This window comes from Fistularia commersonii, chromosome 11, assembly GCF_037954325.1.
Source record: "Fistularia commersonii isolate RoL2024-O1a breed Wild chromosome 11, RoL_Fcom_v1.0, whole genome shotgun sequence".
Taxonomy (NCBI): domain Eukaryota; kingdom Metazoa; phylum Chordata; class Actinopteri; order Syngnathiformes; family Fistulariidae; genus Fistularia; species Fistularia commersonii.
In genome coordinates this window covers 18,233,815-18,373,691 of record NC_141294.1, presented here as the reverse complement: position 1 = coordinate 18,373,691, position 139,877 = coordinate 18,233,815, and the positions used below count along the sequence as shown (strand labels likewise).

The 139,877-nt window shown below is 48.4% G+C and overlaps 8 protein-coding genes across 19 annotated transcripts; 1 reads left to right on the top strand and 7 right to left on the bottom strand.

Annotated features, from left to right (window-relative positions):
• The first annotated feature begins 13,217 nt into the window (after window positions 1-13,217).
• pitpnc1b (phosphatidylinositol transfer protein cytoplasmic 1b) lies at window positions 13,218-31,259 on the top strand. Its single transcript, XM_086155673.1, has 11 exons — window positions 13,218-13,265; window positions 13,577-13,799; window positions 16,766-16,914; window positions 19,081-19,169; window positions 19,357-19,364; window positions 20,132-20,203; window positions 22,024-22,116; window positions 26,843-26,998; window positions 27,813-27,876; window positions 28,440-28,526; window positions 29,917-31,259. The coding sequence occupies exons 1-11, from the start codon at window positions 13,255-13,257 to the stop codon at window positions 30,066-30,068; spliced, it is 1,104 nt and encodes a 367-aa protein (XP_086011799.1). The 5' UTR covers window positions 13,218-13,254; the 3' UTR covers window positions 30,069-31,259.
• A 25,692-nt stretch (window positions 31,260-56,951) lies between these two features.
• On the bottom strand, window positions 56,952-69,416 carry LOC147229900 (uncharacterized). Of its 4 annotated transcripts, XM_086155669.1 has the most exons (18): window positions 69,172-69,416; window positions 68,825-68,951; window positions 68,469-68,637; window positions 68,122-68,310; window positions 65,802-65,855; window positions 64,299-64,351; window positions 63,613-63,679; window positions 62,414-62,527; window positions 62,177-62,319; window positions 61,955-62,083; window positions 61,437-61,602; window positions 61,194-61,356; window positions 60,971-61,109; window positions 60,363-60,887; window positions 60,165-60,263; window positions 59,820-59,957; window positions 59,680-59,734; window positions 56,952-59,604 (listed from the first exon to the last, which is right to left on the bottom strand). In XM_086155669.1, exons 4-18 carry the CDS (start codon window positions 68,174-68,176, stop codon window positions 59,192-59,194), a joined length of 2,313 nt encoding a protein of 770 aa, XP_086011795.1. In that variant the 5' UTR covers window positions 68,177-68,310; window positions 68,469-68,637; window positions 68,825-68,951; window positions 69,172-69,416; the 3' UTR covers window positions 56,952-59,191. The 4 variants fall into 4 exon arrangements, with proteins under 4 accessions (XP_086011795.1, XP_086011797.1, XP_086011794.1 ...); XM_086155671.1 differs by lacking the exon at window positions 68,469-68,637 and having other exon boundaries at window positions 69,172-69,393; XM_086155668.1 differs by lacking the exons at window positions 68,825-68,951; window positions 69,172-69,416 and having other exon boundaries at window positions 68,469-68,771.
• Window positions 69,417-75,129: 5,713 nt separating this feature from the next.
• On the bottom strand, window positions 75,130-82,622 carry LOC147229899 (uncharacterized). 4 transcript variants are annotated; one of them, XM_086155608.1, is made up of 3 exons: window positions 81,777-82,622; window positions 79,345-81,312; window positions 75,130-76,127 (listed from the first exon to the last, which is right to left on the bottom strand). In XM_086155608.1, the coding sequence occupies exons 1-3, from the start codon at window positions 81,858-81,860 to the stop codon at window positions 75,756-75,758; spliced, it is 2,424 nt and encodes an 807-aa protein (XP_086011734.1). In that variant the 5' UTR covers window positions 81,861-82,622; the 3' UTR covers window positions 75,130-75,755. The 4 variants fall into 4 exon arrangements, with proteins under 4 accessions (XP_086011734.1, XP_086011737.1, XP_086011736.1 ...); XM_086155611.1 differs by having other exon boundaries at window positions 81,868-82,128; XM_086155610.1 differs by having other exon boundaries at window positions 81,931-82,128.
• On the bottom strand, window positions 82,492-92,783 carry ntd5 (ntl-dependent gene 5). 2 transcript variants are annotated; one of them, XM_086155651.1, is made up of 8 exons: window positions 92,618-92,783; window positions 91,687-91,821; window positions 90,494-90,685; window positions 85,435-85,558; window positions 84,896-84,972; window positions 83,766-83,948; window positions 83,157-83,354; window positions 82,492-83,066 (listed from the first exon to the last, which is right to left on the bottom strand). In XM_086155651.1, the coding sequence occupies exons 1-8, from the start codon at window positions 92,703-92,705 to the stop codon at window positions 82,981-82,983; spliced, it is 1,083 nt and encodes a 360-aa protein (XP_086011777.1). In that variant the 5' UTR covers window positions 92,706-92,783; the 3' UTR covers window positions 82,492-82,980. The 2 variants fall into 2 exon arrangements, with proteins under 2 accessions (XP_086011777.1, XP_086011778.1); XM_086155652.1 differs by lacking the exon at window positions 83,766-83,948 and having other exon boundaries at window positions 92,618-92,756.
• A 999-nt stretch (window positions 92,784-93,782) lies between these two features.
• Window positions 93,783-103,805, bottom strand: dbpb (D site albumin promoter binding protein b). The gene is made up of 5 exons (XM_086155650.1): window positions 102,624-103,805; window positions 102,206-102,510; window positions 101,396-101,821; window positions 96,713-96,981; window positions 93,783-95,835 (listed from the first exon to the last, which is right to left on the bottom strand). The coding sequence occupies exons 2-5, from the start codon at window positions 102,396-102,398 to the stop codon at window positions 95,620-95,622; spliced, it is 1,104 nt and encodes a 367-aa protein (XP_086011776.1). The 5' UTR covers window positions 102,399-102,510; window positions 102,624-103,805; the 3' UTR covers window positions 93,783-95,619.
• A 1,585-nt stretch (window positions 103,806-105,390) lies between these two features.
• LOC147229896 (uncharacterized) lies at window positions 105,391-115,073 on the bottom strand. 4 transcript variants are annotated; one of them, XM_086155599.1, is made up of 6 exons: window positions 114,897-115,073; window positions 114,280-114,403; window positions 112,325-112,393; window positions 112,162-112,203; window positions 109,861-111,937; window positions 105,391-109,572 (listed from the first exon to the last, which is right to left on the bottom strand). In XM_086155599.1, exons 3-6 carry the CDS (start codon window positions 112,346-112,348, stop codon window positions 107,150-107,152), a joined length of 4,566 nt encoding a protein of 1,521 aa, XP_086011725.1. In that variant the 5' UTR covers window positions 112,349-112,393; window positions 114,280-114,403; window positions 114,897-115,073; the 3' UTR covers window positions 105,391-107,149. The 4 variants fall into 4 exon arrangements, with proteins under 4 accessions (XP_086011725.1, XP_086011723.1, XP_086011722.1 ...); XM_086155597.1 differs by having other exon boundaries at window positions 105,391-111,937; window positions 114,262-114,403; XM_086155596.1 differs by having other exon boundaries at window positions 105,391-111,937.
• Window positions 115,074-119,669: 4,596 nt separating this feature from the next.
• Window positions 119,670-130,054, bottom strand: shisa7a (shisa family member 7a). 2 transcript variants are annotated; one of them, XR_015106833.1, is made up of 7 exons: window positions 129,371-130,054; window positions 125,601-127,463; window positions 125,361-125,515; window positions 125,213-125,278; window positions 124,784-124,969; window positions 122,848-124,701; window positions 119,670-122,443 (listed from the first exon to the last, which is right to left on the bottom strand). XR_015106833.1 is itself a non-coding variant. In XM_086155615.1 (6 exons), the coding sequence occupies exons 2-6, from the start codon at window positions 126,275-126,277 to the stop codon at window positions 123,779-123,781; spliced, it is 2,007 nt and encodes a 668-aa protein (XP_086011741.1). In that variant the 5' UTR covers window positions 126,278-127,463; window positions 129,371-130,054; the 3' UTR covers window positions 119,670-123,778. The 2 variants fall into 2 exon arrangements, 1 of the variants encoding a protein (XP_086011741.1); XM_086155615.1 differs by having other exon boundaries at window positions 119,670-124,701.
• Window positions 130,055-132,272: 2,218 nt separating this feature from the next.
• Window positions 132,273-138,337, bottom strand: ube2s (ubiquitin-conjugating enzyme E2S). Its single transcript, XM_086155661.1, has 5 exons — window positions 138,132-138,337; window positions 136,283-136,430; window positions 134,357-134,547; window positions 132,533-132,904; window positions 132,273-132,375 (listed from the first exon to the last, which is right to left on the bottom strand). The coding sequence occupies exons 1-4, from the start codon at window positions 138,132-138,134 to the stop codon at window positions 132,542-132,544; spliced, it is 705 nt and encodes a 234-aa protein (XP_086011787.1). The 5' UTR covers window positions 138,135-138,337; the 3' UTR covers window positions 132,273-132,375; window positions 132,533-132,541.
• Between the last annotated feature and the right edge of the window lie 1,540 nt (window positions 138,338-139,877).

Here is a 139,877-nt window from a genome sequence, read left to right as displayed (position 1 = left end):
ATATGCATGAATGAGATTGAATGGTTGTATGTCTCTATATCAGGGGTCTCAGATTCGAGGCCTGCGGGACAGTTGTGGCCCTCGGAACAATATTTTGTGCCCCCCCTGCCTGAAATCAAATCTTTGTGTTAGTGCAGCCCGTGCGTTTTTTTTTCGCATGCATCTGGGGGTTTAAAAAAAAACAAAAAAAAACAGGCAAGTGTAAACTGAAAAGTCACTTGGCAATGTATTTTTTGCTTCAATAATTGCTTTGAAATGATTTTTTAATGAAAAAACATCTGGTTACACTGTTAAAACATTTTTTTCTTTTCTTATTTCTATAAAAAACACAAAAACGACAGCAAAACAAAAACGGGCAACATCAAAAAGATTGATTTAATAACCAGAATAGCCACTATTAGCCTTGTAAACATTATACCTCCTCTTATACATGCTACCAATCAATTTACTAATAAATTCTGGTGGCAAAATTTCCCACAGTGACAAGATTTTCTCTTTAAACTCAACATTATTTATAGGGTGTAATTTCATCAATTCTTTTTAAAATTCAGTTTTAATATTAATTTGTCATGTAGTTTTTAGAGGAACAGTTCATTACATATAAAGATTTTTATTATTTATCTGTTTACCTCCTTTAAACTAAAACAAAGGTAACATTTGGACTTAGTGTTACTTCTAGGTAATTATTTTACCTTGACATCAAATTAGGCCGTATGAGTTTGACGCCCCTGCTCTATATGACATCTATATTAAAAAGGAATAATTGTACAGGACTGTCTCAGAAAATTAGAATATTATGGTAAAGTTCTTTATCTTCTGTAATGCAATTAGAAAAAAAAAAAATCATGATATTCTAATATTTTGAGATAGGATTTTTGAGTTTTCTTAAGATGTAAGCCAAAATAATAAAAGGCTTGCAATATTTCAGTTGATTTGTAATGAATCCAGAATGTATGACATTTTTGTTTTTGTAATTGCATTATAGAAGATAAAGAACTTTATCACAATATTCTAATTTTCTGAGACAGTCCTGTATGTCTCTATCGGAAGTGACTGCAAGGCGGAAAGAGCTGGCGGATTAAATTTGTTTATATTTACCCTTATTCTTATTACCTATATTTCCATGATTCTTTTAGATTTGTTCAAACTGAATCCGCAAATCTAGAAATAAAAATCACACAGACATTAGGTGTGTAACAGAGGTGTAACAAGAGCAAGTCTTTCACTCCTACTTTGCATTCCGATTTCGCCTCACCTTTAGTTGGAAATTGGGTTTTGGTTCACCGGTGAGAAAAACACCACGTCTCCGGCAGCCGAGCACACTGCCGCGTCTGCGTTCACGGCGAGTCCCCGAAGGTGACGCAACACGGATCTCTTAACGGGGGGCGTCCCGGGTGAACGGGTACTTTTTAATTTGCGACAGACGGCGGTGGGGAGCCTTCAAACACGAGTAGGCAGAACTTCACGAGTCGTCCTGGAAGTGGAAACAGATTGGAATTGATTTTTAAGGGGGTCTTTAATAAATGTCTGGTTTTCTTTTTTTTTTTTTTTTTTTTGAACTCGGGGCGTAAAACTTCGATGATAAGGGACGGCTGAGATGACAACCTGCGTCACCTCTCAGAGTCCAAAGCGGACTGGACTTTTCTGGGGGTTTGAGAGGTGGCAGGGGGGACCTAAGGGTTCTGATTGGAGGACACAACATCAGGCTCACCTGAGGGCGTTGGCCGTCTCCGTCCCTTCCGCGATGTCCTGAAGGTGGCAGGAGAAGACATCGTCTTCCCACCCTTTCTCAAGGATCATGCAGGGTCCCGTCCAGTGGCCGGTGATCTTTGCGGAGTAGTCACCCCAGCCTTCGGTCTTCACTTTCTTGTCAAATTCATTGGAAGTTGGAGTCTCATACTTCTTATCTTTGTCGTCCATCTTGGCTCCCCCCGTGACCACAACTTCCACACTGGCCAACGATGCAGGACCAATGGGAGATCAGCGTCAGGGAGGTCGGTGGCCCCATCAACATGGTTGCGTCCTGCTGCTGGATCTGCTGAGACTAGAAGATCTCGAGGTCGTTGTCGGCAGGCGCCACAGGAACTCACAGGACATCTACTCTTGGGTTGGTCCCTGGGCCCCTACACCAGAAGGTACTCCCTTCCCAGAAAGGCAGGGCGGTGGGGCGGCAGAGAGTATCCGATGGGCTGCTTCTTGCTCCTCACCTTCCTCATAGTCATCCTGTTGACTAGGTGGCAATGGTGAAGGTCCCTCGAGGGCCAAACACATGTTCCAGCTCTTCCGCCGACTCATCTGACAGGGTGGAGGGAGTGAACAAGCATAGGTGCTCCCACAGATGTTCGGGCTGAAGTCCTCGGATGAAAGCCCGTGACGGCGAGCTCCTTCTGGGGATGCTCGCTGAAGCCGGGTTGTCCTTGGCACAGATCAACGGCGTATGCCCCGAAGCTCTTTCCCCCGTCTATGTCGGCGTGCAGCCGTGCAGCGTAGCTCCGGCAACCAAAATGCTGTTGTCAGCTGCCTTTTTCGCTTTTCAATCCTCAGGACCTGGCAGTGGCAGGTCTCCCAGAGAAAGGGATATATCAACCTGTCTCCTCAGGGGACCCACCGTTGAACTTCGAAGTGCATCAGGTAGGTTTTTGGTAGCTCCGCTCCTTTACAGAATGGTGGCTCCGCAGAGCTCCTCACAGATTCTCAAGGCAGTGGACCAGATGTAACGGATCTTGGTGGCCGACTGTCCCACCAGCAATCCGGCCGGGCTACACTTCTTCTACCCAACTGGTCTTTCCAGTTGTTGTCAAAGAAACCTGGATGGTGATCTGGACTTTCTGTGCCTTCGTACTGCTGTTCCTGCTGGGTCTTTTGACACCAAATGTTGTGAGCCGCTTGGTTTCGCTCCTTAGAAATGGCGAGGACAGGGTTACTGCCCAGACAACAACGGACGCCCACAGAAGCCTATTTAACCTCCTGTCTACTCTGGTTTGGCCAATCACGTCCCAGAGGAACCCTCCTCGTGATTGAGGACGGGACTAAATCAAAGTAGATCTCTTCAGAAGAGGGGGTAGGTTCCCCTCATTTCCCGCCTTCCTCCCGCTTCCCGGTTCCGCCCCAGTTCGGCGGCGGCGGCGGCGGCGGCGAGGTTCTGGGCCCGGGGTCCCTCGACGGCGCCGCCTCCCCCCCCCCCCCCCTTCCTGTTTGTGCCAGCCTCGATAAGGCGAACGTCCTACATCTGCGAACACAAAGTGGGATGATTGACACCTCTGTCAAATACAAAAAAAAAAAAAATCCAAAACAGTTAGTCACGACTTAGTAACCATGAACAGGTTAACTGGTTCATTAATGGTGCTGATGCTGTTCCGGAGGAGCTCCGAGGTTGGAGGGCCGACACACATCCGATATTTATCCGAAGCTCACACTTCTCCCATCAATCTGAGCTTGCATTCATCTTCATTTACACTCATACATCCTCTTCATCTCTCTCCAACTCATTCCTTCCTTCATGCTCTCTCTTTCTTTCTCTCTCCCTCAAACTATTTGTGTCCCATTATCTCCCCCCACCACCACCACCACCACCCCTCCATTCATCCACCTCTCAGATCACCTTTCCCCATTTGGATGTTGGGGTGGTAACATCAGGGTTAATGCTGCATGTGAGACAGCGTGTCATCATTGTATTTACTCCACTGCGTGTGTGTGTGTGTGTGTGTGTGTGTGTGTGTGTGTGTTAACATGACCTGGAGTTTCCTTGTTGTGAAGGGGTCCAGGTCAGATGGAGGCATGCTGCTTGCTAGGCTGATATTTGCCTGGTTATTCCTCTGTGTGCGTGTGTGTGTGTATGTGTGTGTGTGTGTGTGTCATTTCTGTTGTTTGGTCTGATGTGATGCGACCGGGCTCCTCTATCTCTATTTACGCATCTGTGTGGCTGTTAGCGAGCGTCCAAACACACATAGCCCTGTCTCTCAAATGCACATTAAATGCACAAATATACACCGGGTGTGAACACACACATGTATGCGGTGTGTGTGTGTGTGTGAGAGAGAGAGAGAGACCTTTCACTCCGTGAAAGCAGTACCATCTACTGTATCTGGGTGTAATTTGTGCGTCTGGTTTTCTGGTGTTCATTTTAAAATCAAAGTACGTTTTTTTTTTTTTGCGTCCGCCGCCGACTTCCTGTCCCACCATCGGGACACTTCCTGCCACCTGCCCCTTGACAAAAGGGTCAGCAAACGGGCCTCAGATCCCCCGGGAGTGTTCCGGCAGCTCCTCGGCGAGCCACGGGGCTCGAACTGACTCTGCTCGGGTACTTAAAACCCGACGGGGGGTTCGGGGTGGGGAGGTGGCGAGCTGTAGATCGCCGCCATTGCCTGGAGGCACTGACATGAAAAGACAAGATGGGGGGGTGGGCGGCGGCGGCGGCAGAGCCAGAGAACGGCGCTCATTAGAAGACAGGAGAAGAAAAGAGACGGAGCTGTGAGGAAGTCAAGCTAAGAACATTTGTTTCATTTAAATATAAAAAAATCCCCCGCTCTTAATGGAAGACAGAACCGGTGACATCTGGGGGAGTAGGGATGGAGGGGGGGGGGGGGGTATCTTAAACAAATATAACCTCTTATTTAAATGACAGTTTTGATATAACGCTCTTTTTTTCCTCTGTCCCGCAATTTATGTTGCACGATTTGGAAATATCTGGAATCCTCCGCGTGTTCTTTATTCCTTTATTTCCCTAATCCTCGCCAGGGTGTTAAGGATCTTAGTTTGGGGGTTTCCAGAGTTTTTAAGGTGGAACTGATTTCCGGGGTTTTTTTTTTTTTTAAGCATTACTTGGTTTCCAGAGGTTTTAAGAACTGAATGGTTTCAAGAGGTTTTAAGGTGGAATTAGTTTAAAGGATTTTTTTTTATTTTTATTCTTTTTTGGTATTACTTGTTTTCCAGAGGTTTTAAGAATTGAATGTTTTTAAAAGGTTTTGAGTTGGAATTGGTTTAAAGGATTTTTTTTTTTTTTTTTGGTATTACTTGTTTTCCAGAGGTTTTAAGAATGGAATGTTTTTAAAAGGTTTTAAGTTGGAATTGGTTTAAAGGATTTTTGATTTTTTTTTTTTTGCATTACTGTCTTCCAGAGCTTTTTAAATCTGGACGGTTTCAAGAGGTTTTAAAGTGGAATTGTTTAAAGGATTTTTTTTTTTTTTTTTTTTTGGTGTTACTTGTTTTCCAGAGGTTTTAAGAATTGAATGTTTTTAAAAGGTTTTAAGTTTTTTTAAAGGATTTTTTTTTTTTGCATTACTGTTTTCCAGAGGTTTTAAGAACTGAATGGTTTCAAGAGGTTTTAAAGTGGAATTGTTTTAAAGGATTTTTTTTTTGCATTACTGTTTTCCAGAGGTTCTAAGAACTGAATGGTTTCAAGAGGTTTTAAAGTTGGAATTGGTTTAAAGGATTTTTTTTTTTTTTTTTTTTTGGTATTACTTGTTTTCCAGAGGTTTTAAGAATGGAATGTTTTTAAACGGTTTTAAGTTGGAATTGGTTTAAAGGATTTTTTTTTTTTTTTTGGTATTACTTATTTTCCAGAGGTTTTAAGAATTGAATGTTTTTAAAAGGTTTTAAGTTGGAATTGGTTTAAAGGATTTTTTTTTTCTTTTTTTTGCATTACTGTCTTCCAGAGGTTTTAAGAATTGAATGTTTTTAAAAGGTTTTAAGGTGGAATTGTTTTAAAGGATTTTTTTTATTTGCATTACTGTTTTCCAGAGGTTTTAAGAACTGAATGGTTTCAAGAGGTTTTAAGGTGGAATTGGTTTACAGGATTTTTTTTTTTTTGCATTACTGTCTTCCAGAGCTTTATAAATCTGAATGGCTTCAAAAGGTTTTAAGGTGGAATTGTTTAAAGGATTTTTTTTTTTTTTTTTTTTTTTGGTATTACTTGTTTTCCAGAGGTTTTAAGAATTGAATGTTTTTAAAAGGTTTTAAGGATTTTTTTTTGCATTACTGTTTTCCAGAAGTTTTAAGAACTGAATGGTTTCAAGAGGTTTTAAGGTGGAATTGGTTTACAGGATTTTTTTTTTTTTTTTTGCATTACAGGTTTCCATAGGTTTTAAGGTGGAAATGGTTTCTTGCGGTTTTAAATGGGAATTGGTCTCCATAGGTTTTATGGTGGAACTGTCTCTTAGAGGTTTTTTTTGGAGTAACTAGTTCCAGACCAGATGGTTCTGGAGGTTCGGCAGTCGTTCCCATGCAGGCCCGACGGGACACGGTTTCCATGTTGGAGCAGAAGTTCAGCATCTGACTGTGAGGCCTTCCACGTGCTCGCCTCCTGCTCACGCTCTCCGCCGCTCCTGATTCGTTACTTCTTCCCAGGTCCCGCCCTTTACCTGCCGACCCGGAGCGCCTTCCACCTCCAGAAGGTGTCCCTCGCGGAGGCTCAGGCTCAGACCCGTACCGGGGATCTGGGGTCCCGTAGCTTTTCTTGCGGCACTCTTTAAAAAAAAAACTCTGCAGAGCGCGTTCTGCGGAAAACGAGCCGGTGCTGTACTTCCTTGTTCAGATTAATGATGACATTTAAGAACACTGAGCAATTTCAAATAACATCTATAATTCATCGGGGGTCCAACGTATGGATCCTGGTCCATACTGCTGACTTCATGAATATGGAGAGAGCAAGAGCCGGGGATGAATTATTCTTTTTTATAATTGGAGGAGAGACTCTGAGGACTTGATTACCGAGGCTGTGTGTGTGTGTGTGTGTGTGTGTGTGTGTGTGTGATGGTGGTGTGTCGCTGCGCTCGCACCTCAAAACACACACACACACACACACACACACATAGCCAGGCAGGAGGCAGTTTTTGACAACATGAGATTGGGATTAGATGAGGATAAGTGGGCGCTCTGTTTCATCCGGGTCGCAGGGGGATTCACTTCTAACACTTAAAGTAAAAAAAAAAAAAAAAAAAAAAAAGAAGAAGAAGAAAAAAAAAAACAGATTTACACATGGACACCCCCCCCACCTCCACCACTGCTCCCCCAGCGAACAGGCCTCCGGTGGTATCAATTAAGGCACTGGTCCAATCAATGTCTTAGCTGCGGCTTGATACTCGACTACAAGGAGATTAGGACTAAGCTTACATCTTAACACGGAGGAGCCACACAAACGCACACAGAGACCCCCCCCCCCCCCCGCCAAAAAACCCAGCACATGCGACCCCCCCCCCCCCCCCCCGATTCACAACACGCCAAGGTGTTACACACAGCTGTGTCTCCTGCAGAGAACGGAGCGTGTTCTTTCTCCGTCGCCGCCTGGTATTTTTCTTCTTCTCCTCTCTTTGCCAGGCTAAAGTGTGACCTACATACTTTGGGGTGGGGCAGGCGGTGATAGAATCCCAAAACAGACATCGGAGGCGTCCGGGCGGGCTTGACGTGACGGCGACGGGAGGGAAGAAAGCGGGCGGGGAGCTTCTTGGTGCCCGCTGACCGCCGCGCCCGACATTTTAAATCTGGCTCTGGGGGCGCACCTTGCTACCTTGCTGAGAGAGGAAAAAGCTGCAATGCATCAGCTCCTGTGAACCCCAACCCCACCCGTCGCTAATCCAACCCCTGGGGCGGGCGGAGGAGGGCGGAGGAGGGCGGGGTCCATCATTCACGCGCTCAAGATGGGACGCCGGAGAACCTTTGACCTTGGCTCCTGAACGCACCTTGAGATTGAAGAGCCCGTAATGCAGCGATGGCAGTCGGCCCATGAGTTAATGACTGCAACCCCCACCCCCTCTTCACTCTTTCTTCTTCTGCTTAATACACATCGGCGCTGCTCGGCCATCAGCGCTGCGGTGACACACACACACACACGCGCGCGCACACACACATAAGTTGCATGCATGTGAGCACAATCGGTGCAGGAAGGTCATCGAGGGCTCTGCCAGTCTTTTTAAGTGCAGTCATTCATTTTTCATGTAATGATGTGAGGGGATGTGAGAGGTGTGAGCGCCGCCGCCGCCGCCGTCCAAGTCCCCATCGCTTCCGTCCCCCCCCCCCCCCCCCCCACACGCCCCGCGGGACAGGAAATGAGGGTGACAGTTGTGACTGGGAGACTTTAAAAGAAAAAAAAAAAAAAGTAGACGTACATCACTGTTGTGTCCCCAGGTGGCCGCGGGAGTGGACGAAGTTAATAAAACTCTCCGTCTTTGAGTTCCAAAGTCGGAGTACTTTTTTTTAGGTGTCGGGAAAATATTTTTAAACTGACCATTTTTTTCCCCCCTTACGTTTTGGACCGTTCGATCAGCCCCTCCTTCCTGTGGCTGAATTTAGAATTAAGTTTAGTTCACGAACATTAGTTTAGTTATTGAACGGAGTCAAAGAACAAATTAAATTTGTAAGCCGAGGTTCTACGATACATAGATAAATAAACAGTATATAATGGTGGGAGATTTAAGAAAACGGTCATTCGTATTAAAATCCCAAAACAACTTTACCTCGACCGAAAAGATGTCAGCCAAACCTCTAGCTTCCTTTGCCTCCCTTTCTTACAGCGAGCCGTTGCAAGATGTGCAACCTCACGTTACTAGCCAGCTTGCAACCCAACCTTGTTGGGTAACGACCCAAAGATCGTGGTCAAAGGTTAGGGTAAGAACACGGATCCACCGGTAAATTGAGAGCTTCGCCTTTTGTCTCAGCTCCTTCACCAGGACATAGTCCACATCACCGCTGAACTGCTGAGGCTGCACAGACCCACCTGTGGACCTCCAGTTCCATACTTCCCTCGCTCGTGAGCAAGACCCGGAAATACCTGAACTTCTCCACTTGGGGCAGGACCTCCTCCCTGACCCGGAGGGGGCCATTCCCCCCTTTTCCGACTCAATGGTCTCGGATTACGAGGGGCTGATACTCATCCTGACCGCTTCTCATTCGGTTGTGGAGGCCAGATTCTGAGGTCCCCAAAGACTGGATTGGGAGGTCACCAAACCAGATCCCCTCGACACCCTACCTGTGCCTAGAAATTCTGTCCGTGAAAATTATGAACAGAATCTGTGGCAAAGAGCAGTCTTGGCGGAGTCCAACCCTCACCAGGAACGAGCATACAAGGACCAAACAGCCTGTATCAGAGTGTTCGGTCCTTCGGTACCCCAGAGTCCCACAGCACCACCCAAAGGATACGGTTCAATGCCTTCCCCGGGTCCACATGTAGACTAATTGGAGAAACTCCCACGTGCCCTCAAGGACACTGCCGAGGGTGTAGAACCGGTCCACTGTTCCTGAGCCAGGACGAAGACCACGTCACTCCTCCTGGAACAGGGTTTCAACAACCCGTCGGACCGTCCTCTACAGCACCCCTTAGTAGACTTTTTCAGAGAGGCTGAGGAGTGTGATCCCTGTAGTTGGTGCACACCCTCCAGTGCCCCCTTTTAAAAAGGGGGGTTACCACCGCTCTTTGGCAATCCAGCAGCTCAGCCACCGCCTCCAACGCAATACTGCAGGGGCATGTAAGCCAGGACAGCCCATAAAATCCAGAGCCTAAAGGAACCCAGGGCAGATCTCATCCACCCCAGGGGCCCCGCCACTGAGGAGCCTTCCAACTACTTCGGCAATTTAAGCCCCGGAAATGGGTGAGTCCACCCCAGAGTCCCCTAACTCTGCTTCCTCGTTGGAAGGCGTGTCTTCGGGATTGAAGAGAACCTTGAAAGTATTTCATCCACTGATCCCCAATGTCCTGTGTCAAGGTCAGCAGCCCCATATCTCTACTGTACATGGTGTTGACGTCATCAGAATCTCATTGGCATCTTATAAAAGTTGTTCTCCATGCCTCACCAAACTCCTCCCATGCCCAGGTTTTTGTCTCAGCTGTGTGTCGCTTGGCCTGCCGGTACCTGTCGGCTACCTCCGGAGCCCCACAGGCCAGTAATGCTTGGTAGGACCTGATGGCATCCTCCACCAGCGGGGTCCACCAGCGGGTTCGGGGGTTACCGTCTGGACAGGCACTGTAAATTAGACTTTCAAATCAAATGTGTGAAGCTGCAGTTTTTTTCAGAAGTCTCACTTTAGCGCTTTTTTTAACAGTTGAACGGCAAAACACAGCGGGGCTCCGCACGAGCGAGCCGGCGTCGCCGTGGTTACGTGCGGCGTCCGAACAACAGCGGCACGTTTGCTAGAGGAGCTCTGTATAAACAACCCATCGATTAGCATTTATCTTCACTGAAAATGTCCTCTAACGGCAGCACAGTGGTTAGCGCTTCAGCCTCACGGCATGAAAGTCCTTGGTTGGTGTCAAAACGAGGGGCTTTCCTGTGTGAGGTCTCCATGTTCTCCCCATGTCTACGTGGGGTTCCTGCAGGTTTCTCCCATTGTCAGAAAACATACAGGAGACCCTGAATTGTCCAGACAAGAAAATGAGAGGGTGAGTGGTTGACTATGTCTATTTGACATTTGACTGGTTGTATATCTCTAAATGATGCGTGAGTGAGTGGGTGAATAGTTGTATGTCTCCATATGATGACTGGTTGGTTGTATGTCTCTATATGCTGTATGACTGATAGAGGGAGTGCATGATTGTATGTATCCAAGTGGTCCAATGTATCCAAGATGTATCCAAGAGTCCAAGTGGACTCTTCTACCAACCGAGCCCTAACCTTCCAATAAAAGCTAAGGAGAGGAAACAAAGTACAAAATAACACAATACAAGCAGCAAGAAACAAGAAAAAAGGCTCATTTTTGTCAGAGGCCAGACAGTCAGCAGATATGTCAAAGCCGCCATCACAGAGACCGAGTTCTCTTCGCCGAACACATTCTGTTCCAGCGCACTGACAGTTTGTGTTCTGTCCGGACAAAAAGATATTGGGATCTCCAGTGCAGCGTGAAACACCGGGACAAAAAAAGTCCCACAGAAAAAAAAAGGAACACGTGGCCTTTGCTCGCATCACCGTCAACGTCATGCTATTCCTTAGTTAGCAGAGCAGCTAGCTCAACGTCAACCAGCTTTCTGTAGGTTCACAGGGAGTTCGCTTATGCTTAGCCATATGCGGCATATAGCACATTAGCAGCTAAAGCCATGGGGGGCGGTATGCTCCAGTGTGAAGAATTTTCACGTCCTCATAATGGCATTAAACCAATTGCCTGGCTCCTTAGCCCGTTAGCATGTTTGTTATTGACCGGAACCAAACGCTACACACTGCCCTCTAGTGGCCGCATTGCATAACAACCACAGCAACATAAAGCACGCCTCCATGATGGACACCATCTTGAATGATTCACACCCTGACACCTGTTTCTATCTTTGATTTTCACAGAAGAAGAAATATGATGAGACCAGGAAGTCCACGACGACGAAAACCATGCCAGATGATTCCGGCGAATAAAGCCCGGAGAGTCAGGAGCCAATCAGATTTCAAGCTACCGCCCTCTTGCTCCACAACCTGATCCAACCTCTCCGGTTGCCACGGCAAGTCATTCAGTCGTGGCGACACGTCAGTAGGAAAGAAGAAGAGGAGGAAGAAGGACCCCCTTTACATCGACTTGTTTCGACCCAGATGGAAACGTTCAGGTAACAACGGGATGAATCCGTGGCCACGCCGAGCATCCTCGGCATCCCGCGGATCAATCACGAGGCCGATCTTTTGATCAGCGCCATAATTGCGGGATCAGTCATCCGAGCACTGTCATTCATCACCATGGTTACCATTAACCCCTGTATATAAACAACCCCGAAGCCCGCAATTAAATAATCAATCGCGAGCAATCAATGGCCCGATCAACTGTTGAACACAAGTCTAAGTCTTCACCAATCATCCTTTAAACCAGGCGGGTGCATGTGCTGTCACTATGTGTAAGTGTGTGTGTGTGTGTGTGTGTGCGCGCGCACGTGCGTCTGTGTGTTTGTAAAGGGGGGAGAAGGGAGTGAGCTCACCTCAGCTTTCTCAAGTGGCTGCTCGTCTCTAAACAGGGATCTGATAAGATAGGAGGCAAAGCCCCACCAGGAATTTATTTCACTGCAGAGAGGATGATGGGAAAGACGCCGGGGGTGCGGGGAGGGACTCTGGACTCTGACACTAAAAAAACTGATATACACCTCTGCGTCGAGTCGGAAACAGCGGGTTGTGGCGGAGAGCACATGGCGAAGGTGGTCGCCCGCTGACGCCGAAACCGGTCACGTTTAGTCCGGCTTGGCCCCGCGGCGCAGAGAGACGCCACCCAAAGCTGGACTTTTAAAACTACAGCGGCACCCGAAGTCATATTTTTATAGCAATAATGCGTTCAGGTCCGCGGCATGTTTCGTTGCGACCGTATTGGATTGGATTTGGACTTTATTGTCATTGCACATGTAGAACAGGAAACAAGATGCATTCATAGCAAAAAAAAAAAAAAACAGCAGCTGCAGATAACATAAATAAACAAACAGTATGTACGTGGTATATTGTGTCAATAATTTACAGTTCATATGCTGCAATACATATGGGGTCTAACCACAGGTGCACATCACATTTTAAAAGAAATTCATTCATTCATTTATAATCTATGCTGCTTCTCCTGCGCTCAGGGAGCCGACGGAGCCGATGGCGGCTGTTGCCGGCCAAGAGGCAGGGTTTTATCCCGGACCGACTGCCGGGTCGCTAAAGCACTGACTCTGCCACGGAAGAAGATTTGGTCACCGCGCTTCTGTCCTCCACGGACTGACCCCAGGCAAAGTCGCAAAACCCGGTGCCTCAAAGTACAGCCCCAAGGACATACCAACTGGTGAGTGGAAAGTAAATAGAAATAAAATAAAACGGCTACTTGTCGACTAAAAACGAGGATTTTCATTTGATCCGGTCGAGGGTCGCGAGGTAACACGACCGACTCCGGTGATATTTAACATTTAGCGTGTCAGGGCATCCCGTTTCGCGGCGGAGCTGGCGTGACGGCCGAGGAAACTCTGTTTGTTCATTTTCATGGTGGAAGGAAAAGAGCGCTGGAAGAAAAAGAGATAGAGATCTCAGTGGAGTGGAGTGGAGTGGAGTGGAGTGGAGTGGAGGCGGAAGGGGGGGAGGACACAGGTGAGGAGGTAGTAAAGGGCTGTGGGCGGGGAGTGGATAAGGGAGGGCAAGGGGAAGGGGGAAGAGAAAGAAAAAAAAAAAGGAGATAAGAAGGAAACAAGCAAAGGAATGCATGTGGAACTGAAAGCGCGGTGGGTGGAGAGGGCGGGGGCACGCGGGGAATAAAGAGCCGAGGCCGGTAGTCCGCCTGCCAGTCGTCTTCAAACTCCGAGCTAATGACACATTCTCGACGCCGGGACAGAGGAGCAAACAGATGGTAACTAGGTGAGGAATCCTGAAAGTAAGACCAGGGAGGCGAGGGAGGAGCGATCGGGAGGCGGGAGGAGGAGGAGGGGGGGGGAGCGGTGGCAAACAGAAGAGGAAAGCGTCAGTTGACGGAACAAAAAAACAAAAAAACAAAACAGAAAAAAACTCAGAGATTAAGCGGCGGCAAGCAACAAGAGCGAGGCTGCAGTGGGACTGAGCCGGTGTAAGTTTGCGGTTTTGAGAAAAGAAAAGGGGGGGGGTTGAGGAAGAGTAGCTGATACTCATTGACAGAGAGAAGTGGACTTAACTGCATGGAATACTGACATCAGCAGAAACAGTGGAAGACGAGCGTCAGAAAACAGGTCATTGCGGCGGCGGAGGCGGCGGCGGCGGTGTGCCTGTAATGCAGGCCAGACAGCTGAGCTGGGACAAGTAAACAAAAACAAAAACAACAACAACAACAACAAACCCTGCGTCCGGCCTCGGCAAGCCATCGCTGCAACCATGTTGATGAAAGAGTACCGCATATGCATGCCGCTCACTGTGGATGAGGTAAGTGTGTTTGCCTTTCACACACACACACACACACACACAAAGGCATACACGGAGGCAGTTTACCTTCCCGCGGCTGTTAAACGGAAAAAAAGGACTGACTGCGCTGTTTCAACTTGTAATCTGATAAAGCGTTAATGCGGCGATAAGAAAGCGGCCTCCCGAAAGTTGGGATACAGGGCTCGGAGGGGACTCGGGGGGAGGGGAAGAAAAAAAAAAAAAAAAAGAAAATCACGCACACCTGGTCAGCATCACAGAGCTACTGTTGTGTTTAAACCCCCCCCCACCCGTAACCCCTCCCTCCTCCACCTCCTCCTCCCTCTCGTCACTATATCCCTCGCTCCTCACGGCCCGGCAAACCCGTCAGACTGGTTACTGTTCTGGCAACTCTAAGACGAAAAGCCCCGAGGACCCGGCGGTCTGACAAACAAACTCGCGCAGGGGGTGGAGGAGTCAAAGTGTTCTCCAAGAGGAACATCGTCGTCACCAATAACACACCCCCACCTTCCCCCCCCCGGCTCTACCTGTTACCACAACAACGACAGTGATAGATAGCGGCCCCGAAACAGGATTTTCAGTATCGGGACAGAGCACAGCAAGTCCAAGTCTCTTCAGGGAGGTGTGTGTTTCTTCACGCGCCAGATACGCGGTGTTTATTATGTGCCGTAAAACGCACCGGTGTTATGGCGGCAGGCGGGAAGCCGTCACAACCGCCGCCGCCGCCGCGGGCTGGGGTTGACGTTTCAAGCCCCGGGTTCCCATTCCACACTGGAGTAATGCGACAACCAGGAGTATTTACTTGACTGCAGTGCTCCGGCAGCCGCGTTTCATAAATCACGCGAATGGCATCGCAGGTACAGAGCAAATACAATTAAGGGCAGTGGAAGTACAGGGGCGCTCTGTCTGCGCCACGTGGCAATAGTGCTGCGCATTAAAAAAAAAAAAAAAGCGTTGTGTATTAGAACAGGCTGATAAGGCGATGGTGGGGGGTGGAGCACAAATCAGGTGAAGGTCAAAGACTTCGGTAAACAAAAACACAGCGGCGGCAGCAGAGAAGAGACGGGCAGGAGATGGGGATGATTCACGCAGATCAAAATAAGACAGATTCGGAGCGTTCGCTCCCGTACAAGGCAAACGGTTGAAATACCGCGTCGCAAGTACATTACGCTGCATCATCATTAACACGTACCCCCGTCGGGAACCTTTACCGACACAGGAAGTGAGGCGCCGAAACCATAAACACTGTGAAAATGCTAATGCTAACATGCAAGAAATGCTAACTAAGACCGCTAATGTAACATTCGGTCGCTCCCTTGAGCGGCTCAGTTTCGACAACAGCCGTCAAGAGCTAGCTAGCGTGTCAGCGCTAACCGAGAATTAGCACACGCATCTAAACATTCGCGCCGTTGATACCTGTCGCCGAAAAAATATGAAGCGCACACAGCCGCACGGCCTCTCGACCAAGGGTCCGACGGCGCCCGGCCATCCCCGTTTTAGCAGCTGCGGGGGGGATTAAACGAAAAACGCCTGACTGGCGGCGATTACTTCCGTCGCGTTTGTTTGTGCGGAACGCGCCTAATTTTTTTTTTTTTTTATTTATCGCCAACGGCCAGATAAAGAGTTACGTAACCAACTCAATTCTTGCCTTCTAGGATTTTGTTACAAGTTTAAATAAATAAATAAACTGGGAAAAAAAAAAAAAAAAAAAAAAAAGGCTGTCGCCTTGAGCTCTGTGTTTCCATTTTAATCACAACCCCCTTTCATTTTCAGTTGCTGCCACTGTGGCAGTAATCGCAGCCTCCTCTTCGTCCCGCGATGCGCTATATTTACACTGGCGCGGGAATTTATGGCCTGGACCCAACTCATCCTCACCTTTGTCTTTTTTTTTTTTTTTGTTTGTTTTTCATCGAAAAATAAATAAAGAAACAAAAGCAAAGAGGGACAGCAGATGCCCGATGCCTGAGTTGTCAGCATTTTTTTTTTTCCTCTCCTCCCCTCCGTCGGAGGCCGGCGAAACAATGAGTCTCCCCACTCAAGATTCCGACAATATCGAAAATAAATAGAAGTAAAGATCCGGGACGAGCCTGCTTAATATCAGACGCCGTCCAGAAGATTAATTAGGTCCCATTAATTCCTGATAGGTAAATATTGAATGTTGACAGACCGCAGTAACGGGAGCGAGGAGGAGTGTCGCCGCCATGTTCGCAGCAGAGAGTGAAGGATGACTTCTCCCGACCCTCGTCTTCCTCTCCCGCTGTTTTTTTTTTTTTTTTCCTGCCCTCTTCCCCTCCAGTTAGTACTTTTGATTAAAATACTGCTTCGGTGCCACGCCGATATAGGGCAACAAAATGAATGACTGCGTGACGCCCCGGCGCCGAGCTGCTGCTGGTTTCACTTTGCAGGCAGAGTCAGGCTACCGAACCGCAACGGAGCATGAATCAAGGACAGGAAACAGGAAGCGCTGTCCCTGGGTTAAAGGAAGCCACTTGCAAGTGGTTAGCATTATCTCACAGAGGGCGCGCGTAAAAAGGGACCTGCAAATGCAGAATGCTAACACTTTGCGAAACCTAACAAGGCTATTAGCGGCACCGGGTATAGCATGTTACCGCAATCAGACTAACGCTGCGCGACCGAGGCAACGGCGATAAAAATGCTTTGTTTGACCCATCTAATTAAGGCAACGATGGCGTGACTCAGGAATGCACAACGCCCTGCTAGCGTCAGAATGTACTTGTGTCTTGAAGTATTCCAACGTCTGCTCAGTCTTACAATGACATCACGTCTGATTTTTGTGCGAGGTGCAACAATAAAAACAAAGCGGTACGCCCCACCCAGGCGCCACTACATCAGAAAATAATAATCACCGGGGCAGCGGTAACATTTTGCGCGCCATCGACCAACGGCTTTTCTTGAGGTCCCGAGAGCTCTCGCAGCTGTCATCCTGAACCTCTCACCTGTCTCTCCAGTACAGAATCGGGCAGCTCTACATGATCAGCAAGCATAGCTGCGAGCAGAGCGGCGGCGGGGAAGGGGTGGAAGTGGTGCGCAACCAGCCGGACCACCACCCGCAGCACGGCACGGGACAGGTGACCGAGAAGAGGATCTACCTCAGCAGGTACGCCTCCCGCACCCACCCTGCCGACCCTTTAAACAGAGATTCCGCTAGCGGGAACTAGCGGTCATGGTTTGGCACCGCCGCTGCGTCGCAATTGGTCGATTCCATCCAACGCATTGGACACTAACTGAACAAACACTAACTAAATCGCGTGATCGTCATGTCGTGGTTCAGTTCCCCTACCGTATCCAACAACGCATCGGCGCTAACTCACAGAGTAAATATGTGCTGACTTCTGATTTAGTTTTCCCACGCCCCCATTCGGAGTCATCTCTGTCGCAGCGTCTTATTGCGGGCCGACTTTCAACCCTCCATCCAAACTCCCGCAGGCTTGGACATGCCTGCGCGGAGGCGTGATCCTTCTCATTTGTCGAGGAATGTCTCGACACAACTCCGGTTGCACAGGGAGAAGCAATCCGCATCACCCTGATGACAGTTATTACAGGAAGTGTGACTTCTCTTTTCCTTTCCTGTTGTTTTTTTAAACCACAATACGGTTCCAACGGCTGCTGTTTTTTTTTTTTTTCCGCACGGTCATTAGCAAGAATCTTGAGAAAATTTTCGACACAGAGGTCGCAGCCGCGATGTCGTAGAGTGCGTGTCCATGCCAACGCGGTAGAAAACACTTGTTTTCAAAATGTGTTCTGGAGCTAGAAACAAAAACAAAACATTGTTTGGTTTCGTTTCGCAAGAAAATGCAAACTGTGTCCTTTTGGAAAAGGTTAAATACTTTTTTGGAAGGAAAGTTTCCTTTCTCCGGCATGATATTTCTAGATCTGAAAAGGGCATCCGGTGCAAGCCAACGGATTCCTCTGTCAAATTTTAAAAAATTGTAATTTCTCCAAAAGGAACCTTGTAGGTGGAAGTGAAGTCCCCACTAATCCCACAGGACGCAGGGGGAAGCTGGAGTCCCACCAGGCTCTGTCCTCGGGACGCATCACCCTTCCTGGGCCTTCTTGATGTGATCAGATTGACATGTTGACCACCAACCAACGCTTTAATTGCGCCATCTCTTGGATGAGCATGTAGTTTTCCATCATTCTTAAGAAACTACCTTATTTTTTCCCCAAGAGCCAGAGAGTATTCAAACCAATGAAAACAATAGGGGACATATATTTTTGTATTTCGGATTACAAGGGTCTCATCGGCTCTTCAAAGCTCTTCCTTAAATGCCGTTTCTGCTCAAAAACACACCACGACGTCGCTATTTAGAAAAAATAAAAAAGGGACAGTTAACTGGAGATACCCTTTGGTGGCCCGATGAATGATATCAGGTTTTATGGTGTCACACTGGACTCACCTTTGACCTTTAAGGCTACATTAAATGTCACAGACACCGCGACAAGAATAAAAACAGAACGCTCATGTGAATAAAAATGCGGAAAAAATTGACTATATTACAAAAGAGAAAAAAGGTATCTGCAGCCTTGTGCTGAATTTACTGTAAACTAAGGAAAGCTGAAGCTGTGCGAGACTGGAGTGTGTGTGTCTGTGTGTGTGAAGTGTCGGCACCCCAGCCCGTCTGAAAAGCATCCTCTAAGCCCACAGTGCCGAACCCTAATCTCACCTCGACTCATTAACCTCGCGTGACCCCTGCTCGCATCCTAATTCGCCGTCGCAGAACCGCAGCTTAAATCCTAAAATAAATGCTTAAGGACGTTAAGAATCGTCCTCACTGCGGGGGAATTTTTCGTGTTCTATCCGTGGGTGTGGGACATTTTGACTTGTATCAGTCAAGACACACACACACACACACACACACACACACACAGGCATGTAAAGGCCCCACTAACCCCTTCACCGACCCTTAACTTAATCCTAATCCAAACACTGAAACAACACGCGTTTGAACCCTGGAAATTCGCGCCTCCGAAATGTCCCCTCTCTGCCGTGGTTTTTAAAACCGACGGTGATCCTAAAAGATACACCCGCAGCACACACACACACACACACACACACACACACACACCGAGCGAAGAATACGTTTCACCTCAATCTCGGTCTGCCAGGTGACCTAGAATCCGGAGAAGGAGTCTGACATTCAAACCGCCTCGGGAGGGCGGTGTTCCCGCGGGTGGATGTCAGCCGGAAATCACAGGGGTGACACGCGGGTGTAATCCGACCATCCTTCCTTACTTTGTCGCTCTCTCGTCCTTCCTCCTCCAGTAAACTCCCGTCCTGGGCCAGAGCCTTCGTCCCGCGTTTCTTCTACGTAACGGAGACGGCGTGGAACTTCTACCCCTTCACCATCACAGGTGCTCCAACCGCCACGCTTGTTTACATTCAACAGCTGTCCCCCCCACACACCCTCTTGTACCATCAAATATTTATGAGTGTGTATGTCCGCTGCGGTAGCTTGTTTGAGCATGTGTGCGCCGGCCCGTGCACGTATGAGTAACGCTGTTTTTCCCTCTCCATGTCTCTTGTGCTCCGGTGCTGCAGAGTATTCAGTGAGTATTCTTGCACATCATTCACTGCACGGCAGCACCGCTCGACTTTCCAAACCACTGTGGAATTTTTGTATTTCTTTTATTTAACGGAGGAAAAATTCTAGAGTATACATTTCATCCAGACAGGGTTTAAGCGTGTTTCAAATTCTAGGAGTAAGCTAGCGCTGAATTATCAAGGAAAAACAAGGGAGTCGTTGCTAAAATGACAAACGGATCCACTTGTGCGGTGCTTTCTAAGTACTTTACACTGGATTACATTCACACACATATACACACACACTCACTCACACCGACGGTGACCATGCAAGGCGCTAACCAGACCGTGAACTTGGCGTTCTCGTATCGATGGACGAGACAAAAGGAACGTCGTAAGATTTCACCCGGAAATATTGTAGTGTAAACATGACCGCGGCGTCTTCAACATAGGGAGTGCAAAACCTCCAAATTGAAAACTCTAAATTTAACCAGAAATCCACTGAAAAAAAGCAGAAAAACACAGAATTCAAGCTGATTCGTAAAAGCACGTTATCATTATTGGCAATCAACAATATTGCCTTAAAATAAAAAAAAATTAAAAAAAAATCTGCTGAAAATCACAGGAACTTCAAGTGAATACATCAGGGGTTTAAAAAAAAAAAACAGTTTGGAGTCAAAGTCACACACACACACACACAAAAATGACAAACATTCAAACTCCTGTTTACAGTACGGATTACATAATTATGTTTGTGGCTGTGTGTGTTTTTGTGTGTGTCTGTTCCCTGCAGGTTTCATTCCTCCCGAGGTTCAGCATCCGAATAGAAACGAGGTTCGCGAACGACAACGGCAGCAATGGCAACGTGAGTGTGACCGGGGGAAAGATGGGGGCGATTACAGGGAATGTGGGGGGGCGTTTTCTGTGCGCCGCCTGTAAAAATGTTCATTAAATAGATGTAGCCATTACGGGGGGGAAAAAATTTTTTTTTTTAAAAATTCGTCCGGGCAGATCTATTAACCTGATGTGCGGCGAGGTGAGTGCGGCTGCCATGTTGGATTTTTCTCCGGCGTCTCGATGGTGATGGGGGTTCCCGTTCCACTCCGTCTACCTGCCTGTTACGTAACTTTATGCCGCTATCCGCGGCATCGCCAGAAATGCTCGCGGTATCCTGTTCCTCTGCGGCGCCGTGAAAGAGGAGTGGCATAATTTTCAGGTTTTTTTGTTGGCGAGGGTGGTAAAAAAAAAAAAAAAAAAAAAACACAAAATGCGAGGCGTTCCAGGAGTCTGAGCGAGACGGCGGGTGGACACGGGCCGGCGACGGGGCCGCAGGAGCGTGGCGGCCTCTTATCTCTCCTTTGTTTGTTTTTCCTCCCATCTGCTGGTTCTCGGCTGTGACGTAAAAAGCGCCGGCGGGGGGGCCTCAAAACACATTCCTCCATTCCGAGGGCGGAACTATATTTTCCGCCTCGTAATTCTTCTTTACCCTGCCGCCACTTTAAATAACTGTGACCTCCCTGCACCCCGACAGTTTGCCCCCGTGGCCTTGAGGTCGGGGGAAGGTTACGGCGCACGACCTCGGTTTTCTGCTCGCTTTTGCGTCCAACCGACCGCATGAAATGCATCATCTGATCTTGACAAGGCGCTGCGATGCAAAGACGCCCACCAGGGGGCGCTGCAGTGTTGAATTATAATTAGAAATACCAACTATTACGGGATACCGCGTCTCACATGAGGCCTCAAATTTGCAATTTCCGCCAAGACGTGACATCTTTAATAATATCGTCTCGCTACATTTCTTCAATCTGAAGTTATCACACTAAACAAAAAAAACAATGGCGAGATGTAAAGATTTTGCTTATAACAGCTGAACGACTTTCCGCGCTCGGTCATTCCACTTTAATGTCACGACTTAAAAATCACAGGTTTCCTGGAATGTTGAGCCGGGATGAACATCCACAGCTGCCTCCTCACCGGAGGAACTTTTTGCAGTCACTCGAACCTTTTGAGGAACCGAGCGGTTCCATCATACATTCGGGAACCGCGACAACGGCCCTGACTTGCAAGAACAATTTTAGCTGGAAAGGGTCTTCTTGCAGCTCCAGAGGAACTCGTGTACGGGGGATTGGTGGAACTCCTAAGCGGCTTTTTTCAAAAACTATCGTCATCACCGGTCAGCTGTTGTCTTGCAACAAAACGGATAGAAATGGACCAACAAAGTGGTGTCCAGAGCTCACACGTAAATCTTTTAGCCCAAATCTTAGCTAACTTTGGGGTTCTTCACGCAGTGAAGCAAGGCAGGGAGAAGATAATATCACTTATTATTCCCGCCACGCAGAGCGTGATTGCTGTGGCAACTCTCCATGTTCTCTGCGTCGTCCTCCTCTCCTTCTTCTTCTTTTTCGGTTTGTTTTTGGGTTCGTGCTTTAGGTAACACGTCCCGGCCGTCGCTACTGTGCTCCCTCGCTTCCTGCGGGAATGCAAAACTAAAAGGTTCCCCTGGAGGAGGTGACTTTTCTGTCCAAAAGCAGCTTGGGATTGACGGCGCCCCGATACATTTTTCCACTATTTTTCCACCGCTGGTTCTTTTCTGCCAGGACACACTCAAATCTGTGTGGGCGTGTGTGTGCGCACGCGCCTGCTATCATTATGGCTCAATGACCTCCCCATCTGTTTTGCTTGTAGGTGTTTGGGGACGAGCCGACTCCGGCGGAGCACGTGAATTTCCTGGATATCCTGAGTGACCCCATCCCCGAGAAGTACTACAAAGAAACAGAGGTACCATCTGCGCCTGTGACGGACTGGTTCTTGGTGGGCGGGCCGGGTCGACCAGGAGCGTGTCGCAGAGGTGTCGGGGGAGGATAAAGTCTACCGGCTGACTTATGCCTTGGTTTTTAGTTTAAAAAGAAATAATTCCCATGATGCAGCGGCTCCACTACTCCTGTCGTAGTACTTGGTAGTTCATTCTCGCAAACGCAGCAAGGCTGACTCAAAGTGCATTAAATATATATAATATTTTTTTTCCGCGTCGAAGAAAAACAGGCCTGCGCGGCAAAGAGATCCTTCAGATCCTTTTCATTTACTTTGGGTTTTAATCCGAGTTTAACTCTAGAGTTTTAATGAGGGGGATTTTAATAGTAAACTTTGGGTCATGACTTCATGGGCAACTTAAAAAAGTAGACCGTGAGGAGAGATTTGCGAACACACACACACACACACACACATACACGATGGACCGGAAAAAGAAAAAAAAAAAAAAAATCACAACAACAGACAACCAACTCGTTTTAGCCATTTCAACACCACATAAAAGAACAACTCCTTTTCTAAAAATAATATATATGTATATTTTAAAGTCTGTATCTTCATTCCCTTCACCTGACCAAGGTCTCTCACTTTATTACCTGCCAGCTCAAACACAAAGGTCGTTTTCACTAGACCGGCTACAACGCTGATAAACACACACACACACACAGACACGCAACGCTGCAGCTACATGAAGACAGATGACACTTCTTAACAACTCCTCCCCATGAATGTGCAAAAACCATAAAGCTAAAATGTCCGGCGGACGGGGCCCGTCGGGTGCCTTTGGAGGCACGACAACCCCCGAAGGGGTACAGCTTAAAAAAGGAAAAACACTAGGCAAAGGCAAATTACATTACATTACAAACGTCGTCGTTTTTAAAAAAAAATACATCCTAATTGTGCGGAGTTCGGACTTCCCTTCCGAAATCTATCCCGGACGACGGAAAAAGGAACAGAACGCAGGCATGCGGACGGAGAATTCTGCTCCCCGGTCGTAGCGACGCCGGGTTGTCTTCTTTTCTGTTATTTTTGGCGGTCAACAATGCCCCCCCCCCCCCCCCCCACGACTTCTGGTTGTACTGCTGCGTTTTTGATTACGTGTCAGCAAGGTCCCGGGAAAAAGGGCAGAATTAAACAGGAAATGAAAGCAGAGGTCACACAGAATGCTCCGTCCATATACCCGTGTAACGTTGTGCGTAAATTTAGCCCCGAAATTTACCGGCCGTTCCGTCGATCTCTCCTCTTCGTCCGTTCATTTCTGTAAAAAGAACTCAGCCAACTGGCCCTAAAAATCAGAACTAGGCACCTCCGCCGCCTTGTCCCAGCTGCTCCACTCTCGGTGTAACCCAACAGGGACGAGGGGAGGGTCTTTTTGGACGGACTGGCCAACACTTTATTTGCAATTCTGCTTCGTACCATACCTTGGTGCAGATTGGGTGGAGAATGTTCCTCGCCACTGGGGGGTCCCTGAGGTTGTCGACTATCAAAAGTCGACAATGAGTACTACCCTCAGACCGCAGCCAAACCTTCGACAACATGGTAGTTGAAGTTCTGGGGGCGGCCGGGTCACATGGGGACGTGTTAGACTGAATGCGGCATCACCCCGGAGGTGGAAATGGCTTATGGCCTGTTGACGATTCGGTGTCGTGTTGGGTGGGCCGAGGTGATAGATGGAGGTGCGGGGACTACTATTGATGCCTCGGGTGAAGGGGGTGGGGGCGTGAGGGAGCGGTAGGTGTTGGGGTCTTCTTTACTGTCCGTCCGTTAAAGGATACTGCTGAGTGTCCAACCAATTACGTTGCTGCTGATCTTTACAATTCTGTTAAGAGGCTCGGGGGTTAATGGCGCTCATCGCTCAGCAGCCTCTCCAAAGAAGTGCAGGGATTTTGGCCCGAAGTGGCCCGATGTGAACGCGCGGCCGTCATCTCTGCGTATGTCTGACTTGTACCTGACGGCGGAGGGGAGCGAGAGAGAGCGAGTGGCGGTTGACCTTGGTCTGAAAGCGTGTTCCATTAGGTGATGTTGTTGCACCTTGTTAAACGCACTTGAGAAACCGATAAAAAAAAAAAAAAGAAAGCGAGAAAGATAAAACAAGAACACCCGGATGTCGTAGGTCGTACTGTCGTGGAGTCAGCCGTGTTTCTCCTCACCTTTATGAAGCTTGTAAGAAAACAAGGGGAGGGTTTGAAAGCCTTTACGCCTTCAAATCAATAAGACGGTAGGACTCTTAACTGGCTTGAGCTTTAAAGGTTGGACTCCTTGTATGAACGGCCTACAGTCTCTACGCCGAGGGTTCCTTGCACACACAGTGCCAGACCAGTGTCCTCTGGTGGAGGCTGGACCTTCAGCCAATCATCAGGCAAAGCAACCCCAACAGTTGAACAGCTACCTCTAGGTATTTTCTTTGAAGCTAAATACGGCACGGGCAAAGATCAACCAATCGACCTCCTGGAGGAGATTATCAATAGCCCCTTTTGGACATTAAAGTTCTAACGAAATAGTTTCTTGAATTTTTGTGTCCGTGAACTCCCCTCCTCCAGGGGAACCTTTATTTTCGGGGTCTCACAGGCAGTAAGTGACCACAGTAGGCACCGATGTGATGGAAGTGTCGTGCACCTCAAAAACAAACCGTTAGCTGGCTTCATTTTGGCCGAAATGTCGATGCCTCTCCGGGAACCCTGGAAACCCCTCGGTGGCATCGCAGTCTCCATTTCGGAGCAAGACAACAGCTGACCGGTGACTTCAATAGTTTTTAAAAATAGCGCACCGCAATTACGTTTCTTGTAGTGGACTAAGCTAATCACCAAGCACCCAAACCATGAGTTTCTAAGGGAACTGTAAAGAGACTCTGCCTTGGACGAGAAGCTAAGAACGTTCTAGTAAATCAGCGCCACGGTCCCTGATTCCTCTGCTGTCCAAAGGCGCTTGTCCTGAAAAGGATCTAGGAACTGCAAAAAGTCCATACAGTGTGAAAGCGTTTCCCTAATTTTCTAAATACCAGTGTCGAACCGCCGTCCGTGCATGTTCCCGTGCACCGCCGAGCTTGGAGTTGATTCGGCGGGACAGGCGCTGAGTGGAACACACACGTTTTCATTTCCTCGTTCATTCAGTCCACATTAAAGCGTATTAATTGCTGGCAGTTTCCTGTCAGATCGCTGATTGGATATTAATTTGTGACACGGACACAATCTAAAATTAACTTCCATGCACATCAGCCACTCTTTGAACAGCCGACTCCGCCGTCGGATTCGAATATCACACGCCAACTGTCGAGCGCGGAGAAGCAGATGGACCCAGAGTCGCGCGGGGAAGTGGGAATCAAAAGATTTATTTGATATACTAACAGAAACAGAGACAGAATGGCAAAGCGAACTTCCCGGGTTTACCGCGAGGAGGAAACGCGCGGAAGTCGACGGAGAAGTGACCGGGTCGGGTCGATACCGGCCCGTTAATCACGGAACATGACAAGGGTGAGAGACTTTTGGGGCAGGTGAAGACGAAGCGTGCAAAACAAAAAAACAAACGCAATACATAAGATAGGAAGGGACAAAATAACCACCTAGGACAGAAAAAAAAAAAACATGGTATTCATGAGAAATGATCTTTGGTGTGAACGCAGACCTCGCCTCTGCAGACGGCGAAGGTTTTCACGTTCTCTGCTGATGCTGCCGACTAGCTTACGCTGCAGTTTCAGAGCGGGTGAGGGCGAGCTTCGGGGAGGAGGGGAGCCAGGGGGTTAAGGTGAAGAGGCGGAAAAATGACTTCAGGGACCGGGAACAGCTGAAAAGCTACACCGGTTGTAAATCAAACGGAGGATCATTTCGGGCCTTATGGTATTAAAACAACATTTTATTATCCGCGGTTTATGAACGGCAACGGGCACGGAAACCTGCGGTGGAAGATCCGTCACTCAGGAGGAGAATTCGCAAGTAAGCTTTCGCTCAGCTTTGCAAAACATTCAATACTAGCTGCTTCCTCTCTGCGTGAAATTTTCGCAGGAAACCAGGGAACCAGGGACCGTAGACCTCAATTTCGCAAATAAGAACTCGTGTGACCTCGGTGCTTAGTGACTGGAGAAACTCATAAGCCGTGCCCAGTTCCAGATACTTCTTGCAGACTGTGGAGCGCTGCTTTTTAAACCTGAAGGTACAAGTCACAGATACTTGTGTCACGGCGGACCCTTACTGCCGGTGGGAATGCAAAATTAAAAGGGTACCCATGGAGGAGGGCAGTTCCCGGAATAAAATTCCTGGAACTTTTCTGTCCGATTGCGGGGACCGGGAGCGTCATCGGAGGATCCGGCGTGACGTGACAGGGACGGGAAAATGTTTCCCGTTGGGATGGGTGAGGTATCCGCCACCGTTCCGTCAGGTAACCACGCTTTCGGCAGGGTCGGTCGTCGTCGCGGCGAGCGCCGGTGCGACATTTGTCCTTTTTGTCACCTCGCAAATTGAAAAGTCGGACGGACGTCCGCGTCGTTCCGTGATACGCAACGGCGCGGACGAGCGCAACGGGATTAAGAAGCTCGGTGAGAACACAAAAGATGCTTAACGTGCACTTTCACGCTTTTGTATGCAACACCACGCGCGCACTCTCTAGCACACTGACACTTGTGAACATGCCTCAGAGGGCGACCTTCCTGCAGACTCAGCAGGCTTCATGCACGCTCACCCCTTTCCCCGTTTCCTCTGTGCAGGACCTGAGCCGCTGGCAGTCGACTAAAACGGGGCGCGGGCCCCTGGGCGAGGGCTGGAGGCGGGGTCACAGCCCCATCATGTGCTCCTACAAGCGGGTGAAGTGCAGCTTCGAGGTCTACGGCTTCCAGACCAAGACCGAGGACTTCATACACAGAGTGAGGCGCTGTTCGGTTTTTTTTTTTGTTTTTTTTTTTTTCCTTCCTCTCCCCCGAACCGCCTGGGATGAGGAGAGGACGGGGCGAGATAAGATCCGCAATAAAAGTTATGAGCCTCTATAGGTTTAACACAAAGTGGAAATGTCCAAATCTACAGCTAATTGGATTTAATAACGCTCCCCGCTCCGTCGGAGAATTGATTTCGGCAAGCCGGAGCGGCCGGCTTCACCTCGGCCCCGGATAAGGCGGTGAATTACGGCCCAGATGCGGCGAGCAGATGTGTCAGTCACCCGACCGGGACGTAACACTCCGGGGACGACGCCGAGCAGTTACGGCGGCGAAAAAAACAACAGGGGGAAGGGAGGGACCGGAGCGAAAGTTGAGCGGAGGAAAGAACAGACATAAAATCTGCCCTTTGATATAAACACACCGTTTATATGGCTCCACTCCGGCGTATTAGCGGACGCGCCGAGTCCGACGACTGGGAAGGTTGTTATCCTCCGACGTCGTCTGCCCTCATATAAAACCATGCAAAGTCTTATTTACCAGGGGTTTATTTCCTGTATTGCTTCATGTCAAAAGATCATAGGTGGGCATCTGTTCCCCCGGGGTTACAAAGCAGACCCGCGGCTGACGGCGGGGGGGGGAGAAAAGAAATCCCGTGTGACTCTTTAATCCCCCGCCCGGCGAAGAAGAAGACCGAAAACACAAAGAGCAGAACTCGGCGCCGCATTAGGCAACAATGTGAAACACACTCCCGTTATCGCTGACGCCAGAACAGACGAAAACGTAGCGTTTCTCCCGTCTTTTTCAGACCATCCGGGACATTCTACTGGTCGGGCACAGGCAGGCGGTGGCGTGGATCGACGAATGGCACGGTGAGTTCTGCGCCGGAGGCGCCGCGATGCGGGATTTGGCCTGGATTTCAACACCGGACGAAACTACACCTTTCCCACGAGTGTTTTGTCCGTATGACTCAGCAGAGTCTAATCCGTCTCGGGTCACGTGACCAGGGTCCGGTCGACATCCTGGAGGGGAATTAGCAGTCGTCTGCGATCCGGGACGCGGCCCGGGAGCTGCGGCCATCACGTGTTTGAATCTGGCTACAGACCCCCCGCCGCGGAAAAAAAAAAAAAAAAAAAAAACATCTCGTCCAATCAGAGCTCCCTCTCCTGGACAGACCAAGCGCTAACACCGTGTCATAATCAAGCTAAGAATAGCCCCTGGCTTACAGATGGTCTGTAAAAAAAAAAAAAAAAAAAAAAAATAGAAAAATTAATATCAGCAGGCGTATAAGTCAATCTGATAAATCTGCGACGGACCCGCAACGGTCGATAATATTGTCAAACCAATGTATCAGTCTGGCCCTGAAAAATACAGCCCCATGGTTCTAAGTGTATGTGTGTGTGTGCGTGTGCGTGTGTGTGTGTGTTCCTTGCAGGCCTGAGCCTGGAGCAGGTGAGGGAGTACGAGCGGGCAATGCAAGAGCAGACCAACAGCAAAGTCAAATCCAGCCAGAACAATGCAGGTGAGGCTGGAGCTCCTGACCTGAAGCTGCACAGAAATACCACAGGGGGACGGGAGGAGGAGGAGGAGGAGGAGGCATGGAAGGCGAGGGAGGGAAAGAGAGAGAGAGCGAGAGAAAGAACAGCTGGATGTCAGAGCAGGAAAGGTGGAGGGAAGAGAAAACTGTAGATGAAAGAAGATATACAGCATCGCTTCTCCTCCGGGCTTTTTAATGTCACCGGATGAATCCGTCGGATGTAAGACTGCCAGGAGAAAAGATGCACACACGTATTTGTTGTTGCAGACCGACCTTCGATAAAGCCAAGCCGGTATTCATTGACCCACCCCTCCACCCCCAACGCTGCATGATTTGCGGGGGATTTATAACGCCACCGTGCAAATGGAGGCTCAAAACGGGTGCCGCATCCTACGAGCGCCCAGATGGCGAGGGGAGAGGGGGCGAGCGGTCGGTCGGGAGGCATCTCGCGCCACGGGGAGGAAGTAGAGACACACGGGGAGGTGGCGGCGGCGGCGGCAGGGTTGGGGTTGTCTGACCGTTTGCGGAGCGCAGACTCGCCGAGTGACGATGCGGCTCCGCACCTATGATCGACGTCGTAACGCAGCCACCTGATGAACTCGGCCCGTAAATAACCTGCCGTTGCGGCGCTCGGCGGCAAATGTCAGCCCTGGTGGGAGCCTGCATGCATGTGTGTGTGTGTGTGTGTGTGTGTGTGTGTGGTCACCATGCCCCCTGCTGGTAAGTCAGGTGAAACTCAGTGGGATGTGAATGATATCAGAGGTAGTATTCCCAATACGGCATGTAGCATCTTGGTGCCTCCTCCCTCCCGCAGTCATCGCTCAACGCGCCGCGCCGTCATGACCTCCTTCAGGTGAACCTCCGCAACCGCGTCTATCTCCACGACGACAGGGCCGTGATAGTTTTCATTTCGTTCATCCGCGGTAATAAAAAGCAAATGGGTGTCATTTGCTGTGGAGAGTCTAATAATAATAAAAAAAAAAAAAAAAAAAAAAAAAGGAAAAAAAAAAAAAAAGGGGGTTGGGGGTGTGAACTGAATACCAATCAGGGTTTTAACTGATACCGATGATCTTAAGTATACTTAAATAAATTGAAAGCCGGTTGCGGTCCTCTGTTTCTCCTCTGCTCTGTGCCCGCTTTGCTTCTACTCTCCTTCTCCACCCCCCCATCGTTCTTTTCTCTTTTTTTTTTCCCCCTCTCCCCCCTCTTGCGGGTTTCGACGCGGCCAAATTGGCACGACGCGCGAAACATTTCGTATGTCGCGCGCCCACCCCCGCCGACCCACCCGAGAAAATGGTGGACGGAAAAAAAAAAAAAAAAAGTGGGAGAGGAGGAATTTAAAAGAAGAAATCAAACAAGTCTCTCTCTTTTTCAGGCTCACCGGCTGCCTCCCGTCCCACCATCTCTCGCTCCATCTCGGTGACAGATGAGCGCTCCCTGAAGAAGATGGGAATGAGGAACAGCGCCGTGTCTGAACCCCCGTCAGCGCCACAGAGTCCCGTTCGGCTCAACTCCACCCCGGAATGATGCCCCCCACACACACACACACACACACACACACACACACACACACACACACACGGCCCAGATACCAAAGTCAAAACTGACCAAGAATGTGTGATATTTCACAACCTCAAAAAAAAAAAAAAAAAAGGGACCAAATGGAAAAATAAACAGAAACACACATACATGCACGTACGCGCATGTGCGTCCAGGACTATTTTCTATCGCAAAAAAAAAAAAACGGCTAAAGAAAAAAGTTTCTTTAGCACCGTTAAGGACGAGCAGTAGAAATGTGTCTTTTTTTTTTTTTTGCGCCGCGTCCGAACCGGTCGGCCATGATGGAGCTCGGCGATTTAATAGAGTGGATCTAATGAGGGAGCGGAGGAGGAAGCCATCGATGCTATGGATCTGCCCCCCTTCCCCTTTTACTCCCACCGTGCCTCAGCCGATAGGTCAGACCAGGTGTATTGACACACACACACACACACACACCATCAACGGGTCAGGCCGGAAGTCAACTTTAATTATGAGCCGATGATTGGACGGCTCGTGCTGCGTTCCGACGCACCCGGAAGGACGGCGGAGGGGCATAAAGAGGGCGGGGCCGGTGATCAATAACAAAAAAAAGCAAAAAAGTTAAACCGTTTTAACTGTTTACCGTCCTGTGGCCGGAGCTTCCTTTTTTATTTCCATCTATAACGCAAGGGGGAATTTACACTTCATTTAAAAAAAGAAGTTAATGAATTTCAATTTCTTGGATGGAAATACTGCATACATTACATGTTATGTCAGGACAACATATATATTTTAATTTTTCAAAAGTTTCCCCAGAAACTCCGTCGTTATCCAGGTATTTTCATTTTAAAAGATATTTTCATGTGATTTAATAATTACACCCTGAATAATACATTTCATTCTGACGTCTTTATGTCGTCCTAGCAGTGGCATTGTCGCCGTGTGTGTCAGGTCGCCAGATCCGATCAATGCAGCTTCAGAAAGATGTAAACTTTTACTTTGTTTTGGTTATTGCGTGAAAAAAAAAAGGTTGTCTTTTAAGGATCAAAGATGCAGAGTGATTTAAACCCGTGTAATTAATTTTTTTTTTTTTTTTTTTCCTGGTTGATTCCGACTGAATGAAGTGTAAAGGGGGGGGTCGAGGAAAATCAAATCAATTCATCACATTTTTATTCCAATAAATCAGTTCTCAGTGGAAAAGATTACACTGTCCTATCTGAGTGGCTCCCACACGCACGCACACACACGCACACGTGCACGGTCTCTATCAGCCACGTTTGATCAGTATTGACCTGTGAATACGGACCCGGGGCTGCAGGTGCATCGCCGCATCGCGTGTTACCGAGGAACCGCCGTCACACTCCTGCGCAGCGTGGAAGCAGCTCCGCTCCCGCGGCACAGAAAGAGGCGGCGCAGACAATCACCAGGAATAATGGATATTCCACGGATGCGGTGTGTGTGTGTGTGTGCCTGTGTGTGTCATGATTGTGTTACATGACTGCTCAAGACTTCAAAATAAAAGCCCGCGCTAGGGACGGGAGGACATGTTTGATCCACAAAGGTCACCGAACCGAAGTCTCGCAAGCGGCCTGAACCGAGTGGCGACTAACAACGGATTCAACGGCGCCATCTTGGAATCCATCAAGCGTGGCGTCCCAAAAGTATTTGTCCTTAAAATCTTTGAAAAGGTAGCATGATGTTGAATTTCTTGGTTTTCTTTCAAAGAGGAGAAAACTATCCCTCGTTCTGCTTTGGTGTTTGCGTCAAAGGGAGGTTGGGGGCGTTTTTTTTTTTTTTTTTTACCCCCCCCTCAATTTTTAATCCTAGCGCGGCACCGAACGCCGCGTTTACGGCGCCGTGACGACGTGACTCGGCGGCGGGAGGCGGGGTGTTGGGAGAGGGAACGCCGCGGAGGGAGCGCGAACGTCACCTCTTTATTTTACATCCTCGTAATGATGAGAGAGAAAACTTAATGGGGGAGGCAGACTCCGCCATCCTCCCCTTCCTCTGGCCTCCTTTTACTCCCCTGTCAACTCCCTCCATCTCCTCCCTCCAGCCCATTTTCTTACCCTTCGTTCCTCTTTATCTGCATCTCCTCATTCCTTGTGCTTCAAGAGGACATACTGTGTCCGTAATATAAAGAAGGTACGTCATGGTACATCCCGATCCCGCGTCTCTGAATCATCCCGCTATCCCCGTTTCACCCGGTCGGAGCTCACAAACGGTTCGCGTGGGCTCTCCAGGTGCGCTCGGCGCTGTCACTTCCACGTGCAACCTTGAGCAGGACGGCTGCCGGGCGCTCACAAGGGAGGAAAGGGGGGGGGGGGGGGGGGGGGCAGGAGAGGGAAGAGCGAGAGTGGGGGAAATGTCGTAAAAATAAAAAATAAGAGCAATAGGTAAATAAAAGACATCAGAGGGGAATCACAGACGGTCGGAGGTGAAGGATATAATAAAAAGTGTGTGTGTGTGTGTGTGTTCATAATCCCCCCCCCCTGTCTTAATGGCATTTTCCCTAACCAGGCTGATGAACGAGCTCCAGATCAATAAAAGGCCCTCCATTCACTTCGTAATGCAGCCGCCTCATTGACTTGATGATGTGTGGGCGCCCGTGCACGTGCGCACATGCATCTATTACTGTCAAAGCAAAACCGCATTCCCCCTTGTTTTATTACCGCTCGGACAACATGCATCGCTCCCGCTCGCGTGCGGGAGCGCCATCGAGTTATCATTCGGATCGGCTCCCGACGATTCGATTCCCTCGATAAAGCAACGCCGCACTTCTAAAGGGGGTGCGCCCCCGTCAGGACCGGAGGGGAACGACGTCCGGTAACCATGGCAATTGGAAATGTGTGAAAGTGGATGGCGATCAAGCGAGCGCTGCAAAGGTAGCGGCTATCCGGGTTGCGATGTCTCGGCCCACGGCTTCACCGTCAGTACGGTTACGGAAGACCGCAAATGAGAGCGGTTGGATTTCTCTACACGTGGCCATGAGATTGACTTCAACTTGTGTTGCGCTTTTCATCCCTTGCACTTGATTACATTCTCACACACACACACTTACGGTTCAGTGTCTTGTTCATGGACACTTATGGCATAGCTCCCGATTGGAGACAAAAAAAATATATATTTTGGTTGCAAACCATTTCACTGCATATCCTGCTAAATATGATCCCCGTTTCCGAAACGTTTTAGTCCTATTTAAACCAAATTTTACCAGCAACATAAAAATGATATTAAAATCTGTCTTAGTTTGTATAAAATTGGGAGAAATTAGGAGATTTTTATTTATTTTTTTTTTTTTTAAATCACTCGCTGGCCGGTACCCTGAATAATACATTTCATTCCGACGTCTTTATGTCGAGAGGGACGAGAGCGGGGAGGATAAAACTGAAGGCAAAAGTCAAAATGAGCTTCAAAATGAAGACGCGACGAGGCAAGACCCGGCGAAAGTCGCCGGTGTGTGTGCAGCAACTGTGTTGCTATGCCAACAGAGAGAGAGAGAGAGAGAGAGAGAAAAAGAGCGTCTGTTGTAGGAAGCTCCACATTTTGTCATCAGCCGTCCAAGGTAAGCGTATCGAACTCTGCATTGATTAAATGAATGCCATCGCGAATAATTTCTGTTGTTAGTATCATCCGCTGTCGCCTGTTTTATACAATATGAGGATAACAAATGAGTCAATTAGATGCTGATGAGTTTGTCTATAATTACAGATATCCCTTCCATCACAGCGCACGAGAACTTTGATGCAGTCTGCCATAAAACTGGCAGCACCAGCTTCGGGCAGGTAAACGCATCAAATGCATTCGTCCAGAAGTGTCAAGAACACAAGTTGTGCACGTCCACAAGCATTTTCACCACTCGATTCCTCTCATCTTGTCCCGTGGAAAGCTTTGGAGACTTACTTTGTTTCCCTTCAACTGGAAAAGCGGCACAATTCATTATGGTATCATGTATAATGAAATTAACGCTAGCCGAAAGCAAAAGTTAATACAATGCAACCAATTTATGTCATCAACCCGGCATGCATTGCGCTAGTAAAGCTCATTGGTTAGAATGTGTTAGATTTTTAAAGAAATACATTTTTCATGCTTTTTTTACAGCACATTCTAGTATGAGACAAGCGTTAAAGTATATTTATGCCAATTAGTCCTCCCAGTCAGGGTTCGCTTTAAAATAATTGCCAGTCATTTTTTACCTTTATCCCCCCCCCCCCCCAAATGAACTCCTTATTCAACATTTTTTTTCAGGTTTTCAGAAAAAACCTGAAAAAAAAAAAACAACTTGGGAAATTATTTTAAGGAGGTGACGATATTTTTTTTTTCCAGTTTCTTCCTGCCCCTCCCTCCCTCCGAATGCTAATTAGCATTAACATGTAAGTGTTTGAGCGAATTAAACCGGTAACTCTGTGTTTTAGAACTTGATAAGACCATTTGCATCCCGTTGTAAAGAAATCCGTCAACTGAGGCACGCGGGTGCGTTCATGTGTGTGTGTGTGTGTGTGTGTGTGTGTGTGTGAGGTTCCTGTGTGAATTCCCAGGAGTGTAAGTTATAAGACTAAACGGTGAGGCCCGGATGCTTGTGTTCCCTCATTACAGTGTCAGCAATACAGTTTTTAGCCCACTCAACCACATAAATGACTTCAAATCCTCCGTGGATTTCAGCCCCGCCAGCAGGAAACCCAATTTGTAACCCCGGCCCGGCACCGCGGCGACCGGACTTTATCAGGGGACGGGCAGAGTGTAAAATTCATACAGTATCTGAGAGAACTAATTGAACCAATTAAGGAAGTGAATATGGATTACGGTGGACGTGAACGCGTGCAATCCTCCGCGGAATAGATTTGGACACCGCTGCTTTCATGCGATAATGATTGTCGCTGCAGACGGATGGCGGTTCAGAGGCGCCGGCGCTGATGTACTTCCATTTGCTTTTTTTTTTTTTTTTTTTTCCCCAGGAATTGTAATTAATTGCGCGCGCGTGTGTGTGTGTGTGTGTGGGGGGGGGATGAAGAGTCAAGGATGAGTGTGGAAAACTGTTCCTCGTGCATGGAATCACAAACACACACACACGCGCGCACAGGAGGCTCTGCTCATTTTCCCGCGCACACCCTCATTTACCGCAGGAAACTAAAAGAGAAAGAAATTAGCGGAGACAAAAGGAGTACATGGGAACATGCACAAAAATAAGAGCCTCGGGTACTTCACGCTTTAAATGTCTTCATCAGCAGCCCCATAAAGCCGCCCGGTTTTAATTGCCCCACCACGACTATTAATTACGTAACGGCACGGCGTGCCCGCATGTTCCCTAATAGGGGAGGTTGGATTTTTCTGCGTCTGGGATATGCAGGGACACAATGTTTTCTATTGATCTACAGAGGTAGAATTACGCTTCACCTCCAAACGACATGAAAACAGCTGGCTTCGCCGTCGCTTCCGCAAGCCGCCCGGCTGACTGACGGACTGAAAGCGGCACGCATATCAAAGGGCCCTGCTTTCTGTTACAGTAGAAGAGGAGACATCGCGGGATTTAAAAGAGACAAAGAAAGGAAGACGGGACGAAAGAAAGAGGCCGGTCGGGCCGAGGAGGGCGGCAGCATATCGTCGGGGAACGGCCGACGTGGTGAAACGAACGGGTCGAGATCGTCTGATCCTCGTGTTTGACACGGTGACCTTTGTGTCACCGAGCAGCGTACGAACCAGAGGACTGCATTGAAAAATAAACTTGTAGAAAAAAAAAATAAACAACTGTCAAAATCTACTGCGAGCTGCAGTTTGTCTTTTATTAAGGGAAACCGAGTTGCCTCAGCTGGGAAAACCTTACGGGCGCGTATGCGAAGAACCACCGCAGATAAATCCGCGGTGTTTCTCGTAACGAGGCAGGTGTCCTGTGGATTTTTATGTTATTATTTTATGTGCTTTTTATATTTATGTTTTTTATAGGACACGGGAATGAGGGAGTGAATGGTTGTTTGTCTCTATAATGCCATCCATACATGTAAAAGAGAGGATTTGGATGTGCTTGTGTAAAACGATCACTCACACTAGCTCACAACTAAAGACTAGTTTTTAGTGTTTAAGTCTCAGCCTGGACAGTGAAAAGATTTGGGGAAAACTACAGCTAGATTCTCACACCAATTTTCTTCCACCATACAATGTTTAAATCGGATATCCGGATACCACTCGGTCTCTGCCACCGATACCGTTTGTTTACCAGGTTTCCCGTTTACGGTTTTGTTAAAGCTCATCTCTCGGTTGTTGATTGTGTGACGTCACCATAAAAAGATAATATCAAGCACACTTGATATTGTCAGTATCCCAAGACTAGCAAAAGACTGAGCAACAACTGTGCTAAGACTGGAAGACGATCGGCTAACATTTAGCGCCCGGTGCAGATAATGGATGAAATTCGATTGAATTGGCCCCCTGTTGTGAAGGATGTCACGTAATTAGATTTTCTATTTTGACAATTTTTACCAGGCTGAATGGCCAGTCCCCGTATGGGATAAGAACAGTTTGCTGGGGGGGGGGGAGCGGCGCTCCGCTGTGTTTCCGACCGGACCGACCCGGTCGGTGTTTTCCCGTTCGCGCTTGACAAAGTTAAGGAGGAAGTTCATGTCAAAAGGAGCTTCCTGTTCTAACATCACCTTCCCGCTGGGATCTGTTCCCCGCGCTCGCAGAGACAAAGTACGCTGAGGCTTGGCTGCATCTGTTTGGGAAGAAACAACAAACGAGGAGGGCCGGGAGGGGGGGCTGCCTGGATCTGACAGGCTACGTGCACCTGGTTTCAGCGGCGGGGGAGGCAGACATGAAGGTCGATTGTATGAGCGCCATGGCGACTCAGAACTTCTGTGCGACGTAAAGCTAACACCCAGCAGGGGGCGGCACGACCGGGATTTAGCTAAGTTGCTCGGATTTTGGGGGCCAAATCGGCCCCCTCGTACGAAAAAAAGAGGTTATTAGTGGATCGTTTGACACATTTTTCCCCGATGTTTCACTGTTTACGTCGGCCGTTTCAAGGATCGAAACCAGGAGACAAGTATTTCAGCTCCGACGGACAGGCTTGTCAGTACCGACTGTTATGAAACTAACCTGCTCCTGTTACCCCCGTTTACACAAAGTTTTCGGGTGAAAAAGTTTCGTCGCGTTCCGTCGTGTCCGTCTACACGAGAATGCGGAGCCTGAAAACATAACGAAGCAGAAACTGGTTTCGGAGTGAAAAGGTTTGGTGTCCGTCTCCGTGAAGTCGGGGAAAACGCAACACTGAAGCTGCGGTCAGTTGCACTGCGCCGATGGGTAGATTACAACAACTACTGCGCTCTCCAGAATACTGAAAAAAGTAATTTCATTATTGAAAATATTAGAGGGAAATTATCTGCCTGGAGTAATCAGAAAATACATTACCAACATAAAATACAATATTTCTGTTACGCAACGCAGAAGTTAGCTCACACTTCTAATGCCATTGAAGCATAGAGGGCTGGTCGACAGAAACGAAGGTGAAGATATTCCGTGACGGAAACGACAAAAAGTGTCAAAAGTATAGGTATCCTCGAACTTTGCGGCCTCTCAACAGGAAGCACCTGCAACCAATGCCACCTCCCCATCGTCAGTCCATACAAACACTCGCTTGCTCGCCATTGTTGACGTTCACACTCGCTGTGGTACCCGCTACCCTGAGACAGGAAGTGTCTCTACACGTGTGCGTTATTTAGTTAATCAAAAAAAAAAAAAAAAAAAAAAATCACACCACCAGCTTCTGGCCTTCAAAAGCGACTCTGGTGTTCCCAATGGTCTGGTATGTACGGACTGCCTGAAAACGGCAAGTGAGAGTAAAACGAAACGTCGCCATGGAAACGAAGCCCGAGCCACCGGTCTTTTGACTTCATTGAAGCACGATTTCCGACCCATTGTTTTCCTTATGGATCAAAGCAGCAGGCCTTTCACCCCTGATGGTTATATTTGGGTTTTGCTTCTTCCTCTGTGTAAGAGGGACCCGCATCTTCGCTCCCACAGCTGTTTCAGAAATTGTCCTCCTCTATTTCTACTCGCTGTTCCATTTTTCAGCAGACAGTAGAATAAGCGGAACCGGACACACGAGCAGAAGTTGTCCCATGGACTTGGCGGAATGACATAACTTGACATTCACAAGTTCCGGTCCACTGGTTTTCAAAAATGCGTTTTGGAAAAAGTGACATGACAGGATTTCATGAAGTAGAGCATCGTCAGTGTCGAATTTCTTTTCCAGTAGGATCAAAATGTCGGGAGAAACCACGTTGAGGTTATAATAAGATAAATCTTGAATTCTCCCGTTGCTCAAACATCCCTCGCCCCGAGTCTTCCAAACCACAACGCCACCACACAAGGTTTCCAAATCAATGTCGGGGAACCGGATCCTCACAGATGTGATGTTCGTAGTGGCCTGTGAGATTCGCATGGAGGGATCAGCAGGGTGAACACACACGACGGGTGTGTGTGTGTGTGTGTGTTCGGGGCAGCAAGACGAATCGGTCTCAAGCTGCAGCCCCGAGGCTACCTTCTAAAAGCCTAAAAGACAATTCCTTGCTAGCTTCTGCTGCGTCTTTCGCGAAAAATCAGCCCCGGGCCAGAAGAAGCCACCGGCCTGTTGTGTTCTTTGCAGGATGTTGGCGGCTGCTTTTTCCGCGAGCGGCCGCACGTCTGAAATTGGAATCGGTCGACGTGTCCGGTTCCACGTTCGGTTCCTGTTTCATACTTCATTGTCCGCCAGCTTGAAATCCGGTCACCGCCGTGTGTTGGAGGTTCTTACGGACGCCCCAGAAAGGGGCGGTTTTTCCCCATTGATCGGACCACATTGTTCCGGAAATTTGCATTGAAGGCACCGACAGATTTTTTTTTTTATGCAGCAGTGGGCTTGATTACCTTTCTATTGTCAGGTCAAAATGTATGCACTGTTTTTTTGTTTTGTTTTTTCTAATACGCACACAGGTGTGCAATCATGCAGATACACCTTCTGGTTCCGGATCGGGCTAAAAGGAGATTTGTCCGTTGAAATATTAGAATCTCGGGGTAAGGGTGACTCTAGAGGTTCACGGTTTCATGGAAATTCATCTTGCAGCTGGATGAATAATATTTCAGGGTTGGGGGGAGTTTGAAAGGTTGTGAAAAATCCAGATTTTCGGGCGGGCTCGTGGGCTAACAACAACAACTTAGAGGGGAGTGACAAACAGCGCTTTTCTAACCGGTTAACTGTAAATTACCATGAATTCCCCGAAGTTATCAAGGTGGAATGGAGCTTAAGCGCGCCTGTGAGCCTCTGGTGCTGCGCGCCGCCGCCGTGTCTCCGGGCTTCGCGGGCCTATTATTGAGACGTCAGGGGAGTAACAGGGGCCGACAGAGACAAACAGGTCACCCCTTACCTGGGTTGCAGGATAAACGATTTCCCCTCTGCTGCTGCTGCTCCACCACCCACCCACCCTTTTGTTTTTTTTCCCCTTCTCTCCACCTTCATCCCTCCATCCCTCCCTGCCACAGACTGCTGCTTTCCATCTCACGTCCTCTTCATTTCTATGCCCTTTTTTCCCTTCCCATCCCAACCCCCCCCCCCCCCCACACACACACACACACACACACAGGGGAATTAATATTAAAAGGCCGGTTGGGATGTGGAGGGACAGGAGGATGATAAGAGGAGGACGGCGTGTACAATGACCTTACTTGCAGAGCGTTGCCTCATGTATAGAGTGCATGTCCTTGTTGCAACACTGGCAACTCTGAGCCCGCAGACCACAAGGCGGTATAAACAAAACGCGCACAAACACGTACCGGCGCACTCTCTTCCTGCAGCGGGGGCTTGTAAACGCTCACATCCCCCCACAGCCGGCTGGTGCGCAACCAGGGAGAAAAAAAAAAAAAAAAGTACAAGCTGTATTGCTGTTCTGCAGGGACGATGCCGGTTCACAGACTCGCTTTTGACTCGACGCCTCGGCGAGGTGGATTAAGAAGCGGGAGCGTGCGCTCCTCTTTAGCTGTCATAGACGGGGGACAAATGATGTCACACTCCCCTCCAAAGATGTGCGTGTCCTTTTAAAAAAAGAAAAGAAAAAAAAAGCCCAGGAGCTCCGCGTATTTAACATTTACACCAGACAGGTGCCGTCAGGCGTTCAGCTCTGTGTCACCGGCGAGCCCCTGCGTATTTATGCATGCAATCTCATCCGCTGATGTATGAACACATGCATACTGTATGCGCGAATGCATAGGTGTGTGTGTGTGTGTGTGTGTCCGTGTTAGTGTGGCATAAATCACTGGAGCCGAGCAGGAGGCTGGTGCTGCTCGCTCCATCTGTCTCCGTCTGCAGGGGTGAGGTATTTTACACTGATGATCGGGGCAAACGGAAGGAGGTGAGAAAAAAAAAAAAAAAGTGAGCCACAGCCGATTTGTGTGGGACGGACAGGAGAAATAAACGCTGCAGTGTTGAAGGGCAGCAGGAAGCTTGCAGATCATGTGTATGTGTGTGTGTGTGTGTGTGTGTGTGTGTGGTGGGTGGGGGAACGCTGGAGCCTTCAGTTCACATAATCCGCATCTCTGCAGGGCCTATTACTCACTAGCCGAGATCTACTTCTGTGAAATAGACAGTTATCCAGAGCTGAGAAATACTGCTGCCCCTCTGATGTCCTCCTGCTGCAGACTGGATGAATGACTGTGCGGCGGGAAAATGGAAAACCACTTGAATTCCAACAATTAGCGGCATTACTCCCGCTAAAATGATGCTTTCGGTCGGAGGGGTTTCTCTGTCACGTGTAGTTGCGGCCGCCGAGGCCGATTTCCCTCACCGCCCCCGTCAAAAATGCCATCAAGCCCGGAAAAATCCCAAAATGAGATGTCGAAGATGTACGGTGACCGGGGCCGTCCACCGGGGGCGCTGCAGAAAACAAAGACGTAAAAGTCGCGGTATCTCCTCGTGAAGCCCGCAAGGCCTGCGGGTCTCACCTGACCGTCGGGAGCTGCTGGGAGTTCAGGGTCTTCCCCGAGATGAGGGGGGGAGCCGGGTTTCGAACCGTCAACCTTCCAGTTGGAGATAACGGGAAGTGAAATTGACAGCGAACGGGGAAAGCGGGGGGGGGGGGGGAAGACCTCCGCTTTTCCTCAAAGGAAGCACCTTGGGATCCAGCTGCTCCTAACTGGGCTGCCATGGCGATGAAGGATAGAAAATGGGGGAAAAAAAAAAAAAACACTGTCGCTGTGCAATGTGTGGGTTCGGCTGTGCCTGGGGCAGGAAGATGAATCTGGGGGGCATCCGGCGGCCCTGGCAGAGCGCCGTACCTGCGGAGGTGCGGCATGGGGGGGAGGGGTTGCACAAGCAGCGGCGGCAGCAGCTGGTCGGGACAGACTACAAGTCTTAGAGCAACACTCCGAGACACTCCGGCTCGTTGATCTGCTCCCACTTCGCCCTACGAGGAGGGAAGGGAAGGGACGGGGGGGGTAAAAAAATAAAAAAATAAAAAAAATAAACTGGAACAGGTTGTGAGTTCATTTATGATTTGTGTTGGAATCCCCTCGGCCCGCGCGGATTGTAAATCTGGAGAATGAATTTTCAAGAAACAGACAAGGCGTCGGCTCGGGGGGGTCTTTCATCGCGGGTAAAGAGGCCACGCTCTGTTGACCCGCTTGTTGATGTAGAGAGAGGGGAATCTCTCCTGACAGGCATCCAGTGGCTCTCCGCCACGCAAGATTCGGTTCTGGGTTTTGAGATTAGCTCAAGCATGGCGATGTCTCCTTGCAAGCACTCTGGAGGGCTTAGAGAGGCAGCCGCCGAGTAGCAGCGCTGCTGCGGGGTGGACAGAGCTGTGCCAGGATGGGCTTCTTTTTTCCCCCATTTTCTGCAGAAACTCCCCAAAAAAAAAAAAATTAAATATTGGCAAGTGAACACGGTGCAGCAACAACATGATAAATGCTGTTAACTCTTGGTCTGCCAGCGACAGGATTGTAAAGGGAGAGTCTCGGGGAGCGGAGGCCCCCCGTGGCAGACCGGCATTAACAGGTCGTCCACGCGAGCGGATATACGACGCGAATGCGTTTGAAATGACACGAACGCACGCCGCGGTTCTGCGCGGGGATGAAAGCGGGCGTTAAAAGTGCTTATCGAACCAGAACGGATGAAGCCTGGGCCGCGTTTCTGAACAGGCGGCGAAGGGGCCACGCAATTAATCAAACTGTATATCGCACTTCTGACGCTACGGCGACTGCATCCGCAGGGGGTTTAGCGTAGCCGATTGGTCAGGCGATTGTGCGGCGAAATTAATGCGGAGTGGAGCATTTTCTTGTTGTTTTTTTTTTTTAAAGCATCCTACATCCGTCTTTCAGCGGCGGCGGCACCACTCGGGTCTCAATCACTTCATCTCGCGACGATTCAGAGTTCATAACTGAAACGTGAAAAGCGGGGATTATCGAGTCGAACTGCCCCCGGGGCTCGGCTGGAATCGAGGTTGGGGGGGCGCCTCGTCCTGCATGCCGTCGCTGTTTTCATCTGCCATCAAACAGGCGGATCTCGCGGCTTGTTCCAGAGCCGGCGCTCTACCCGGCACATGCGCGAACACCCCGATCATAAACCCACACGTGGCTCCTTTGAACGCCGCTCACGGGGGGGGGACTTTAGAACGCCGCAGCCGCTGTGTGCTGGGACACACACTTACGCCCTGCGCAAGACGGATAAATTAACCATGTGATGTTCAGGTCAGAGTTAATCCCCGTGTATGAATAAGATTTGAAAAGATCGCCGCCGGTGACATGGGTTATCGGGACGTGCCCGGCTTGAGCGCACATGCGGGTTGCGCCGAATGTGCCTCCGTGTTTGCGCAGATGAAAACACACAGGTAACAAGGTCAATCTGATCTGCCGGCGTCCACGCTTGTGTACAGAGCACACGGGGGAGTTAATCCCGACAGTGGGTACGACCTTGGAGGGGAGGGTGCCCTTATATCCTCATTAACATGGATGAAGCATGGCCGCCGGCTGGATACACCTACCCGCTCATCAACCCCTTCCCGCCCCGCCCATCTGCGAACGAATCGAGGAGTTAACGGGCGTACACATAAGCCACGTGCATACATGGGGCGCGGGGAGGACGCGCAAACGCCCGGCATCCGTTTTGCATCATTACAACTCTCTCAGCTGGAGGCAAGGTTGGCACCGCAGCCGCACCGGCGACGAGTGTGCGCACGCGCCGGGCTGTCACCGACACTCGGCCTCAAACGCCGGCCCTCGCTAATAAGTACATAAAAAGAGCCGGCGGGTGGGGGCGGACGGGCAGGGAGGAAAGACGGCACGGAACGCCATCCTGCGGCGTTCAGCCCGGGTCCGACGTCACACTGCATGTTGCCGAGGCTTCTTTGGTACTCACGGTGCTTGTAATAGATGTTAGTAAATAGGTAATACGGTCCTATTAAGGCAAAAAACAGATCACCGAGATGAATCAGGATTGCCATTGTTTTATACAGCATTAACAAACACTTGGGAGACCCATATTTATCAGCACAGGCCAGTTGTATGGTCTGCAAATGGCCCTCATTTGACAATGGCTGCCCTATAAAGGATTTACCGAACCCTTAATTAGCTTTGTCCTCGCTTTGGCTCGAACAGCTGCAAAATAGCACAATTAACTGCAGGTTGGCAGATAATCGCTTTGTAATAAAACACGTATTAATCTTCAAACGTTTACCAAAATACGTTGCAAAAATAAGTCGTCCTTTTATGGACTCGTACGGTTTGATGAACGTTGCAGCTAATAAGTTGGTTTTAGCTAACGATGATGTCTTAGTCACACAAACAAGCGTCTTGAAGCGGAGGGCTTGATTTATCGGCTTCTGTCGAAAACATCGCTCTACAAGGAAGTAACTGGAGAAGTATTGGAAATATCACAAATGGGGGCTCAAAGCATGTCATCGGGGAGGTTCAGACACCACATTTTAGAAAAAAGAACTTCAGAGAAAAAAAAAAAAAAAAAAAAGCACAAACCGTATTTCAGATCACGATTCAATGTGTGCTTTACTTGGTGAAGTTCAACTTCTTGCTCCAGTTCCGGGAGCCCCTTTCTGGAAAACTGTTACCGGACGCGGATTTTGTAATTGTGGAAAAAGCCACAAACTGCAAAGATCCAGATCAATCAGCCTCCTCTGAGCAGATCCCCGAACCGGCGGAAATTAACTGGCAAAATCTTTTCAGCGGGGGGAAGAAAATGTGTGTGAAGTCGCCGGTTCCTCGTGATGAAATGTACCGGAGTGTTCTGGATGGCTTGGGGGATTCAAATTAACAAAAAAAAAAAAAAAAAAAAATGTCTTAGCAAAGTTTGTTTGACCCACATTCAAGCATATAATGAGACAGGACGTGTCAGGATTGGAACCAACGCAACCCAGAGCCAGACTGACTGTTAGCGCCCAGTCAGAGCGGGGACGCAATCCAAGCGCACAGTGAACACACACACACACACACACACACACACATACACACCCTGCTCAAATAGGCACACAGACATCCTCCATTCACAAGCATAATTTTGACTGCAGACACGCATCCTACCTTTCACACACACATCCAAGTCAGTAACACAACCTCGCCCTCTAACATGCACCCTCGCTGACAGAAACACATCCTACTCAAACACACACACACACACACACACACACCAGACGCATCCTCGTTCGCAGAAACACATCCTACTCAGACACACAATCTTATTCAAAAGAAACACGACCTCACCCACTTCCCTACAGACGCACCGCCTCGCACGCTCACAGACACACACCATCACCCACTCAGTGACTCACACACACATCACTCACTCACATCACTGACTCTTACACACACGCACACTCTCTCTCTCTCTCTCTCTCTGAATCGCACCACCAAAAGCGACGGCAAACACAAACGTCAATGTCAGTTGCGTGTTGAAGTTTTCATTAGGCGCTGAAATGAACCTGATGTTCCTGAAGGGCCCACCTGAAACCCCCGTCATCTCTAAACAAGCGTGAAAAAAAGCTGATAAACAGTTCAACGTCTCTGGGACGGCGAATAAAAAAAAAAACATGACTGGAGATATTTCCTGTCATTTTACAATAACTGGCCCATTTTATAGCTTGATTCGCCCTGAAGACGAAACCCAACTCAGATGACGCCTCTGTCACACACACACATACACACACCTCAGAGTGAAAATTGGTTCTTTAATGTGCCTTCTCCTTTCTCTTTTTTTTTTTGTGCCACAGAGACTCCTCGCAGCATCTTTGTTCTTCGCGCCGCAGAAAGGCAAAACTGTCTTGCTAAATTTCCGAGTTCCGGCTCGGACCGATCTGAGGCGCAGCCGACGCCCACGTTTCTAAAATTAAAATCATTGTTATGCAAAGGAACTTGACAAGGCGCAGAGGTTGAACAAGCTCGGGGGATAGAAGTCATCATCTGGGGAGGGGTTTTTCATGATTTAAACACGTTTTTCTGCCAAAATGCATTAACGTGACATTAATTGTCACAGTCGGTTCATTTAATTATTGTTTTGTTTCCTGGGGGGGGCGGGGCCAAAAACTTCCTCTAGATTTGACACTTCGCGCTGATGTTATAAAGCCCTGTAAGTTAGTCGTCAAAGCTAAGTGACCTTAAGCATTTTGCTAAAGAGAAAGCAAAGGAAAACTATGTTAATGGTGCTTTTCACTGGCGATTTTGCAACATGTATGTGAAAGTAACTACTGCTATGGATGTGAAAGGAAAAATGTAAAAAAATAATATAATATACAATATATAAATTGGCAAAAGTGACACGAACCCCCAGAGAAATAAAGCAAAGATGCCAACGGCAGAAACGAGAAATGCTCAGTCCGGCACAACTGGGCAGCATAAAAGTTAGCGTTAGCGGTTAGCATGCAACTGCTAATTAAGACTGAGCTGTGTGAACAACCACACATAATAAAGTGCTGAAATTAATAAAACTTCTTAGACTACAAACAAACTGCATGTTTTATCCGAGTGGTGCTTTAAATGCACTTTTTATTTTATATTTTTTAAGAAGAAACACAATTCTTGTACAGTGATGTAACTCCAGTCTGGAGAAGCAACGCTTGTTGAACATTCAGGCCATCGTTATTTTTATGTGTTTTTTTTTTTCCTCCCAAGTCAGTGCATTATTTGATTGGCTATGAGTATTTTTTGGACTGAATGCATGATTGCAACTGAAGCAATGAAAAAAATTTAGATCTGTCAAAAGTAAACCAATTGCTTAAAAAGGTCTGATTTACTCTAATGTATATAACTGTTGCTTTTACAAAAAAAAAAAAAAAAAAGTAATTCAATCCAGTGTCTTGATGAATTGCCGGGATAATCGGTAGAATACTCGATCGCTAGAATAATCAATAGCTACTTTGCATTCGGGGCCTCCTTTTCTCGGCGGACTCCCATAAAACCGTCCAGCCGACATTAAAAGACTTTTGTGGCCAAACAACTGAAGACAACATCTTCATCAATATGACACATGCTGCATTCAGAGAAATGGCTCCTCCGAGTGTCGCTGATCTATTATTGTGTCAGTAAAACTTTAATGTTCCACTTCCTCAACATAAAGAGGTACTTTTACTGTCGGGCGTTTCAAGTTACTGCATCATTTTCCAAGCTTTTACCATTTCTTTGTGTTTTTTTTTTTTTTTGTTTTTTGTTTTTTTTTTTTTAGTAGATCAGGGAGGGAGCTCCTGAGAGGCGAGTACGAGCGAATACGATGCACGGTGTCCCGATCGCCGGGGTTCAGGTGTTGCATCAATACTCGCTGCCACAGGTCTAAGAGATCAAGAACCCAACTGTGCATTTATGAACGCCTGTGAAAGAACGGTTGTTTTCCGAAGGGAATCCGAGTTCTGTCTCGGGCTGCGCCTTGGTGGCAAGCCGGTACTTCTCGTTGACATTCCACAACACATACAAAGTGGGATTTCTGAAGCGGCAGACCATGAGAGCGCCGTGGGCCCCCATGTGCGGAGGCTCAGAGCCCGTAAAACGTCTCTGGATGCTCTGCTGACTCGATTACTGTTGGGTTCCAAACGTCCTCTGGCAGGAACATCGGCAAAATGAATTTAAAAATGTGAAAAAAAGAGCCCTGAAAACTCCAACTGGGTGCATTTCAATGGCCATCAGGCGTCGTCCGGTGTGAAGATGGCCACCGCTGACGATGGGAGCCCTTGAATACGGCCCCTCAGTACGAAATTAAGACATTTTAGACGGTCGTGCGCCTCCTTCCACAGCTCGGCAATGAATCACAAAAATAATCCAAACCGACATTCACAACCCCGAGTCTAACCGACCCGTCCTGCTCCTGTCACAACACTTAAAAGTGTGTAAGATCTAAGATCGTCCATCAATCGTGACATTCATTTTACGTCACGTCACCCAGCAGATTCGCCGGGAACAGTTTGCGGAGGGTCTAATTTCCCTTTTCCAGCAAGAGTGCATCCCCAACCCACTAACCACCACCAAGACAAAGCCCCTTTTGCACCGTAGGAACTTTCTGAAGTTCCTAGAATCTCTTGAGGAACCAAGTCATTTTTTTGTACAATTGGACAATTGAACCAGGGATAACGGAACTCGGTTCCTCAACCATTTTAGCTCCTGCTTCGAGGCAGGGTTTTTTTACGGTACTGTAGGAGCTCGTAGGACGTAGGCGATCCACAAAGTTAATGAGCCACACCCCATGTCTGATACGTCTTGTAGACCGCCATTCTTAAAAACTATTGTGGTCACTGGACTGGCGTCGTCTTGCGACAACATGGATAGAAGCAGCAAGAAATGGAGACGCTTGGATGTCCGACCCACTCTGGCCGGCTCCAGCACAGGGGGGGTTCACCGAGGAGCATGAGCATTTTGGCAAAAATAACTCTGGAGTTAGCCAACTCCTCCAAACAGTGGTGCCTGGCCACACAAACACTCGTCCAGAAAGAAACAACATTCATGGATTCTCTGCGGACGAACTCTAAAACCGTATGGAAATCCATCCCAGAAGAGCGCAATTCCCATCTTCAAGGACCGACTCCGTGTTAATGACTACGGATTAGGAATCGTAGCCTCCCGCAGGTGTGCAGGCCGGGTGTCCCCTTACTTTGCTCCAAATGGAGCATTTAAGATAACGGAAACTGAAATACTTAAAAAAAGTACTAGAACTTCAAATATGTAGTTAATTACAGTACTTGAGTAAATGTACTTAGCAGTGCGATCCGTCTCGTGGGTTTTAAGAAACGCTAGCCTGCAGGCATCATTTAAAAGCCATTTAAATTCCGATCACAGCCCAGTGCAGGCTGTTAAATGCTGCATGTGGCTGCACGGCTGCTACTTTCACCCCCCCTCACATTAAAAGTGACCAAGAAGTAAGATAGAGAAAACAAACACAAGAAAAAAAAAAAAAAATCCCAAGACGGGATGAACTGACCAATAATAGTGAAAGGAATGAGAATATGACGCATCAAAGCTTTAAGTCTTTAATTCATTCACTATAGCTTTGATTTTTTTTTTTTTTTTTGAGTTAAATCATGCTATTGCCTTTGAGTCGTTGGAATAATGTTCTGAAAAAAAAAAAAAGCTTTTGGGTGGGGCAATATTCCCGGGTTTTATATTAAAATATTCAAACCTCAGAAGCTGGTCGGCTCCTTTTTATATTATAATAAAGCACTATAATGGGAGGAATATTGTGTATATTTATCCCAGTCTAAGCCTTCAGCAGGCTAGTAAAATGTGTAGACAGGCAGCGAGAAAGCCTCTGGGCTGCTGCTGCTGTTGGTACAAGGCAAAGCCTGAGCTGCTCTGGGATGATATTATAAAAGCACACAGCGGCAAATCATATGAATCTTAAGATGACGCTGGTGTTTCTCGACAGACACTCGAACGTTTTTACGTGTCGGGAAGCGCGGCGAGAACCGTTAGCGTTTCCCCCCCTCGTAGGCTGAAGTGCCTGGGTACGTACGGGGGTTAGTTTGCATCCGGAGCGGGGGCCGAGGATGCTCCGCCGCGATCTGCACGACACGACGCGCCGCCTTAAAATTCACATTCGCCGATGTTTCTGCTGATATAAAAGGACAGAAATAATCTGCGGAGACATGGTGGATTTTGCATGTGTACATACTGAAACGCCTTTTCATTTTTCACGTCCACTGGTGATAAGTATCAGCATAATAATATGTTAATTCCACCACGGGGAGCGAGTTTGAGCTCTGTTTTGATGATCTGAAGCTGGGGGTCCGCGCAACCCAGTGCAGCGGATATTCATTAACTTGAGGCCAAATCAGCGTCTGCTAGTTGGAGGACACCGGGAACGACCGCCGGCTCAAAGTCCCTTCGTTAATTCATCGGTGGGTTTTGGGCAAAACGAAAGACAAACCGATCGGCTCCGATGCCCTTCAAGAGGCAGGTGCATCGGAGGCGACGCAGGTGCGAGGTCGCCGCGGCAACGGGACAGCGCTTTTACCGGGAGGAAGTAATGAGCGTCTCCAAAGCGACGGTCAGCTGTGATTCTTTTTTTGAGGAGTGAATTATAAACAAAACAAAAGGCGGAGCATAAAACCACAACACACACACTTGCACATTCAAACACACACACACAACATAAAAGTCCCTGACATACACAGCCTCCCTCACTGAAACACACATGTGTACACTGTGAAACAGACACACAACCTGCCTGACACACACACACACACACACGACCTCTGCCCATCCCTCCCTATCTACACCTTCCCTTCCTTCCTCTAGCACTGCAACACAACTTTGCGGTGCAGAGGCTAATTCGCGTAGCCGTCGCGTGTTTCGCTTGTGGGTCGAAGGTCACCGTGAACGGCGACTGACCCGCCTCCTGGTTCGTCCCTGAGTGTGAGCCTCCTCTCTCATCTCCAGGTATTTCTCTCCTGCACTTTCAAGAGGCGAGGCATCTGCGGTCGCGGAGAACCGTGTTCAGTCGAGCTTTGTTTTTGCCGCTAATTAGCCCAATTAGCTCTCACGCGGCTTCCTACAAAGACGAGCGGCGGCTCGCCTCGGCTTAACCGCAGCTGCATTTTGATGTTTTGGCGAGCGCTGGAGAGACCCTGCGGGAGCCCCCGGTAACAGACTCAGACAAAGCTGACTTTAAAAAACAGTTCCAGGCTAACGCCAAACCTCCCCTCGTGCCGCCCCATGGGAGAAAACAGCAACCCGACCCCGTCTCCGGAAGCATTTAGAGAATGTGCCTTCAGCGAGATTCCAGCTCAGGAATTGGTGCGTGTGTGTCAGGAGTCGGGGTGCTGTGCGTGGAGGAAAAAAAAAAAAAAACTCCCACAGCCATAACTCCGTGATTAGCGATGCTGAAGGGCACGTTCCACATTGGTCGCCTGCGCCGTGTGATAACACATTTCACGAGGAGGTGTAAATGAGCCAGTTAGATACAGCTGAACATAGAACGATGAGAATCCGTTGTTTCAGAGCACGCGATTAATTATTAATCGCTTCTTCAACAACAGCCTCTTCACAGCCTCCGTAGCAGCTATTGTTCTTCTCGCTTCTTTTACAAAATCCTACAAATTATCATTACGGAAAAAAAAAGAAAGAATCAACAATCGCGTGGAGTAAGAAAGTGGTATCTGGCTCTGACACACCAGTAATGATGTTTTCTCCTTTTTCGGAGAGGAGGAGGCGAGCCAGCAACACTTGAATCATTCAAACCAACCATCCTTGGGGCAGATGAGCAGTAATAATTTACCAGTTTCTTTTTTTTCTTTTTTGTTTTTTTGTAGAAGAAAACAAGATTTCTGTTGTGGTTTCAGTGAATCCTCGTGTTTTTGTGTCCCGGGGAGGAAAAGAGAACTCAGATTTTGTTTTTTTTTTAAGTTTCTCTTCTTTGGGCTTGAAAGTGATCCGGGCCCCCCATGTAAAAATAAAAACACTGTTTTATTAAATGCCTCCTTGACATACAAAAACATAGATCCCGGTCAGCTGTCCCTCCCTCTCTCATCCTGACTCTGAGGCGGCCAATTCACGGCGATAAAGCTCCAGACAATCCAGTCAATATTGATAATATTGTGCACTCCCCACGTGACCATGGCTGCATATCTGTAGAGGGCGTAGTGGACGCTCACAGATCCACTTCTGCATGCAAATCAAATGACAGTCCTCCGTGTCGGCGGAACGCTCCGAAATTTTACAAAACAAAACGCATGTGGTGGCACTAAATGTGCTGACGTGCAAGAATTAAAGAGTATTTCCCGTCATTAAAGAATTGTGACATTACAGCAACACTCACCTCAAAACTGAGGTAAAGGAAGTTGGATAGAAAGTGCACTGTAAATTATCAAAATATAATAATAGCAATATAATGTTTATGTCTTTGCATAGTACATGAAGCCCTCGACGTCCTTGACCTAAGGCGTTTCGTGTTTATGTAACCGTCTCCCGAAAATTAATTAAGAGAGCCTTGTTCCATCATTCTTACGTATGACGTTTGCAATGTTAAAACAAATTTTGCGGGGGAACTAGTTGGCTAGCGGCGCCGACGAATACGGCACGTCGTCACACGGCGCTTCACGAGGAAGACGGCTTCGTGTACGTTCGCCGGTTGCACTTTTGTTTTCGTCGTACGACTGTCTCCACGATCGGCGGCAATAAAAACCCTATACTTGAACATGTGAAAGCATCTGCTCCTATAAAATCAACTTCCAACTTACGGCTAAAATTGTGTTCCGTCGCGACCTAAGTGGAGGACTTCTTGTACTTCTCCCTGCTGCGGAGAACTGACTGTGCTGACGGGACTCACTTTAGATCCGGGGGGGGGGAATTTAAGTAAAACAACCATGTGGACCAGCAGAATCAGCTTTCCGGTTTCACCCATTTATCCTGTGCTTCTTTGATTTGGCCCATAATTAACCCCTGCACTCCGTCATACAGCCGCTGATGAATCACTTCCAGCTTGTTTAAGTGTGATGAGCTGTCGGTTAATAGGCCGTTTTGTAGCAATATATCGGACTGTTAGCGTTTCTCCCGGGGCCGTGGCAGGAAAAGTTCAGGGCCTCCAAGTCCCTGACAACCACACACACTTCACAAAGTCAGAGATTATTTGTTGGACTTTACAACTCATGTATTGTTTGCCGCGGTGCCAAATGTGCTTTCTCTCTCTCTCTCTTCCTGCCTGGAGTGCTATAAATGTGATTACTGCTCACTGATGCTTTACTGGCACGCCGGCAACAGTAACTCCTGAGAAATTAATATCCCCCTGCCTTCTCTCCCATGGTTTATAACTGCAGAGCGAGCCTCTCGGTGGAGCGCCGCAGAAATCGAAACCACGGCGACCTTCTAGCCGTGATCAAAGCCTACGTCTACCAACCTCCAGCCTCCCCAACATCCCGGCCCAACCCTGAACCCAAGAGGAAGGAGAAGGGAAAAAAAAAAAAGGGGGGGGGGGCTTCGCAAGAGAAAGGGGATCCACACAAACCACCTCACGTCTCAGCCAGAGCTACCTGCTTTACATATGAAATACACCTTTCTGCCTTTAATTCCCATGAAATAGTGCGGGAAGCAGTTATTGAGATAGAAGGGGGGAGGGGGGCACGGGGGGTTGAAGGAAGCGATGTGGAACGGCTAGAGGGGCCATTACAGAGAACTCCTCATTACACTCTAGTCACAGCTTTGGAGTATTACCCCTGTGAAAACACACTCCTGCCCCTGGGTGGATAAGTCAAAGACAGCAGATTGTCTCATCTCGTTTTTTTTTTTTCTTTCGGCTCGCGGTCTCTCGGCAGCCGCGGCGGGGTTAAACATATCGGCGCATTATGCAGGTTTAGCTCGGCGCGGCGCCGACGCGCAGGCCTGCTCGGCTCCCTGGGCTTGAAATGAGCGGAGAGTCGCTCGGCGCGCCCTGATATTTCTTCCCTTTGATTGGAATGAAGATGGATGCTCACAACGCGTCTCCGTCCGTGATCAATCAATTTCATAATCAGACCCTCCTGGGTTTGTGACGGAGGTTGCTCGTGTGCAGCGGCGGTGTCATCGCCGCCGACTAGGGGTGTGAAGTCACCATCATATCTGACAGGGAAGAGGAGGTAACGAAAAATAAGAGAAACACCGGAGCGGTGAGTGTCGGCTGGCGCGAGGAACGGAACGGGAAAAACACCCTGATTTATCCGTCAGATCCCTGAGGGCGCACAATGTTTCCATTCACCACGAAGTACAGTTTATGGCAGGGGCCAGTTGCGGCCCTTCTGAGGAGCGTTAACAAACACAAAATTATAGACTGTAAAAAGACACAGCTATGTGCAGTGCACCAGCAGCAAAACAAGCCAGGATATGGCAAATGTTACCTTCTCAAAGAAGACACTTCTATGAGAAAGGATTCTGTCTTATTCACAGGGACTCATTCATACAACATGGCAGATACTGAGCTCGTTTTTTTTTTTTTGTTCTACTTTTGAGTTTCGATTACCATTCATGTATGACGCGGCCATTCATCAGACTGACCCGACCCAATGTTATGACAACGATAGGGGATGAGCTCGAGAGAATTCAGAAAAGCTTTTTAATTCACATTTCTAATAATAACTCAAATTTCCTTTTTCTATTTTTCTGTAAAAAGAGTCATATGGCATAGAAATTTGAAAAAACGACATTCAAGCCACTAACACAGTTCTTTTGATTACATGTGATATTGTTGGATTTTTTTTTTCTCCATGACATGTCTTAATAATTTAATATCCCTTAAATCCGGGCCTTCTTGTGGCGTGTTACGTACAAAGAGTTTATCTTCCCTCTGATGCAGTCACCTGTCAGCACCTCTGTCCGGTCCTTGCATTCTTTATACCCTGATACAGGTTTTTTCAAATTGCTCTTCATTTCTCTGGGTTTTTAGGTTCCCCTCGGGACGCAGCTACATTACTCATCAAATCAAAATAGAAGCGACGCTCACAGAATCACATGTCTGTTTTGTTTGTTTACCGATTTGAACCTTTCATTCATTCATCATCTACATCGCTTATCCTTCACTCATGGTAAGCTTCAGCCTATCCCAGCTGTCGGGGACACAGGGTTCACCCTGGAGCGGTCGCCAGACAATCATGGGGCCATGCGTTGGAACATACAACCATTCACGCATCATATAGAGACAAACAACCATTCACACGTCACATGGAGATTCACCTTTTCACCCTGACATTCACACATCATGGAGATAATCCAACCATGCACCCTCTCATTTACATATCATATAAACATTAAACCATTAACCCTGTAATTCGCACCTCACATAGACAAATAATCATTCATTAGATCAATGCCTGGGAAACAAATCTACGTGTAATTGACATTTGGCCTCCTGGAGCGTGTCTGACCAGCCTGACGTAACCACAAGATGTTGCGCCCTCACTGAATATGGAAATTCACAGAATCAGCGTCCACAGAGTTTTCATTAAATCCCAGCATTACTCACAATATACATTGGCCTGAAAAATAAAGACAGATACAACCATCGTCGAACAAAACTGCACTTTACACAAAATGAAAACGGGACTAGATTTATCTGTATATAATCCTATTATATCAGCTGTTAATTCGTAGCTGTTTGTCTCCCTTCCGGTGATTAATTCGTACAGAAAATAGAACAAATTAACAGACGTAGAGGAGGAGGGGTCATTGCAGAGTTGTTGCAGGGAGACGGGAGGGAAGGAGCGGCACAGTGTTATGGATTTATCATTTAAAAAGTCTGCTGATGAGTAAGCACCCAGGCTGCTGATGGTTCAGGATATTTCAGAATAAAGGGGATGGAGACTAAGGCAGGGAAAATAGAAATAAACCATGAGGACGGTGCAAAGCGAGCAGTGAAGGAGATGTGACGGAGCCAAGAAAGACAAGAAAAAGCGATGCTCATTTTCCTTTAATAACAAGCAGCCAATACAAGCGGTGTCTAAATGATAACTGAAAGTGACTCACCAGAGATGTTTGTCATCCAGCCGCTGACAGACTGCGACCCGGGGAAACGACACAGAGTCGATGATTCAGCATAAAATGTCCGACATCCACACGTCCGCCTTCAGAGTTCAGCTAGCTACTAGCGCGACGGCTAGGCAGCGATGCTAAATAGCTTTAGAGCTAGCGGGTTCGCTTTTCCAGCTTGAATTTGTCCTGGTTTAAGATGACGTTCGGGAAGCAAGCCGCACGCAAACAAGTGACCTCGCTGGTTCTCATCCACTCTCGGTTCTTGAAAAAAAAAAACGAATACACGTTGAACATGCGCTAGCTGTACTAGCTAGCTTAGCGTGCGCGGCGCTAGTTAAGCGCGTAGGTGTCCCTGTCATGGAAACCAGCCGGTTTTCGTGTTTGTGTGTAAGTTTGTGTTTGACAGTAAACATACTCTTTTTTTTCCTCTTCTGTGAGCTGAAAACATCGTTTATATAAATTACCGGCTCCTATGAAAAGGACCCGGTACTATTTAATCGATCATCCGGCATAAAACATTTGTAACACCCTTGACAATGGCATTGATTGACACATCCGCAAGCCAATCGGCGTTGAGCTTCCTCTCCTTTTCGTAACGGTTTCCTGCTGATTGGTCAGGATGGCCGGGACTTAAATTCCAGGTGATAAACACGGAAGTGAAGGCATCCGGGACAATCAGTCCTTCAATAGGTCAAACCTGGCAGGGTTGATAAATGATCCCTCATTGAGGATTATTAATGAAATCATCTTCATTACAAGATTAAAACCACAGTGTTGCGAGGATAAAGTGGCACCATTACCAGATCAAAGTCTCGCGAGAGAATAATCTTTTTGCTCTACTCATTGTTTCCCCGAGATACCGCAGAACCTTTTTCTGAAAGATTAAAAACCGACGACTTACAGCCACTTCTTCCTGACAAAAGAGGCCATTTCTCCTTCAGAACAGAGCGATAGTTATCAGCGTGCCGCCTCTGAGTGCGTGAAGTGATCCCCGATTTTGGTGAAACCAATACTGTAACTTAACATTCCGAATTGAATCACGTTTTATTTTGGTTTTGAAACATATTGTCTCAAATATGAATTTAACTGCATTGAATATTTTTCTTATTCACTTCTCCAAATATGAAGTTTTTTTTTCTATTGATACAATGATAATTCTCATTGTTCTATAAGTTTTCCTTTGCGGTATGAAATTACAATTGTATGCTTGGAATAACTGTCCAGCGCCGATACTTATAAAATAGGAAACGCTCAAGTGGATCAATATTTTATGATTTACTGTATTGATTATGATTCAAACATTTGTTTCTGTCAGCAGCAAATGGGGAAAAAATAATGTTCAGACATTTAAATAATGTGACAAATACAAGTACTCCACAGCTCTACTGAGGCCCCTCGTAAATGTACCAATGCATACTTCGTTTTGTAATACAAGTGAAGCAAACACCCAAAATTCTTACTAAAGTGCTGCATCACAAGCAGGAATCACAGAGGAACCACATGGAAAAATCTATTAAGACTTTAATTTTCTCAAATTTTAAATACATCTTTGGACAGTGGGGTTCATATCTTTGCCATGAATAAGTTACAGAATAAATAACAGCAAACACATTTTTTGTTTCTTTTTTTTTTAAACTTTGGTAGCAGCGGGAGTCGCCGATAGAGTCTCTGTTACCCGTAACACACCAGCGTTTCCGGCGACCTCTGCTTCCGCCGGGGTTCACGTACAGCTCGAAAAGGAAAAAAAAAAAAAAAACGGTCTCAGGTGTGTCTCTCTGAGACAGGAAACACCGCAAATAGTGCCAAGAAGTGAAATAAGAAATGCAGCTGAAGACCCCTAAAGCGCTGAAAGTCACAGAAGGTAGCATCTTACTCTCCTGCCGTCTTTTTTTCTCGCAGAAAGCAACATTCATCGACCGCTATGATTATCATAGAAATCAATCTGCATGCAACTGCATTTTTTATTTTATTTTTTTTTACTGTCTCTGTAGTAAAAGCGGCGACAGCTCCCTCGATTGAAGCTGTACGTCCAGTTGAGGACTTGACCGAGGGCGGAGACCTCCCTTTGGTAATTTGCCAAGGCTGTTTTGCCTCGATGAGGACGGGGAGGAAGCAGTAATGCAGCATTTGCACAGGAATTGGCAACAACACGAGCGCAGGGCGACCTTCCGTCCATCCATCTGATGCCGCAACCGTTATTTGAGCGGTACCTTCGGAGCAAGGAACCCAACGGAGGGACCGAAGTGATCGATGGGAAACGCGGCCCATTTGTGCAGATGCAATCTCCAGTGTAAATGACATTTATCTCTTATGCCATAGATAAATGCCGCCCGACTTCTGTCAGATTATTTTTCTTTAATTATTTTGAGTAGGGTTGAGAATGTGTAATAAAAAGAGAGCGGGTGAAACTCCGTAAAAAAAATAATAATAATCTTGTCGCAAGTGGACAGAGAAGTCTCAGTGCTGTTCGAAACAATTCGACCGCCTCAGGTCGCGTGACACGTCCAGCGCATTTTTGTTTTTGTTTTCTTGTCTCACGGATGCGCAGCGAGGATGTAAAATAACGTTTGCAGAGCCAAACGGGTGCAAACCTTGGTTAGAAATCAGTCTAAATTGTGCTAATCTCGTACGCCATAGATTAATGCCGGCCAACCTGTGTCAGATAATTTTTTTTAAAGAATTTTTCAGCAGGTGTTGAGAGTTGGTAATAAAAAAGAGAGCGGGACAACCTCACAAAAAAAAAAAAAAGATTGTCTCATCGCAAGGGGACAGAGAAGTCTCGGCGCTATTCAAAAACAATTCAGGTTCAAGCTTTGACTCGACCGCCTCCGGTCACATGACACGTCCAGCGCATTTTTCTTTTCTTTTCTTTTCTCAAAGATGCGTAGATGTTTGTGAAGCCAAACGGGGTGCAAACCGAGATTAGAAATCCTGCTAAATCCGGCGTCTAGGCTAGCGGCGGAGAGGGGAAGGGGGGCTACGGGCCAGACTCCGTTGGGGGCTAATCGGGGAACAAAATGACCACCTGTTTTTGCAGAGTGATGAGGTAAGACTCTCCCACTTGCTGATTGGTGCATTTGTACATGGGAGCTATTTTTGGAGGGCGTTTGGCTGATTGCTCTCCTGGAGAACAGCGACCCGAACAAGCCGGTGTGGCCGTTCTGATTATTACGCCCGATACCCTCAGCGGAGTCATCGGGGGGAAAGGGGTGAGACTACAGCCTGGTGAGAAACACACTTGTTTTGTTGTTGTTGTTGTTGGTGGTGGTGGTGTTGTTTTCCATCCATTCACACCCTCTCACCAGATCGATCGAACCGCCGACACACGCGCTAACAAACAGGAAAGTACAAGTGCATTTGGCGTTAACGCTAATAAATATACATGGAAGCCTCGGTGTGTTGACGCGTGCAAACAGAAATGGCACGAACACACATACACGCACACATATACAAACACACACCGCTTGTTCGTGGCTTCTGCCAGCTTTTTTTTTTTTTCTTTCCTCCCTGCATGCCGACTGTGTGTCTGGCATCGGGGTGAAGGTCTGGAGCCACACACAAGCTGCGCACTGTGTCTGGCTCTTTGCACGCTCTAAATGGGCTTTATGAATGGCGAGGACCCGGTGACTGAGTCAACACCGGTGAGGTTGAGGGAGGGGGGGGGGGGGGGGTTGCACTTTAACCCACCCCGACAACAGGTTCTGGAGATAAGTCAGAAAAAAAAAAAAAAAAAACAGTGTTCTCCCAGCACTGCCAGGAAGCATGTTGGAATTAATACGCCGGCAGATTTTTTTTCTTTTGTTTTGCACGGCAAACACGGTGTCGCCGAGTGTGTCGATACACAAATGTGGCGCTTGTTTGCCATTTTCCGCCGGAGCCCAAGTGCTTTTTAAACAGCCCGTCTGCGGCGTCAAAGAGTGTGTGTGCGTGCATGTGTGTGAATGCGGAGATGTGCTTGAGCTTTCATTGCCCCATTAAAACTATGTCTGATCTGATAGCTGCCATGAATCAAGCTCTCGACATTGCGTGGAGCCGGTGACTCAGACAGTCTATCAATAATGGGGGTGGGAGGCAGCTGGGGCGGCGGTTGCGGCGGGCGGCCCGCTCTTCCGAAGTCACACTCGCACGTTCGCCGCATTCATGACCGCCCGCCGCGCCCCCAGAACTGAAAGGAGATCCGGGGCGTCTCGCCGCCGTCACCACTGCTCTATCATCAGATCCAACACCCGGTTGATGTTCAGATCCAAATCCAGGCCGAAGTCCGTCTCCACGAAAGGGGCGGCGGGCGGGGTGAGCGGCCTGAAGCCGGACGTCAGCGCCTCCAGCCAGTCGGCGGCATCGAACGTCGCCGTCGTCGCCCGTCGCTTCCGGGATTTCCCGGCGGGCAGCAGAGGGGAGGTGCAGATGGGCGGCGGGGACGGGGCAGGGATCACCTGGCTGGGGTGGATCACCGCGGGGGAAGGTGGGAGCTCCAGCAGGAGGGAGGAGCAGAGCGGCGACGGCAGGAAGTTGTCATCCTTCGCCTGCTGCTGGGGGAGCGGCGGCTGGTCGGGCTGAGGAGGCGGGGAGGAGCCGGCGGGGGAGCCGCGGGTGAGGTTTCCGGCGGGACCTGCGAGAGGGAGTCGGATCAGACGCCTTGGCGGAAAGGCCGGCCGGCGCGGGGTCGGATCACGTGACCACTCACCGACCGGGGCGACGGGTTCATCCAGGATGTCGTCGATGGACTGACGGGGGTCCATCTGAGAGGAGAGAGAAGAATCAAGTTCCTCTCTAGGAAACGACAACAACCCCACCGACGCCACCGCCACCACGCCCGCTGCAAACCTGCGCCTTCTGGATGGCCTCCTGCAGCTCCTCCTCCAGGCTGCGGACGCCGGGTGAGCTCTGGGCGGGGCTGGCGGTGATCTGCACCGGTAGCTCCAGGTCCTGGCCAACGGCCTCGCACAGCTGACAGCAGAACACCTGGGTGCGAAGGGTTAAACCCGTCACCGCACACACACACACATACACACATACACACACATGCACGCTCTATCTTCTGCATCTGGGTCATTGGTAACACTTCCCAGCTGCCGTTTGACGCCTTCGACTGACATTTGCCCTCGCATGCGGGGACGCCGGCGTGCGGATGGTCATCTCAAGCTATCGATTTCCCTATTGCTGGTTTACCTGCGTAAACAACACCTCGCCGCGCGCGTCTGCTTCCACCTTCCCCCGGGGGCATCCCGGGTCCTGTTGCAGGAACGGGTGGAGGGCCCCCCCGCAGGACTGTCATAAAAAACACCCCCACACACACACACACATAGAAGGGAATGGTGTTAGCTTTGGAGAACCACCATTTGTGTCGCCGCCTGGTGTTTTTCTCACCTCGCCGTCCCTGGGTCTCCTCATCCTCTCCCTCGTTTCCAGCTCCCCCTGCTCGCCGTCGGCCCTCCAGGGGGCCCCGCATTGCAGGGGCGAAGAGGACGACATGGGGAGGCTGGGGCTGGGGGTCCCGGAGGCAGTGGTGGCGGGCGCCAGGAAGATGGCGCCGGTAAGCCCGCACTGTTCCCCTGCTATGTTGAGGGAGACGCCGGATAGCCCGCCGGGGACGGCGCTCGCCGTGCCGTTGGCGCCCTTAAGAGGAACCCCCCGCTCCGGGATGTACAACCGTGTGATCGGGCTGCCACCCGGCGAGTCGGGTCCGGAGCTGGAGCCCGAGCTGGGGCTCCGGTTGGCCGGCAGCGAGTTGCAGGGGGGCAGGGGCTCGGTGGCGCCCCCCAGCTGGGAGAGGGGCGCGGGGGCGCCGCAGGTGTGTGCGAGCTGGAAAGGGCGCAGGCGCTGCAGCAGGGCGGGTTTAGTTCCCGACACAGGGAGGCCGCGTTTGCGTAGCTGCTGCCGCAATTCTGACACCTGGGAGGGAGAAGACAGGGGGCGACGTTGAGCGGCTCGGCCATTTTTGTTGTCATCGCAAGGATGTTTCCCCCCCCCCTCACCGTCAAATCCACTAGGTTGGCGGGGAGAAGCTCGGGTTTGGAGGCGGGGATCGTGTCGGTGGGCGTGCGGTCGGCGGCGCCGCCTCGGGGATTCAACTTGGTGGCTCCGTTAGCGTTCACCGGGTCGCCGCGGTCCCCACTGGATTCAAATTTTGGAAAAAAAAAAGTCGAGCGAGGGACTCAACTCCGAGCGGCAATGATGGCGTCACACCTGGATCCACACCTGGACGCCACCGCCATCTGCTGCTGCTGCTGCTGCTGCTGCTGCTGCTGCTGGTTCTGGAGGATCTGGAGCTGCAGGAAAACCTGCTGCTGCTTGAGGATGTGGGAGTAGGCCGGGTCCAGGGTCTGAGGCGGGGTCGGGCTCTTCTGTTTGGCTCCTCCCCCTTTGAAAACCGACACAGATTTAAAAAAAGAAAAGAAAAAAAAACAGCAGGTGCCAGATGTTCGGAAACCGATGCCGCACCTGCGGCCCCGGGGCCCCCCCTCTGGTCCGGGGGAATGTACTGGTGATACTTGAGCTTCCTCATCTTGGGCTTGGCGTCCCGCAGCTTCAGCGGGCGAGGCAGGTGGTTGAAGCCGAGGGAGGGCGCCAGGGAGGCGGAGCAAGTGGGGCTCGAGGGCCGGGCTGTCTGCAGGAAAAAAAAAAAAAAAAAAAAAAGTCAGGGGTGGCCGGCATTTAGTCGGGGGGGGGGGGGGGGCGTGAACGCACGGCATGGCTCATCAGCCGTCAAGGTCGAACCCTCGCACATCACCGGCTGACAGCGCCCCCCCTCCTCCCGTGCACGAAGGCGTTAACCCCCCGGGCTAACACTGACATCCCCCCCGTCCTGCAGGTGCAAATTGACAGTAATGAATGCGGTGCAACAGATGAGCGCTGCGTGCCGCTAAACAAGGGAGGCTCTTAGCACGAGGGCTTTCCAATGCAGAGTGGGCGCACGTGCACGTGCACGATTCATGATTCACGCCGTGGCCTCGCCGTACCTTTGGCAGCAGGGGCGTGGCTTGGGACGGCAGGTAGACGCCGCTCTGTCGGCTCGCTGTCGCCACGGCGCCGGATTCGCCCGCCGGTTGCCTGATGCCCTCGGTTGCCGGGGGCAACATCAAACCGGACTGCGAGGTGGAAGGCAAAGGATTTTTTTTTGTTTAGTTTTGTTCTTAATCAAAAAGTCGTCATTTTTGGGATCCATCAGGGCCGGACCCCACCTGGGCCTGCCCGGGGCCGGGGTTGGCGGCTGGGAAGTCGCCGGCCGGAGACTGGCGAGCGGCGTGCTGCTCGGTGGGCGAGGCGGAGGAGCAGGAGGAGATGTCGTCTTCGAAGACATCCGGCAGCGAGAAAGAGGCGGACCCTGGAGAGCAGGGGGGGGGGATACAGAGGACGGTTGGATGGGACAGGAAGTAGAAAACGGCGCTCATCTGCACTCGCCGGCTTTTTTAACCCACGGCCGTCGGAGGGCGGCGTGCGCTCCGGCTGCCCGGTCGGGGGCGGATCTTGGATCCTGTCGCTGGCGTCCACCGCCTGCCGAGGCCTTTTCTGCCTTTGGCCGCCGCTCCTCTCTGCAGGTGAGGAGGAGAGAGGTGGACAGATGTTCGGTCAGCAGAGGAGACGCCAACCGGCTGGACATCAGAACATGCCCCGCGGGTTGTTTGGCTAATTCACAAAAAAATTAACCTTTAAATCCTTTTAAGGCAAAAACGATAAACAAGCGACTCTTTCTGCCTTGCAGAGGAACCTGGATCTTCATGTTTCATCTTTGGCTTTTTAATTTTGTAATTACACAACACTATTACACAGGTATAACACTGTAATGTGCTGTCAGGGAGCCAATCGTCAACCGACCAGGGGAAGAATTTCTTCAGAATCATTTCTTTCTTCCTTTTCCTTGCTCCCTGCTCTAAAAATCTCATGTTCATTTTTACATTACATTACATTACATTATATTACAGTCATTTGGCAGATGCTTTTATCCAAAGCCACTTACAAAAAGTGCAATTCATTCATTTCATTGTTTTTTTTATATTATATTATTATAATAGAATATATATATTTTATATATATACATATGATATTCTTTAATATTATATTTTCAAAAATATTAATTCTAAATCAATTTACTGCTTTTTATTTATTATTTTTATTCATTTTAGATCAACTTCTCTGTTTCAACCTGTGATTGATCCTATAAATTATGTTTGAAGAACAGAAAATCCCTGATCGCTCTGAGACAAATATTCTTGAATAATTTCTTCATCCTAGCTGCTATTATATCACACATTACATACAACATACAAACATCACACAGTTAAAAAAAAAAAAAGAATAATTCTTGCGTTTTGAAGATAATGACGATGATTTGAGCCCCCTGTTTATATTTCACATCGGAACAAACCAATCGATCGGTATTGATTAGAGACTGAGGGTGTGAGGGAGGTGTTTCGGGGGGGGGGATTAGCTGTCAATCATCCGCCAGTCCGGAATCTGGTCACACAACAATGGAAATGACTGCTGCGGAAACCAGCGGCCATGTTTCTACACTGGGTGGGGGAAACCGACCAGCAGGGGGAGCAAGAAACGGGGTTGGGGGGGGGGGGGGGGGGGGGGGGGGGGCAGGAGGGGAAGCAGCCGGGGGGGGGGGCATCACCTTGCGCAGTGTCGGCGTTCGCACCGCTAGGGGGCAGCTTCTGAGCGCCGCCGTCGTCAGTCAGACGCTGCATCAAGGAGACATGGAGTCAAACCAGCAGACCGTAACATGGGTGTGTGTGTGTGTGTGTATGTGTGTGTGTGTGTGGAGGGGGTCAAGGTGCAGATCATCCACCCGAAAACATGTTTCACATTAATGCTGCGTTGTTGTTTTTTTTTTTTTTTCCTATCCGCTGCACCAGAAAAAGGTTAATTCCACTTTCATGCTCAGGAAAGGTCCCTGAATGCATTGTCAAGCTTCACTTCACTTTAATCTGGCCTTTGAACGCGCCGTGAATATCGTCAGGGTCACTTCCAGATCATTTCCAGATCATTTGGGTTTTATTCAAGCTCTTGGGTCTTTTCCCTGTTTTCTAGGATTTTCTTTTTTATGCCGATAATATGTTGGGGAATATCGGGATTTTTTCCTGAAATAACAAATTATTTCAGGATTTTCCAAATTGTTTTAAAGTTATTTTTTTGATTTTAAATTTTTCTCAGGAATTAATTGATTTAGCTCTGTATTATTTCTGCCTAATTTTTTTTTTTTTTTTTCAAATTCAGGTAGTTGATTTGATAGTAAAGTTTTGGTTTGCATGTAAGAAAAGCTGAAGTGAATATCATTTCTCCAGGCCGGCGTCACCTCACCTGAGCGTCACTATGGTCTTTGTCCTTCTGGGAAGGACTGCTGGACTTGGGCCCTGCAGGAGGACGACAACAACAGGAGAACAGATATGAGGAGGAGAACGCGTCAATCATCCAACCGTTCAGGGGTCTCAGACTCGCGGCCCTCAGAAGAATATTTTGTGGCCCACCTGCCTGAAATCAAATTGTTCCACGCACGCTATTTCTCACATGCATCTGGGTTTTTTTTTAATGTGCGTAAAAAAAAATTTAAAAAAAAACGGGCATGGAAAAAATGAAAAAGTAATTTTGCGATGTATTTTTTGCATCCAAATTTGAAAACAAAATTAAAAAATGCCTTGTGACATTTTAAAAAAATGAAAATTCTTTTTTTATTTCTATAAAAAAACACCAAAACTATTAAAAAAAAACAAAATTAAAAAGATCGATTTAATAACCTGAATAGCCTCCTCTTATACATTATACCTCCTCTTATACATGCTACCAATCAATTTAGTGGCAAATTTTCCCACAGTAACAAGATTTTCTCTTTTAACTCAGCAATATTTTTAGGGTGATATTTCATCAATTCTGTTTTAATGTTAATTTTTGACATTAATACATCATGTATTTTTTAGAGAAACAGTTCATTACATATAGATATTTCTATAATTTACCTCCTCTACACTAAAACAGGGGAAAAATTTGGACTTACTCTAGGTCTTGGTGTCAAACTCTGGCCCGCGGGCCAAATTTGGCCCGCACTGTAATTATATTTGGCCCGCAAAGTCAAACCAAATGACTATCAGAGCTGGCCGCAGGTATAGTCTACAGTGCATGTGTCGCTAATTCTACAAATACCCGAATTTTCTGCTGGCATTTTGACACAAAAATCACAACAGGACCCATAGACACCCTCTCCTCTGTGTACAGTAGTCATAGCAACCTTATGCTAATACTAGCACCCTGCTACTTAGGCAGAAAACAGGATTTTGCATGTGTGTAATATTAATTTATATATTGTATAGTATTTAGCTTTGCTTGTTCCATTTTTAGTTTTTAAGCAAAAAATGTTTGGGTCCATTTGAAAAAGTTCATTGTTATATCTGGAGGAAGATTTTTTTCAATAAATATCAATGTTGGCCCGCGACTTCCTCCCAGTTTTGAATTTTAGCCCACTGTGTATTTGAGTTTAACACCCCTGCTTTAGGTAATGATTTTACCGGTCCGGACGCCTTGACATCAAATTAAGCCGTACGACCAAAATGAGTTTGACACCCCTGATTTAGAGTTTTCAATGAACCAGCAAAACATGGGGGGGGGAGGCGAGAGAACCTGGGGAGAACCCAGGTTAGCGGAACATGAGGAACCTGGAGAAACACCGGTTTAGAACCTAGAACCATCTGACCGTAAGGCCAAAGTCTAAGAAGATGGAGAATCCGGAGGGTTGGAGAACCAACTCAGGAGGAACCCATGGAAGAAGTTCGAACCACTGGTTTTAGAGTCGAAGATGCGGATGAGACTGACCCGGGTCGGCACTGATCTCGCTCTGCCTTCGGTTCTGGATCCGCAGCTGTAGAACTGAAAGACAAGGAAACAAGAGGGTGCGGGTTTAAATAAAAAAAAAAAAAAAAACCCTAACCCAAGACAGAATTTAGGAAATTCCTTACATTTCCGTTTGAACCTGAAGGCAACACGGATGCAGGAAACCGACGCGAGAAGGCGTTAACTGACCCGGTAACTCACACCGCCGTGTGATTTCGAAATGATCCTGCGTGACAGATGACCCCCCCCCCCCCCCTTCCGAACGTCTGCGTGCACACACACACACACACACACACACACACACACACACACACGCACTCACGCACCCAACCCCATGTAACTAAAGCGGAGTGAGGTGTCCTCCACGATACATTTTGTTGAGTTTTGAAGAGTAAGAGACCTGAGGAGGGGGATGTGAGCGGTGGAGGGGTCGGGGTGGGGGTCGGGTTGGGGGGCACGGACTATTTATCTCTCAGTATGTCTATTTCTGTCCACCCCATCCCCCCTTCAGCTGTCCCTCTCATGCATCCCCTCCCCACGTCATCCTGCTCTGTGCAGCTGAACACACTCCCCCCCACCCCCCCACCCCACCCCGAACGCCTCGCAAAACACACTCAAGGAATAAAAAGTACACGGCAGGAGATTTGAAGAATATAAGGAGGGGACGGGGAGGGGAGGGTTATTAGTATTCAATATATTTGAGATCGGTTGGTCGGTTTGGGATCGTAGGGTCGTCTGGGAGACGGAGACAACAGTCGGGCAGACGAGGTTTCGCCGGCCTTGAAATTGATTCCTGTGAGAATATCACTCAAGCAATGAAAATATATATATGTGTGCACACACATGCAAACACACGCGCGCACACATATATTTTTTTATATGCAAAAAAACAAGAACTAATCCCAATTTTGCGCTTGAACTTGATGATTGGTCCTCAAGCTCCGCCCCCTGGAGGTCTCATAGAATAATTTGTTTATTTTTTTTCACTGAAATTAATAAATACACTACATTAATACATTAATAAATACCGCTGTGCATTCATTCATTTGTTCATTCATTTATTCATTATTATAAAAAATCGCACCCACTTACGGTAAATTGTAATAATTTATCTGTATATATGTTCATAACTGTGCAATATTTCATTTCATAACAGCTACATGTACAATATTTTTTCATACTCTTGTGCACTCCTTGTCTTTCACTTGGTGCTTAAGATCTTAAGACCCTTATAGTCTTCACTTGTTACTGATGACACTTTATAGTTTATTTGTATTTCTAATGCTCCCCCTATTTTTTTTTTTTTTTTTTTACTGTTTAAACAATTTTCTACTATTATTTATTATTGTTATTTTTTTCTTGTTACTCATGCACAACAATTTCCTTCGGGATAAATAAAGTTGTTCTTATTCTTATTCTTATTGCATTGAAACATAAAAACAATTCACCCTCTCATTCACAGGTCATGTTTCGAAAAATATCAAGTCAATTCCAATGGCAATATTTGGGAGGGAAAAACCGCTGTCAAAAAAATCTAGATTTTTGAAAATTCCTTCCCGGCTGATGGCGGTTACGTAACGGCCTCCGCGAAGCTGATATTATGGTATGGATCCTCACAGCCGGCGGCAGCTGTCCCCCCACCCAGCCCTCTCACGAGGGGTAACGTGTCCCGGCAGGTGTTCCCTCACCTACACGAGCGAGGGAGGCCGCCGCCATGGTCACCGCCGCCTCCCTGCCTTTCTATTTTCCGTCCTGGGGACGACAGCTGCCCGGGGAGACGAGCGCCGCCGCAACTCGTAAAGAAAATCCCAGCTGTGGGTAGGCGACGTCCCGACTGTCGGGGTTTAACAATGACCGAAAAACAACAAACAACCGTGGGTGTTTATTTTGCAAATTCCAAAATTGACCCGCCGTTTCCTGTACGTTCCCCATCGGAAAAAGGCACGGCCTACGGGCTCCCGTCGTCCGCGACGCCGAACATTAAAAACAATTAAAATCTAAAGATGATTGACAAAATCACAACCGTGTGACCGGTTGCCAATGGCAACGGTGGGATAACAAGGGAAAAAACACACACTGGAACGAGTCAACCATCACACCCGCCTGTCAGAAATGATGGATAACCCCCCCACACACACACACACACACATACACACTCGCGTGCGCGCACTCACTCCTCCTATTGGTCGATTGAGCGGCGCTGTGCTTGGCTCCGCCCCCTCTCCCGACCCGGATGCTAATGCGGCCAATTCCAGCCGTGAGGCGGCCGTCCGGCCTCTAATTGGCGGGAGCTGAGACTCACCTGAGCGGAACTTGTTCCGGATGAGGAGCGACCTCTCGGAGGCCAGCAGCGTCATGGCGGCGGCGGCGGCGGCGGCGGCCCGGGCGGGGGGTTGTTTTGGGAGCGGCGGAGAGAAAAGGGGGAGGGGGGTTGAGCTCCCGGCGTGTCTCGCACCAGGAAGGAATGGAAGATCTTCTCCTTCGTCTCCTCCTGGGGAGGAAGGAGGGGTCGGTTAATCCACCGCGGCAGGCGAGACGCCAGGAAGATGGCGTTTAACCGACGAGGAGGCTTTTGGGGAAACGGCGAGGAGCTGGAGGAGGATGAGGAGGCGGGAGAGCGAGGAAGGGAGTGATGGAGAAGCGTTTGACCTTCGGTGATGGACGCGGTGTGCGATCCCAAACCCGCCGCTTGAACCAGGAAGTGAGGATAAACCCCGCCTCCTTCCTCCAGCACCCGCCAATCAAACGACAGGCGTGATTGTCGAGGCCTCCGACGAGTCGCCCTTGTTTCCCGTTCGAAGCTCGTGAAGTAAAAATACTTGTTTAAAAAAAAAAAAGAAAAAAGTTTTAACAGAAGAGAACGTACCCGTAAAAAATTAATTTGAATTAAAAACGTCATATTCCCGGGAAAAGTACATGAAGCTTGGGGGTGTACATAAAAAAAGGACAAATAATTTAATTTTTTTTTTAATATTTTTTAAAAAATAATATAAGGATAAAATGACCTTAATATGTGCAGTGAAGCTCCGCGCCCTTTTTCCGACCCGGAGTTTGAATATCAAGATCCGATTCACGATTTCAGCGGAATGGGGGGGCTCGGCGACACTGTGACATTCAGGCCTGGGAATTCAACTACAACCACACACACACACACACACACACACACACACACACACACACACACACACACACAAACATGCATGCTGCAGAATATCAGAATCCCATTAAATCCCATGCTTTGCCAGTGACCGCGCTGTGTGCAGGCCGCTACCTGGCCAATAGCGAGCCAGGGCGCCGGGTGCAGGACGCCGGACGCCAGAACCCCCACGAACAAGAAAGAAGTCGTACTTACTGGAAGAGAGAGGGAGAGGATTGAGCCCCTTTGCGGCGCCGGAGGGGGAGGAGTAGAGCGAGGGTGGGTTGAGAGGAGGAGGAAGAGGAGGAGGAGGGAACTGGGTTTTTCACCACGACACCAGTCTTTCACGCTTTTTCTTTAATTTGCGCCCCGTTCATCCCTTTTTTTCCCCCCGAAAGGTGAAGTCCGAGGAGGCGTCGAGCGGCCGCTTCACCTCCCTCTATTCTCTCCCTCACTCTCTCTCTCTTTGCCCTGATGCATCCTGGGTCATTGGTGGCAACTGTCAAAAAAGTTGAACCCTCCCCCTCTTCCATATCTCATGGTCCGGCTCTCCTGCTCCCCCCCCCCCTTTTCCCTCACCTTTGTCGCCGCTTCCCCCTCTTCCTCCCCCCTTTCCCTCCCCCCTCGCTGACATCTGCTGACGGAGGGATCGAGGAGAGGCGTTCCTGAGACAACCGCCGTTTGTTTGACGCCCAACGCGAACCGACGTTTCAAGCAGCAGCCGCTTAAAAGTTGGGTACAGGAGGGGGGTGGGGGTGGAGGCGGTGCATGCACGGATACACACACACACACACACACACACACACACACACACACACACACACACATACACATACACACACAAAAAGGCCCTGGTGTGTTTTTGGACTTACATCAAATTGTGATCTGTTGTCCAGACACCCTCAGGGCTCCATTTTAAAGTGATTTACCGCTGTTTGCCGTGCACCTAGGTGTGTGTGTGTGGGTGCATGTGTGCGTGCGTGCAAGTGTGTGTGCGTGCGTGTGTGTGTGTGTGTGTGTATCTGTGAGCACACGTGCAACACTGATAAGTCAGAGTCCAGCAGTGTACAGTTACAGGAAGTAAAAAATCACCTCTGTGCTCAGGCCGTGTTAAAACTTGTTGAACCTGAGGTAAAGTGTGTACTGCGCGTGTGTGCGTGCGTGCGTGTGTGTGTGTGTGTGTGTGTGTGTGTGTGTGTGAGGGTCAGCATGTGAGTGTCTGTCAGTTACAGTATTTACTAACCTCCCCCTTCATGTTCAGACTTCCTGAAAACATTGTGAAAATGGAGGAAAGTGTTTTCTGTGTGTGTGTGTGTGTGTGTGTGTGTGCGTGTGTGTGTGTGTGTGTGTGTGTGTGTATGCAAAGCTGCATAGGAAGGTGGCGTGGCGAGGGGGGTGAGGTTGTAGCAGGAGCACCTGTTCTCTGGATTTGACGGACAGGTCGGTGTGTGCTGGTTCAGCAGGTCATGAGTGGAGGAGGGGAGGGGCGGGGCTAACGGGTGGGCGGGGCCGGAACGAACCACTGAGCAGAGACGGAGGGGGGGGGAGAGGGTCGCTCCATCTCAGGGAAGCGGCGGGGGGACGGGAAGCCGGGGCGGTCGTTCCCATCGGATACAAGATGGCGCCGAAAGAGAACCTCCGATTGGGGAACGCACATCGTCACGGTAACCAAGATTGTGGGTGGGTGCGTTTCAGCACGACCTGTTGCTGAAGGCCCAGCTGTAACACACTCCATCGACAGTGTTCACGTTTGTGAATATTCAATTCAGTTGCACTGGGGAGAATTTATCCCCTCGTCACGTATCGTCGACGGGTCGATCTTTTGTTTGTTTTCACGAATCGCCAGAATAAATATGGAATAACAAAGTAACAACAGCAACAGCTGGATCTTTGCTAAGAAGCAGACATTTGTGGATTTTACAGCCCAAAACATAATAAAACCTTTTAATAGAATAGATTTTCCCGCAGTGATTTAACAGTTTACTCTGCTGTGTGATGGGAAGACATCATTTTAATTCTACTTCTTGTCCAGGAGAACCTTGAATACAGGTTCAGTGAACTTTTATCAATAAATGTGATAAATAGTAGGAAAAGGACTGGTTTAAAAAAAATTCTTTAACATGCTATCAATTATCACTTCCTGATAATGAACGTTTGAATAATCTCCCGTGATCTTTGACCTTATTTCCTCTCCCTGACTGAACACTTGAACTCGAAAGTTAGACGAGCGAAATCTTTTCAAGGCGGATTCCATCCTACAAATATTAAAAAAAAAAGATATAAAATGTTTATATTCATTTCATTTCTTTCGAGCAAATAAACCCTCGGATCGACGCCAGTGACCTTTGACCTGATTCCCCGCTCCTTCGCCGGATGTTCGTTCGCCGGATGAATTTGATGAAATCTCAGCTGCCGCGAGGGGGAGAGGGGGGCTCACCACTCGTCACCGTGACGACAGCCCACATTTGATCTTTTGCAAGAGCACCCCCTCGCTCACACACACACACACACACACACACACACATGCGCAAAGGGACCCTTTTAGCCGACTGACTCACCGCCGGCAGCGCTGAGAGGGGAAGGTGACGTCAGAGAGTTTTACCTTTAAAACAGGGACTCCCTTTCTGATTCACACCTGTTGCCCTCCTTCTTATCCCCCCGTCGGTTCCCCCCATCGCCTCTCCGCACAGTTTTTGATTTTAAAGAAACAACTCGCTCATTTATGAGGTGTAACTTCCTGGGGTTCGGTGGGTTCTCCACGCCAGGGTTCCCCCCAGGTTCGGTCAAAAAAAAAAAAAATTCAGTCACGGTCGGATGTGCCCTGCGATTTACAAGGTGATCCTGTGATTGACAGGTGACCCGTCAAGGTTAAACCCTTCCGCTAGCACAACTTTTGTCAGCTGTGATTGGCTCTGACCTCCCTTTCCTCCCTCTGACCCCGCAAGGAGGATAAGGGATTTATAAAAAACACACAGACAGATGTTTGGATGATTTCAAGGTAATGTAAAATGATTTCCATATTTTCAGGTCAATAATTTCCACCTTCTTTTTTTTAATCTTTACAAATAATCTCGAAGTAAATCCTCTCAAAAGTCATTTCTCACAGCCCTCCAAGCTCTGTAATAAATATCCCTCCGCCATTTGAGAAGAGCAGGGATTGAGGCAGAGTGAAAAAAGGGCAACGTGCGCCCTCTAGTGGTCAAAAGGTGGAACTGCAGTCAAAAGGAGCGGGGGGAATAAAAATAAAAAAGCCGCCGTGGTGCGTTCAAATCTGTCCGTCATGTGGGTTCCGCGTCAGAGGCGCAGATAAACGGGAGGAAAAGCAAAGCACCTGCTTAGTCAGCGGGGATATAGAGGAAAAACAAACTCAAACAGATCTGCTGATCAGTTTTTACTGTGTTTACCCCCCTACCCCCCCTCCGCTCCATTCACTTCCTTCAGCTCACCTCCACTTTATCACTTCAATCACTTGGCAAAGTGCCACTCAATGTGCTGCCCTCTTCAGACAGCCGTGCACGCCCGCCCGCACACACTCACACATACACACACACACACACATGCGCACAATATGTCTGTTCTCACACTGTCCGTCATCCAGCTGTCCATCGCTGCACTTTGAAGCTCAATAGAAACTGGACAGAGTCCAGATCACACACATACACACACACACACACACACACACACACACACATATGCACACACACTAGCACTTATGTGCACACATACTTGCACGCACAATATAATCCCACTGCGAACATGCAGACACAAATACACACACACACACACACACACACATAATCACGCGCACACACACACACACACACACTTCCACATACTTCCAGGGGGTGTTTGTGGCCCAGTTGGCAGAGCAGGGCGTCTTCCCAATCAGAAGGTTGGCGGTTCAAATCCCAGCTTCTCCTGTCTGCAGGACACTGAACCATCAGTTAGTGTGTGTGTGTGTGTGTGTGTGTGTGTGTGTGTGTGTGTGTGTGTGTGTGAACGGTTGAATGTAATCCGGTGTAAAGCTTTGAAACCACAAGGTGTTGAAAGCTATTAAAGTGGCGACTGTTTACACACACAGTATAAACCCAATGCACACAAACACACACACACACACACGCAGTTTCTTGGTATCTATTTGTTCTCGGTGATTTTCGGCTCCTGTGATGAAATCTTTTATTTCTTTATTGACGATGAAGGACTGGGTCACCTGTCAATCACTAGGAAGATGTCGATCATAGGGTTAGCTGTCAATCAAAGGGTCATCTGTCAATCAAATGGAGCATCTGTCAATCAAAGGGTCAGCTGTCAATATCAAGAGAGGCCATCAATGACAGGACTACCTATCAATCACAAGGCCATCTGTCAATCACAGGGTCAGCCGTCTATTGATGAGTGCAGCTGTCAATCACAGGGTGATCACGCGGCCACCTGTCAATCAGAGTCAGCTGTCAATCAAATGGTGCAGGCGTCAATCACAGTGTCAGCTGTCAATCACAAGGTCAGGTGTTGATACATCAGTCGATCACAATTTAATGATGCAAGTAAAGGTTAGATGATCTGAGTTTTTCCCCCCTTCCGCCCCCCAGCTGTCCAGCTGCTTCCTGTTTCTAATTCAAACTCCTCCGTTCTGGATTTTTTTCACCCTATTTAGTCAAATAACATCAGGAGAGTGAAATTACTGTCTGTTTTTCACCCCGGCCAACATCTCGCTCCGCACGGGGTCGACCTCCGACCCCCAGTCAACAACCCCCCCCACCCTGAATTCTGAATTCAGCGGCTAGGATCCGCCCGGGTCATTCTGGGTAATAAAGTATTTAATAACTTGTCTCAAAGCTGATCTGTTCAGCTCAGAGGCTCAAATGAAGCAGAAAATTGAGAACGAATCAAAAAAAAAAAGAAAAAAACTCAATTATTCCCTGGACGACATCCAGGTGCTGACGTTCTTCTCCCCGACAGATATTTATCACCTGGATCGGATCTGTGTAATGAAAACCAGGTGGAAAAATGTGCTCGGAGAAATACAGTTGATGCTTATTTCCTGGTACTTTCTTGCCCTTTTACAGCAACAAAAACAACAACAATAATAATAGTAATAATAATAATAATAAGTGTTATTATTATTATTATTATTATTATTATTATTACAGATTATTATTGTTGTTGTTGTAATTATTCTTATTATTTATGGCATCCTATCTGATTGTGAAATAATTTCTTGGGGATTTCCAGACATTTATGGACAAAAGAAATTGGGCAATAAATAAAATAAAATAAAATATAAATATCTATAATAAAATATAATATGATAAATATAAAGTATAATTAATCAGCAGGTCTCTTCCTTCCCTGCAAACATTTTAAGATGCATGGTCAAAAGCAAATAATTTCTGGGTGATTTTCAAGAAATTTAACGGGCAAAAAAAAAATTGGGCAATAAAATGAATAAAATAAAATAATAAGTCAGCAAAATGTTTCCTACTTGCAAACATTTTCAGTCAGTTGTATGAAAAAGAATAATTTTTTGGTGATTTTCAAGAAATTTACAGACAAAAGAAGTTGGGCAATAAATGAAACAAAATAATAAATCTGCAGAATTTTTCTTACCTGCAAGCATTTTCAGATGGATGGATATGTAGATAGGACAAATAGACAAACGGCTAACAAGCAGCCAAAATAACCTTCGCATCAGCAAATATCTATGAAACAAATTCAACCGATGACAGCAGTACCCGGGTTACGAACAGACTATGACTTCCCAAAACAAAAGCTCTTATTTTGGTGGGTCAGGGAATGGATTCATCCATTTTCCATTGTTTCATTGTAAAATTGAAAAAATAACCTCCTGGGGAACTGACGGAAAAAGAGGAAATAAATACATTATAGATGTTTTCAAAAAGATAAAATTATAAATTGACTTATGTTAAATTTTATCAACATGATTGTAACAAAGTTGTAGAGTTATTGCACAATTGTTAACAATTTACTATAATTAATCTTATTAATAAATATTATTAGAAAAAAATTACTGTGGAGTTAAAAAAAAATATTGTGTTGCTCCTGGGAAATTAGTGGTTCGTAGGTTTTTAGCATCAAATAAAACAAATAGGAGTGGCTGTGGACAAATTGAATCAAAAAAAAAAAAAAAAAACCCAAAGGAGGCGGCGCTTCTTGTTTTAAACTTTAATGATAATAATTTAACAGAATGAGTGAGAAACCAAACAACAAAACAAAACACAAAGAAAGGAAATGAAAATCTGAAAGCCGTATCCATGGGAACAAACTCTTTTGGCCAGAAGTTTGACATTACCTTGAAAAGTTAATTAAATACATGGAAAAATCGACAGGACAAGATGGCAGCTGTTTGCTGACATTTGTTTGTTTGTTTGTTTGTTTGTTTGTTTGTTTTCATCTGCGGCAACAAAATAATAATAATTTTTATTATAATTACTATTAAATCAAAAGAGTGCAAATGAGTCACAGTGTCTCCGACTGTCAGAAAAATAGTGCAGGGGTGCCACTCTGTTTCCATGGCAACCAGAGCGCAGCGTCAGTAAATAAATAATCCCACGAGCTGGGGGGGCGCTAGCTATCGTTAGCCTTCTTGACTGTTTCCCTTTTTTATTTTTATGTACCTTTTCTTTTCCTTCTTAAATACGATAAAGCTGAAAACAAATGAACAGGCCGTGTTTCCGTGACGATGATCATTTTACATTCATATAAATAAGTTATCCTCAAAAATGCTCCTCAATATTGCAGGTGCTCCCTTTTTTTCTTTGTTAGTGACGCTAGAGTTTCTTTCAAGTCTCCATGTCAGACTCGGAGTTGTCCAGGTGCGACACGGCGGAGCTGTACCATTCGGCGCTTTCCTCGTCCTCGTGGACGGCGGAGACCCCGCTACCCCCGCTGCCGCCGCCGCCGCCACCGCCGCCTATTCTGTCCCGCCTCTCGCTGAGCATCTCCATGGCGACCTGGTGGTAGGGGTGCTTGCGTTTGGTGTGGCGTCGCAGCGTGTTGCGCTCGGCGAAGCGGGTGTGGCACAGCTGGCACTGGTAGGGCTTCTCCCCGGTGTGGACCCTCTGGTGACGCTGGAGTTCCCCCGCTTCCCGGAAGCGTTTGGCGCAGATGGGGCACACGAAGTTCCTCTGGCCCGTGTGGATGTGCTTGTGTCTCTGCGAGGGAGATTATGGGATGTCGAATGAGTTCGCGAACTCAAAATTTCCAAACAAAAAACACACAGCGGCATACGAACAAGCTAGCTGCCTGTTGCCCTTCGAAACGCTAGCTGAGCTGAAGCAAGTAAAAACTAGGCTAGTTTTTGCTAGCTAGGCTTTCTTGGCTATCCAGGGGAGTGAATTACTTTAACATTGTAAAGAAAACCTCTTATTTTGGTGGGTCGGGGAACAGAATCATCCATTTTCCATTGGTTGTTATGGCAAAAAATTTGTTCTGGTTGAAGAGCAACATTTAAACATTTAACATTGAAATGCTAGCTGAGCTACAGCTGGTGAAAACTAGGCTTGTTTTCACTAGCTAGGCTTTCTAGGCTATCCTGGGGATTGAATGACTTTGAAACAGTAAAAAAAAGCTCTTATTTTGGAAGGTTGGGGAACAGATCATCCATTTTCCATTGGTTGTTATGGGAAAATTAGTTCTGGTTGAAAAACAACATTTAAACATTTAACATCGAAATGCTAGCTGAGCTACAGCTAGCAAAACTAGGCTAATTTTCGCTAGCTAGGCTTTCTAGGCTATCCTGAGGAGTGAATGACCATAAGACTGTAAAGAAAAGCTCTTATTTTGGTGGGTCGGGGATCAGATCCTCCATTTTCCATTGGTTGCTCTGGGAAAATTAGTTCTGGCTGAAGGGAAACGTTTAGGAAAGAAACTGAATTCAAAAACTGCCAAAGAATTGGAAGAAATTACTGAAAAAAAGGGGTGGGCAATTATTTTGGGTGGTGGGCCACTTATCTTATTTAATTTTTCTGCGCGGGCCAACTATGTATCATGTTAATTGAACAAAATGAAAATTGCAATTTCAACATTAAATTTTTTTTGCATTTTATTTCAACTTTAAAATCATGAATGATCATATAAATGTACTGACATTATTTTATATATAATCATCCATACAATTTAAAAAAAAGGAGTTTCTAAATTCATTATTGATTGAAAAGTCTTATTCAAATATTCAAATAAAGTAGTTTTGCGGGCCGGATAAAAAAGCAAAATGGGCTGGATAAGGCCATAAAATGCCGAGGTCTGCTTTAAATGGATAGAAAAGCTTAAATGGAAAGGAAAAATATAATCTCCTGGGGAACAGATGGAAAAAAGAGGAAATAAATATTTGATGAAAAAATAAAAATAAATGCAAATATTATGAATTAACTTATATTAAACAATCGGTATCTACAGCTACTAAAGACGACTTTGAGTCAAAGAATCTGAGAATATTTTTGGTCATTTCTGTGAATTTTGGGCCATTTTGGTGTCATTTTTTTACCAGTCCGAATCTATGGAGCCCCTCAGGGGACGTGGGGGTAAAATTTTAAAAGGTAAAAAAAAAAGATTAACTTAAACCATTTAAGAGCAATGTCCTTCCAGGGCTAGCATAGTTAGCATAGTCTATAGCTAGCGCATAATAACATTAGCTTACCTTAAACTCTGTGTTGCTTGAAATAATTTATCGAATGAATGTTATTCCCGCCTCGTATTTCTTCACCAAATCTCTCAAATGCATCCATGACGCCTGTTTTACTAACAGTGAACGCAGCGAATAAACACCGGTGAATAAAACTCAATAAACTCCTCCCGCTCCAGGATGACCATGGAAGAACATTTAACGTAAACAGTAAAAGAGATCTTGCAAAATTATTTTTTTTACTCTTCAAAATACCACAATACCCCCCATATCCCCTTAGGGTCTCCATTGTAAAAATCATAAATACTTTATTGATCCCGGAGGAAAAAGACACAGAACAGGGTGAAATCAAAATAAATTAAATATAAATAAATAAAATGAAAAAAATAAGTCAGCGAATATGAGTGCACAGTAAATAAACAAGTCCGCCTTCCAGCTGACACTTAAATTGTTTTATTTTGTTCGTGAATTCCTTTGTAAATTTGCTGTAATTTCCAAGGAATAATTTGCTAATTTATTTCATTTTTTTCATGATTTTCATATTAAAGTAATTTATCATTGACTCTTTTCTAAATTGAATAATTCCTGACAAATTTCGTGCATCCACAGTAAATAAATAAGTCTGCTTTCCGGCTAATACTTAAGTTGCTTTATTTTTGTGAGTGGATTCCTTCCTAATTTTGCTGTAATTTCCTATCAATAATTAGCAAATTTATAAAATAACTGTTTTCATGATTTTCATATTCAAATAAATCAGGGGTCTCAAACTCGCGGCCCACGGGACAATAGTTTGTTGCCCCCCTGCCTGAAATCAAATCTTTGTGTTGTGCGTCTTTTCGCACATGCACTCGGGGGTTTTATACAGTGGGTTTAAAAAAAAGTAACTTTGCAATGTATTTTTTGCTTCAAAATTTGAAAAACAAAATAATTTTTTGCTAAAAAAAAACAAACATCTAGTGTCACTGTAAAAATACAAATTTAAAATTTATTTTCTATTTCTATTAAAAAAAAAAAAACCTATAGCAAAAAAAAAAAAAAAGCAAAATTAAAAAGATTGATATGATAACCAGAATAGCCTTGTAAACATTATACCAGCTCATATACATGCTACCAATCAATTTTCTAATAAATTCCAGTGACACATTTTCCCACTGTGACAAGATCTTCTCTTTCAACTCAACAATATCATTTTTTTTAATTTAATCAATTCTTTTTTAATATTCATTTTTAATATTAATTCGTCATGTATCTTTTATAGGAACAGTTCATGACATATAAAGATTTTTATTATTATTATTATTTTATCATTATTATTATTATTTTTATTAGTTTACCTCCTTTACACTAAAACACAGGAAACATTTGGACTTAGTGTTACTCCTAGGTAATGATTATACTGGTCTTGCTTGACATAAAATTAGGCCGTATGTGACCAAAATGAGTTTGACACCCCTGTTTTAAATGAAATAATTCCAGTCAGATTTCTTGGTACATTTGCTTTTTGTCCCAGCGTAACCAGCAAGTAACTGATAATGAATGAATGAATGACGCACAGATCCACAAACATCTCGCGGGTTCACCGGAGACGTGACTGAGCAGAAAGAGGTTATCGTCACCCTGTGATTGACAGGTGACCCTCCCAGGTTAAGCCCCGCCCCCTCAACATCAGCCGGGATGACGTCAACGCTTCGGATTGGTGTCCGCCACCCGAAACCCCCCGCCGCCGCCGCCGCCGCCGCCGCACTCACCTGCAGGTGACTGGAGCGTTTGAAGGCCTTGCCGCACTGCTGGCAGACATGGGGCTTCTTCTGCGAGTGCGTGATGGCGTGGCGTTCCAGGTCGGAGAGGTAAAAGAAGACGCGGGGGCACAGCTGGCAGTAGAGGACGCGGCGGGCGCCGGCCGAGCCCGGGGAGGCCGCCGGGGACAGCGGGTCCAGAGGGTCCAGGGGTTCCAGCTTGGCCGAGGGGAGGTCGGCGGCGGCGACGGCGGGGGATGGCGGGGCGGTGGAGCTGGAGAAGTAGATGTGGTCCTCCAGGGGAAGGTGCTCCGAGTCCAGCCTCGGCTCTTTCGCCGGCGGCGAGCGGGGCTCTGCGGCGGCGGCGGGCTGAGATAAAGGGTCGTAGGTCAGGCTGGCGGCGAGCGGGGACGCCGCCGCCGTCGCCGCTGATGGCTTGTTGCTCTCGCTGGAGACTTGGGAAGATATGGCTTCTGTTCCCGGGGTGGAGACGCTTTTGGAGGCGGGGCCCGGCAGCCGGGCGCCGCCGAGCCCCGAGAGGAGGACGGGCGCGCCGCCGGGGCTCAGCCTGATGATGGGGCGGGACAGAGGGGACGCCGCCTGGCCGGAGGGGAGGGGGAGCGAGACCGGCGCCGTCGCCGCGGCGATGTGCGACAGCTGGCCGGTGGAGGGGTCGAGGACGGCGATGGGCGTGGAGGTAGAGGCGGGGTTGCCGGGGGAAGAGGTGGAGAGGAGGAGGAGCATCGGGGCGGCGCCGCCCAGCGGGAGCGAGGAGGACGGGGAGGACAGGAGCAGCACCGGGGCGTTGGCGGAGGGGCCCGCCAGGATCTGGATGGGCCGGGTCGGCGGCGGCGGGGCGGGCCGGGCGGCGGCGGGGTCCGGAGCCGGCGGCGAGGGGTCGGGCGCCGCGACAGAGACATCCGCGGCGAGGGGCGGAGCCTCCGTGCAGCCGGGTTGGGATTCAGGATCTGGGGCGGGCGACGGATACGGATCCTCCGGCGTTGCGTTCAGGGACTCATCCGGACTTTGGTTGAGGTTAGCGCCTGACGACGGAGGTGACGGGCTCGCCGCCGCACTGTCGCTCTGATCCAACGGCGGCGGCGGCGGCGGGGAAGAAGCGTCGACCTGCGGCACTTTGACCCCATCGGGACTGAGGGTGTACGGGATCCCCTGGTCGTCGATGAGGAGGAGGTTCTCCGTGTCCACGTCGTCCGGCGACAGGACGTCGAACGGCGCCGGGGCCAGGAGGGAGTCGTCGCCCCCGTCGTCGTCCTCCTCCACCACGTCCCGGTCGCCGTCGCCGTCGTACTCGTCCACCTCCATGATGAGGGAGCTCTCGCAGCCCGAGTCGTCCAGGAGGCGCGGGCACTTCCTGTCCCTCCTCCTGGGGAGGCTCAGGTCCAGCGGCTCCATCTGCTCCTGGGAAGGGGCTCCGGCGCCGCGCCAGTTATCAGCCCCCTCCCCGCACGGGAGGGAGACGCCGGATTCGCGGCGCTCCTCCCCCGCCGCCTCCCCGGCCTCCGTCCTCTGCAGTGATTCTGCACATTCCTCCGCCGTCCCGGTGGCGGCCTCCTCCAGACCCCCTTCACTCCCCGCCGCCGCCGCCGCCGGTCCTCGGATCCCGTCTTCACTCGCCGGGACAGGGGAGCCGTCCTGGTCTTTGGTCAAACCTGGGGCGGGGTTCACCGCCTGACACCGCGGGGGGACGACGATCATGATCCTGATTGGCCGCCCCGGCCCGCCGCACTTCCTGGTTTCCTGAGAGGCCGGCTCATGAGCCCCGCCCCCGTCGGCGTCCGACGGCGTCGCTTCCGCCGGGCGGGACTGAAGGTTACCTTCCCCGGCGCCGGAGGCGTCCCCCTCCCCTTCCTCCTCCTCCTCCGCGACCGCACGCCGGCAGCCATCTTGGCCCCCCGGACCGCCGCTCGTCAGGACCGTCGCCAGCTGGGAATCCATTTTGGGGCAAACCCATTTATATTCCTGCAACAACAAACAAACAAACAAACAAATACACGTTTGAAAGTGGACAGGAAATGTAGTCCTGTCAATCAAGCCAAGGGGGAAGCAGGGGAAGGGGGGAGGGGGAAGCTCACATAGGGGTCAAGTTTAGTCCAGGAGCAGGAATGAAGCCGCGGTCACGTGATTGACACACACATACACACACACACACACACACACACACACCTCCGCGTCCTCGGCACATCGTGTGGGGGGTGGGAGGGGGAGGAAAAGGGGGAGTCGAGCGATAATTCAACCTCAACCCACCTAAGAACGTCAAGGTCCGAGTGATGTCGGCGTTATTTCCTCTCACTCCAGTGCGACACACACACACACACACACACACACACACACACACATACACACACTCGTGCACGGACACAATGACACGTTCCGGTTCCGAGCGTGCTAACCCCCCCCCACGCGCACGCCGCGAACACGCGCACCTCGTCCGGTCGCGGAGGTCGACCGCTGCGTCCGAGGATGGAACCCGAGCGGTTCCCCCTCCGGGAGCGGGCGGGCGACGCCATTACGCACAGCCGCGGGGGTCCGACGGCGCTGTCACTGCGGCGCAGCCGCCGCCGACGCCGCCGCTCGGACCTGGGACAAGCCTCCCGTCGTGGTTACCGGTCGTCGAGAAGAGGAAGGAAGGAAGAGGAGGAGGAGAAACGGCGAGGAGAGCGGCCGCTTTCCCCTCCGGTCGCGCCGGCGCCTCCTCGGACCTACAGCCAGCCATTTTAACCGCGGGTCCGAGGCGGCAAACTTTCCCCGTCCCCTCTCTCTTTCCTCCTCCACGCCCCTTCCTCCTCCCAAAAAAAAAAACCCGATTAAAACCCTATAATATTTTTTTTTTTTTTTTTTGAAAGTGCACTCCACACCCATACGGCCGCTGCATAGGGACTGGCTTACCCGCGCTGGGGAGACTTCCGGCGGACCAAATATGTCTGTGCGGTGTGAAAGGGTGATGCTGCGAAGGCTGGGAGGAGGGAGGGGTCAAGGGGAGTTGCTATGGCTCCCGCAGCCTACCGGGTCCGACCGGTAGCCATGTTCAGCCTATGAGTAACCGTGGAACCCGCCGAACCCTCGGTTCCGGGTTCCCCTCCCTCCCCCCCTCCCCTTCCCTCTTACCACCGGAAATAAACAAACAAACAAACAACCTGGATGGAATCGGACGCACCTGGACGTCCCGGAGTGTTTTTTTTTTTTTTTTTTTTAATTTTATTTATTTGAAATCAAAACTTACACCCCCCTCCCCACCCACTCCCACCCCACCCCCACTCGTGATGCGTCAGCAGAGAGAAAGAAGGGTCATTGTGGGATACGTGGTGGTATGAATGAGCGTGTATTTACATTTGGAGTCGCAGGCGGAACCCCACCTCATCCGGGGTGGGGTGGGGGGGGGTTGTCTAATTGTCATGTTAAGAAAAAAAAAAAAAAAAAAAAAGTAATCTATTTGACGATTCTTCTTCTTCGTCCTCGGGCGAGGTCATCGGGGTTAAACATTAGACGCGTCGATGTTCGGGACGACCCCCGAAAACATCTCCCGTTCCCCCCTCCGGAGGAGTCGTTTAGTGTAACTTTTGTTTTCTTTTGCCCTGATCCTTTTGTCCGCGTGCGTGCACGTCAGGACACGTCCGCCGGGGGTCAAGGTCACGCCTCCACGTCGCCCGGCTCGCACTCCTGGATCTCCGAGACCAGCCGGTGGGGGAAGAGCTTGTACTGCAGCCACGTGGGTTCTGGAAAAAACGGAACAAAAAAAAAAAAAAAAGTCACGCCGGTTTTCCCGCCCGCGGAAAACGCCGGAAGACGCCGGAAAACTCCTTCACCCAGGTAGCACGCCGGCGGTTGCAGCTTCCCGTCGAAGCAGCTTTGGGCGGCCGTGAAGCTGCACTGCTTGGTGGGGTGTTTGCAGTAGAAGGTCACGTTCTTCCCGTGAGGAACCATGGCGTCGGTGATGTCGAACGGCCAGCGCTTCACCCCGTCGATGACGACGCGGCTCCTCTCGGCGGGGATGAGGCAGCGGGCTGCGCAAAATCAATAACTAGTAATTTAAAAACAAAACAAAACGGTGTAATTGGATTAAAAACTATTTGCCCTCGCGCGGGGGGCTCGGGTTAGTGCTTTTTAAAATGTATATTTTCGTCATTTCAAGTAGTTTGTGCCGGAAAGTCCGCGTCCCCGTACGAGGACGGGCGGCTTAGTCGGTTTTGTTAAATGAAGCCTCGTGTTTCCGAGTCCAAATGCTAACGCTAGCTCCTGTGGTTCCCCTTTGCCGCCGCTAGGTGTCAGTAGAGGACAACAAGTCAAAAGTGTGCTCATGCTAACAAGCCAAACTCAAAATGGAGCGTCCTCGCACGAGGCCACGGGGGCCTAAGAGGCTCAGGCCGCCGCGTAATCCCCACCCACCCCCTCGGATTATCGCCCGGAGGTACCACCTCGGCAGGCGGGGGGCGTTGCGCTCCAGCTGCCGTTGGCGAGACAAGTGACCTTCTGGGATCCGTCCAGCTGGAAGTTCTTCTTGCACAGGAAGTGGATGTTGAAGCCCACCTCATACTCCGTGCGCTGGACGGCGACCACGTAGCCCTGTTCCACCTCCTGCGGGGGCTGGCAGAAAACCTCTGGAAGGAGGGGAGGGTCATCCATTCAAAGTACGGGATTGTGCACGGTTTAAACAAAAAGTCTTTTATACTCCCAGAAGAAGAAGAGGAAAAAAAAAAAAAAAGTGGTATTCAGCTGCAGTTCCCGGTTTTGGCCACAAGGGGGCAGTAAAGCACCGTGATGGTAGCCACCCTGCGTGGGGGAAGCCCTGGAGGGGGGAGCAACAAGGCCTCGGTCTCTCTCCATAAAGCCAGAAAAGCAAACAACGCAGGATAAAAAGTGTCCCCGCAGCCGGCAGGGATGAATAATTAATCCCGTGCATCCGGGTTTTTGGGGTGGATTTCAAAATAAAAGCGTAAAACGGGATTATTTTTTTTTCAATCCCCTCGGATTAAACCGCCGCCGGCGCTTTCTTCTTCGGCCGCGTGAATGTATCTTTTGTCAAACGTTTGCATTGTAGTTTGATTTTGTGTCCGAATATTGGACAGGATGCTCTGAGATTTCAAATTTGCTGTCTCGAGGATACTTTTCCTGTCGTTCAAAGAAAGCGCTGTTCATTTTGTTCCCCAATATGTATAGTTGTTGCTGCTAATAAATCCTAATTTTAATGTATTTTTTTAGCTCATGAAAAGAGAATGTATTGCTAATTTGAAATTTAAAGAAAGAAGATTTGTCTGAGTAAGACGTTTAAATTTACAGTGGCTGTAATGCTAATGCTAATTTCTTGCTAATATTTACATATATCGCTGCTTTCGCAACCTTCCGAGGTCATTTCTGTCCCCGTAAAAAACTCGGATTAATGAAATGTATTATATCTGAATTTAATCACAATTCATTAATTTAATTATTTAAATGTAATTTCTTGCAAATTTTGAGACGTGTATTTAAAAAAAAAAAAAAAAAAATTAGACGTTTATTTAAAAAAAAAAAAAAATTGACGTTGTTTGTGCTTGAGTCCCGCACTCACCCTTGCAGACGGGGTGAGGGAACTGCCAGGTCTGGTTCTCCTGACAAAAGTTCTCGCTGCTTCCCACGATGTCGGCTCTGCGGGGGTAAAGTGAAGAAAACGCTTGATTTTTGCACTATTTTTGCAACTTCACGCTTATTATTTCTCCCTACTTATCCGGCTTCACTGCGGACGGCTCAAATAAGAATTTAATTTGTTCACTTCGACAATGAACACTGTGATGGAAAAAAAAACAATTACAAAAGAAAGGTACTTGGGGGAAAATGGGGTTAAATTCCAGGTGTGACGGTTAAAGCGCTGGGTTTCAGAATAATCTGCTCCTGCTGCTACTAGTAGTGATGAGTATAATAGCAACAGGGAAGTCACAACTAGAAGAGAATCATTTTAAGTGGGATTTTGAATGAAATCTGTAGGATTTTGACTGACAGCTGTGCCCGCGCCGCCTCGTCTGCACGGGCCTCCATCTTTTCATCCTCGTGCCTCATGGCGTCCGCCAGCTGCCCACCCTCCCCCTCGCATCCCCTCCGCCTCCTCCTCACCCAGACAGGCAGCTGTAGCGGATGGACGTCCCGACGGAGGCGTCCCCCTGGATGCTGAAGGTGTCGATCACTTCCCGCGTCAGCGGGCAGGCGGGGGGGTCGGCGGGCCCGGAGGACCTGGTGTCTGAACACCACAGAAGAAGAAGAAGGAATTTAAAAAAAAAAAGAGGATCGGATTCTTTGATTTAGTGGTTCTGACATTTTTAATCCCCCCCCCGCAGCAGGAAATGACCTGACAAACAAAAAAATATATAATTTAAAAAAATGTCTTTTTATTATAAATATCATCAGAAAATGAAAATCAAAGATGGCAGAACGTGAAGGTTCTGGATGGAAGGGAACATGAGAACCCGAGTCCTTCTGGACCTTCCTCACATGTTCAGGTCAAACCTCGCAGAAGGACCGACATGTTCTTCTCCTTTGGGCTCCTCCCCTTCAGGGGGGTCACCGCAGCCAATCATCAGCCTCCATCTAAACCCCAGCCAATCATCTGCCCCCATCTAGCCCTCTCCTCCACATCCGCTCCTCTCACACCAGAGAACTTCCTGTCCTCTTTCCCTGCATCCACACATCCGACCGCTGCTCCTGCATCCTTCTACCCAGATCTCCACTATATCAGAGATCGCACTCATATCTAGAATCAGATTTTTATTTTTTTTAGAAAAACTAATGTGAAAAAATATGCAAAAATATATAACAATAATCATGATAATAATTCAATGAAAATGTTAATCCTAATACTCGCAAATGTATAAACAATATTATTAATAATATTAAAAAAATATACAAAATATTTATTAGTTAGTAATTGATTAGAATTACGGAATAATCATTTCTCAAAAATGTATGACAATGATAATATTTGTTGTAGTTAATAATAGCAGTAGTAGCAGTGTTTTTCTCATTATATCATTTTTTGAATTGTTTTTACTAATGAATGACACAAAATGGCTAGTGATATTGTATAATAATAAAAGATAAAATAAAACTACAGGAAAATGTTTAGTAACACATCTAGTAACACTTTAGTAAGACGATCATTATTGTAGAAAAAAATGATAATAATAATTCTTATATAAAAAGTTAAATGACGATCCATATCAATTATACATATCAATCAGTAACATTACTATTTATGATGTACTTTTACATCATTTTGTATTAGATTTTTAACATAAATAATAATAATAACAATATGTAAAACATATGAAAAATTGTACTATGATAATTATAGTAATAATGATAAAAAAATTAAAAAAAAACTTTTTTTTTTGTGGGCTCCTCCCCTCAGGGGTCACCACATCCATCTAACCCTCTCCTCTGCACCCCTTTCTCTCACATCCATTAACCTTATCTCCGTCTGTCTCGACCCCCAGAACATCTACCATAACAAGGTCCCTCCGCTGCATCTGATCCTCTCTCAAAAAAACCTCCACATCTGCATCCAAAGCGGACCCATGGAGTAAGTAAGAAGAAATAAAATAAGAGATAAAAACTACAATTTTAAATTCTGCCTTGCGTAACCGCCTGCCGCCGCCGCAGGTGCAGGTATAAATACCTGAAGTGACCCGGGCTTTCTGGGGGCCCCGCTGGACGTCTACAGGCTCCGAGACAAAAAGAAAAAAAAAATAGCAGACGCAGAGCAGTGTGTATGTGTGTGTGTGTGTGTGTGTGTGTGTGTGTGTGTGTGCGCGCGCTTCTATAGGCTCACATATATATTTATATTGAAATACAGGACCTCTGCTTGGTGCTGCTGCCGCCCACACACACACACACACACACACACACACACACACACACACACACACACACACACACAAACACACACGCACACACACATACACACATGCTCATCAGCAGAAGCAGGTGCGAGTTGTATGTCTTCTTGTTCCCAATTTTAAGTTCATTCAGCTGCTCAGCTCAGACATTTAATTTTATTACTTACAATATTTTATTTCTGTTTTGTGTTATTTGTCATTTGACATTTACATGGTTGAATTTGTATTATGTTATTATATTTCGGTATATATATATATATATTTTTTTTTTTTTTTCTGGTTTTACCATGTTTAACTGTATTCTTAATCATTATTGAATATTCTTTTAATTGAATTTATCAGATCTTTAAATACTGTATTTTTCACATTTTAATCTTTTTACTTTATTGAATTATATTTTTGGGTTCCTTTTTATGATTTTTTTTCCATTGTAATTTAATTTTAGATCTAATATCATTTTTTAAGAACAATACTTAATCTTTGAATATTTCATTTTGTTCAAATTTAATTGATAATTCTAGATTATCTATTTAGAATATTTAATATAATTAGAATGTATAAATATAATTTTACCTAAATTTTTAAATTTATTTTATTTGTCTTGTTTTACTTAATTTTTCAAATACTTAATGTTCTGCTATAATTCATTTTATCACCTGTTTTACCTTATTTTATGTTGCAATGATTAAATATAGGATTGTAGATCTGAATGTTTCATTTTCCAATTATATTTTAATATTATATTTTCCATTTTTGAATTATCCCATTTTCACATGATCAAGCTGGACTTTTTTACTTTAAGTTCTTGATTTCATTCTTAATTGTAGTTCCTTTTTATCATTTTTATATGATTTATATATATGTATTAATATTTAGTGGAGGTAAAATCTTCATCTTCCTCTTTAACCCTGCAACATTTTCAAAAAGCTTTTAAAGGAAAGACGATCATTGGTCACTCTGACCAAAGCAGGCAAAGAAAGTGAATGCCTGAATGCAACGCAATACACACACACACACACACACACACACACACACACACACACACACACAAAATAGCCCATAGCTGCATTCTGGACGCGATGAAGAGGAGATGAGAGGAGAAGAAGAGGAGAACACAAAGGCCTGGAGCTGCAGGACCAAAAGAGCTCTCTGACTCTCAGCCGCCCACACACACACACACACACACACACACACACACACACACACACACACACGCACATGAAATACACTCAAACACAACCATACACTCAAATAGAAAGGCACCCCCCCTCAAGAAAAAACACACATCTTCCTCCAGAGACGCATACACTCACTAACTCAAACACATATATTGTCTACACACACACACACACACACACGCACACACACACGCACACACACACACACACACACACGCACACACAAGCCAGACACACATGCATGCACAGCCTCACACTTAAATGGATATAAAGGAAACACACATTTACCACATGATGCACACACACACTCGCCCAATTGAGCACATCACCTGCACATGCAGAAGCGTGCACATGCATAGGAACACACACGCAAAGGAAAACACATCCAGCTTCATGATACACACACACACATATCATCTGCGCACAAACACACACAAAGTGTCCACACACATCGCTGTGCCACTTTGACAGTGATCTGCCGCCCACTGCCTCTCCATGCACACTCGAGCACACACACACAGACACACAGACACACACACACACACACACACACACACACACACACACACAGTGCCCACCCACCTCCTGCTTGTCTCTGCCACAGTATCCTCGTCTCACATCTATGGGGGGATTAAACTCTGCTGCTGCAGGTGTGAGATTAACCGGCCTCATGTCCTGTTTGACGTGTGTGTGTGTGTGCGTGTATGTGTGTGTGTGTGTGTGTGTGTCTGTGTCTGTGTGTCTTTTAATTCAAGTCGAAGAGAGCGGTGAGCGGCCATTGAGATGGAGTCACGCTCCCCGTTTGTGTGTTTTTGCATTCGCCACCCGCTCTGGGTGACTGCTTAGCTTGGCTGATAGCTTAGCTGCTAGCTTAGCTGTTAGCTTTTCAGTTAGCTTTGGGGTGTCCTCGTATGGGGACATCCCATTCAGAGCTCTCGTCACCGGCTCACCCACTTTGGCGTTGCTATTCCCACATTGGCTGGAGCAAACAGGAACTTTACCGTTTATGACACCACTATTACACTGTTATAACCATATTTAGGTGACTACATTCATAATCGCAAGGTGTTTCCTTATGTTTGGAGAAAAAATTCATTTTAATAGTAGGAGAAAATGTCAAAGTAAAATGAGGAAAAAACATTGATCTCATCTTGCATTATATTGTTTAAGCTCATCTTCTTGTGATATGTTACGTTATCTGGTCTTATCTTATCTTATCTTGTCTTATCTCATCTTAACTTGTGTCTTTACTGATGTCTTATGTTGTGACATTATCTTACCTCACCTTAGCTTATTTTTTATTATCTTGCATTATCTCCTCTTTCTTTATAGTGTCTAATCCCTTTTTATGTTTGCTTATGTTAAATTATTGTACCTTATCTTGCATTATCTTGTATTATACTATCATATCATAATGTATCTTATTTTGTATGATACTCCATTATCTCCTCTTAACTTATTGTGTCCTATTTTATGTCAGGTTACTTTAAATTATCTTATCATATTTTATCTAATTTTGTATTATCTTGCATTGTTTTGCATTATCTTAGCTGGCATCTTATCTTATTTTAACTTATTTTGCATTATCTGCTTATTGTGTCTAATTATATGTCATGTTACGTTATTTTATCATGCATTACCTTGTATTATCTTATAATATCATAATTTATCTTGTTATATATTATTCTGCATTATTTCCTCTTACTTTATCTTATTTCATGTTGGGTTACATTATCTTATCTTATTTTATCTTACATCTTGTCTTACCAATTTTTATTTTATCTTATTTTGTGTTATCCTGCATCATCTTATCTTATCTTATCTTATCTTATCTTATCTTATCTTTTCTTGATCTTACCTTATCTTATCTTATTTGGGATTATCTTATCTTAAGGCACAGAGAGCAGGTCTGGTTGCCATGGCGACGAGGTGAGCAGACATCCGGGCCACACGCCCGCTCCGTCCGCGGCCCGTCGACGACGGCGCTCCGTCCGCGTGCCGAGGTCACGGGCCGCCGTCGGGGCTCCGTCGCCATGGCAACCCAGTCACGTATTCCGAAGCGGTTGTTTTGCGTGTGTGTGTGTGTGTGAAAAGAAAACCCACCTGCGCAGACAGGTTCGTCCCCGCTCCACTGCCGGTCGCCTTGGCAACGGCGGATGGTGGCGTCCAGGCCGCTGGGCAAGGCGAAGCCTGGCTTGCAGCGGACCTCCAGCAGGGCGGAGAAGGTGGGGGCCGGAGAGAGGAGGCGAACCTCCAGCGAGGGGCTGGGGGGGAGCGGCCACGGACACACACGACCTGAAAGGGGGGGGGGTCAGGGTCAAACAGGAAGTGGAAGTTTTTTTTTTTTGTTTTTTTTTCAGGAACTTTTTTACCCAAAGCCCTTTTTCTCAGAATTTTATCTCCCGGATTATCTCAGCCAGCGACCATTTTTTTTTCTCTCTCTCTGCAGGACGGTGGCACTTCTTTTTATTTTCCTGCGAAGAGCACACACACTAACGGACTGTGTGTTGACACAGCTGTGTGTGTGTGTGTGTGTGTGTTCGCTTAACCGGCTACCTGAAGCCACGCAGCTGAAGCTGCAACAAGATTGCAAATGTGTCAACAGCCTGATGACGTGAAAGCTGGCTTACAGTCAAATACCGACGCATTGGAACTCCTTTTTCATCATTTTTCGACAAACCTGGAGAAGTTGTCCTGAGGCGTTCAGGGATTTTCCGTTATCATGAGTTTTATAGGCTTAAATATATATTTATAAAGAAAGAAAAGGCCTTCTTTTTACCAATTTTGATTTAATTCTACTGGCAATCAGCTAAGACATATAATCTAATTTTTATCATATTTAATTTCTCATTGTGTCTGTTTTGTTTATATCTTCCATTCATTGTTTAATTTTGTGTAATATTATTGCATTTGAACTAATTTTGTCTGATTTTAACCTTTTTTAATTGAATTTAAAACTTTTAATTATATATCATTTGAATGATTTTCATCATCTTATTTTTCATCATTATTTATGTTATTTTTCGTCATATCTCATTATATTCTGTCATTTGATTTGACATGATTACTATCTATTACTTCTTGAAACATGTTTTCAACTTTTCAAAATGTTATTACTTTAGTGTTATTTTCATTTTTAGATTTTTTTTAAAGTTTATTTTATTGTTTATTTGGATTCCAAAAGGGCCGTGTGAGATGGATGGACTTCAGGTCGGTCATTTCATTAGCCAGACATTGGTTGCATGTGTGTGTATGTGTGTGTGTGTGTATGTGTGTGTGTTTACATAAACAGCTACCTGGAGCCACGCAGCTGAGGCCGCAATGGCCATCACACAGACACTGGCGTTTGGCACCGCAGTCCTTATCGGTCCTGCAGGGACGGGGACATGTTCTCTTCCTCTCGTCTCCCAGGAGCCTCTCTGGACACGACCCTGCAGCCACACACACACACACACACACACACACACACACACACACACACACACACACACACACACACAGGATGACACCCAGCTGCCCTTTTTTCGGTTTCTCGCCTTTCCGGCCGGCTTGTAGAGACGAAAAACAAACATAAACAAATGGTTTGCAGAGGCTCTGGAGTGTTTGAGAGGTAATAAAAATGCGTGTGTGTGCGTGCGTGTGTGTTTGTGTGTGTGTGTGTGTGTGTGTGTCAGTGGGGCCATTTACCACCCAAGATGACCGGTGTGTTTTTGCTGTTTCACCTGGTTGGAACACAAACAAAGTTTCCCTTACAGTTTTTTTTGCTCCGTATTACTGCAGTACTTTGTATGGTACTACAATACTTTGTGTATTGTGATTTTTTTTCTTTTAATTTGACTTATATAATAATCTGTTTCTAATTGAAAACTGAAAGATGCCCCTCCTGCTCTCCTCTCATCCAGAAATTCGAATCTACCCGAATCCCCACCTCACACACACACACACACACACACACACACACACACACAAAATGTACAGAACATTTGAGGGCTGTGTCCCGTCCGCCCCCGCCGCACGTGCTAACGCCGTGCCGCGCAACCGCACACGTGCCTGCACGCCTATCCCCCCCCCTCACCCACCCGCTGCCCAATCCACCCTCCAGATTACACCAGATTAGCAATCCAGGCGAGTCTCAGCCATGCCTCAGATTACAGATGGGAGTGCGGAGAAGATGCGCGCCTTGACCCTTGAGGTGTGTGTGTGTGTGTGTGTGTGTGAAGTTCTTACCTGCGGCCTGTGGGGTGACGGCACCGGCCGGCGCCCACAGGGACGGCAGCAGCAGCAGCGGCAGCAGCAGCAGCAGCGAGGAGTCCATCCTTGGAGACGGGGGCCCTCGGACGATATGAGGGCGGGACGTGGATAAGCGGCGGTTTTTAAGGAGGTGGGGAGGGGTGGGGGGGGCAAAAGAGAGAGAGAGAGAGAGAGAGAGTAGGACCCAGGAGAGCTCACATCTGGTTTGTGTTGCTGCCGTCAGGATTCCAGCCCAGAGGACCTTTCACCCATTTCTTTGTTGAGACAGCAGGCGGAGGGGTGGCACGCACTATCAACAAGCAGGGGTAAACAAGGGGGAGGAAAAGCGGGGCGATCGGCCGTGGCTGAGGGGGTGAGAGGGCAGGGAGGTGGTATTTGGTTCATTAAAAAGTCCAGTCTGCAGCACTCGGGGGAGTGAAAGGCCTAGAAAGCATTGAATATAGAAATGTGGTGATTTCCGTGGAATGACCATGAAGTGTGTGTGTGTGTGTGTGTGTGTGTGTGTGTGTGTGTGTGTGTGTGTGTGTGTGTGTGTGTGTGTGTGTGTGTGTGTGTGTTTGTGTGTTGGGTGAGAAGTCCTATCTGGACAGTTTTGACTAATAAAGGAATGCACTTAGACGAGGAAGGGGTGGAATCAAGGAGGCATCCGGCCTTGGGCTCCTGTTTTTTTTTTTTTTTTTTAAATGAATAATGTATATATATGTATATATATATACATATATATATACTGCATTTTTGTTAAAAATTGATAAATAAATAAAATTGGAAATAAAGTAATTTAAAATTTGATAAGTGATTTAATGGACATAAACTATAAAACAAAACATTTTAAAAAACCAAGACTAAAATAAAATCAAACAAAAATAAGATTGAAAAAAAAATTGAAGCAATTAAAGAAATAAACAAAACAAGATAAAATAATAAAATCAGATCAACCAAAATAAAGCCAAAAGGAAAAGAAAATGGAGAAAAAAAATAAAATAATAGGAAAGTTCAAGTAAATACTTGTGAACGATGTAAAAAAAAAGAATAAAAGAAAAAGTGAAGCCAAACAAAAAAAAAAAATGTGTAAATAAAATTCAATAAAATCAAGCTTAGGTCCAAGAAAATGTCAGGAAGCAGTGGAGAGAGCCAGAACACCTTTGAATGAGAATAATCTTTTTATTGGTGCTTCGGGGGGGGAAATCTCGACTACATCCAAAAAAAAAAAAAAAAAAAAAAAAAAAGGACAACCGGCCGAGCGGTGCTCGGCCGGTCGGGAACATAGGGGACCCCCCACACACTCACACACGCACCCCACCTCCTGCGACGTCACAGAGGCCAGTTTGTTGAAGATCCATCGCGTGTCATCAGCATCCGAAAATAAACATTGTCTGGGGGTCGGGGGGAGGGGGGTGAGAAAATCGGTGTGAGAGGGTGGAAGTGAGTCCGAGCTGAAGTGTGAGACGTCTCCGGGGGGGGGGGATGGAAGCAACGAGGGGGGGGGGTTAGCTGCTGGTTTGTTTCCCCCCCTCCCCGTTTTAAGTCTGAGTAAAGGGGGGGCTGGAGGAGGTTGAAGATGTCCCAAGGTGCAAACAGATCGTCCGGGAAACAATGGAAGAATAAAAAAAAAATAATAATAAAATTGGATTTTACAGAACGTCGACGATAAGAGATGATCATAACAACAACAACAGAAGCAAAGGTGACTATTCATCCGTTATTACAAGGGATTAAAATCACACCCTATCACTATCCGACCCTCCCATCCAAGGAGCATAACATGGTGAACCCTGAACCCCCTTTTAGTGTAGGTGTCGCGGGTGCACAGGCGGTTACTAATGAGTAAAAACTGAATTTGGGGGGAAAAAAAAAATTAAAATAAAATTAAAAAAAAAATTAGCACTAAGCAGCAACGAGCTCCGCGGACAGACGTGCGGGTAAAAGAGATCAATTGGCTCTTGGTTTCTCCCAGAAAAAAAAAAAAAATCTGAGATATCAATACCGTTATGACTCACACACACACTCGCGCGCACAAACACACACACATACATACACACAAATACTTCATCCTGGAAGGGGTTCTCCTGCCGTGCTGATGCAAGTTGATTGACAATGTGTCCGCGGAGTACAGTAAGGTAACGTGTGCGTTTTTATTTTTGTTTTGTTTTTTTTTTTAATAATGGGGGGGGGGACCCTGTTTATCACAATGGGGAAAAAATCATAGAAATATGACATGTATTTTGAGGCATGGGAAGCAAAGAAAGCAGAAAAAAGGGGTGGGGGGAGGGGGGGCACTGCGTGGAAGAGGGAGTACCTTCATGGTACTCGCTCCGAGGTACTAATACTCATAATAGTCGTGATAAGAGGAGTAATAATAGTATTTGATGCGGCGGGCAGGGAAATGAGGATGTCGCTCTGTTTAGGAAACAAAAAAAAAAGTACAAACACCGTGGAGACCAGCCCCCTCCGCCGCCGTCACCAGCTCCGCCCCCACGCCGTCCCTGGCTCCGCCCCCAAAAGAAAGAAGTGCTCGAGTGAGTAAAATCCACGAAGAGTAATCTCTATGTTACAGCTGTTTACACGCCACGCCACCTACACCCAGTCGCGTAGAAAATATACAAAATTATTCTCCAAATTTGCTCCCCCTCTTAATTTTTCTTCAGTATTATAAAAATATACAATTCTCCGATAACAAAACTCTTTTTTTAAAAGTCACATCTGTTAAATTATTCTCTCCGTCCGTCTCCGAGACCCTGAGCTGCAGAACGCCAGCCTCCTCCGCTCGTACATTCATCATCACAATCATCATCATCATCATCATCGTCGCCGTCGTTTCCTTCCTCCTTCGGGAAGAGCGTCCGTCCCGTCCCGCCCCGACCCCCCGCCCCGGGAAAAGAAGACCGAAAAAAAACAAAAAACAAAAGAAAAATAGATCCAGAGTCTTAAGATGAATCCAGCTTATTTCTTCCTCGCTCTCGTGCGCCCCCTCGCCATCATCACTGGTCGGCGAGGCGGTTCTCGTATTTGCTAAGGATGTTGCGGCAGCGGCCGAGCTCCTTCCGCATCTCGGCCACCTCCTGGCGCAGCGCGGCGTTCTCGCGCTCCAGGTAGGCGGCGCGCACCGATATTTGGTTCTCCTTGAGGCGCCGGGCGTCCCGGGAGCGCTTGGCCGCCTCGTTGTTCTTGTACCGCCGCGTCCAGTACTTCTCGTCCTGCCGGGGGGGGGGGGGGGGGGGGGGGGGGGGGAGCACACGCCGCGTGGTTAGCCGGGTTGTTGTTACACATTTATAAGATGTAATTACAATTAAAAGCAGGGTCCTGGTACGGGGACGCCACAGCTTAACGTTTGCTGGGGACGGGGTTATGTGCACAAGGAGACGTCCTACCGAGTGAGCGATCGCTAACCCCGAATCTGACCTACGCCCCCGTCAGACCCGAAGTATTGGAGTAGGACGCAAAACCGGGTTAAACCGTAGAGGAAGATGAACAAGAGGGGGTATTTTTACGGTGTAGTACTTTTAAAGTACTACTTATTGGTTTCCACTGTGTCACATGTGAGCCACCAGGGGGGGGCATATGTGAGTTTCACATTTACACTGAAATCAATATGGATTTTCATCAATACTTCACTGCAGTGGCATATGACCTTTAAGGGTCGCTAACTGGCTGAAGAGTAAAAGAGTAAGTCAAGGCACTGCGACAAAGAGGACTCACACTGCCCTGGTTTGGAGATTCAGGCGTCACGGCGACGGTGGAACTTTGAGTTCGGGTCAAAGAAAGGACGTTCGGATGCGATCGGGATTAATCGATCGAACCGATTGATATAAAAGTGCCGGTTCTACATCATTACAGCGGCTCCCGTCTGACTGCCGGGAACCGGCCGGGACTGAGCCAATTAGAAGGTACCCGTTTGAGGACGCCGGGACTTAATTACATAATCCTCACATGTTGCCATGGAGATCCACCGGGGGACGGTCAACCTGTCCATTTGGCATGATTATTATCGTCAAAGCGTGGCGTCCCCGTATGAGGACGTGCTTTCCATGTGACGGTCAACCACAAGCGTCGCCGTGGGCGGCGGTCGCTCACCTTCATGTTGTCGGGCACCAGGATTTTGCGCGCCTTCTTGATCATGGGCTGCGGCTTCAGCTCCTCCTCGCTGAACGACTGCCTCCTGGGGTCGAAGTTCTGCTGGTCCGACCCGCCCGACATCACCATGTCCGACGGGTCCATGTCGAACATCCCCATCCCGTCGGGCCCGCTGCCCGTGGGCGTCAGCAGGGGTGGGCAGGAGGACGACGGCGAGGAGGAGGAGGAGGACGGCGACTCGCACGAGTCGTTCATGCTCGTCTGACTCCCTGTGGATGACAAGAGACGAGAGCCGTCAGGGTCACATGTTGGGATTCACCCTCGAGGTCCGAACGCACACACGTTGTGTGAGCACATGTGCGCGATACACCATCCCGGCCACCGGGTGGCAGCAGAGAGCCGCCCTCTGAGCGCCATGACAACAAACAACATTCCTTCGCCCTTAACTGATTCCAAAGAACTGAACCAGCGCCGGAGGATTATACCTTTCCCAGGGCGGGGAAGTGTACAAGTCCGTATCGAAACAGACAGCGAGGGGCAAGCGTTCATGTTTGTGTACACAGCCTGGGAACCGCTCTCAGAGAAAACAACGCGTCATGCAGGATGGATGTACAGCTGCGAGAGCCTTTAAATTTAGCGGGGTTATTACACATTTCTTATTATTAAAACTAGGAAATGGACAGTATTCGTTTGTGTGTCTCATGGTGGATTCTACCACCAGACAGGAAAGGGTGCCGGAGTTCTGGGCCTAAAAGGATCCTCTTTGAAGGGAAAAGCGGGAGTCGATGAGCGCATGACTCCGATGTGAATACGAGCATTGAGGAAGTTGTCGTCATCCCCTGACCGCCGCCACCTGGAACTAAATCCTCAAGCAGCCGTCTAAAAGCGGCGGGGTTACGCAACCCCTTCCGCCCTTCCCCTTGTTTGAGCGGTTTGTCGGGCTCTACCTGACCCCCCGCGGTGTGATGCACCTACGCCAGGCATACCGGACGATTCCTGCACCCCCACCCACGTTCTCCGGTTCCGCATCCCGTGCGTGTTGGAGATGCCCGTGAGAAGGTGTATGTTCGAACAGCGCTCATGTGATTGGACGGTCACGCCTCGCGTGTACAGGCGGCTGCTCGACCCGCGGGAGAGTTGTCACGTTTCTACCACTAGGGAGGCGTTGCCGAGGAGCCAAAATACCGCGAATTCCGATTCAGGGCTGACGGAAGAACATCCTCATGCACCTGCGGGAGGTCACGAGTTCGGGTGCCGCCCAATTCTGACCCCATGCCCTCGTACGAGGACGTTGTTTGTTTGCTATTGCGTTCCTGCAGCACGCCGCCGCTCCGCCCCGGACGTCGATGCAGCGACTGTTAGACGTGGAATGTAAACAGACAAAAATTTTGCGCCAAATTGCGCAGAAAGGGCTGCGACTCTGCAAATAAATCCCTTTCATCTGATGTGTCCTCAGCCGGGACTCCTCTAAGATCCCTATCGCCCGACGAGCCCGTATCAGCGTCTGGGCGTCGCATCATGACAGGCGCCGTGTTGCGGATGTTCATCACAGCTGCGGGCGAATCTTCACTTTAAATTTCGGGAGATAGTGCCCACCGGCTGATGAATTCAAGTCACTATCGGGCAAAACAAACACCAACGGACACGGTACTGTGTCAGTTCCTCAAGTTGTCTGTAACATCGGGTCGTCGGGTCTAGCGTAACACTGACACGCGTATCGATCAGGAAATGGCGACATCCTACGTTTTAAACACAAAATACTTCAGCCAAGAACCCGATGTCCTCACTGGAAGGACATTCCTTTGAACAAGTGAAGGTGTGCGTTCAAATGGCGGCCGATCACGCCTCGCATGTGCAGACAGCTGCTGTGGCGGTGACATCGCCGCAGACCTCAGGTTGATCGTCAGCATAGTTCGCTACTAATTAAAACTTGTCCGCCTTCACTTGGCTAATTGGACGACTCCTTTCTTCGATTTGACGTGTGTGTGCTTGCGTGTTTGTGTGTGAATCAGTATAAACGTAAACAGTGGGGCGGGGGTGGGGCCTCTTTACCCCTGGCCTGATCTGAACTTACAGTGTGTACATCACATTCCTTCTCCGGAACAGGAGTAAAATCATATTAGCATGTTGCCTTATTAGCACTGTTTTAGCAGGTTTGCATCAAATCACTGAAGCTAATGTACCTTTAAAACTAACAAGATGTCCTCATATAGGGACAAATGTTTTGTAGTACACACACTAGTGTTTAATTCTCACTGTTTGTTTGGGGGGGGGTAATACCTTATTAGCACCATTTTAGCATGATATTTTAGCATGGTGCCCTATTATTGCTGTTTTAGCAGGTTTGCATCAAATCACAGAAGCTAATGTACCTTAAAAGTAACAAGATATACTCATACAGTGACGATGGGTTTGTAGTACACACACTAGAGTGTCTAATTCTGTGTGTGTGTTTGGGGGTGGGGCTGCCTTATCGGCGTCGTTCTGTTGCAATTGCAAATTTTTCGCTTCAACTTGGTATCGAACTACAAAAAAAAGACCTCCAAGAACAGGAACGCCGCATGTCTTTTAGCGTTTAATAGTCGCAACAACATGGCCGCTTTTCTTTCTTTTGCCCTGAACTGTCCCCAAGCTGGTCGCTATGGAGTATTCGGTGGAGGACACAAGGGACGACAAGGACATCCTCATACAGTCAAAGGGGGGGCAGGGAATTAATTAGCCGTCTTCTATCGTCTGTGTTACCTATACAGCTAAAGCTACGAAAGCTAATATCCGTGAAAACGATAAATTCTGTTTACAGGGTTGAGCAAATGAAAGCTGGCGTTCTCAGATGGGCGTGTCCCAATCACAATTTAGCATTAGCAATGTTGACGAAAATACAACTGGTATGACACGTTTGCCAGAAAACAAAAGACAATCTAAGTGCCAAAGCATAACAGAAGGGCAGGCACTTCGGCAGTAATTTGTCTTGTATCAGACATCGCATCCTTCAAAATGTGAAAACAATAAAGTACTTTGGCAAAAAAACAACTGTGTGTTAAAAATACATCAATAATTATTTCTGCCCTGATCTCCTTCCCCTGTGGTTGCAGGGCAACCACACCATCGTATGTTGTTAGCGGGCCAGTAGCCCAGGGCGTAGCGTGGTCATCCTGAATTTAAAGTTTTAAGTTTCAGTATTTTGAAATTTGGAAAATACAATGAGAAAATAATGGTTAAACCATAAAAAAGGCCAGCAGAGGGGTGGGTGGGGGCTACAGGAATCATGAAAAAAATAAGTTAGAATGTCCTCAAATTGGAACTTTTAAATTAGCGTGTTAAGACCACTAAGTATCAAAACTACCATGCTAGCAAAGATCATCTCACTGGATTCGGGGGTGCTACAAAGCCTCTACGCCATGAAGCTTGAGGGGAGGGCGGGAAGCGCGAGGTGTGCAAGAGCACGGCGTGCGCCGTCCTCGCACGAGGACGAGGGGTCAAACCGGGTTAAGTACACCGTGATCAGGGCTCTTCGCCCGACGCAGGAATCTCGCTCTGTGACACGTGGGTCGCCAAAAAACAGTCACAAGGCCTCATAACAATTCTCCTTCCTGTTGAGCGCCGTTTGGTTTTTGTCCTTTTGGTTCTTTCACTTTCAGGTTTCCTCATCCCCACCCCTCGCGGCGTCCCGTTTCGCTTGGAAATAAACACGCCGGTCAGAAAAGGGCCGGATCGGAACGGAGCTCGCGAATGCAAATATTCACAGAACTCGGCGAAGACGCCGCCTCGCCGTCATCGTTCATTGGCTGGGGCCGGCTGCTCTGCACAGCTCCCGGGATCGTCTTCCTGCCTCCCCCCTCCTCCTCCTCCACACCTCCACTTCCCCTCCTCCTTTCTGCAAACCCCCCCCCCCCGCCCTCCCCGAGCCCCGCCCACACTGTGTCCCGGCCCTGCCCCCAGTTCTCCCGCTCCGACACACCGAGCACGTGTACTGACGCGTGCACATGGCCGTGGCGTGTGAAGTGGGGGAGAGATTTAAAGACACGCAACCGCAAACACTCTTGCACACATGCGCGCGCACACACACACACACAGAGTCCCTGTCTGGTGTTGTGACATATCAATAATTGGCAGGGGCTGAAGACTGATTGTGCCGAACACTCGGGTCCAGAGATCACATACTTCAAAAAAATGAAAGAAAGAACCCGAGCCGAGCCGCGGGTTCGGACCCTCTGCCCCCCCCTTTCCCGTTTATTTCGAATTCTCCCGTTGTGCCCTGAGAGCGAGAAGCCCCCCGCGCCGAAACCAGAGCCTGGATGTGTTTTCTCGGTGAATTCGCTCCCACAGACATGTGACTGCATCCTGCTTTCAGACCCCACAGGACATTCGGCGGGAGAGGGAGGAGGAGAGAGGAAAAAAAAAATGCTTGGTCACCGGGTTTTGTTTTCTCCTTTTAAGAGAAAGGGGGGGCGTAAAATGCTGAATAACAGTCTTGTGGGGGGGTAACCTTGATTGATGCTTTGGGAGGGGGGGTTGTGGGGTCTACCGGCTTCCTATCTGACTTTGTTTACCCACGCCGGGTGAAAAACTCCTTGGTTTTTCGGCGCGCCGGCCCCCGATAACGGCGAGCCTTGACCGAAGACACGTCCTTGCGTATTGTGCGGGGGGCGGGTTGGGACGAAACAAAAATGGCGGCCAACTCACCGTGCAGACAATCGTTTCCTCCCGTCAGGCTCGGCGGCTGGGCCACCTCCAAGCCGATGAGCGACGGGGACGACGAGGACGAGGGCGACGAGGACGTGGAGCCCGGCGGGGACGGCGACGGAAGGCACTGGGAGCTCTGGTTGGGCACGGCCGACGGCGAGCTCTGCGACGGGATCTGCGCGGCGCTGGAGCTGTTGTTGCTGTGCATGCTGCCCATGCCGTTCTCCGTCAGAAACTCCTCCAAGTCCATGTACTGAAGCTGGAAGAGGCCGCCGTCGGCCGGGAGGGTCCGGTCCCACAGCAACGGCCCCAAGAACTGGTTGAAGGTGCCGCCGCCATTGTTGCTGCCGTTGGCGACCCCGCTCCCGTTCCTCATCGGGCAGACTCCCAGCGAGTCCTCGTCCAGGTCCAAAGATCTGTCCTTTTCTGAAACGGGAGGGTACAACGTTAGCTCACGGGCGCCCAAAGGATCGCGCGTCCATCTCGGGCGAAACAGGCGTGTCCCCCCGAGATGCACTTCTGCTCACCCCAACTGCCGCCGCGTCGCACAATCACAGATGGAGCAGATGGTAGCTGAATCACGGTATTAAGCGGAAGCCCAAAAGCAATTTGCCATCGTACTCTAAGCCCCCACCCGACGGTGAAATCACTGGGGGCCGCGCTGGCCGACGCGGCAGCGGGCCGCGTTTAACGGCCGCCGTAATCTGGATCCTAATTTGCGTGCGCGGCGATAATCCGCCGAGGTCGCCCACGTGGGCGTTCACGTTCCCCGCCGTTGCCGGCACCTTCCCGATGGTGATCCAGGCTCACCTTTCATGTCGCAGGGGCTCCTCAGCCGCTGGTCCCCCTTGACGGGGTGCTGCAGGAGGGACTTGAGCCCAGCCATGGCGTTGTGGTGCGCGCCCCCTGTGAGGGAGCCCGCCGGCTGGGTGCAACTTCCAAACTGGGGGCTGGCGCCGGCGGGGAGGTCCGGGGTCGGGAGCTGGGACAGCTGCCTGGACATCCTGGGCCCGGTGCGACGCGTACGTGTGCGCGCGGAGGTCACGGAAAGACACCTGGGGGTACTTCGGGAGTGGAGATCTGACCCGGGGCAATAAGAGCACGGTTCAGCGTGGCTGCAGAGAAGGGGAGGAGGGGCGGGTGAGTTTAGAGACGATGCAAAATACTGCTAGTTTTTGCAAGTGCAAGTACAGGCGGTTGGAAATAGCAGAGCAAAGTAGTACTTTACCTTGTACTTGCGGCGGGCTTATGTCCTCGCAGGAATATTCTCGTCGTAGTACTCCATTACAAGCCCGGCGTCGGGAAAAAGAAAACAAGTCCGGATCGAGGCTTGTCGTTGTGTGTGTGTGTGTGTGTGTGTGTGTGTGTGTGTGTGTGTGTGTGTGTGTGTGTGGGAGGGACAGTCAGACCATCTGGGTGGAAACACACCGTCCACTGTCCGAGAAGAGGGAACAAAATACAAAAAAAGAAAAAATCCCAGGAGGGAAGGAGGAGAATGGAATCTGCAAACAAAAACAACAACAACAACAAAATGGTAGGTCCTGGAAAGATAAAAAACTGGAAAGTTTGAAGGTGTTGTTTTTCTTTTTCTGTCTTTGCCACCTCCAAAAAAAACAAACAACCGAGGAAGAGGAGGATTAAAAAAATAAAGTGTCCAGAGAGGAGAGAGAAGAAGAAGAAGACAGGAGCGCAGGAGACGGTCAGATGACAAGTTGTGTTGCTGTTTGTCTTCTCTGCAGCCGCGCTCAGTTGTCCGTGGGGTGGAGGAGGAGGAGGAGGAGGAGGAGGAGGAGGACGTTTCCTCCTTCTTCTCTCCACTCCCCCGTTTGTACCTTCTGCGCCTGCGCGTGTTCGTAAAGTCACGGGCGCGCTGGCGTGGGGCGCGCGTCCCGGCGGCTCCGCTCAGCTGGAACGGACACGGGGTGTCTCACGTGACGTCACACGTAGCGGAAAACAAGCGCGGGTGGGAGGAGGAAGAGGAGGAGGAGACGTTCGTGTTCGCCAAAAAAAAAAAAAAAAAAAAGAAAAAGAAAAAAAAGTAGCCGTGTCGCTTATTATTTATGAGACACACCTACTCTCGTGCCACACCTCGAGGCCGGGATTTTTTTTTTTTTTTTTTTTTTGGAAGCGGTTAGGTAGCAAATAAGTAATAATAAAACAAAAAAAACCCAAACAAACACGGTTTTCTGTCGCGGCGCTGCATGTGACGTAGCTAGCCCGAACGAGAAGTGAATTTAAAAAAACACGGCTGTGTGTGAGTGAGAGTGTGTGTGTGTTCGGGGGGGAGTCCGACATTTTTCTTTTTTTACCCACTCCTCGTGAAGCCGACGGCGGCCAGGTAGCGCCTCCTCGGCTTCCTTGCTAATCCACAGAAAACGTGAGAGCTTGTTTTTTTTTTTTTCAGGCGGAGGGGAACGTTTCGAGCACGTTGCCTCCGGGGCGTACAATGGCTGCCGCCTCACGTGTACCGGACACGCGCGGCGACGCGGCCCGTCCGGGCGACGCGGCTCCGGCTCCCATTGGCTGAGAGGGCGCCGCTCGCGCCTCTCGCCCATTGGTTAGAAGTGGGTCGGGGGCCGAGCGCGCCCCGCCTCGGATTCCCCGCGCGGTGCATGCCACTGCCACGTGAGGGCCGGTTCGAAACGCCGGGGAGCGCGAGGGGTGGCCTACTCCACTGTACACTGGCGAGGCGCACGCACGAGTGCGCGCCACAGGAATCCATCTCTTCTCCTCCTCTTCCGCACAAAAAAAAAAAAAAAATTGAAACGGCCGACGAAATGAATTACGACGCCGTGTCATATCGGTTAATGTTCCATTTAACTCTTAAAAAAAAATAAGAATAAAAATATACATACAGAGAGAGATTTTTTTTTTCTTCATCCGGGTACTTTGCGCACCGGCACGTTGCCCGTCTAAATAAATAAACACATGAGAGTCGCTGTGACTCAGCTCAGGACTGTTGTTGAATTGCAGTAATACTAATATATCAGTACAAGTATTGATACTATTATTTTAATATAAATATTCATACCGCCCAAAACGTCTTCAAGTGAAGAAAGTCAAGTCCGGTTGCCAGGACAAGAATAGCAAATAATATATTTGAAGCAATTATAGAATTATTACATATAGCCTAAATTGGAGCGTTGTACACTGGAGGCCCATTAGCTTTCATTGTTTCTTTTAAATGCGGGTTTTGTCTATATGGTGTCCTTGAGTGTCAAGTAAGGCGCCTTAAATAAAATGTATTATTGTTCCCGTCAAGTGTGCAGAGGCCCAGTCGTACGGACAAAGCAGTTCCATTGTGGATCAATAAAACCGACGTGATTGATTTAAAAAATCCAGTTGCACGAGTGCATGAAAGGGTTAAAGCAGGATTTCATCTGTCAGCCATTACTGCGGGGGTCTTCAGTATGTGTGGGGGTAAGACTCGGTCGGCTCCGGCCCCGCTTGAACTTTCCGTCTGATCGCCAGAGCTCCGAGCCAGGAAACCTTCCTGTCCTCCGTCCAGTCCCCCCGTCACGTGCGGAAACCTCAAAAGAAAATCCCATCCGAGTGTTTCTTTTTTTTATTATAATTTTTTCCGCTTTCGCAGCTGCGTTTTTTTGCATCGGTGACTCATCGAAATGTGACCAGACGGGTCAGAGTCGCCCGGCGACTGTTTGTTCGGGAGGCGGAGGAGCGAGGCGGGCGCGCAGCTTGTCCCCCGCACCCTTGTCCACCCACCCAACGGGCTGCCATGTGACTGCCCCTGCAGGGGCCACAAGGCCAGGGCACCAGCCTGTGTGTGAATGTGTGTGTGTGTGTGTGTGCGCGCGCGCGCACGCACTTTACTGCCTCCTAGTGGAGGCCAAGATGCAGGGCGAGGCCTTGCCTTCATAAATGCAGGGATTTTTCTTTTACGGTGGTGAAGGTGTTAAAATAAAAAAAAAATAAAAATAAAACAATAACACATTTTCCCCTCAGTGATACGGGCAATAACGCTGACAGCCGGCTAATAATTTCAATACAATTTATTACTACATCCTGAAATCTATTTTAAAGCACAGGGTTATAAGAAAAACTCACAAAGGACATGAAGATTATTGTAACTGTAAAAATCCAAATACCGACTTTGGTTAAGTTATTACATACTCATATTTATAGAATCTACCAGTCCGTACCGTCTCCGGGATATTGCCGTTAGTAACTGCGGAACAAGAAAGGCAGGGGTGGGGGAAAAAAAAAAAAAAAAAAACGGTTACACTTAAGGTTTATTCATTTCTGAAATATAATCAACTACTGACTTTCAGTAAATGTGATAGAAATATACTAAAAACTATCTTTTTTTTTCTTTAAAAGAAAAAAAAAAGCTTGAAAGGGGTACGGACATTTCATAAGTGAGTAAAGTGACAACAATCTCATTAAAACGATTTTCTTTAGAAGAAAAAACAAAAACGAAAGGCTTGACAGTGAGACATGATTGCAAATCAGCAAAAAAAAAAAAAAAGAAAACCTAAAGGGTCGAGGAGAAGGAGAGGGGGGGTTAAGTATTGGATGAAGACTAGTTACATACATAAATACATGGAATATTACATTTTGCTTCTATGATAGGTCCTTGTCTTAAACACACCGTGAAGTACTGTAGAAATAATCACTGCTAAAAAGAGCATACAAATAACATGAGATAAACATGTGTTACACTTTTTTTTCCTTTTTTTTTCTTAATCTCTCGGTATAAAAGCTAGGAATATTTGAAATAAAATCAACGTAACAAGCAAGGCTTTTTAGTTAGATTTCTTCATTTTGGCAGGAGAGTGGGGGGGGGGGATTCTGGTGTACTAATTAACCGGCGTGTTTTTTATTCTTTTTTTAAAATGATCTATATGTGATTTCATCACTGGTGGTGGTGGTGGGAAGAGAGGGATATAGAGGAACCTTCAGACCCAGGTAGCACTACAAACATTTGGGGGATAGGATGTATAAGCCATCGCGTACTGTTTTTTTTTCTTTTTTTCTTAAAAGTGTGATATCATCTCAGCGAAAAAACTTGACCAGAGAACAAACATGCACCGACACACCCCATCGCCCCCCCTACTCCTAATAAATGCACTTTACATTGAAAAAGAAAAAGAAAAAAAAAGAAAAAAAAAAAAAAAAGAAGAAGAAGATAAAGAAAGGAAATCAAAATCCTCAAGAGCCGCTACGTGAACAACAAGACAACGTACACAGCAGACGGTTATCATACAGCAAGAGTAGGGACTCTAGTTTGGGTAGTGGTGGGGGGCTGGCAAGGGGGAGGGGTACATTAGCAGGTAACTTTCACCTAAACTCGTCTAGTAACTGCACAGTGTCAGCAAAGCATAGTGTCAATGCACTTAAGGGGGTTAGTGATGCTATGGAAACAGTCACATCCTCAAAAGACCTTCCAGGGGGGAACCTGGAGAAGGAGCTCTGGACAGGACGCTCTACAGTAGTTGTTAAAACACACGCACGCGCACACACGCGCGCACGTGCTCGCTCGCACACACACTCCTAATAGTCAGCAGAGTAGATGTCACACACACACACACACACACACGAGACACCGGGCAAGTTCTCCTAAAAATAAAAAATAAAATAAAATAAAAAAAGGCAACAATCGCCTTTACAAGTCCCTTTTTTTTTTTTTGTTTTTCATTTTTGTGAAAGTCTAACCTTCCCCCCTTACAACAGAACCCCCCAACCCCGTGCTACTCCCCCCAGTGCCCCCCCACCCCCCCCACACTTCCCGGATGCTCAGTATCTGTATTGTCCCTGCAGGAATGGCATCTCCCCGCCGTCGTTGTCGTCCCGGCTCTGCCGCTCGCCGGGCCTCTTGGCGAGACACAGCCTCTTGGCGTTGCCCCGCTGCAGTCCCGTGGCGGCGCGGAGGCAGGATGCCCGGTGCCTGCGGAGCAGCGCGCCGTTCCAGAAGCGAGCAGAGCAGCGCTGGCAGGCAAAGGCCCCCCCGGCGCGGTGGGATGCCCGGTGGGCGAAGGCCGCCAGGGCCCTGCGGGACTGCTTCCCACAGACGCTGCACCGGAGCCGCTCCCGGGCGGCGGCGGCCCTCGGCGGGTGCCTGACCGCCATATGGACGAGCAGCCCCGCCTTGCGGGAGAACACCGAGTTGGGGCAACGGGGGCAGCCGAAACGTTTCACGGGGACTTTGAGGGAGGACAGGATCTGCGCCTTCACCCCCCCGGGGTTGACCAGCTTATACCCGCCGCCACCCGATCCCTCCCCTCGCCTGATAGTCAGGCGAAGAGAGCCGTGTTTCTTATTGGAGTGGCCCTTGATCGTACAGCTTATCTTTCTCCTCTTGCCGCTCCTGTCGCACCTGACTACTTCCTGCGATCCCCACTTATTCTCCCTCCAATCTCTCCTGTCCGACTTTTTTTTTTTCTTCTTGTGCCGCCTCGTGTCGTCGCGCGGCTGCTGGACGCCGCAGTCGAGGCGCTGGCTGAGGCTGTGGCTGTGGTGGTGGTGGTGGTGGTGGTGGTGGTGGGGCGGGGGGCCTGACTGATGATGGGGATGGTGGTGGGAGTGATGGAGATGGTGATGTAGATGGTGATGTTCGGCGGAGGGCAGCTCCGTGAGGGGCTGGAACGGCGCGGTGGTGTGGAGCGTGCGGCTGCGGGATCCGGCCGGATATATGTGCTCTCCTTTCACCCCGGCAGGGGAGTGGGGATGCTGCGGGGGCATGACCGTGGAGTTTGGCGGCAGGGGCTGCGAGTACGACGGGGCGCTAGAGGCCGAGGTCTGGGCTGCGGCGGCGGCGGCGGCGTCATAAAAGAGGGGGGAGTAGCCAGGCGGCGGCTGCGGCGGCGCCTGCTGGTGGCTGTGCGTGACAACGCTGAGGCCCTGCTCGCCGTGGCTGTCGCCGGACGGCGCCAGCTGAAGCAGGGCGTTGGTGGCGGCCTCGCTCTCCGACGCCGACTGATTCACGTCCCCGCCGACGCGGTTATCCCCGGAGCCGCCGCCGCCGCCGCCGCCCTCCTGGGGGTTGGAGGGCTCGGCGCGGGTCATGCCGTGCTGCGACTGCTTGTGGCGCGTCAGGCTGTTGGAGTAGGCGAAGGCCTTGCCGCACACCTCGCAGCAAAAGAGCTTCTCGCCGCCGCCTTCGTGAACAGTCTGGTGGTGGGCGGTCAGGTGGAAGTGATGGCGGAAGGACTTCCAGCATATGGCGCAGGTGTAGAGCCGCGGCGTGGGCGGAGGCTGGGGCTGCTGCTGGGGGTTGGCGTCCTGCGGCTTGACGTCTTGAGGGTAGGAGTAATAGGAGGAGGTGCTCGGCGCTTGGCTCTGGCTCCGGTCCTGGGCCACGCTACATTGGGGGTTCGGATTGAAGCTGTTGAGGTTCTCCGCGGCGGGTGTCGTGGGCACCTCTTCCAGCTCCCCCTTCTGGTGGAGCTTGCTGTGCCTCCGGAGGCTCTGGGAGTAGCCGAACTCCTTGCCGCAGATGCTGCACTTGTAGTTCTTTGCCCCGGAGTGCACCGTTTGATGCTTGCTGAGGTGGAAAGCCTCCCTGAAGTACTTCCCGCAGACGGTGCAGTGGTGGGGCTTCTCCCCGGTGTGGATACGGTCGTGGCGGCGCAGGGTCTCGCGGCGCGCGAAGCCCTTGCCGCAGACGCTGCAGAGGTGGGTGCGCGGGAGCCCGCTGGGCCCCATCCTGGGAGTGTACTGCCTACGCTTGGGCGGCTGCCCGCCGGCCGCCGGGTCCTTCTTGGCCCTGGGCTTGCGGGGACGCTTGGGCTTGCCGGCGGGATTCTGGGGGTTGCCGCTCAGAGCCTCCTGGCTCCCGCCGCCTCTGAAATTCTTATCCAGGCCGGACGTGGACGAAGGCGAACCCAGAGGCCCTAAACCAAGACCACCCAGTAGACCTCCTATGATGTCCCCCCTATCATCCCCTCTATTTCCACTGTTGCTAGCCGCCGTGATGGCCGAGATTGCGTTATTGACAGAGCTAGTGACATCGTCCTCTGAGTCATCCAGGAGAGAAGAGAGGGGCAGGTGAGGCTGCTGCTGCGGGTGGTGGTGCTGGTTGTGGCTCTGAGAGTGCGGGTGCAGTGTCGGGGCCAGGGGTGCCTTTCTCAGAGCCGGGCCCGCCATCCCGCTTCCACAGGGGGAGGCACCCGAGTAGCAGGGTGATGGGTTACCTTGAGAACGGTGGTCATCATGGTAGCCTGTGTAACGATTCCGAGAGTAGTCAGTGGGGTATTTACCATCTGTTCTGTCCCTGTCATTTGAATTCCCTCCCCTTCCAGACTGAAACAGACCATCACATCCTAACCCTGATTTTGGCTCTCCTTCCCCCACAATGATTACACCATCCTCTTCCTCAGTTTTCCCATAAATCACCCCCCTATTGCTCTGATAAGTTCCCCCTCCTCCGTGACCTCCTCCGCCCCCTCCCCCGACTCTGTCCTCACCGTCACTTCCTGTCTTGCCGCCCCGTTGTTTGGGTCCCCTACCTGGCTTGCCGCAGGTGCCTGAGGCAGCGTGGTTGAGTAGAGAGGTGCTCTCGCGGAAGGCACGACCACAGGCGGGACATCTGAATGGCTTTTCCTCATGTATCTTCTCGTGGCGCGTCAGTGACTCTCTACGATTAAACGCCCGGGAGCAGGTGGAGCAGCCGTACGGGCGGGCCGACGAGTGCAATACCCCGTGTTGCAGGAGGTGCCCCTTTTTCTTAAAGCCCTTGCCGCAATCGGGGCAGTGAAATATTTTGTCGGGGCTGGGGCAAGAATTGGAAGTGGGCTGGGGGGGCTCTTGGGTCGAATGGGGGAGGCTGGGGTCGGACTGGGTTTTAATGTGAACGGGGTTGGGGCCGGTCGTGGCCGTTTTGCTCGTGCCGGCCGCCGTGGGCTCGTGCATGCGCAAATGCCGGCGGAGGCTTGAGAGGTGCGGGAAGCTTTTGCCACACTCGCCGCAGCTATAAACGGGCTCGGTATCGGACTCGGCGGCGTTGGGCTGCATCGAGCTCTGGGTGTCGGATTTAGACAGGTGGGAGTCGTTCGCGACCAGCACCGAGGCAGCAGCGGAGGAGGGGGCGGATGAGGAGGAGGACGAAACTACCGATGAGGATGAGGATGACGAGGCGAGGAGGGACGACGGGTCTCCGCCCATGCTGGACATACCGATTAACGCCGGGGGCTGGCCGTGGCTGTGCCCCCCGCCGCTACTGCTAGCGCTAGGGTTACCGCTGTGGCTACTGTGGCCGTGACTACTGGCGCCGTTACTCGCGCTGTCGGACTTTCTCTGGGGCAAATAGCCGGCCATGGCCTTCTTCCTCCTACTGCTGCTACCGCTGCCGCTACTACTGCTAGCGCCGCCGCCGCCGTCCCCCTTGCCGTCATCCTTAGACAAGGACAAGTGGAGCGGCAGGGGCAGCGGCAAGCCCGCCTCCTGCTGCATGAGCGAGGCTATCTGGTTGGACGACAGCACGGGGATGCCCTGGAAGTCGAAGCCGCCCAGCGACGAGGGCTGCGTGCCCGGGTGGAGTGGGTGGTGGGGATGAGAATGAGTGTGGGGATGGGAGAGGGTGTGAGGCGGGAGCGGCTGCTGCTGCGGGGGCTGCTGCGGCGCCTGCTGAGGCGGTGCGGTGGAGTGGCCATGTGAGTGAGAAGAATGCAGTGCGGGGGGCGGGGCCAGACTGGTGCTGGGCTCCGCCCCCGTCTGACTCAAACCGATCCCTAAGTGGTTGTGTGTTCCCTGTTGGACCAGGAACTGCTCTAAGCTAGCGTTCGTAGGCACCCCGGAGAGAAAATACTGATTGGCGGCTAGCATGCAACTAAACTGTTGGTGGAGGCTCCGCGCGTCGGACTGGGCCCCGACCAGCTGGTGCCCTAAGGAGCTGACGGCGCTGCTGCTAGGGGGGTTGTTAGAGGTGGCGACGGAGGTGGAGGGGGAGGGAGAGGAGGAGGACGGGCCAGGTGATGCTTGGGGTACGGAGAGGCCGGGATGCAGGGGAGGCGGAGGTGGAGGTGCCGATGTTACTAATCCTCCTAATCCCCCGGCGCTCCCGCTACTGCTACCTCCTCCGGCAAAGTGCTCAAAGCGGCCTACGCCCGGGTGTAACTGCTCCTGTGCTAGCGCTGCCTCAGACGGGTGGAAAGAGCGCAGGAACTGCGGGTAGCCTGAGGAATGGCTCGAGCTGCCGCTGCTGCTCATCTTGCTTGACTTCGAACGAGAGCTCTGGGATGAGGAGGGCTGTTGTTGCAAAGGTGGGGGAGGAGGGGCACTCATCTTGGCAAAAATGGAGGCAGAATCAGAAAAGGCGTTACCTCTAGAGCCCTGCAGGGGGCCCAAGCCAAGTCCAGACAGAAGAGCTCCAGAAGACTCAGCCTGCTGCTGCTGCTGCTGCTGGAGTTGATGCTGGTGAAGCTGCACTTGCTGTTGATGCTGCAGTTGTCGATCTAAACCGAGGCCTTTGAACTGGTGGGCCTGGTGCCCACTTAACATCTCTATAATGTCCAAATTGTATTTTCCAAACTGGAACATTTCCCACTCACTGGTACATGGGGGGGTGAAGGGGCCAAACCTCCGAAACTAGGGGTGGCGAAAGACAAAAAGGAAAAAAGGGAGGGGGGAAAAAAAGGAAGACGGTCCCACCACTGGTGAAAGACAGACTTTAGCTTAAAGAGTTTATGCTACCGTTTCATCCAGAAGCACTTGAACGTCGCCTCGATTTAAAAAAAAAAAAAAAAATGAAAAATTTGTATCTCCAGACAGTTCTTACCCCCCCTCTCGATCATCCGCCTCTTGCAACTTACTTTCACAGAAGCAGGAGGGTGACAGGAAAGATCAAGGGGTGTCTAAAAACAAAAGGGGGGGGGGGGGGTCTGATTAAAAATAAAAAGCTCCACCTAACGCTTACAGTAACTTTTAAAGAGAGGCGGCTCAATTGGCGTCTCCTTGCTCCCTCTGCTCTTTTACCGCATCGACCTTTTTATCCTTCATCTAAGCGAGATTCCTCGTCAGCGTTGGGCCGAGACGTCCCTAGAGCTGGAACAAACAAAAGTTTAAAAGAGAGAGAGAGAGACAGAGAGAGACAGAGAAAGATGAAGAGGTCATAGGGGGAAGATCCTTTTCCACTGCAATTCTGCTTATTCTTCCTCGCTGATCTAAATCGGACTCACTAGTCAATTTATTGGGTACACCTTAAAATCCTCTGGATCGAGGCGCACTTTGATTCTGCAAAAACGGGGGTGCGTGAATGTGGCGTCTGGTTAAACCACCAAAGTTCTTGCTTTCGCAAAAAACTTTTGAAAAACAAAATTAACACACTGCACCTTTCAGGATTACATCTTTAAAAATCAACTGCGGGAACTCTGATGTCTATCGAATCTACGTAGCATTTGAAAAAACGTCCGCGGCCCTTAAATGCAACAACAGCGGACAGAAAACACTTGAATTATGAATTTCAATTCATGGTGACACTGAACATGAGGGTTAAACACTTTAAAAACATCTTTTGCATGATCTTGACATTCATTTTCCTCCGTGTCAGGGACTAATAATCCTCCCGGGATAGAGAACTTACCGTGAGGCCGGATTGAGGGACGCCACGGAATCATGAAGATATTGCCCCACGTGGGTAAAATATCTTCCATCTGTTCGATTTTGAAAAGGTCGTCTTGATTTTGGGCACGCGTGTGTTGACAGAAAGCCCAATCGAACGCGAGCAAATGTCACATCTGCCGCCTGGTTGCCGTTGTCAAATCACGAAACTGACCTGTCTGCGGTCTGGCATTTCCTAAAAGTGCATAGATTTTATCCCCCCCCCGCACCCCCCAAATTGCTCAACAGTGGTTTTACTGAAAAAGGGGGGGGTCAAAATCACAATGTTGTGGTTTGTTTTTCTTCTCCCTCATGGCAAGCTCTAGTGGAAGAGAAGTACCTTCTCACCGTTTTTCAACTCTTTTCATCCCCAGATCACTGAGTGTGTGAAATCACACATCTGTAAGCATTAATACATTTGAGAATGTAGGTTAAAGAGCGACGCAATAAATAAACAATTTTTTTAAGAAATTAATGTGGGGGCTAAATCCGGTGACTGCTTAAAAATGGTGTCGACCTGCAGAAAGGTCTTACTTATATGACTTTCTTCAGTGATATGACAAACGAGTGAAAACCTTCCCAGTGAGTTGCATTGGGAATGTATTATATAAACAGAAAGATCGATCAATCGATATATATATATATATATATATATATATATATATATATATATAGATAGATAGATATATAGATACATAAATAGATAGATATACACACACACACACATCCAGATTATGCGATTTTAGCATTATTTATTCATTTCCTATCATTGCTATTTCTCCCGCCAGGATGGAACCAGAGTCCAACCCAATATTTGGATATTCCTAAATTTTCACCTGCCATTTGACACAATTGTGCTGCTACCTTATAACTCCTCAGAGGCTGATATTTAATATAATATGGAGAAAGGGGCATTCATTTGCGAAAATACTCAATATTGGTTTGAGTTAGGGACGCATTACAAAACAAACACACTGGATGTGGCCGTCTAAGTATTTAAACTGTGCGGTGTCAAATAAAGTTATATCATACTGAATTGTTAAACCATAGATGATACATTTAAAGATGAGGACAACTTCATTAACAGAGAAATAGATGGTTGTGTTTTTAAAAATACTAATAAATTATAACTTATTGCATATACAAATCCACATTCCGTCAAGCACCCACAGTTGCTTAGCAATCCTTGCAAGGAAAATGATTAAAGTTTGTGACTGTCAACAGATCAGTTATTTCACTGAGTGTGAAACTCATAGCGTGTTTCATATTATTATAATTATTGTTATTATTATAATTATTATTATTATTCTCACCTCTCTTGCGTTTCTTACCGTTTCCTCCAATCGATCCGTTCATCCAATCGGGGAGTCCGATCCCCTGGCAGACGAGGGAAAGAATCGATCGTGTGTTTCACCGGCTCTCATCTTAACGGGGGAAATAAAAATATAAAAAAACCTGTGTAGAAAAAGACATAAAGCGAGGAGAGAGGGGGAGGGAGAAAGCGAAAGAGTGAAAAATGGAGTGCGGGAGAAATTAACGTCAGGGGTCACAATGTAAACATTAGCAGCTCGCTCCGGTGCGCAACCGAACAACGGGTGCACTTGAAGGCATCTTTTGTAGCGGAAACTAGCGAACGGTTAACAGAGAAAAAGAGATAGAAAAAGAAAAACAAAACGTCGGTGGAAGCCCTAGCATGCGAAACTTCGCCCGGGAGCCCGTTTCACACGGGGCTCGGCGGGTTTAGCCGCTTGTAGCCGCACGCAGCCCGGAGAATAACCCCCGCTGCTAACGCTAGCCGCCGTCCCTGCCCACAATCTCCCAACAAGCACGCCCAACTAGCCGCTAACATCGGGGATGCTAGCGCTAGCCACCCCCTCCGCCAACCCCCGGGACACCCGCGTACGAGACGGGAGAAGGTGCTGGGAGGAGGGGGAGAAAAGATGTTTACCTCGGCATTCGGAGCACCGCTGCGGCTGGACGAGGCCCGTCGCGCCTCCCCCCCTTCGCGAGTAGCGCCTAGCTTAGCTTAGCTAGCGTCCGCTCGCATTTCTGCGTGCTGTTTTCCAGTCGTTAGCCGGAGCCATTTTCGGAGCCCGACGGTCTCGCGCTGGGCGACTGCGACGGAACCCCCCTCCCTCGCCCCCGCCCCCTCCTCCACACGGCAGATAGTCAGAACAGCCGCCGCCGTACCCGGTTAGCATTCGACCCCCCTATTCCCCCATCCGGCGGAGCCCTGAGCGTTGAGCGGGTGCTTTCACCGAGAAAAAAAATCAACAACAAGGGGTCCGACGGCGGCGAGGAGTAATTGGACGTCCGGTGATAATATTTTTTTCTTTTTTTTTGGTGGAGGGGGGGGGGGTAAAAGTGAGTGACGTGTGCTCCCTGAATATCGGTCCTTTCCGGCCCCGCTAATGTTTCCGGGTAGCGCGCGCGGACAGTTTGTTTGGGGGGCTTTTTTTTTCTTCTGTTTTTTATTTTTAATAAAAAATAAAAAAATTAAAACTTCACTTATTTAGACTGAGCAACAATACACACGAATATACACATTGTAATTGTATTTGACTAAAAAAATAAATATATATGAAACAGTCCCTGGGGGAGGGTGACCCCCCCTCCCCCTCTTCCGGACTCTTGGAAGCCGCGGATAACCTATCTCCAGGTTTTAACTTCCCTAAAAATGATTGACAGGGAGAGAGTTTAGAAACTATCAAGATGAGTTATATATGTATACATATATACATTTTTATTATTTTATTTTTTTTTTTTTTCCATCTCGGGGTGTGTGATCGATTGGGTTCTATTTGCTGGGCACAAAAGATAAATAATCCCTGGTTGAATTCTGACAGGCAGCCTTTCTGTGTGGAGTTTCCTCACATAGGCCAAAAACATGTTTACTTGGAACAAATTGGAAAAATGCCTAGGTGTGTGAATGAGAAGGTGAATTGTTTCTTTCTCTATACGTGGCCCTGCGATTGACTGGCGACTGATATGGTGTGTACCCTTCCTCTCACCCAGTGAAAGCAGGGACAGACTCCCGCATGCCATGGAACCCTAAGGGTAGAATAATTGGTAGATAATGAATGAATGAATGAATGAATGAATGAATAAATAGATATATATATTTCATTTCAGGTTTAATTTGCATGGTGCAAAACACCTTCCTTCATCAAAAGGCCATGCTTAGGTCTGACACTTATCAGGACCCGGGAAGCCCAAATAGCAAAGACCGATCGAAAATGCACGACAAACAAGAGATTAAACCCCGTTAAACGTCATGAAAATGGGGAAAAAAAAATGTTATTTCGATGTGTTTAATATGTGTCTGAAATGAATAATCATCGCTCTTAACATTGGCAAAATCAACTTATTATACTGGATAAATGTTTTGGCGCTTAGAGGGAGGCCTGCGCTCGAGGTCCAGACAAATGTGGAAGTTAAGTGTGTCCAATCTAATAAATAGGGCCTATTACTATCAAAGTAGTGCTTAGAGGAGGAATATAAATGAATTCCAGACCATAATTTGCATCCTGTTTGTTGTTCGCCATTTAGGCCCTTCATTTTTTTCAAACAAACAGCCTCTAAATTTAAGAGCGGCCTCAGATTAAGAGCAGGGAAAAAAGGATTTCCCCAGGATCATTATAAATGAATCGGTGTCATGACAAACAAGGAGAGAGTAGTTACTGGTGATTAAAGCGTTTCACCGCTCTCGTGATGTTTCCTAGCAGCTTGAAACTCGTTCGTCTCCAAAGAAAGACGTGTTTTTGGACCTTTTGAAAGATTATTTGGGAAAATGACACATCTCGTGGAAAATAAACACTCATTCATTCATTCACACATCATATAGACACCCACAATCATTCACTCTCATTCAAATGTCTCATAGACAAATGCAACCATTCACTCGCCCATTCAAAAGTCATATAGTCAGTCACCCTCTCAGTCAAAGATTATATAGCAACATAAAACCATTCACCCTCTCATTCAAACATCATACGGATAAATGTAACCATTCACATAGCGAAGGGACATTCACTCTCTCGTTTAAACGTCTTAGACAAATGCAACGGTTCACCATATCATTCACACGTCATGTAGAGACGTAAAAACATTCATCCTCTCATTTTCACGGCTGTATGTCTGTAGATGATGTGTGAACAATAATCTCATGGTCATAGCAGCCACATCGGATATTCAACACCGGCATTTCTAATCACAGCTGATGAATCATCTTGTCCGGAAGCGTCAGATTTTGTGGAGAACGTTAATCAGGACCGAGGGGACGGCGGTAATCAGGGGGGCCCCGGCTCCAGGCGCTGAATCTTCCCGAGGCCCTTAAACTCACCGCTCGCTTGCACGTATTCACGACACGGATATTAAAATATCGAGAAACGGGAGCAGACAGTATGATTGTTCGTTCTGAGCTGTCAGAAGAAGCAGTCTGGACGGAGAACAAGGATCCTTCTTCAAGTAGTATTTCCTACGCCGTAGAAGTACTGCATGAATTACCAGGAGGTTGCGAGTGAAATAGTGAGTTGAGTTGAAAATGTATGTGATGAGGTGGTTAGCAATTCACCCTCCTGGGCCTCCTCTCCACACGTTGGTTTTCATCAAGCCCAACCTCAGCTTGTCGTTTTGACATGTGAAGATGTTCCAGCGCCCGCCAGTAGTCACACAACATAAACATCAACAGCTTTAGCGATGTACCGCCGATCCCGTCCGAGGGGGCGGAGACAGTCTCAGCTGTCATTTAGGGCAGGAGGCGGGGTTTAACCTGAACGGGTCAATTAAACCTCTCATTCACATCCCTTAGACGCATCTAACCATTCCTTCTCTCATGTAGATGCTATATTCACCCTCTCATTTGTATGTCCTATAGGCATACAACCATTCACCCTGTCATTCGTATCGCCTTTAGAGACATACAACCCTTAACCCTGTCATTCACACATCAACCATTTCCCCCATATAGATGTCACATTTACCCTCTCATTCAAATGTCCTATAGACATACAACCATCCACCCTATCATCCCCATGTCACACAAGGATGTGCGACCATTCACTCTCTCATATGGACATCATTTTCACCCTCTCATTCCTCCGTCCTCTGAAAATACAACCTGTCACCCTGTCATTCACGCATCATATAGACACATCTGACCATTCATTCGGTCATTCCTATGTCACAGAGACAGACAACCATTCACCCTGTCATTGTCACATCATATAGACCAGGGATGTTAAACTCACACACACAGTGGGTCAAAATTCAAAACTGGGACAATATTTATTGAAAAAAATCATCCTCCACGTATAACAATGAACCTTTTCATAGGGACCAAAACAAGTTTGGCTTAAAAGCTAAATATAGAACAAGCAGAGCTTAATACTATACGATATATAACTTAATATTGCACACATGCAAAATTCTGTTTTCTGCCTAAGTAGCAGGGTGCTAGTATTAGCATAAGGTCGCTATGACTACTATACACAGAGGAGAGGGTGTTTATGGGTCCTGTTGTGATTTTCCTGCCAAAATTCTGGGATTTGTAGAATTAGTGATACATGCACTGTAGACTATACCTGCGGCCAGCTCTAATAGTCATTTGGTATGGCTTTGCGGGCCAAATATAATTACAGTGCAGGCCAAAGTTGGCCCGGTGGCCAGAGTTTGACACCTATGATATAGAAATACAACATTCACTCTCCTATATGGACGTCATAATCACTCTCATTCGAATGTCCTATTGAGACATACAAGCCTTCACCCTGTCATTCTCATGTCACATAGACACATAAAACCATTCACTATCTCGTATGGAAATCATAATCACCTTCTCATTCATGCATCAGACGTACAATTTGGAGTCTTCAATGGACCGGTTGACTTTTTTTTGGACTGTGGGAGGAAGACCGTGAACCTGGCAAGAAACCATGTGGAGAAACCCTGCAGGAGATCCCAGAGACCCCACCTTCCTTTTCTGCTCGCCACTGAAATGAAAAGAAGGGCGGAGCAGGTGTATGATTCAATATGAATAATCCGGAGATTACAAACCCGCGCCTCGGTAATCGGGTTGAAGGCGTCTCCAGGGAGCCCCCTGCTGGTCGGAGGTGTGAACTCAGCACCGGTGGAGGCCTGGTCCCGGTTGGACCTCCGACCCTGCCTCTGTTCTGTTGGGTTCCTGTTCCGAACAGTGTTCCTAATAAAGCGGCCACAAATCCTTAAACATATTCGTTTCTGATCAAAATATCAACTGCGGGAAAATATTCTATATTTTCATTCGACGGAGGCGGGGTTTGACCTGTCAATCACAGGCTATCGACATAGCACCCACGCACGCTATATGTGCCGCACATACAATTATTTAAACTAATTGTAAACACAGAAACATGACAGGATGAAAAATGCATGTACATTTAATAAGCTTTGATAACCTAAGATGTCAACATGGTAAATTATACTATGATTATTTTTATATAATATTATGATATGCAAATCTATCGTTCTTTCCAATTTCCAAATGATGAAAAGCCAAAGAAGTCCGTCACTGAGTATTTGTTTTCAATCACTACTCGGACATGAGCAGTGCAAAGATTAATAATAATATTTACTGATTTCTCTTCTCTTCCTTCCAAGGCACCAGGCTGCTAGGCAACAAGCCGGACCGTGATATACCGGACAATAAATTTCTGAAAGAATAAAATATAACTTAAACATATCAAGCTATAAATGTTTTATTACAATGTAATAAGCGTGTAAGACTGGTATATGTGTTATAACAACATCAGCGGCGGATAGAAAACATCACTGAACACCAGCGATACAAGAAATCTCACACAGCTTTTTTTTTTTTTTTTTTTAATTTCCCACCAACTTTATTATACAAATTCTTGGTAAATCACCGTTGTATCCAAGGGAACCAATGCGTCGTACGATAACTAAAAGAAAAAAAACGATAGGGCCGCTTCGATAACCTTTTGAATAAACCCCTGAAATTCACCGTCCCCACCGTCCCCCCCCGTCCGAGCGTTTCACCCCGAATCGCGCGGGAAACGCCACGCTTGTTTGCCTCTTCTCTGAGAAATAAACCCCCGGCGCCCCCTGCAGCCGCGTTGGAGACTCCGATGACAAGAGACACGAAAGAGTCGTGAAATACCAACGCGGATTTTCGCCCTCCGCTCGAACCCAAAAAAAAAAAACCTCAAAGTAACGGTCACTGAAAATATTCGGATTGTACAGAAAATACAAGTCACGATACTCGCACGACGGAGATCCACCGTTTGGAAAATGGCGACGATGGGTTGGGCTTCCACTTCCTCCTCCTACTTCCCCAACTCCTCCTCCTCTCCATGGATATGGCTTGTGAGATATTACAGACTTTGCTACAGACCCTTGTTTTGTGGCTCTATTTTGTAAAAAAAAAAAAAAAAAAAAAAAAAAAATCCACTGTGCATCGTCTGTTCTGTTTCCCTGAAGTTAAAATATTCATTCATTCGTTCATTAGTTATAGCGCTTATCCTGCATTCATGGTCGCCTCGGGGGGCGGGGGGGGGCTGGAGCCTATCCCAGCTGTCATTGGGCGAGAGGCGGGGTTCGCCCTGGACCGCTCGCCAGTTGATCGCAGGGCCGAGACAAGCAACTTTTCACTCACTCATTCACACGTCGTGCAGACATATATACATTCACTCACTTACTCATTCATTCGCACATCATAAAGGCATTCACTCATTCATACGTCATATACAAACATATAACATCAACCCTCTCATTCACGTCATTTAGCGACATGAAACGATTCACGCGCTCATTCATTCACAAGTCATATGGAGACATACAACCCCTCACCCTCTCATTCACACGCCATGCAGACATGCAACTATTCATATGTAATATAAAGACATATCATTCACGCTGTCATTCACACATCTGGACAATTTATGGTCTCCACTGAACCTCCTGCATGTGTTTGGAACGCGGAGAACCCTGAGGAACCCCATGCAGGACGTGGAGACCCCACACAGAGAAGCCCCTTTTGCGGGAATCCAACCAGGGACCTTCTGGCTATGAGGTGGAAGCGCTAACCGCTGTGCTAGCCGTTAAATAAGCGATGAAAAAAAAAAACCCCGCAAACATCCTTTCCTGTAGCTTTCATTGCACATACATCGCGAAGGCTGCAGATTTTCTTTTTTTTTTTTTTTTTCAGTTTGGTACCCGAGCGGTACGAGGCGCTGTAAGTACGTGCACGCCGGCGTACAACAATGGCCGCAAGGTCAGTGGAAACGACCTTAAAAGTCGAAGGCGTGACATTTAAAATAAATGAATAATAAATTAATAAAACGCCTCTGGTGCTGGCATGCAACGAGATCTGGAATGTGTGTGTGTGTGTGTGTGTGTGTGTGTGTGCATGCGTGTGCGTGTGCATGTTCGGGGGGGAAATGCATGACTGGAATGCGTGAAAACATACAAACAAACAAACAAAATGAAAAAGAACGACTAGTTGTGAGGGGGGGTAGGGATGGGGGGTTCTAGTTATTTAAACAAACAAACGGATAAAAACAAACACTTAATAAAAATAAAATAATCCCACCGAGTAAAAGAACACCACGTCATAACTGCTAATAATAACCATAACATTTGTAATAATTATCAATAATAACACTCCATCATATTCAGAACAAGTACATTTAGCACTGCGTAAGAGGAAGATTGTCCCGGAAAAAACAAGAAATAAAAGGAAATAAAATTGAAAATCTCCACAATGTCTCATGTTAGAATAAAAAAAATAGTAATAAAATAAATACAATAATTTAAAAAATAACCATTAAAAAAGTATTATCAAAAAAAAATCTAAATTGAAAATAATGAAAATAAAAATCCGCATAACCTCCGGTCCAAAACAAACAGAACGCCCCCCCCACTCCCGAACTGGGTTCAACCATCCGGGAGGCAATAGGAGGACGCCTTAAACAATAAAATCAAAAACCAAATAAAAATCAGGGGAGATTTTTGTGCAAAGTTCCCGTCCCGTTTTTTTATATCTGTGCTTTTTTTTTTGCTTTTTTTCCCATTTTTTTCTAAATTGTCCTATTACACGTTAATACCTATGTCATAACGATATCAACACAAAATCAAGAGAAAGATAGTACTTATATGGACCACAGAAACCACACGCTGCAGTGTATAGGATAGGATAGCCCTTAGTATTGATAAGCGATTGTTATTGATGATTTTTTTTTTTGTCATTTTTTGTTTTTGAACTGGTATCGAAATGCGTTATGATACAGCAAATGTCTCCGCCTGAGGACGGGAAGGGCTCAATAACCATCCAGGTGTTTTTTGTTTTGTTTTTTGGGCGGCGCCGACGAGGCGAGGACCGCCGCTGCCACACCCCTCCCTCTCCCCGCTATTGGGTCATCGTCCTCCTCCTCCTCTTCCTCTCTGGAACTGGAAGCCGAAACTTTTGTTTTGTTCCCCTCTTCCTCCTCCCCTCAAAAACTGTACAAAAAACATCACCCGGCGTGATTGTCATACCGGCTTTCTCGGTGTGCTGTTTTATTTTCTAATATTCTTTTAAATTTTTTTTTTGTCTTTTTTTTTTTTTTTTTTTTTAACATTATTTCGAATGGCTTTGTGGTGCGGTCGAGTGTGAGCGCAAGCTCCGCCCCCACACTACTCATTTTTGTGCTCTGAATTTAAAAAATAGGAAATAAAAATTCAGGCTTGACACGCCCAGCAGCGGTCCTGTTATAATACTAATAAATAATGGTAGTAGTAATAGTAATAATAATAATAATTATAATTATAATTATAATAATAATGGCTCTCGTTTACATGATTATTTGGTAGGTTTTTTTCCCTTTAACGTGTCGGTTCTGATTATGACGTCGGGGGAAACTCACCCACGTCCTGGTTCTGCAGTACCGTCTCACCCCACCGGGGGCTGTAAGGTCACATGGGAAAAATCGAGGCAACCCAGGCATCTGATTGGTCAACGTGGGTGTGTCTTGTTTTGCTCCCCCCGCCCCTCCTCGGGATGTCGGGAGTCCCGTCACCGTCCGCCTGGTCAGTTCTGCCTCCTGGCATCGGGACAAGGGTCGGTTCGGCTCTGGAGGTCTCCGACATACACACACACACGCAAACACACACACACGCAAGAAGTCCACTCCTATTGGACAAGCCCAGCCGCTCGCCCTGCTTGAGGTGCTGTTATGATAATCATATTAGCAACATCCGGTACATGGGCTAGCAGGTGGATGGTCTGGGGGGTGGTAGAAGGTCCGAGAAGGTGGGTGGTCCTGGTCCTGGTCCTGGGAAGGAGTAGGGGGGGGCGGAGAGTCCACGCCAGGTGGGATGTTCAAAAAATCCCCCGGGTCGTATTCTACGCCCTCTCCCTCTGCCTCCTTGATCAAAATCTAATATGGCTCCTGAGTACATTTTGAAATATATTCATAAAATCAAAACGGCGACTCTGTCTTTTCTTCCTCCTTCTGTCCTCCTCCTCCACGCTGGTCCCTCCGCAAGTAATGGCACCGCTGATTATGGCAATATGGCGAACTCTGGTACAAAATATGGCTGATGCAGGCTGTCACATCACGGGGGACAAGTATTCCGCACTTTGATTGGATAAAGAATCGTACGCTAAATTACTCAAATCACGAGAAAACACTAATTAGAACAGCCTAAACACGAGAAACTGCCTCTATGTTCTATGTTCCTACTCTAGGGTCGACTCTCCTCACTGTAAATTGCTAAGGTAAACACGAGGGGGCGGGTCTGGCCCTGCCCCCCTTTCCAGCGGGGCGGAGCCTCCACATCAGGCACGTACCCCTTTCACACCGTCACCTCGTTTTTGCTGCCCGTCCGGATCCCCTGGCTGCCGCCGCTGCTCCCCGCCGACCCGCCGCCTCCTCCCCCTCCCGGTATGAAGTGCAGCTGCTCGATAGTGTTCTGCCTCTTCGCCGCGAACGCCATCCTCCGGGCGCTGTGGCCGCCGAGCGTTCCTGTCCCCATGACCACGCCGGCGCCGGGCATCTCCCCCGCCCAGCCCATGCCGCCGCTGATGTGGCCGGGGGCGCCGGGGCCGCGCTCCTGCTCGCGCCCCGAGGTCGGGTGGGAGTTCATCTTGATCATGTGGTGGCGGTCCAGGGACGGCGTGGCGCAGACGTTCTGCTGGGACTGGGCCTTCTGTTGGCGGGGCAGCGTGGGCACTACGCCGCCGGTGTGGGTGTACGGGTCCACCACCCCCATCCCGCCGCCGCCCATCCTGTCCTCCAGGTGGTCGGGGGACATGAGTAGCCGCTCCTGCCTCTCCTGCCGGTCCTGGGGCTTGCGGCTCAGGGTCTGCGTGTTGGAGTTCTTGCCGGAGGCAGCCATGGCCTTGTAGTACTGGTGCTGCTGGTTCTTGGAGAGGCGCGAGAGGGTCCCCATGTTCCCGGGGACGTCCCCCATGTTCAACAGCTGGTCGGTGGACTTCACTTTCCGCGGTGGCTTGGACAGCGTGTCATAGTTGGGGTTGTACTGCGGCTCCGGGGGGTCCAGTGGGTACGGGTTGGGGGTGGGCGAGGCGGGCATGCCGGAGGGCGGCGGCGGGATCCAGGGGTGGGCGGCGTGCCGCGGCAGCGTCCCCCTCCCGCTGAGGGTGTAGTCGCCACCCCAGTGGAGGTGGTGCTGGGAGGACTGCAGCGCCGGCTGGGCGGTGTGCGGACGCCGCTTGGTCGTGCAGTAGCCGGACGAGTATTCATCCAGACCCTTCTCTGAAAAGGAAAGGTTCATTTATGAGGAGGAGCCGGGGGCGAACATGTACGTGTGCCCCCGGGGAAGGGTCGGGGTACGTACCTAGGCGTTTGAGCGAGGAGTATCTATTTAGCTCGGGCTTGGTGGCGCTCTCGTAGGACGGTGGCAGCTGGGCCAGGTTGTGCAGCGAGTGGTGAAAGGATGGCTGGGCCTTGGTGTTGTTGTGCTTGCTGGAGAGCAGCGTCCCCCCTGCCGCCAGCTGAGCGTTGTTCATCCGTGGGGTGCGCTCTGCATAGACCGTGGTGTAAATGAGATTTTTTTTTTCCACCCCCCTCTAGGCACAAAGCTCTGCGGGCGGCGGATTAGATTCCGCACAAGCACGCGGCCGACTCAAAATAAATAAATAAATAAATGCGCGAACGGAGGAAATGAAGCGCCGCCGGGACGTCACGTGACATTTTTACAGCCATGATGCAAGAACGAAGGGTTGAAACAGCAAAAATGCCCGAGGAGTCAAATGGAAGTTCTTACCGATGGTGGCAGTGTGCTTGGGGCTGGAGCCCGACGGGTGGATGAAGTTGTGCTGCAGGTTTCCCACTGTGAGGGAAAGGACGAGGGAAAATTCCTTGTCGTTACCACGTTATTTTCGGCGTCAAAGGTTACAGGCGAAGAGCCTCACGTCTGTTGTCTTTGCTGGGCAGCCCCGGGGCGTAGAGGTTCTTCGGGGGTCTCCCCAGCGTCCCCTGTCCGTCCCCCACGGCCAGAGCCACACTGTTGTTCCTCTCGTCCTGCTGCACCGGGCTAGACTGATGCCGCAGCATGTCCACCAGGGCCCTGCGGTGCCAGCATGGACAATGAATAAATAAATAACCCGCTCAGCTATGATTGTACAGGGCTTGGATGGCGGCGGCGTGCTCACCTTGGCATGTTGAGGTCCCTCTGGTTGGCCTCCTGCTGCACCTTATTGAACACCACCTTGATGCCCACGGCCACGGCCACCATGAACACCACAACGCCGCCTATGACGAAGCCTGTGTTGTGGCTCTGCTGCTTGAGCGGGTCGAAGTCGGGGTCGCCGCCCACCTCGCCAGGGATGGTCATGACCTCGGTCTGCGTCTTGGCCCACACAGGGAACTCGTAGTTGTTGCAGCTGTCCTGCTCTAGTTGCCGGCTACGCTCCGGGCAGCAGAATCGGTAGTGGCAGGTGCCGCAGCAGTAGATGAAGGTGTCCTTGGAGCAGTTGAAGGCGTTGTCGAAGTGGCCCATCACGTCGTAGTAGCCCCGGCACACGTCCATCCACACATCCATCGCCACCTGGGCCGCGCCCAGCGGGGGCGCCAGGGCCGCCTCCGCGGACGTCACGTTCTTGGGGAACATGACCTGCGGCAGAGGCCTCGGAGGTGTCTCCGGGGGCGTCTCCGAGGCGCCCGGCGCTTCGGCCTTGCCGCCTCGGAGGGCAGCGAGGAGCAGCTGGGGCGAGACGGCACCGCCGCCCTGGGGCTGGGCCGGGGAGGCCACCTCCACGGCGGCAAGCGGGGGGGCGAGGAGAGAGAGCAGGGAGACGGCGAGGATTCGGAGACTGGCTGTGGGTGTCATCTTTACATGACGGGTGGGGGGGGCCTACTTTCTGCGGATGAGTCAAAGCGTTTAGAGCGGCGGGTTTGCTCTCCACTCCGGGTGAAGTCTTTCTCAGCTCTTGTTGTTCTGCTCTACCAGACCGCTGTGGCGGAAGGGCACGGCATGCGTGACGACCTGGCCTTGTGCCCCGCAATATCACTCCGCCGGGCCGGAAAACAGCTCTTAAGCCTGGACGCAGCTATCGTCATGCTTTCGGCCCGTGGGTCGAGGGTCTGGAGCTTGGTTCCCGCGTTGAGGCCCCCCGTTGAATAAAACCCTTCGTTAAAAAGAATCTGGGCACTTGGAATCCACAGCCACGGTGGCAGGGAGGCTTTCTTTTCTTTCGCTTTTCTTATCAAATGTAAATGACGTGAGGCACTTACCGAGGCCTCCGGTGTGTCACCGCGGCGCTGGACATTCAGCCTGACCCTTGAACCGCTGCTTATAAAGGCAAAAACCTAGATTTTTGAAACAATATCCAAGGGGAGGCAGAGGGTCTGGAGAAGAGAAGCATTCAGACACGCCGGGGACTTTATCGCCTTGGATTAATGTGTTTGGTTCCTGGCATGTACTGTCACCGCCATCAGGCCTGGAGGGGTGTGTGTGTATGTGTGTGTGTGGGGGGGGGGGGGGGGGTGATAATGAAAGGAGGGTGGTCCTGGAGTGGTGGTGGTGGGGATGCTAAAGAACTGAACCAGCTGGAAACGGGGCGCAAGGAGGACCCGTCGCGAACGTTAAAAAAAAAAGAGGGGAAAAATGAGTCGTTGAAAGTGCGTCTCTAATTCTGAAGCTGTGGCGCCGCCAGCCTCCTCCTCTGTCTCTGGCCCCCCACCCACCCCCTCCCTCAAAGACAAAAAAAATAAAACAATTCCGGATCCCTCAGCGGAACAATTGGGAAAAAAAAAGAGGTTGGCGTGGGCACCGGCGGGGGAGGTGGGTGAAGAGGACTGGGATCCGGCTACATGCTCCTCCGACCCCACAACCAGGGCGGAGGGTTAGACGACGGCGGTCCCCCCCTCCTTTTACCAACGAGAGGGACAGTCGGGTTGCAACTGGAGTGGGTCAGGCCAGGTGTGTGTGTGTGTGCGTGTGTGTGTGTGTGTGTGTGTGTGTGTGGAGGGGGGGGGTACAGTGGAAACCTGGAAGGCGTCGGATGGAGCAGCGCCTGCAACGACAAGAGAACAAGAGGACGTGATTGGGGACCCTTTTGTTTTTTTGAGGGGTTAAATCAACAGCTTTTTCTTGTTCGTTGCAGGAGTGTGTGTTTGTGTGTTTGTGTGTACGTGTATATGCACGGAGAGACAAACACACTCATGGGAAACCAGCAATACAGAAGGGGGGGGGGTAAATGCAGGGTAGGGATTTAAATGAGAAAAGAGAGAGAGATGGTGGAGAGCAGGAAGAGCCAGAGGTATAGAAGCAGAGACGACCGTGAGTGGGAGGGCGGTGTATGTGTGTGTGTGTGTGTGAGAGTGTGTGTACGTGCATGTGTGTGTGCGTGTGTGTGTGGGTGGGAACAGAATCAAGTACATTTCTCCCAGCACTTACCAATACGACATCACACAAACAGATCTGCAAACGCAGAACACGCCACACACACTTACATAGGGGATGTACGTACAAACCAGCTGCCCGTCACAGGCCTCAACGGCGGAAAATAATTACAAAAAAAGGAAGAAAAAACAGAAATAAAAGATGAAATTGATAAATAAGGAGGGAGATCGTGAGTCCTTCACCTCCTTTTCAGCCGCCTCTCCTCCTTCTCCCTCCTTTCCTCTCCTCCTCCCTCCTTTCCTCTCCTCCTCGGATCGTGTGCGTGGGCCGAGGCAGCTAACTCTCTCAGAATAGCACTGCAGCTCGGGTATGCCAGCGAGCGAGAGGGAGGCGGCAGCAGGAGGAGAAGGAGAAGAAGGAGAAGAAGGAGAAGGAAACGAAGGATGACTCCTCCTGAAACTCTCCCTGCTCCTTTTTTTTTGAAATTGCAAACATATTCTTCTCTAAATATTTTCAAAATAAGAGACCGCTCAGCTCAGGGGAGGAATCCTGCATGTCAATCAAATCCAGTAAACTGATTTTTCTCTCTCTCTCTCAACACTTTTCTTCTGTTGGACGAGCACGGGTGCGCGTCCCCCTTTATCCGTGCACGGCTGAAGCAATGCAGCAGAGTGGGGTGAGGGGGGGTGAATGACACACATTGAGAAGTGTGAAGATGCAGCCCGGAGTTACGTGGACGCTCTTGGAGGGGAGGGAGTACGGTAGGAAGGAAGGAAGGAAGGAAGGAAGGAAGCAAGGAAGGAAGGAAGGAAGGAAGGAAGGAAGGCGTGCACGCAGATTTCCAACAAGTGATTGTCTAAAAGCACCCCCCCCTGCGCGCACACACACACACACACACACTCCGTTGCTGGACGCCGCCGCCAGTGTGTGTGTGTGTGTGTGGGGGGGGGGGGTGACAAATTCTCAACAGGTGTTTGTTGGAAATTAAAACAAAATGGCTTCTTTCTCCGTGGAGGAGGAGGAGGAAGAAGATGATGATGAAGAAATGAGAAGGATGTGATGATGGAAAATAAAGAAGGGAGGAGGATAGAGGGAGAAAAATAAAATAATTAAAAAAATAAATAAAAACGTGGAAGTGGAAGAATAAACGATGCGCAATGACTCCGCACCCGCCGGGGAGGGGGGTAAATCTGGGGAGGGGGGGCGTCGAGTCCTCCGACGTCCATTTCCGCCTCCTTTGGGTTAATAAGTTGTTAACTAGTAACGACGGTAACACGCGGTTACCGGACGCGTCTAGCGCGCGTCGGCGAGCGGAGAGCGCGCGTGGGCGTGTGTGTGTGTGTGTGTGTGTGTGTGTGTAACTGCGCCTGTGTGTTATCGGTTAATATCAATATGATGAAGATGATGTCTACCCCCCTCTCCCCCCACGGTTCGTTGTGTGGCGCAGCTTTTCACCCCCCGGTTCCGTTCGCGGTTCCGACGCATCAAAACTCCGCTTCGGAAATACTTTGCACCCCCCGCCCGTACCCCCGACACCCCCGTAGTTCGGCATCGTGCCCCCCCCAACCCCCAGCTTACCTGCCTGTGCGGTGCGGTTCGGTTCCCGGCGCGGTCCTGCAGCCCCCAGATCGCCGTGGATGGAGATGAAGATGCGGGTGAGGATGAGGAGGACGCCGCTCCAGCCGTCTGCTGGATGTGACACCTGTTAAAAAGAAGGGAGGGTGTGCGTGTGTGTGTGTGTGTGTGTGTGTGTGTGTGTGTGTGTGTGTGAGGGGGGGGGTAGTCCACCTGTTTTTTTTTTCTTTGTTTTTTTTCTTCCTTTTCTCCTCTCTCTCCCTCTTGCACGGTTCGGTGTTTCCGTGAGGTTTAATCCGTTTTAACGATGATAATAAAAAGGCGGAGGGATGGAGGTGGGGGTGTTAGGAGGGGGGGGGGGGGTCGAAGCCCGAGATGTTTTCTGGGGAGGAGAGAAAGGGGGGGGGTTCTTTTCTTAACATGTGATGGAACCGGGCGGGGGGGTCTGTGAGACGTGAAGTTGCTCCCCCCGATGCGCAGAAAAATCAAAAATAATAATAAAATAGAAAAAAAAATATCAGCATCCGTTGAACTTCCCGGTGGAAGCGGATTCCGGTGCTGGTTCCCGCGGCGGAGGGTTCGAGCGTGTGGCGCCGCGGAGGAATGTCCGCCGGCGACGGCGCGCTCTGATTGGTCGCTTTCAGACCGGCGGGCCCGGCTCGTCTTCGGCACCTTCCGACCCGCTTCCCCCTGCGCCGCCGGTGGGGAGGGGAGGCTGGGGGTGCTGGGATGGATGCTCGGTCCCCCCCCACCCCCCTTTGCGATAGAAGAAATCAGCCGGTAATTTCAACGGAAGACCTCCGTGACTCAAAGTGTGTGTGTGAAAGAGAGAGAAAGGGGGGGCGACACTGAGACACGGTTGCCACAGCAACTGTGTCATTATGTTGGTGGCAATTATGAAAGCGTTGAAAACAGGGAAAGGGGGGCTCTTGAGGATGACGGGGGGAATGGGGGGATCCAACGCCGTCGGCGGAGGCCCGGCGGCACTGGATGTACTCGCCGTACGAACCGGGGGGATTTAGAGTTAAAGCGAGGGAGGGGGGTCCGGTTCACTCCCAAATCCCAGACTGGAAGCTTGTATTTAAAGAACAAAACAGTGTTTTTTTTCTATGCAATACGCAGGGACTTCATTTTACATTTGACGTGATATTGTTTTTATCAGGAGTTTACTTCCGGTCAAAGCTAGCGGATAACTAGCTATTAGCAGAAAGCTAAAAGCGCGGAGTATTCGGTAGGCGCTATTTAGACGATGCTAATTCGTCGTCATTTATGGTGAAATGGAGCCGGAAGGGTACTTCCGGGTAAACGCCAGCGATTAACATAAAGATTAATATTTCCAACGAATTGGGTGGAAAAGCAGCTGCGAGTTCTTAAAATACACACTTTCAGGTTCGGTTAAAAATCCAGTACGTGATGTCAAGTCTGCTAGCTTTCTGCCAATTGGTAGCTTCGACCGTTAACAGGCTTAACCGTCGGTAGAGAAGTTTGATTGACAGCTCGTGTCCCCTTACGTTCTAATGGAATGTGTGATGTTTCTTTAAACATTTTAATACATTTACCAGGAAAGTTGCGGAATTTTCTCAAAACCCATAAAGTTACGGTTTAATGTAATATTGGGGCCTATGACTAGGGACTGGGTTAACCTGAAGGGCCAGATAACGTCGTTCTATTTAAATATGAAAAAGATACATTATTGAATATTTTTTCTCAACAAACCGGCTGTTTCTTCTCTTCAGCCAAGGGTAACGGTGGAAATGGACGCCAGGTGGTCATGAAGGTGAGCTCAACCCTAACACGATAATAAATGAGGTGTAATAGGCGTACACTGGCGTATTCTAGCTAGCTAGCTAGCAGTTCGCTAACTGCTGGGGTGGTGGGGCGGACACACCCAGAGGAGTGCTTGTGTCCAAACTCAGTCATCACCCCGTCCCGGTCATACATGTCGTGCACCCCTATGGCAAGTTCTTCTTTTCCTTTGTGTTTTTCTCCTCAGGGGTCTCCACCTTCTCAATATATCCCTATTCTCTGGATCCTCCTCTCACAACATCCATAAAACTCGTAAATCGTAAAAAAAAAATAACGAATGGGGGCCTAGTCATGGGGCGATGCCCCCTAGCTGCGCCGATGTGGAACTGCATCACAGCAAGCAATGAACCCTTACAAAAAAAAATAAACGCACAACCAGGTTTTCAATTTCACTTCTCGTATTTCAAGGTTTTATTAACTTAAATAATTTAAAATGAACACAGAAAAAAAAAACAACAAAAACAGAACATCAGACTGGCGTGTCCTGGCCGCAGGCGCAGTTTCAAGGGGGCACCTTTTCCTTCTGAACTCGGGCTGAGCTCCAGAGTGTTTCCTTGGGAAATCTAGCCCCCTCCCCTCACCCCGCCACCCCCAGTGGTGGGGACAATGTCTCCCATGGACAGGCAGGAATAAGCATGATGTTAATGTTCCCACCACTACACTTGGGGTTGACATTATGGGTCACACACACACACACACACACACACATACAGCACTGGGGGCCATTGATCTGTGCCGGCCAAACCTGTCAATCAAAGACAACTCGTGAAATACTGGACAGTGAAATCTTTTTCTTTTTTTCTTTTTTTTTCTCTTAAAAGGGATAAGAACTTATAGGAAGGACAACAGCAGGCAGGTCTGCCGCTCAGTCCTCATTCGGACAGAAAAGTATATAAATATGGTGTTACTACCCCCCTCCCCCCAAACCGGCGTTGAAGTTCGCCACTTTTAACTGGATTGTTGGGGACTTTATAAAAAAAAAAAATCCTGGTCCAGGCTGAGACCAAGCCTCACTGAGCGGTACACGGTACCGTCACAGGGGGCACCGCCCGAATAAGCCCAGACAGCTGATTGCATGGTTTGCAGCAGTGGTATATTCTTTGAAAAAAAAACAAAAAAAAAACAACGTTTTTTCTACTTTGTAAAAGTTATCTGACAGTGTGACGGCAGGTGACCAAAGGGGCGGGTAAAAAGTGGACAGTCTGGAAGGAGGGAGGAGGGGACAGAAAAAAAAAAAAAAAATTAGGACACTTGGATATTCATATTTACACACTCTTGCACATTCACTCACACATATACGCACGTGCCTACGCACACACACACACGCACACATACAGACATACATACATACATACATACTGGGAGGTATTAAAGCCGCCTCAATGCACGCTTTTTATCTGCCTTTTTCTTCCCTGCCGTGTTGTTGGAGCTGCTGCTGGTCGTACTTGCGCCGCTGGCTCCGTTGCCTAGAGCCGCGGGCACTGGCGCGGCCACTGCCGCCGCGCTCGGCCCCGGCCTCTTAGCGGGGTCCCCCGCATGCTTCTTGGGCTGTGGGCCGTCGCCGGGGTCCTGTGGCGGGCCCGAGGTGCCGCCAGGCCCACCCATGGCATGGATCTCTGTGAGCAGCCGTGCACGAGACTCGTACTCCGCATAGTCCTCAAGAAGCAGGCGTCCGGCCTCCTCATTCAAAGCAGACTCCGGATTGGGATGGATGAGGAGACACTTGATGGTCTGCAGGTTTGGGTGGGCACAAAAGAGGATTAGTACCACATTAAAAAAACGGGGAACTGATATTCACGCGTGAGGACCTGGGCCTGCGGGTCAGAAGCAGCTCAAGGCGGGCGGTGCAGCTACTATCGCTAGTTTCCACCTGGCGCTACCATTGTTTTGTTTTTTGGCTTCATTTCTTAAAATTCACGGGCGCCCCCTCATGGCCGACAGGCACCTTTTCCTGGAAACAATGGGTGTTTTAGGGCAAATTTCCAGCGCGGTGAATCTTTCACTGCTTATTTAGACCACAGAGAAACTCCATGAAGTATGTATGAATTCTATTTTGAGGGTGTGAGAATCTCACTCTTACACACCCATTCTTCTGATCACCGTTCCCTCTAAGCTGAGTACATGGATAGCTGCGCACTGCTAACACACACTCCGTGCATCAAAAATCTGCTGAACTGAAACACATTACAACTTATTCTGTACCATTTTGCGGTGTGACAGGTGGCTGGTCAGCCAATGATATGATACGGTTTAAGGTTTGATTGCATCCTTTTGTGCCGCCACCAGTGTTTTTGCCTGCAAAACAGCGTAGCCGTGGTGGAGTTAGTTCGCTAGTGTTAACCCCTCACAATAATGGTGAAATGAACAGACAGTGGCACATCCACTCGCCAAGCATAAAAGAAACACGGGTCTTTTAGGAGAAAATGGCTGTCAGAGTGTGCAAACAGAAGAAAGACCAAAGAAAAAAAAAAAAAAGACAGTGAAACAGTGAAACTGGGTGAGATTTTTTCCCTTTCAAAGTGTACAACCATTAGAGATGTGAGAAAGAGACGAGAAAAATAAGGTGAAAGTTAAGTCGTCAATCAGATGTGTGCTTATCTGGTGTCATTTGGTTAGAATTTTCATTTCTGGATATTGATTATTAAATTATTAGTTTATGAGTAGTACAAATGCTAATAAAAATTGAAGACGGGTCATGAACATTTTTTGTCTTTCATTGTAAGTGGGCTAAATCACTTAATTAAAATTAATGTAATAGAAATTACTGCTGTAATTTGATTCTTTTAATAAACCATGTAACTAGGACGGATGTGAGTGCGCACCACCGTACGCACATCTGATGTTCACAGTGGTCCAACTGACTGCTCAGGGTATTTGTTTGGTCAAAAACATGAAAAATTAGAGGGAACATTGCTTCCAATCAGCATAAGAATCCCAACATTTCTGATCAATTGAATCAGGTCTAGCAAAAGCCATTGGAGATCATGTTAGAAAATGTGTATACGCGTCATATAATCTGCGTGCATCATCATTCACACTTCAAAACAAATCCATGATTCAATGGAGAGGGTGACCTTTGACCCCACCCACACACTGTGTCACCGAAACAGGAGGAACCTGCCGCGCCAGGGTGCTTGAAACTGCCGAGGACCAGATCACGGGGACGCGTCTCGGTGCTCTTACGAGTAAGACGTGTCTGAGGCCGAACTCGGGCTTCCAGTCCCTCTTCAACACGTTGACGCAGATCTCTCCCTTGTGTCCGACGTTGGGGTGGAAAATCTTGGTCAGGAAATACCCCTTGGGTGGAACAAAAGGGAAGTCCTTCCCGAGGACCAGGCGCATTCGGAAAATGCCGCCGGCAAATGGAGTCCCCTCTGTCAAAGCATAAAGAATTCATTGCATGAGCAAACACCAAATGTGCTTGATGAAGAGGGGGCGGGGGGGCTCAGGTCTATCAGATCAGTCGGTGTAAACCTGGGTATCATGAGGCCTTGTTTAAGTCAAGACGAAAAACACTAATATAGAAGTTGCCGCTGGACATCAATAAAACGATGGGATTGAAGGAGTCGACGCATCGTTCACGGCGCTCCAGAGGCCACAGAGCAATAACACAGCTTGGAGAAATTATGATCGCAACTCCCATCGAAATATGCGCGGCAAGGAAACGAGTGGAGCGCGGGACGACGTCCAAAAATCGCATCTGAACAGCGCCCCCCGGAGGAGCACTTCCGAGATTTACTGCACCGCAACCTCCATTTGGAGGGCGCAAAAAAAAAGAAAGCAAGCATGAATGCGGTATTAGAAGTAATAACAGCGAAGGCCTCACTATTTCCTGCAGGAGCTGGAGTGTTGGCACAAAGCAACCGCACGCAATGCAACAAAGAGATTTTATTTTATTTTTTTACCCCCCCCCCCCATGCCGTGCATCCCTTCGGGTCTCCCGGCATTCTCCATGTCTCTCCCCATCTCCAAGTCACCGGGGACAGAGTTTTTTGCGTATGCTTTACCCCTCAACCAAAAGCACCTGCAGAGACGGGCCCGGTGTGCGGTTCGTTCGAGGGCAACGCGCTGGGTATTTCATAAGCACGGAGGCAACGCATTGATTCGCCGAGAACCTTCTGGGCCTCGCTGTCTGTTTTTCTCCTACACACTCTCTCGTCAAGCGGCCGAGTTCTCTGAGAGCAGGGCGCCACTTTAAATATATATATTTATATATTGCAATCTTCTGTGCCGCTTCTCAACTGGCAGGTCAAGACCCAAAAGTGGGTCGCAGATATGTGTGGGGGAGCAGGGAGTGAGAGTGAGAGAAAGAGAAAAAGAAGTTGCCGAGGGAAAGATCCATTTTATTTTTGAAGTTTACAGAAATACATGTGCTACTCTTATTTTGAAAGGGCAGCAGCTTGAAACTGGTTGCGGCTGTATTTGTGCAGCAAAGTGTGTGAGGTTCTTTTATTTGTCTGCGCTTTGGAGCCATCACCTTTTTTTTTCTCCATAGTTCCATATTTTCATGTTGAAATAGAATTTTCACTTGAAAAAAACGAGTTCCTGAGCATCTTCGCGGTTTATTCTGGACGATCTTAAGGTACTTCATATCCACACCTGAGGAGCGGTTGCTTACCTCGGAACTGAATATCCTGCATATTCTCATTGAAAGTGTGTTTTTGGGAACTTGACGGGGATGAAACAAATTATGGGATTAAAAAGGTGGATACAGAGTAAATAATTTGGCCCATCAGAGTTAGCACTCCATTGGAGTGCTAAGTCTGGATGTGGTGTCGGTATCTGTCCATAACCTACGAAGCGAAACTACAGAAATGGATGCGGTTAGTGGGATCATCAATACAAATTTGGAATGAGAAACGTGATTAAACTATTGTAATCCTTGGATATTTTTCAAGTTGGTATTCCATCAATTTTTATTCAATCTCTGCTAATTCTGGTCAAAGTTTTTTTGAAAACAACACAACTAGGTTAATTTGTTACCAGTGAATTATGGAAAAATGGAACAGTTGAAAACCAAACGCAAAGACTTTGTTTTGAGCTGACGGTTTGACCTGGCCTGGACGCAATAATGTTAAGACAATCACAGAACTGCACCGCAGCACTCACCGGGTCCTTCGATGGCCGTGTGCAGCTCGGTTATATCTTCGTCGCTGGGGTAGATCTTGATGCCCTCTGGCGGGTCAGCCGCTAACGCCGAGACCTCTTTGTAGACCAAGCGGAGAACGTGAGGGGGCAAATTCTCGACATTGGAATTCTAGAGGGAAATAGGAATGAAGCACATTTCTTACTCATGTAAACACAGGAGGGAAAACATTTCAATCAACTATATTTGGACCTGGTTATATTTGGTGTATTCAAGTAGTTTTACTTTAATTGGTGTTTTGGGGGAAATAGTAGACAGAACTTTCAATAACCTCCATCCGCACATTGAAACCCAGAGTTTAATGGGATTCTGTGCACAAAACTGGATCATGCTTGAGTATTCTCCATGTACAGGTTTAGACCTTCATTCCATGGAGACGGTCAGTTCTGGTTGATTAAGGTTTCTTCTAGGGCTGAGAAAAAAAAACCATTATTTTAAAAGTCGACCAATCTATTGTTTATTGTATCCACTGACTGCAGGACGAAAACACACATCTCAGCGTATATTAACTTCTGATATCAGTAAATATAATGGTTTTATGTACTTGTGGGTTTGACAGGTGCGACACCAAAAGGAAAGGTGGCTGATTGTGGTGTCGCCCAACAAGCGCCAGATTCTCAGCGATGGCAAATGGTCTCAGCTTAAAAAGCACTTTGACACCTTGAAGCTTCAGAGCGCTTTACATCAAATGGCAGGTGCAAATTCACACACGGATGGTGGCAGAGCAGCCATGCAAGGCGCTAGCCAACAACAAGGGGATTCGAACCACTGATATTCTGATTGGAGGGGACTCCAACTGACCCACAGCCGCGATTGCTCATTTAAACAGATTAATTTCATAATTTCAGACATGACAGAGTCCAGTGATACGATTAGACAAATTTTGTTGTTTTTGATGAATTAACAGTTTTAAAAAAGAACCTCTGCAAAAACCAAAACAGTCCACACAGAAATCATCACCAGAGGCTCATCATCTCGACTACCATACCAACACTTATTTGTGCCATCTCTAAAATCAAAATTTATCAGAACCTAATTGTGAAGTCAATTAAATACCCACAGATGGATACCCCAGACCATCAGGTCAGAAAAATTGATCACTAATTTTGATTTCTAAAAGCACGATGTAATGAACGACTGATAATCAATGGATCCGGGTGCTGATAGGAAAGCTCCAGTTGCTGTCCTCTGGACCTGCGATCACTGGAGAACCGGGCCGGACGTGAGCACATAGGAACTTTTCGTCTTGTGTTGCGTGTTCGAGGGACGATCGAAAACAAGTCGTTCGTATGTTAGACATGCAGAGGACGTGGATTCTGTCAAATGTAAAAGCCTTTGCTAACATTAGCCCAACGATGTTTCCCAATTTCCGCCCGGCAGACGCAGTCTTCGGGTCGGTGACGATCGCGGCTGTTTGAAACACTTTCAAGCTGACTTTACGGCTTGGAGTTGTTTGGAAAAACCAAGAAACACTGATGTTGCAATTGAATAAATCTGCGACCAGTTCGTTATCCATCCAGGTAACTTTGCATTAGTGGCTCATTAACGTTAGCATCTCTAGCTACACTCGGGTAATGTTTGAGACAAATAATTACATGTTAGTTTGTTTTCGTCAGTACGTAAGTTCGAATTAGAACTTTTATATAACAATTTAAATTGTTGTCATTTGAGGTATTAAATAAACTTAGACGGAATAAACAAAGAAATAAAAAGTCGACGCTAAGCAACGGCGAAACATCAGTTCAAGCTAGCAGCTAGCCCCCCCTCCCCTCCACAGCTAGCAGCAGCGCTTAGCTCGGCTATCCGACTTACCATCTTCAATAGCAGCCCAGCGACGACGGAACGGGTCTGGCCGGTTACCGGTGGAAGGCGAGACGGCTTCGACAAAACGTGAAAGAGACTAACTAAATTCGACGGAAAACTTATTTCGGATCTCGCTGCCTTGTTTCGCCGTTCTTTTCTTCTTTTCCTTGACACAGGAACAAAAATACGGCTCCTGGTTTAACCTATCGCGGCGGGCCAATGGGCCTCGCACAGTCATGACGTATGGAGCGGGCTTGACTAATCGCGGCGCGCTTTTGTCAACACGTCACAGAGATCGATCCAATCAGTCACGCGGAATTGAGATACGCATTTCAAGCTTCTCTGCCATTGGTCTGTTTGAAAAACTCACCCCTCCCCGAGAAAAATATTGGGAATAGAGTAAATGTGCAAGAAACTAACTTTTAGAAATAACAAAAACATTGCATTGAGATAAAAGCGACGAGCTAAAAAGTAAATCAATTATATACTAGAAATTTAAAAATTAAGAATTAAAATGAATCAAGAAATAGTGAATCACTTTCAGTTTATAGTGAACAGCACACACACTTGAATTGATTTTATTAAACATTGCACACGAGCTGAAACCAACTGCTGAAGGAACACAGAATATTATCTTTGCACATATTTAGTAAAGTTGCTCAAAATTCATATCATTGATGTAAACTCAACCGGTGTCACCAGGATGATAGACTGATATGTAAAACACATAGCGTTTATGTCATTGTATCAGGAGTGAGAACTAGCTGAGATCTGCTGAATATTTTTTGATTTGCTGGTTAGTTAAAAAGTTAAAGGGAGAATGACAGAAGAGGTTCAGACAGTGGAAAATAAATGAATTAAAAGGAAGTTTTCTGAGAATTAGTGCATGACGGGCTTGAAAATTCAGTGGGAAATAGAAAAGAAGGCATTATCCCAATGCAATATTGATCCATTCATTCTTTGTCCTGTGTCTTATTTAGAGCCAGGTCGTAGTGATGACGCATCTTGTGTACTTTTTTTCTTACTTCTTAAGCTAAATATTATCCCCTACAAATGCTTTTTTTTCAGGCCAAAAGGACAAGTGAAGTGATCTAAATGGGATGTGGTGATTTTTCACTTCACCCAAACAATAGGGTTAAAATTGTATTTGCAGCAATTTAAAACAAAAGCTCATTATCTCATGTCCAGCGCAGAAGAGGGGGTCAGCACTATGGCCTCACAGCGAGAACGTTCTGGATTTAGATCCGGTGTTGGAGCTGGGGTTCCTGACCGGATTCTCCGTCTTCCTCCCACAGTCCAAAAACAGTCAGAATAAATTGCCTGTAGGTGTGAAGGAGAGGTTGAAAGATTGGACATCTCTATATGAAGCCCCCCCTCCTTGATTGACAGCTGGCCCTGTGATTGACAGCCGACTGGTCAGGGTTAGACCCCGCCTCCTATCCAGGTGACAGCTGGGACTGGCAGCCCCGCCCCCCCAAACCCCCATATTCTGGATTTGGCTGCATCTGTTTACTGCCTCAGCAGCACATCGGAGCAGGGGTTAGCGCTTTCATCCAGATCCAAGTAGGTTCAATGGTCGTCTCCATGTTCTCCTGCCTGGGTTCCTACTACGTGTCTTCTCTGTGTTCTCCTGCTTGGGTACTCTCTGGATTCTCCGTCTCCCTCGCGGAGCCAGACGGTAGGTTTGCTTAAGACTAAATTGTCGGTGGGTGTGAAAGAGAGTGACTGACTGGTCGTCTCTGTGTGAGGCCCTGT

Coding starts and splice junctions, on each gene's coding strand:
- pitpnc1b (XM_086155673.1), top strand. Junction 20,204..22,023: donor ACAACGGCAGCAATGGCAAC/GTGAGTGTGACC, acceptor TTTTGCTTGTAG/GTGTTTGGGGACGAGCCGAC. Junction 28,527..29,916: donor ATCCAGCCAGAACAATGCAG/GTGAGGCTGGAG, acceptor TCTCTTTTTCAG/GCTCACCGGCTGCCTCCCGT.
- LOC147229900 (XM_086155668.1), bottom strand. CDS start 68,718: ATGACGTTTTTAATTCAAATTAATTTTTTACGGGTACGTTCTCTTCTG. Junction 62,528..63,612: donor GAACGCCGACACTGCGCAAG/GTGATGCCCCCC, acceptor CCTCACCTGCAG/AGAGGAGCGGCGGCCAAAGG. Junction 61,357..61,436: donor GGGGGGCCCCGGGGCCGCAG/GTGCGGCATCGG, acceptor CGGTTTTCAAAG/GGGGAGGAGCCAAACAGAAG.
- LOC147229899 (XM_086155608.1), bottom strand. CDS start 81,860: ATGGCGTCGCCCGCCCGCTCCCGGAGGGGGAACCGCTCGGGTTCCATC. Junction 81,313..81,776: donor GACCTCCGCGACCGGACGAG/GTGCGCGTGTTC, acceptor TTGTTGTTGCAG/GAATATAAATGGGTTTGCCC. Junction 76,128..79,344: donor AACGCTCCAGTCACCTGCAG/GTGAGTGCGGCG, acceptor TCTCCCTCGCAG/AGACACAAGCACATCCACAC.
- ntd5 (XM_086155651.1), bottom strand. CDS start 92,705: ATGGACTCCTCGCTGCTGCTGCTGCTGCCGCTGCTGCTGCTGCCGTCC. Junction 83,949..84,895: donor CCCTCACCCCGTCTGCAAGG/GTGAGTGCGGGA, acceptor CCCTCCTTCCAG/AGGTTTTCTGCCAGCCCCCG. Junction 83,355..83,765: donor AACGCCCCCCGCCTGCCGAG/GTGGTACCTCCG, acceptor GATTTTGCGCAG/CCCGCTGCCTCATCCCCGCC.
- dbpb (XM_086155650.1), bottom strand. CDS start 102,398: ATGTCCAGGCAGCTGTCCCAGCTCCCGACCCCGGACCTCCCCGCCGGC. Junction 101,822..102,205: donor GAGCCCCTGCGACATGAAAG/GTGAGCCTGGAT, acceptor CTCCCGTTTCAG/AAAAGGACAGATCTTTGGAC. Junction 95,836..96,712: donor TGGTGCCCGACAACATGAAG/GTGAGCGACCGC, acceptor CCCCCCCGGCAG/GACGAGAAGTACTGGACGCG.
- LOC147229896 (XM_086155597.1), bottom strand. CDS start 112,348: ATGAAGGATAAAAAGGTCGATGCG. Junction 112,204..112,324: donor AGGATAAAAAGGTCGATGCG/GTAAAAGAGCAG, acceptor TTTTGTTTTTAG/ACACCCCTTGATCTTTCCTG. Junction 111,938..112,161: donor ACCCTCCTGCTTCTGTGAAA/GTAAGTTGCAAG, acceptor CGCCACCCCTAG/TTTCGGAGGTTTGGCCCCTT.
- shisa7a (XM_086155615.1), bottom strand. CDS start 126,277: ATGACACCCACAGCCAGTCTCCGAATCCTCGCCGTCTCCCTGCTCTCT. Junction 124,970..125,212: donor CAAGCACACTGCCACCATCG/GTAAGAACTTCC, acceptor CGGTCTATGCAG/AGCGCACCCCACGGATGAAC. Junction 124,702..124,783: donor CTCCTCGCTCAAACGCCTAG/GTACGTACCCCG, acceptor TTTCCTTTTCAG/AGAAGGGTCTGGATGAATAC.
- ube2s (XM_086155661.1), bottom strand. Junction 134,548..136,282: donor CACGGCCATCGAAGGACCCG/GTGAGTGCTGCG, acceptor ATGCTTTGACAG/AGGGGACTCCATTTGCCGGC. Junction 132,905..134,356: donor GCCTCAGACACGTCTTACTC/GTAAGAGCACCG, acceptor CCAAACCTGCAG/ACCATCAAGTGTCTCCTCAT.